This window comes from Juglans microcarpa x Juglans regia, chromosome 7D (genome assembly GCF_004785595.1).
Source record: "Juglans microcarpa x Juglans regia isolate MS1-56 chromosome 7D, Jm3101_v1.0, whole genome shotgun sequence".
NCBI classification, from domain to species: domain Eukaryota; kingdom Viridiplantae; phylum Streptophyta; class Magnoliopsida; order Fagales; family Juglandaceae; genus Juglans; species Juglans microcarpa x Juglans regia.
Window position 1 is genome coordinate 7,236,769 of NC_054606.1, and position 142,356 is coordinate 7,379,124.

Consider the following 142,356-nt stretch of genomic DNA (forward strand, 5'->3'; position numbering starts at 1 on the left):
ATAAGAGTCTTGCACTGTTGCTACTGTTTTGCCACCAGTAATGAGTATTCCTTGAACTGGGAGAGAGAGAGAAAAAAAAAAAAAAAAGACTTTTACTGGGTAATCCAACATGAATCTTTTACTCTATACCATATAATTATTGTACTTTAATCATTAATTAATAGTTCTAGGAGGGATCTTCTTTCTCTCTAAGAGGATCTCTTGAAAAAGATCCCTATATGAAAGACAGATTGCCAAAGTAAAAAAAAAAAAAGTAAGGGGGCGGTTTGAAGCATATGATGCTTCGGTGAGTGCATGTGGAGTCAGCATCGACTATGGTTAGGAGGTCAAGCACAGTCCACTAGGCCATTTTTAGGGGGCAAGAAAGGATTAACAGTCTTGTAAAGAAAAGTAGGCCATCAAATACTACTAGGGAAAACCAAACCGAGTGCCAAGTGACTCGGTTAGCTGCCGACAATGTTTCATCAAATTCATTAGATCAGCTTCTGTTCTTGTGTAGCTGCAGATTCTGAGATTCAACAATTTTAATACTGCCCATGAAGGATTTTCGGACAGTCTGTGAACATTAGATCATCCAATTCGGTCGAACAAATTCAATTATTTGATCCAACTCGGTATATTTTTAGGCATAACTGGTCATGTTAGACAGATAGATAAGTTGCATAACAAAATGGGCATTGAATTCGATGAGCAACTATGGAGTCTGAAGTAACTTTTTCTCACTATTGCCTTTATTTCATGCCTCTTGAAAGCTTGGGGCTTCCATTTGTTTGCTTATTGCCCCATAATCACTTTCTCCATTCTGGTTTTTATCTTTGAGGGACAAATTTAGGTATCAAATGGACGGTCAGCTGTGAAATCCACCTGTTTGCTTCAAAAACGTTTAGCATATCTTCGCATGATAATGGTCTCTATCAGAGTCATGCACCATGCTCATCATTAAATGCTTTCTCCATAAACTGGCCACTCCATCCTTGACAACACTACAAGAAATGTGATCCTGCCAATTAAAAAAACCTGAAAACTTCTATTGAACCACTGAGACTTTTACAAAGCAACCCAAGTACTTTGAGACTCTCCTTCTGCTCAATTTCAGAGCTCAGAATTTGAAGTTCCAAGAGAAACCGAGAAAACACAATCCTCATCTACTTCTTCAAATTCATATACTATGGACTAACCCCAGTTCTTTGAATAACATATTCACATAGAACCAGCTAGAAGCACAAACAAAAAGCTATACTAGAGAACAGAATAAGGATATGGCTTGAGAATACAAAACAACTGGTATCTCGTGATCATCCAAGGGGGTAGTGCTGTGCAGAATGCATTTGGAAAACCATATTTGGAGCTCCCATGTAAGATTCATGGGAAACACCTCTTGGCAGATTGTGACCCTGCATTTTTTGCCCATAAGAGCTAACAATCCCATATGGAGAGGTCATGAACACATTCCCATGTGTTGTGTTGAAAGCCATGGTTGCTCCCCCATTGGACTGATTCCATTGAAAAGGTGTTCGGGGCGTGGCTGCGGCAGAATTTCTCTGCTGCTGTTGCTGCTGGTGGTGGGGGTGAAGCACCGTAGAGTGCTCAGGGGAAGACGGTCTTTTACTGTCCGGTGAAGGCATTTTCATGTCAACGATATTGACAGTAGTTATGTCATGGATGCTAGCTCTCCGCTTGTCTTTCCCTCCCGAAAGCTGCCTGTTGAAGTACTTCTGAGCATGGCTGGCCACTTGTGTCGGTGTCCTAGTAATAACGTAATTGCGCGAGATATTTCTCCAGTCTCCTTTGCCATACTTCTTCAGCCCCATCAGAAACAATCTGCGGAAGATGAGACCACAGATTAAACTGAATACATAGCAAACTACCTGAAAGAGAATATAACTACAACCAATGAAGTCAGAAAAACCAAATTGGTATAAATGAAAATATCTCGACTTCAATATATATATATATATATATATGATATGTGAGTGTGTGGAATCCATATACGGATTGCGTTTTGGTACATACCCATGTCGTTAAATCTACAAAAATCCTAGTTCAAGTACTAAAGTTTTGTGCCGTACACATTAAGCTTTACCATCACGTAAAATTTAAGCAGAACAAGAATTTGATAGGAAAAACTCACTTATGCTCCTCCTCTGTCCATGGAACCCCTTTCTTTCTCTCCTGCTCGGCAGACCGAGCCGACGAAGACCTCTTTCCGCCGATGCCGTAAGATTGCCTAAATCCATCATAGCCATTACTGTTCACCCCATCTAATGTGAATGGCGAGGCGGCATATCCTGGAATTGTCACCAGCCCTGCTTCTATATTGTTAATATCAGCCACCAATTCCTCGTACTGCCTCATCACATCCAAAACTGTCTTTCCAGGGATCATCGCCGCCACTTTGGGCCATCTGTCCGGGGATTCCTTATCGTACACCGCTAGCGCGTTTTCGAACATCTTGTTCTCGGCAGGAGTCCATTTCGTACTCTTGCTTTCGTCAAGAAGCCAATTCGCGTTCGATATATAGGTTGCAGGGGAGAGAATTTCCATTTCCCACTTCATCACTTCTAACTAACATGCAAATTACAGTATCTTACCAGCAAAATATGAACGAGTTCACAGTTCTGCGATTGCTCTTCTGTATTCTTTTGTGATTGTGAATTGAAGAGTTAGCTCAAGATTTTGAATTGGTGAAAAAGAAGAAAGACAGAGCAAGAGGGGAGAAGTATAACCCAGACAGGAAAATGCAGAGTGGTGGAGGTTTTAAAGCAATAATATCAGTGTTAAATCAAGAAGCATTTTGAAAGGAATCAGAATACCTTTTTGTGCGTAGGCATACCCCCGAGGAATCTAGAAAAGACCCACCTTTTCAAAAATCAAAGAAAATCCCACAAAACAAATCAAAAAGGAAAATAACTTAGGTGCTCCATTCTGAAACCCTAAAACCACTGCTGAGATCTGAACCCAGTGGAATTCCAAGGAACAAAAAACAGAGAAACAGAACTACAGAGTGAAGACCGAGAAAACTTCCATGAAATTGAACCAGGAATGATCAGAAGTCTTAAGAGAGCAGGGCTTCTAGGTAAGACTTTCCCAAAAGAAAAAGAAAAAAGAAAGAGCTTTATAAGTTGGAGCTAACTAACATTTGTATCTCTGGCTGCAACCACTTCACATCTCAATTGGGAAAGAAAAAGAAGCTGAATCCTCACGAAAGGAACTAAGAAGGAACCATGAAACAAAGCAAGGTAGGAAAAATAACCAAATTCGGAAAACGAGGGAGACTCTGAACTCTTGACGATTTGAAGCAGTTTAAAAAAGCTGGTAAAGATCTGTTCTTTCTCCCTTTTCCTTGTGGCATCAGCAACAAAGAAAAGGAAAAAAAAAAGTTAAGTGAAACTACGAAGGGAAAGAGAGAAAATTGAGGGAAGCTGAAAAAGCAGGTTGGTAAGCTTCAAGGAATGAATCTAGTTTTGCTTAAGAACTTTAGCCAGTGAGAGAAAAAAGCTGAGACCGTAGGTGGTCGGCTTTGATTGGTTGATTGGTGGAGATGGTGTCTGGGGATAGTGCAACTTATGGAAAAGTTCCCTCTTATAATAATACAGACACTCTCTCAGTTCTGTATTTTCTTTTTTCTTTTCTTTTTTTTCCTTCGGTATTTGTATTTTGTCTTAAAAATAACCAAATATGGAAAGTAAGCCAATTTTTTTTTCCTATATGCTAGTGTTAAATTAAGACAAAGATTTTATTCACAAAGATCTCTAAATCTATAAATTAATATGATTTTATGTAATACGTCAGATTGAACTTAAAAAAATATCTAACGTATTAAAAAAATTATGTCGAATTTATTTTTGTAAAATCTTTTTAAATGGATAGCATTCTGCTTAATTTAATCCTAGAATAACACATACATGAAATTACCGATAAAAACATAAATTTTATAAATATAATAATAAAATCAACATATATTTATCATATTAATATTTATTAAGTGAATTAATAATGCTAGAAATAACATTTTTCTTTTAAAAGTAAAATTGTTGATTTTCTAAATTTAGGGATGCGAAAGAAACAGGGCCGGGTAGGTGATGATGATGAAAGATGGAAAGCTCACCTGTACTGCACTAGTCAATGGAGGGGGGAAGGGGGCAACAACAAATGCAACCCATCATTGCTCTCGACCGTGTGATGAGACTACTTTAAGAAATTTTGACCAGATTTCATCAAATACTTTTTCCTTTGGTGGGGCCCACAAAGGTAGCCGCCAAAACTACGGTCTAGATCAGTGGTAAATTTTACATTCTGGCTTGTTGTGGCCGCGGGGGGGGGGGGGGGGGGGGGGGGGGGGGAGCCCTCCACACTGTTATAACTTACTGGGGCTTCTCATTGGGCAGTCTCCCCCCAACATAATTGTATTGGTTATGATCTCAAGGAAGATGGGTCCCATCTCCAAAGGCCACTGACTATCACCACGTGGCTCTTCTTTATTGGCCTTTACAATCTGTACCATGCAAGTCCAAGGGAGAAGCAGCCAACAAGGGGTTACCCTCCAATTAGCTGGATCCATGTCATAGGGTAAAGAACATAATTATTGGTCCCAACCCACACATAAGTGAAAACAATTTTAAAAATATTATAAAATATATTTTTATTTCTTTATTTTTAAAAATAAGTATTACAATCATAATAATATTTTATAAAATTAAATTCATAAATTAATGTATTTCATATGACACGTTATTTATAATATGACATATCACGTTTAGACACGTTATTTATAATATGACATATCACGTTAGACACGTCAGTTTATTTTTATAAAATTTGTTATTTTGTCAAATTTATCTATTTTTCCTATATTAACCCATTCTTAACCTAATGGCTATCCATCCAACCACCAGCTTTCACATCTCCACTCGCCAAGCCCTCTTATTTATTAAATTTATTTTAATTTTTGGTTAACATTAGCAGGTCAGTGGAATTGAGTAGGAGGACAATGATGCCCTTCTCCGCAAACTTTTTCCTTAGCACGTGTAGTGCAATCTCGAATAAGTTATACACGAGCTGGGTAGGACCCACCTCTGCTGGCCCCACATAAACAGTACAGCTGTCACTCTCCGACGAGAAGCAGGAATCCACGCGCCGACCATATGGGTCGTCCACCACCGTCCCTCAACCAATAAAACCAAGCGGTCCCCTTCAGAAGTGACCAACTGCTCCATTGCTCCTGTCCCTGTCTTAACCTTTCCTTTCTTTTCTCTACCCCCCACCCTTTGGAAAGTGGGAACTCTACACGTCCTGGGTTTTGCCCGGTCCCCACGGGCCACAACAACACTCATTTTTAAATTTTGCCTCTTTTACCATCCTATCCCTGGCACTTCCCCCCACGGAATTACCTCAGAGAAGGGCGTTTTGGGTACTGATTGTTTTTCCCACCAAGTTTGAGTTGTCTTCACATGTCTCATCGAGAGTTCGAGTAATGATATCCACAATAAATTATATAATATATTATATAATAATATTATAAAATGAGATATTTTTATAAAATTATGTTACTTTTTAAGATATTTTATAAAAATATTTCTCATTTAACATATTATTGTACAAAATATTGTGTGTAGATTATTTTTCTATAAAAAAATACTTGGTTGCCTCCTAGTTTTGATCGTTATTATATTTTTATTTTTTTAATTTAAAAAAATCAAAATACACTAAGAATCAAAATTAATAACAAAATCAGATATCCTTATAGTAGGATCCATATTTTTATCCCCTCGAATAACAGAAACTACACATCCCAAGTGTCCTTGATGATCCGTACCTAACCGATGGGTTGTCTTTATGATTGGCCTTTATTCTCGCCTACATGCAACACCAAGGTGAATGAGTCCATGCATTGTTCTACTTCCAATTTTGGACCGACATTATGAATGTAATTGCTAGCTTATTCTCACTTTTTTTTTTTTACGATAAAAGGTTGAAGGAGGCGACTAGAGATGGCTTTCCTACGAGGACGTGACCATAATAGCACCCAACTCATTGGGAAGCCAGGCAGGAGGAGCCTAGATATTGAGAACCGCAGGCACTACCTACAAGTCAAACTTGAGCCATATTATAATCCAACCCCATAAGGGCATCAATCGTTCATGAACCAATGGGTCACCAATAATTCTAAGTGCTTTCTGTTGCGGGATTTGACTCCAGGACCTAGTGTCCACTCTCAAACCCATGGACCACTAAGCTACCACCCTCAGTGGTTACTTTTTTTTCTCTCTTAATCTCTCTTTAGTTTTATGGGAAAATTATTAAGAGGGTGGGAGTAGTTTCTCTAGGAAAAAAAATCACCTATGAACCTCATGAGAATTTTAAGTGAGGATTGCATTACATACGAAGTGAGTAATACAACATTTACTGCTGTCCATATTAATTTTTTTAATAATATTAAATATTTAATAAAATTCTAAAACTTGAAAATCAGATAACTACTTGGTAAAAACTTAAAATCATTGATAGAAAAACAAAGGGGGTGGTTTAAAAAATAAAACAAAAAATTTACAAGATATACATAACTTCTAAGAGCATTAGCCATTGCCAAATCTAAAGTTTGGCTAAAATCTTAACTTTTAGCTATAATATTAACTTTTGACTAGGTGAGTCTACATTAGACTAGCCATTATAAAATTAAAATAATAATATAATATAATATTTTTCATTTTTTTTAATTTTTTTTTTACAAATACAATTTATATATTTCTTAGATCTTCATGCTTTGTAGAAATAATGTGTCTACTCTATCAATTAGTAGAAATAATGTGCATGCCATGTATGTTTTACCATTCAAAGAGAGAGGGAAGTGATGAAATAATTAAATATTAATTTCTATTATGAATAGTAGATAGCTATGTTTTGAGAGAATTTAAGATTTACTATTCATCAAGTCTTATCTTTGAACCATTGGCTAGTCTAATGTGGAGGTTTTTTCTTACATCTAGCTAAAGTTTAGATTTGTATTGACATTTGATTAATCCATTATCAATACTCTAGAATTATAGGCAAACATCCTAATCTATTCATATGCTTGTGACTAAGAAGAAAGAAAACAAAGAATGCAATACTTGTTTCGGTGATTCACAAAAATTGGAATATGTCATCATGATGTCGGGACAATGCAAGGAGTTTGATCATTTTTAGCATTGGTGATATCTTTCCTTCTTCTTTTGTTTTGTTGGGTTCTCTCGTATTGCTTGGTTTGTTTAGTAAAATTATTTTATCTTATCTCATCTAATTATTATAATTTTTTTAAATTTTCAAACAAAATACAATAAATAATTTAATTTTTTCAAATTCTAAAATAAAAATTATATTCTAACGATATTTTATTTAACTTTCATATCATCTCATTTAATCTTAACTCACTATTCAAATTGAGAAAAAATATTTACAACTGTGAATTGTGCAACCGCCGCGTAATCGCTTTAGAAAAAATGAATAAAACATGAAATTCACATAAAAAAATTAATTTTTTAATAGTAAACTCTATATTTTTTCAAAACAATTACGTGACGTTTACGCACTTTACAGTTGTACGTAGAATTATTCGCTCAAATTACCAGGCCTAGACCGTTCATTTACTCTTTCATGCTTCTTTGTTTTGAACATTTTGGCAGGTGGAAATCGACGCCACCCATACATGCACCATTCAAACGCCGAATGTGCATGATGAGCTAAAGGTCTAACATTAAGTTGCCTTGTCCTCTTCCAAAGAAAATACTCTATAGCAAATAGTTTATATAAAAATAATTTTATAAATTTATATAATTTTTTGTGGTATGTCAAATTGTTAAGTTACTTTTATTTTAAAATAAATGTAATGAATCTCATAAAATCACATTAATTTGTAAATTTACTTTTATGTAATCTCTTTATATCTGTAAAAGTATTCTCTTCCAAAGCATTGGGCCCAAAAAATAAAAGGAGTATTGGGTCTATAAAAATTATTTTCCAAATTGATGTACATGAATATTATACATCTTATTTAATTTATAATTAAAAAAATTACTAGCCCAATATAACAAATAAAACGATATGAATTTAGAAACTTTTTTTTTTATATATATATTTTTTCCAATATATAACATTTCTAAAAATCCAAAAATTCCTTTGCGTCGTGCATAACATGCTCTCTTATTACAACACTCGTTTTATAACAAAAAAGTCTCAACAATGATCTCTATAGCATATATGCTTTTGTGTCGAATGTAACACGTTTTTTTCTTGTTGACCGGACATGCCGCCAATTCATTATTTTAAATAGTTGTACAAATTACTATAGTTTATATTATGTTAATTTATAATTTTAACATCGTATGAAGGAATACATCATTGTATCATATGGCAGACCTAATTTATTAATAAAAAAAATGTTAGAAATCTTAATAATATGAAGGAAGGTAAACCATCAAACAATATCAATTTACGAAATTTTCTTCTATTAAATATTTTGAAGAATTTAAAATACTTTTAAAAAAAAAAAAACAAAGATGTTTTTCATCACATGTAACATTCATGCATGTTGAGAAAAAAAAAAAAAAACATTCAAGCATGTTCTGTCTGAATGGACCACATAGGTCACCAATCCATCTGTCTTTAATTTGCAATCTCGAATATCGCACCCTCTCCCGTTTTCAATGGAAACCACCTTCGTTGAAAAAGCTTAGTTCCCGAATTGTCTTGTTTGCCCTTCGTTGTTATCAACGTTCCACAATAAGTGCATACTGCTGGCGTCACTATCGGAGTATAATTATAAAAGTGATGAAAAAAAAAGATAGAAAAATCACGAATGATAAAAATGTCTGTTTCCATATATTTGATAACAACCAAAAATTATTAAAAAATATTATATACAGTTATAGATTGTACAAGATTTATTCTTTTTAAAATTAAAAAGAATAAGATTTATTATTAAAAAATTAATTTTTTTATGTAAATCTCATATTTACTTACTCTTTTAAAAGAAATGCGCGATATTTACACATTTTATGACTTCAAACGATAAATAAAATATAAACGGTAAAGACAATGAGTTCTTCTACAGATCAGCCACTGTTCACGGCTGATCCGTAGCACACCGTAGCTGGTTTTTTTTTTTTTTTACCCAAACAAATACCCAAATTCGAAATCCCACGTAGAAGCACACATCCTGTGTTGCCCAGCACCTGCCCTCCTGCCCAGCTCCTCCCTCGCGTCGCCTCCCTTTGCCCAGCGCCACCCCGCGATGCGGTCCCTCTGTTCAGCGCCGCCACTTCCCACAAGGTCATTGAACGGTGTCGCACCTCCCGCAAGCTGATCGAAATTCCCCTTCTTCTTCTCTGTGAATCCCTCAAGTTTCCTCACAAAACCCACAAATCTTCTTCTTCTTCTCTGTGAATCGCGGAGTGGCGCTAACGAAGTTGAAAACCCAGCATTCCGAATCTGCTTCTCTGTGAATCGTGGAAATCAGGATCTATAGATTTTTCCTTTATTTTTTTCCCCTTGCCTGAAACATGCATTTTACGCGTAGAAGAAGCTATTTCGAGTGCCCCGAGTCTCTAGTTCGTGGCTGTTTCGTCGCCCTCTGCCAGCTTCACAGGTAACTTTTTCCTTATGTATTATAGTTTCCACTACCATTTTTTCCTTTTGTATTATAGTTTCTGCTATGGTACGTGAGAGAGGTGAGGGGAGACGAGTTTGTTTGTGTTATGGATTTTGTGATATGGTATTAAAAATTTTGAGGCTTAGGACATGGAGATGCTGGCAAATTTTCAGAATTTCACAGTCATGCTATCTGTGGCATGGAGATGAATTTCATAGTCATGCTTGCATTTGGACAGGAAGAAATCCAAAAAATGAAACAAAGAAGAAGAATATATTCCACACAGAGGGAGGAGAGAGAGAGAGAGAGAGAGAGAGAGAGAGAGAGAGAGAGAGTGTTTATAGTAAGACCTATCACGAATTAGGTAGACACGAGCAACAAATTCCCCCTTAACCAAATTTAATCGTGATGGGGAAAATTTTGTTTGAAAAAAAATACACTTATACGATTGTTTTTATATATTTATCTTTCTTATATTTTAAACTCCAGAATTTGAATAATCCAAATTGTAAGAATCTGACGTAATAACCATAATTTATTGATTTTTAATTTTTAATTTTTGTTTTGAAGTGATTATGTCGTTTGCCCATTGATACACTCGTGGGGAAGGCCCGGAAGGGAGACTTGATGCATTCAAAAGCATAATGTGCCGTAAATAGTCTGAATAGGGTTGGAGATCATGGCTAGTTTTGTTTCTATGAATGGAAAGATGCGGTTTTAAACGTCGGTCGTCCTTTACTTTCCCAAAAAGTCAAAAAAGCCGCACAATGTTCTGACTGGGTATCCATTTTGGAGACCGCTCTCCCAAGGAGTCGGTAGCCTCGTAGTCGTATATATGCAAGTACGAGCAGCTCAGCTCGCGTGCAATTGGAACGACGCGTCCTCTGTTACACATCCACTGCAACAGGAAAAAGAATAGAAAAAATCTAATTATAAATAATTTTATGCATTAACACATTTATTCATTCAATATGATTAGTTAAAAAATAAATTTTATTAAAAATAATACTGATTTAAATTTAAAATATAAAAAAAATAATATTAATATGCAGATTGATACGTAAACTTATTTATACATAACAAAACTCAAAAGAATAATAGTCTGCTCACTTCGCGCCTTCAAAGAAAAAATAGGCCGAAGAAAAAAGTGGTGCTTTACAGATTATTCCTTGTTTCCAATATACTACTAATTCGTCTATGCTAGGCCCTAGGCCCAATAACCACTGAATAAGGAAGCCCAAAATGCAGATAAAGAAGTACACGAAACAGACCGGGCTATTAAGAGTCCAACCCATTACATGACCCAACCCAATTAAATAAAACAGACTCAAGACCCCAAACCACTAAACTGACTCAATTGAAGGCCCACGGCTCCCTAATTGACTAAAGACAATGAAGGTAAAAGACTAATAGGCCTTGTTTGTTTTCAGAGATTTAATAAGATGAGTTGAAATTAAAGTTAAAAAGTTGAATAAAATATTATTAGAATATATTTTTTAATATTATTTTTGTATTGAAATTTGAAAAAATTGAATTGTTTATTTTATTTTGTATGAGACTTTAGAAAAATTGTAATAATGAAATGAGAGGTTTTCAAAATTTTGAGTTTTATGCTTCGTTTGGTTCCTAAACTCATCTCAACTCATCATTACATTTTTTCAAATTCTAATATAAAATATAATAAATAATTCGATTTTTTTAAATCTCAAATAATAATAATATTCTAGTCTTGAAAGAAGTACTTCACGGAAGTTTATGGGGTCTCCCTCCCGATCTCCCTGTCCTCTTCGTGCTTCTTCTCGAAACCCTAGGCCATCTCCATACACAGCTCAGGTTCCAGCATGTTACATTCTCACAAGAAGCAGATCAAGGCTACGTGAGCGCGACAACGGCGTACTTCACATTCTGATTAAACTCAATTTCTCAAAATTTATAAAAAAAAAAAAATAGTATTATTTGATTATCTTAAATTTATTGACCATCTTAATGTGTGGTGTCACATAATTTATTAAAAATAAATATAAATATAAATATAAAAACGATTGAGAATCTAGAATTTTAATTTTTATCTTTTTATGTTTTCGGATTCTATTTTATTTTGAATATATATATTTTTTAATTTTTTAATAAAACACGTGACACTACATGATTGTGCTATATCAAGAAAATCATCTCAACTCTAGTAGCAATGCTTATAGATAAAAAGTTTCTCAATAAATGATATTTATGAAAATAAAATATTAAATGACATGATAATATGTTAGATTATTAAATATCGTATCACATCAAAGTAGGACACGGCAATTTATAAAAGATCATGCACTTTTCTAAACAAGTTTTATCCTAAAGAGTAAAGCAGGATATTTAAAATATATATATAAAAAAAATTCCTTTAATAAATAAATAGTTTTTTCATTAAGAGACACGACCGTTCGTGAGATCTATAATAGTACTTTTCTACGATCGTATAAATCAAAATGAAAAGATGACAAACAGTACTTTCCCTTGGAATCAAAACTAAATTTCAAAATATATGTGTGTGTATATATATATATATATATATATATATTAATATATTAAAAGATGGTGTCTTATTTTTGGGGGGCTAATATTTTTAATAGTTTTAATAATAATTTATTTTACATAGTGTATTATTTCTTTGCTATATAGAGTGATGCCAAAAAAAAAAAATTACAATTATAATTTAAGATTAAACGAATCATCAATTTATGCATTAATCTGTCGATCGACAAATAAATAAAAATGTAGAGCGATTGAATAGAATTAAAATATTATTGATAAAAAAATATTATTAGTTTTAGAAAATGATATTTTATTCCTTTTAAAACTTTTAGAGTCTTGAGACTTCAAATTTTAGCAAAATTCATTTATATATATTTAAGGATAAATTTTGGAGTTAAAAAAAAAAAAATTTGGGGCTCAAAATTTTTTTTATTTTTTATTTTAATTTTTTGAAGGAGACCTCTGTAGGCCTTTTGCAAAGTTTTGGGGGCCCATGAGCCCCCTCCTTCCGCATACGACTATTTTTCCTCTACCCAATCTGCCCCCCCTTAAGTAACTTTCAACAATTTAGAGGAAAATGAAGAAGTAATTTAACAGGAGAGTCTTCTAATGTTGACTGAGATCTTGGGCCTTCACTAATAAACATTTTTAAAAAATAAAAAAAAAATCACTACATTAATAGTCATTTCCTTAATTATTAAATAAAAAAAAATTTAAAAAATAAAATAAAATATATGAGGTATCAAAATGATGGTTAAATTGAGTGGCCAAAAAAACATTTTTCAATGCGAAATATTGTTCCAATTTAATTACGAGTAATGTTATATATAATCATAGATCCCACATCTTTTTTAAAATAAAATAGGATCTACTATTAAAAATATATTTTGTATACAAGTTTTATATTTATTAACTTTTTTTTTTAAAAGATGTGCACTCTACAAATATCATTTTTTCACTCATATATATTACGAGTTTTGTTAAATATAATTACTTTTACTTATTTTTTATGTATTATATTAATGTGAATGGTTAAAATAATTATTTTATATTAAGAAAAAGTGACATAATTAATCATATTAGTAAAATATGTAAATAAATACGTAAAAGTGACGGCATGTAAAATTTTTGATATATTACGCATTGCTTACGCTTTTCTGTTTCTCTTCGCTTGCAAGGAAATCAAGGCCAAGGCCTAGTTGCTGCCTATCTCCCCAGCAAAATGAATGGCATGCATGTGTATCCCTTTCTGATCAATTCTTAATTAGTTGTGGTGAATTTATTCATTTCGGTTTTTCCAACAGTCACTGTCAATTTAAATTTTTAAGATAAATAATAATTTAATACAGGATCGAAGCATGGATCAGGAATTTGATTCATTTTTACTCCAAATTTTTCACTCGATTCAAGTAAATATTTTACACGTTGGTTTCATGGGGAATTTGACTCACAATGAGACAATTCAAAGTGTTATATATAACATAGTTTAAATAATTAAATTTACATCATTTCATGAATTTAAACTTTTTAATATAATTGATAATTTTAACAAATTAATCCTACAAAGAAAAAAAATTCTGTAATGATTGTCGAGAAATAATCTTACATTGCTCGTGAACAAAGTTTTAGACATGTTTATAAAGAATGAACAATCTTCTATTATGAAACCAATTTTATGAGAGGGTTAAGCTCATAAATTTCTTCATAATATTAGAGTTTGTCACAAGAAGAATGGGGTCCACACTACTTATCCAGTGATAAGGACAAAAAAAAAAAAAATACTGGTCTGCACATGAGGGAGGGTGTTGAAGAATAATCTCGCATTGTCTGTGGAAAAGGTCTTAGACATGTTTATAAGGAATGAACAATCATCTCTTGTGGAATCGGTTTTATTTGATGAGTTAGGCCATGAATTCTTTTTTTTTTCTTCAGCAAATTAAGCATTGCATAGATAAATTAAACGGTTACAAGGATACAAGATTCAATAAGGTGAGATTCCCAAACAATCATTCCAAACACAATGAAAACAACACCGAAAATAAAAATAAAAAAGCAGGTTATTAAGCCAAAAATTTGACTTCAACCCAATCTCACAAGGGGATGTCGCTTTAAAGCGGTTTTAATATAGTCTGATAAACAGAATATAAACTTACGACTAAAAGCCGCAGTTAAGAGGGGCGTGCTGCATTTGTTGATCCGGTCAAATTGTAAGAGACTATCACGATCACATCGTCTTGATCGTTGGTTAGAAAAAGCAGGAATATAAGAGAATAGCAGCCTAAAGATAATCCGATACACTGGTAAAGGACCACCACCGACGATGGTGGAGTGTGCGGGACACGCACTGCACTAAGAATAAAACGAGCACACGGATTTGAAAGATTCGAAGCCGCTGGCACCGGTGACGCCGCGTGTGGCGGCATGAATCTCCTTCTGATGCAGCGGCACATGAGGCCCACGCACACTAGAAACCACGCGTGAGCCACACTCGCCACTCAGCTGGGGATTCCTTTGGAGGGGCACGTGGTAGTTGGATATGGCTAACGAGCAATAGATCAGTATCTCTTGGCAATATCATCGGAAAAAGTAAAAGGAAAGCGGAAATAGACCTATACATAGGATCTGGGTTGATGGATGCTGAGGGTAGAGAGAGCAAACGTTTTTCCACAAAGGACCCCCTCTCTTCACCTCACATATATGAGTGGCCATTAATTCTTTCAATGATGTATATGTTCGATGTTAGAATATATTATCAGATAAAAAAAAACCAAGCCTTTTTTTTTCCCAAAATATATGTGATGAATTCATATAATCTGTAATTTGTAAAATTAGAAAAATATTCCTTTGGGCAAGTTTAATTACAAGCACTCAAAAAAGTATATAGGTCGGGACACAAAATGAAATAAGATCAAGACTAAAAGAATTCCAATCTGATTTCTTTTCTCCATGATCTCTTTTTTATCTGTTTTCTCTCTCGTCTCCAATGAGTTTATGCAAAAGCTCTTGCGCAATGGCTAGCTAGCACTTGGGAAGGTCACTTGGAGGAGGTAGAAGAGATTCATCAGGGCCTTTTCCATTGTCCACAATAAATGCCATCTTCAGCCCCCATGTCGTGTGCACTTCCAAATGGCAATGCATAAACCAAACCCCTAACAAAACCATTTAAATTAGCAGTGAATTCAACAAAGTGTGTTACATATATAATGCGCAAAAATTAAGGAACTTGGAAATTAGAAGCAGAGATCTGCAAAATAAGGAGTTAAATTAATTACCTGGGTTATCTGCCCTGAATCTAATAGCGGTCCATCCACCAGAAGGTACTCCAATGGTGTTCCTCTCCACAGGGTCAACAAGATTGAATTTCTTTGGATCTTTCTTCGGATTAAAGTTACCCAGTCCCCTTCCAACCTCGAAGAAATTGAAACCATGCAGATGGAGAGGATGGTTTTCAGGGGTTATCATCCCAGTGTCTTGCAAAACTAGCTGTACCGTTGAGTTGTAAGCAAGTCTATAAAGCTTCGTCCCTGTCGTGGTCTGGAAATTCGTCGGTTGCGTGCCGGTATAGTTATACTTTATTAGTGGGTTTCCAGGGAAATCATCAGTGAAAACACCACTCATGTTGAAGAAGTGAGCTTGGAGAAGTGAAATGGTGGGCATCACAAACGTAACATTGTTGATATCCGCCACCACGCGGCTGCCATTCACACAAGTAGAGCAGGGGTTTACACCGAGTCCGACGGTGAATAGCAGGGAACGATCGATTTTCAAGGGGACTCTAGCAGGATACTTTCTCGAGTTGAGGCTTCGGAGGGATTTGGTGAAGTTTGCAGCTATTTGTGTGGCGTTTCGGGGAGGTGTGGCAGTGAGAATGGTGGCGGAAGAGGCTACAGTTCCCGAGTAGTGTAATATGGCAGTGGCAGTGGCGTTGTCTACTGCAATGGGTGCGTCCATGAAAGGCGAGGCTGCAACCATGTACTTGCCGCTTCGAAGATCAGCGGTCAGGAGGGCGTTTGTGGTCTGGCCTGGTGCAATGAGAATGGTGTCGGTTTTGAAAGGTTTTGTGTACACGGCGTCAACCTCAACAACGGTGAGTTTATGGCCAGCAATCTTGAAGAAAAGTTCTTCATTCAGTGCAGCATTGACGATTCGTAGCATGTATGTCTTGCTGGTATTTACTGGCAATCTAAAGCCTGCTGCAATTGATATATATAAACATGGTGAAAATCCCAACAAAAGTAATTAATATTGTTCTCCAATTGTACATGATTCAAAAGGTCATAGTTTCATATATAGTCTAATTATCTATAGCTAGGTGTTTTACCCTGAGAAGGGCAGCTTGAGAGAGGTCCCGGATGGCCATTGATGGTGTGAGCATCGGAAACATTGGGGGCCAAGCCAGATTTTAAAGCTTCATTAATGACAGCTTCAACATCTGATTTCCACCATTCACCTACAAGTTGAAAAACCAGACTGAAAGTTAAGGATTGATCTTTTGGCCTAGCATGCATTATTAGATCAAGGGAGACAATGGGCTTTTAATTACAGAAAAGTGCTATAAATACAAAGGAATTACATAAAAATAAATTTATAAAATGACGTAATTTCAATTTATCATACTTATAGATCAAGCCATGTTATTTTTTAAATTTATTTTTGTATACTCTCTTTATCTTTAAAGTATTTCTCGTCATTAGAAGGATTACTTTTCCAATTAAGAAAAGAGGAGATCAAGATTGTACCTAATACAACAACGACTTCCTTGTGCGGTGTGGGAAAAGGGTAAGGAACTCCACGCTTGGGCAAGATGACCAAAGCGCCATGGACAGTGGCCCTGAGCCAAAGAATGTGAGCATGCCACCACAGCGTACCCCTTTGGCCAGTGATGGTGAAGTTGTATACGTATTGTTGCCCTGGTTGAATTGGGCATTGTGTTACGTAAGCTGGTCCATCTGCCCAACCCGTCCGAAGTTGCCTTATTCCATGCCTACCAATAATAAAATGGATGTGGTATTAATTATTCATCCATTAATTTTTAATTTTTAATATGATAAATTAAAAAATGAATGAAAAATACTAAATTATCACAATAAGACAGAGTTTACCTATAAAGTTGGAAATTAAGGAACTAACCAGTGGATGCTAACGTTGTACTTGACGTGGTTGACCACCTTGACCAGCACGGTATCGTCCTCCCTGGCATAAATGGTGGGACCAGGAGACCTTCCATTCACTGTCACAATGGGCTTACTTGAGCACATTCTTGTGGCTTTCTTCATAACCACCTATTACATTAGTCACCGCATTAATTTAGATATTCATGACTAATTAATGCTATTTATCAGCAATTAGTTCCTTAATTCGTACAGCTAGGTTATTTGAAAAAAAAAAAAAAAAACAAGAGGTTTCTTATAAATATATATATGATTTTTTTAAAAAATAAAATTTTCTTTTTTAAAAACCTTTACACGAGACTTACAAGCCTTAAATCTATGCTGATCATTTTCCATATATATATATAATTTAAGTTATTTGTAATGTGACTGTACATATGGCATAGTGCCCGACATCGACCAAATTAAGTTTGGTGGCTTCCTCGACACCACCAGTACTTTGCTGTTTGGCCAAGATTCCCGCTTAAATGGTTTTCATGTTTTATATATATATATATATATATATATATATATATATATGAGTAAATCTATTCATCATCATTTTTCTCATGATGTGATATTAGATAATAAATTCATAAATAAAATATAATAAATAATTTTTAATTATTTAATATCACATCAAGAAATAATTAGAGGATGATGAGAATTGAGATGATGAGTATCGTTACTCTTTTTTTCAAATTTTCAAGCATTCGACATTGGTTAGTCTTGTTGGTTAAAAATTAATACGGCGTATACAAATAACAAAGACTAATTTGCAAGTTGATAAAAACAACTTGCGCATGAGCATGCAAAATTAATAGGTTTATATTATTTCATTTTATTATTTTTTTATCACATCCATCGATCGAATATAATGTATTTTAAACGACATATCAATGATATAATTTGAGGGAAAGCAAGTTATAATAAGCTAGGTTTGGCCTTTTGCAGTCAATTAATTAAAACGAGAGAATTGCATACTTTTGTTAATGATCTTGATTTTGATGTGGCAATATAATTTGACAGCAAAAGAGCAAACCCGAAACATATAAACGAACAGCGCGCCTCATGCTCTTCCTCTTTGAACACATCATGCTTATATAAAGTGCATGCATGCATGGCTGGCGGATCAAGTCACAAGCTATCGAGGCAACGTTAATTAACCAATTATTAAGTAAAACTTCATAAATTACATGCATGATTAATTAACATGCAGTTATTTTATTCATGTATGTGTAAAACACGTGATGAAGTGCATATTACATATATATATGCATAAAAAACAGATCAAACTCATGTAGTACGTATACATACGTTGAATTTGTAGTGCCGGACCATGCATTCCACTGACGCCGGAAAAAGACCACAAGCCGCCACCGCTACCATCAGTACTATAACTCGGATCGACCATGGCGCCATTTTTATGACCAATTATCTGTATCTCTCTTTTCTCTTCTGTTGCAGTTCTGAGATGCGTGGATCATGACAAAGGCGGGAATTGGCTTATAAAGAGATCACCGACGACGTGCATTAATCTCTCTGCTGCCAAGTCGTTTTTGCTAGTAGGTGGATATATGGCCGAGAATACTTGGGAGGAAAGCCATATATATATACATACATATAAACATATAAAAACTATAGCCACCCAGATAGATAGAATTATTTCTGTTATCTTTTTTTCATGTTTATATATATAGACAAGCTTCTGAAGCTAATTAATTAGTTAAAACTAGTAGAGCTTTTGTTGATGATGCTGATTTTCAAATGGACTAGGTGATCAGCCCCTGGGTTTGGTCCAACCATTTCGGTTATAGTTCGTACACCAGACCCCAGCTAACATTTTAAATAAATAGACAGAAATAAAAAAAACGTGGATAATCTTAGCTTAATCCACCCGACTTAAGTCAATGAGATGACATACATACATGATGACAACAGAGTACTTCCAGTTTTAGTACTTTTTCAGTTTTCTTTGATTTATTCTAACTAAATATCTAAGGTTGAACTGATCAAACACTAATTAAATTTGGTGTCTTTAATATTTAATTAAATTGTTTTGAGTTTCAGAAAACTAAGGATCGAGCTAGAGAGTTTACGACAATTTTACACAAGATTTATATTAGAGGTTAGATATTTTGGTAATTTGACATGGGTTCGGTACTACTAGGAGCTAGAAAGCTACCGAGTGGAAGAAAGTCATGGAAATGGTAGTTTGGTAGATGAGAGATACATGGATGGATGGGTTGTCCGCCACAACAATATATATATATTGTAGTTGAAACATGGTTTTCACGGATTTTCCAGATTCGAAAACTCTGTTTTCTGAAAGCTAAAGGATAACTGCTTATTATGATCATCATCATCATCGATCATCTCAATCGTCCTAATTCATTAGAGAATTACATGTTGAAATTCTTCGATCACATGTTTGACGATTATATAATATATATATATATATATGCTAATAATTATGGGTCAAATCCTCTCTCTCTCTCTCTCTCTCTCTCTAACCTACAATATAGATCAGCTAAAGATGGCAATACTAAATATAGAAGGGGATCAAACCAGCTTCTTTTAATTACTCTGTAACAAAATGAGATTAGCTTTTGGGGTGCACAGAGCTTATCGATTTAAACATGTTTCAATGGGGTTAGTAGTTGTTAGTGATTGATTTTTATTTTATAATTATCAAATCGTTTTTATATATAATGACTGGATTATTTATCTTATGGAAAATGATATAGGTACTAAGGAATCCCGCCCACAAAAGCTATTGAAATGTGTTTTTTTAGCATTTGTGTTTGTTTATTTTTGTATTTTTTGTATTATTTTTAAATATATAAAAAAAATAAAAAAAACACTTTAATACTACCGGTACAAAAGATTGGTAGCTTTTGTCCATAGACGTAGAAGCATCGTTATTTTATTTTATCTCTATGTAATTTTCATATTTTTCATCCTATATAGAGGATGTATACTTTGAGAGATGGAACTACCTTAAGGCTTGACTCCAAAATTTTTAAAATTTGATAAAAATTAAGTTTTAAAAGGTTTTTTTATAAAATAAATTATATAAAAATTAGTATTAAGCCCCCCAAAATTATTTTTTCTTAACTTAACCCCTCAAACTAGATTTTCTAGTTCCGCCCTGTATGCTTTCATGTATTTAACCACAAATGAGAAAAGAAAATATCTAGCCATAAAAATCTCTTCTGCTCTTCAATATTATTTCATCTCCATTGCAGTTTATATTATATTTAAAAAAAAAAAGGAGCATCTATCCAAAATCAGTTGGTCATCAGCTCACGTGGCAAATTATGCGGCAAAGTTGAGACATTTCATAGGACTGTTCATCCAGAACTCAGAAGACCGGATTCTAGTTTCGAGTTGGGATACACTCGAATCTCGATCCAGATACCGAATTTTAAAGCTGGAATTTAGAGTTTTTATTTTTATTTTTTTCAACATGCTTGAGTGCTGCAAAATTAAAAATCCATTAAAATGGCTCCCAAATATATCACATAAAAGGGCTAAGGGCCTTGGATGCATTATCAATACGTTTGGCCCTTGGCCTTCGTCTAGAGCACCGTGTTTGCAGAATTCAAGCCATTTTTAGCCGAAACTTGAGATGAGAACTTGCACACAAGGCAAATCACTCATACTCTGTTATTTTTTCAATATTTATTTTTACAATATGTACTGCAAGTTCAAAGTGAAGTTTGAAACATGCTGCACTCAAGCATGCTAAAGGAAGGAAAAAAGAAAGAAAGAGAGGAATCAACCCGGAATTTGGGTTTGCTTTGGCCCGGGCTAACTCGGTCCAGGTTTTGACTCAGATTTAAAACTTGAATTTCTAGACCAGAATCTTAATAAACAGTCCTAACATTCATTGAATGTTAGCTTTACAACTATTTTATAACTCTCTCTCTATATATATATATGTATATGAGATTGGAAAATGATAACTTTACAACTATTTGATAACTCTACAATGAATCTGAATTTTATAATATTAAAATTTATTTTTATTTTAATGGAGTGACATAATTTCATACATTGTTTAAAGATGTGTTGTAAAATAATTATAAAAGAGTTATAAAATAATTACTCATATGTGATTTATCAACAATCATTGATCATGCAATCTGTTTTTTTTTTTTTTTTCTTTTTCTTTTCGGAAAACTCGAAGTAAAATATCAATATCCCATGCACTCTCTTATCCAATTATAATAAGCCGACATTGTCATCAATCTTTGATTTTCTTTTTCAAAATAATAATAATAAAAAAAAAACCGAGACAATCCAAAATGATGACAAGTGTCACTTCAGTTTATAAAGTGAGGTGAGACTGAGGAAGAAGTGCGTGGCTTGGTCCAAACCCGTGCTCATGTGGGCTACAACCGGAAGAGATCTTTTATAAAATCTGTTTCTCATCAGATTTCCGTTGCGACCCCTCTCCTCATCGAACTGTCAGACACCCCCAACTTTCAGTATTCAGCTTCACACTGACTAGTTTCGATGATTCGCAAACGGTATCAAGAAGCCAAGACAGGTAAAACCAAGATATTATTTCAGTGCGCATATGGGTGGGTGAATGCCTTTTCCGACTTGCCTCCCAACTGTTCGATGGAATGTCGAGATCAGACATTCTTATATCGAAACGTCTACTCTGCTTCTTTTTAACCTATTTCATTCATTTGTTTATTAGAGACGTAAACTAACTTGCCTCCAACTGTTCACTGAAAAGTGGGATGAAACATTTTAAGCCCTTTGTTTTTGGCGTTAATTTGTAATTCAGGTTTCCAACTGATGAAATCGATGAATGCCCAGAAGTATTTGAAGAAAGTAGGACTGGGCAAAGAGGACTACTACTTCTGGAAACAAATTGGCAAAGCTTTGTTATGCACGTACACGATATTTGGTGCCGCCTGGCTCTACAACGAAACATCACCGCTGGGTTGGTGGACGCTGAAGCCTCGGCCCAAGGAAGAAAAAGAATTAGCCCACCTCTACGAGCGGCGAGAGTTTCCATATCCCGGTGATGAAGAAGCAATGCAAGAATTCATTGCCAAAGGGGGCATGGTCGGCACCACAATCGGTCCAAAAGGGTATATTGAAACGGATAAGGATGGGTTTAACTATCAGAAGGAGTTGCAGAACAAGAAGTTCGAGCAAGAAGCTCAGAAGCTGTGGCTGAGAATGAGGAATGAGGTCATTCAGGAGCTTCAAGAGAAGGGGTATGATGTGGAGTGAGCTTTTGTTTCGAGTTATATCATGTCAGTGAAGCCTGAGTGAATGCTGAATGGATTTGTGAAACATTAAGCGCTGTCCTATTTTATATTGTGAAATGAAGGCTTAAATAAAAGTTGAATGCTTTTGTAGAACTCTAATCGTTATATGAACAACACCCTTTATTTTATTTTTCCAAGCTCAAGGGTGCGAGAGCAGTCCGGCTGCAGTTAGGGTTATTTCATGTCCGTGAAGAATGTTGGGGGCGACCCAAAAGTAAAAGCATTGAACCACCACCCTAAGCGAAACCATTGGCTGTAATCCAACACAAGTTCTGCTGCTTGGAGTTGCCAGTTTAATGGGAAAGAGTTTCTTAAGCCATCGAGTCATCGACTTTCGACTCCCTTATTAATACCAATCACACAAGCTCAACCTTCACAAAAGCCTCTGGTGCCCAACAAGGAGTTAAGAAAGCGTCTTGCTGCTTCGCGTATTGCTCCAGTGTAGCGAGTTTGCCCTTCATGTATTTGATTCAACAGCTAGATTAGGGTGTAATGTAGATGATAGTGATGATGACAATATAGAGGCCCTCGACTCCAAAGAATGGCGCAAGTGTAACATTGCTGAAATTAACCAAGTCATAAATGTGTGAATGATCAGGACGTGATGGGACAATAGTGATGAAGCTGGCTGAATTTTTTGCAGTTCATTGGATGTAGGGGTAGTATCTTGTATCTTTAATGGATTACCAGCTGATTTCATCTTGATTGATCAGTGAAAGCATGCTTTCTACCTAGTATAAGTTTTATTCCACATTTCCTCCAATCAATGAAAATGGATTAAATGGAGCATGCAAACAATGTAGACAACCAGGGAGACCTGAAACAATTCTCTACACATGATGTAGAAATCATAACTAAGAAACTTGACACCATCTTTCAATCATCAGAAAGTTCTATTGAAGTGTTTAAAGTAGACAGGCTTAACCTTTTAAAACTCAATACTACAATCTCAAATATTTAGTTTCTCAGGTTAAGTAGGACGAAGATCAGAGTTAATTTACATCAGTCGTCATAAACTTCCAGGTAGTTACCTGATCTTGCTCCAGAACGATTTTCAATTCCTTCAATCAAAGTGTCACTGGCACAATTACTTGGACGCATTTCACTGTCCCACTGTCACATTCCAAACCATGATCCATCAGTGACTTCAAAGATATCTAGAGCCGAAATTACATCATTGAAAGTCTCTCATATTCCAGCTACGAGAAAAATTGGATCATAAGTTACCATATAAGGTACATGAGGAGCACCTTTGAACAAATGATTCTACAACCGCAAATGCTAAGCTATTTTGCCATGTAAATTCTCGTTGTCAAATGTCATAAAAAAAATAAAGTAGTTTCATTGGAATTATTAGATACACATGTTCATCAGAGAAGAGATAACAATATAATATGCTTTTATTCCAAGAACAAGAACAAGATCAAACACGTTTATATATGTCTTTACAACAAATGCCTTGGAAGAGCAGATAAAACCTTTACAAGACAGTCCTGGCTATAGAACACGAGTTCCGTAGCTTACTCTTTCCAGATTTACTTCTCCTGTAGCTCCTTAATGGCGTCAAATAGAACCTCAACAAGCCGTTATCAAGGTTGTTTGGAGAATATCTTGCACTCCTACTGTGCTGCAGCATTACCTCCTCTCTTCTCTTCAGACCACTGATTTTGGTTTCAGCACCACCCGAATTACTGAACAATCCAGCCACTTTGCAGGAGTTCCTACAGCTAACACTATAGCTGCGAATAAGCTTCTGACTCACTGACCCATTTGCTTCTCCATTGGCCACCCTCCTCAGCTTCTGCCAAGACTCTCCAAGTTGTCGATCAACCACATTACCTCCAACATACTCTGCTTCTTCATCCCCACATTTACTTTTGCTTTGCCTCCGTTTCAACCCAAAAATATTCCGCATTTTGTGCCACTTGTTCAACTTCTTCAAACCCTTTTGATTAATCCCACCTGCCGCAGAAGTAGCAGCATCTTTCGATACAGATTCAACATTCTCCAAGCTAACGTCTTTCACGCATTTTGAGTTTCGATCCCTCGAGCCGTCTTGCTCTGCTACCAGCAACTTGGCCCCGTAGAATAACTCCGTGCTCTCCGGAGACACTTTTGCATTTGCATTGGATGTCAATTTCAACTCATCAAACTCGGTTATTCCCCCTCTCCTCTGTGAATTAGAGCGATCGAAGCTCCTTCTCCGCCTCTGAGAAAACGGAGTTTCGGAATAGTAATCCTTCGTCTGAGCTGAACCACCGGGACTCCTCTCCTCCTCCTCATTCCCCAAATTCACCCTCTCCTCCACGGATACCATTCGCGTAAGCCTCGGATACGCCTTCCCTATAAAATACCCGTCCCAGGAAGCCCTCGGCTCGTCGAACGAATACCTCGCCACATCCACCGAAAACCTTGGGTCCGTATCGCAAGATCTCCTCCCAAATCTGTACTCCCCAATCTCCGATTGGGTCTCCCTCCACCGCCTCCCACTCTGCTCCTCAGCCTCCACGATACCACCACTATTACCAGTATTGTGCTTCTTTATCTTCTGCTTTTGCCGCCATTTCCTCAATTTCTTGCTGAACACTGAAGCCGCCTCACAAAAGCTCGCAGCGATGTCCTTGAAATCCTTTCCTCCACTCTTCTTGCTCCGCCATTCGAGATCTATGAATTCTTTCATCGTCTTGAACTCTATCCCTTCCTCCACGATCCCATTCTCTGGTTCATTGCTTATATCCGGAATAACGTCCTCAGAAGCCCTAATTTCTTCTACATCATCATTCTCGCTCTCATTCTCATTTTCATTTTCATTCTCGCTCTCATTCTCATTTTCATTCTCGTCCTCCTCCCGCAGTTCAAACCCTAGTCCCCCCAATTCCAACTCGAACCTCCTATTCAGGCTCTTCCGCTCGTCATCGACGTTGAACAGATCCCACAGCGTGCTCCGGGCCCGAACGTCGCAAGACCTACGACGCGGCGGCTCGGATGCCGCAGCAGAGGACCCCTCAGCGGAGAAAGATTTGCTACGGCGGAGCAACGCGCCGGCTGAGGTGGTGGGGATCTCATGGCGGGTGGCGGGGTCGATGGAAGCGAGACGCTCTCGGAGGCATGAGGCGCAGAAGCCGGTGATCGGTCTGGTGGGGTGGCGGTGACAACTGGAGAGGCGGCATCTGGGTTGGGAGCTCATGGCCGGAGAAGTAGACCGGCGAAGAGTCGTTGCATGGTATAGAAAGAGTGGGGGAGTAAAGGGGATAGGACTGTGTGTGGGTAGTTAAGCGAGGAGCAGTAGAGCAGAGATGTGGAGTGTGACAAATGGAAACCCTGGATAAACCCCCCCACACCCTTTAAGCTTAGCTTAGCTTAGCTTAGCTTCTTGTTTTGGATCTTATCCAACTCTTCTTTCTATATTTACAACAATACGTTTCAGGCCAACCATAAATCTATGGTCGGCAATTGTGACATTTCGTATTAAAAATATTCAAACTTTTTTAAGAAACCAGTTTCTGGGATGTTAATGTTGTGAGCCAACCATCTCTCCCATATATTCTAAAAGAGATTGTAAAAGTAAGGTAAAATTCTAATTTTTGATATAATATAGATCTTCTACGATTCTCTATCCGGATTATAAATAAAATATATTTTTACTATAAAATAAATCTAACATATTATATAAAATAACATTAATATGTGAATTTGACACATTTGCGGATGCAGTAATTCTCTTATCAATAATTGGTGCAATAGAGAGGATGCGGACCCCACAGTTTAGGGTAGCTACTCTAGTCATCTGCCTCCAATTCGATTAAGGGATTGCAAATGCAGGGACCTTTGATTCCATATTAAATGGTACAAGGTAGATAAATGAAACAGCTACAACTTACAAGGCTGTATTATGTACAAAAGTATATACAGCTTTATTAAAAAGTTGACAGAAGTCCCTCAAAGAAAGAAAAGAGAAGTTGAGAGGAGTCATGAGTAGGAGTAGTACCACAAAACAAAAAGAACCTAAGGTGGGTATTGGGGTGGGGTTCTTTTTTTTCACAAAAGAGGCGCAACACAGGCGAGGCGAGGCGAGGCGACAGCTTTCCTATCATTCCTCGACTTTTGATTGTCAAACACTAAAAGGAAGAAAGCTAATGAGTGTCGCTTGCACTGGAAGTAGATTGCAACGCAAAGCAAACTAGACAATTTCTGGGGTGCTCACAGATTTTGGGCAATTTGGTTGGTCTCCATTTGGTAAAGAATTCCCATTTAACAATCCAAAATTCAACCAAAGGGCTCGAATGTCTCAACCAATACAAGTCAACTTCACAAAGGACACCGCGATTGGCATTGAAATTCATCCTTTTTGTTTGGGGAGGGGTTCAAGGGTGAGCAGTATGATGCTGAAACAAGGACCAAGTTCGGGAAAGAAGAGCCAAATAATATAAAGTAATTACTTTTAGTCAGGCATCGAACTTCTTTCTTGATGCATGCCATCTGCTCTATCTTCGGCCTCTAAGACTCTTTCAAAATTCACTTTTCGACAAAAAGCTAGCCCCTTGTCCTATTGTCCTCGTCGGTTCTTGATGGATACCTGGGAGATCACCCGCATTATTTATTCAAAAATCCGCTTACCCATGCAAGCTCTTTATTTTTACGGATTTGCTCTCATCGGGTTTAAGATTCATCTTGAGTTTGCTGGAGTTGGGTCTTGTGCTTTTGCAATGTAGTCCAAAATTGTTCCCTTTTTTTTCCCCTTTAATCCTAAGTATTTCAGTCTTTCAGATGCAAAATATTTGTTAAGGGGTGGAAATTCCCTAAGAAAATCGCCCACTACAACAAGTATAACCCATGAAAAATAGAAACTAATATTTACCCCTCTCCACCATTCTCAAAAGAGTAATGATAGACACACAGTATTCTTCACAATACTTTTCACAACACATGATGTAAAATAAGAATATTTTTGTAAAGTAGTGTTACTTTTATATGATATTTTACAATAATACCTCTAATTTTAAAACATCATTGCGAAATATGTTTTAAAATGACATTTTTTTAGCTTAACTAGCATAATGTGGTATCACGTCCGGAGACCATGTCAAGTTAAGCAGTGTTGAGGAAATGAGCTGAGAAAAAAGTAATGGGGAGGAAGGAAAATGAAAAATGAGAGAAAATCAAATCTGAAAAGGGGGAGAAGAGGAGCCCATTCCTACGTTGAGCTAACCTGGGTCGAATGCCACCACCCCCTAATCCTTAGGGATCATGAGATTCATAATTAGGGGTTTAACACCCTAACTATAACTACTAGGAAATAATATTTCGAAGAATTAGTTTTTAAAAAAAAGAGCGGTATTACTCTGCCGCCTGAGTAGCACTACTCCATTTGACCGATAGGCCATTTTGACCTCTTCTTTTTTTTCTCATTTTTTTCATATTTTTTAACATATTTAAATATTTTTTAAAAAAAAATATACCAATATATTAAAAATTACTTTCTTAATCATTAAGTAAAAAAAATTAAAAAAAGAAATTAAATATACAAGTGGTCAAAGTGAGTAGACAAAATGAGAGGACAAACTAATATTTTCCTTTAAAAAAAAGCTTTGGTGTGATAAATGCATCCACCATGAACTTGATGAGTGATATTAGACTCTTAAGATACAAAACATATATTACAATTTTTGATGTCGTGTTTCGCAGTCTGAGAAAATGCTCTGGTGACATCCAGGGTCACTCCGATGCCAAAGTCAATGGATAATTCTCTAGTGACGAGAAAAACTCAAAAGATTAGAGAGAATAGTAAAAGATTTCAAGAGAGCCTTCCCATAGAAGGGATGGCTGCTATTTATACCTGATTCGGGTTCCACTGCCGAAGGAGATCATGGTATGTTAGATCGTACCTGAGTTAGACTTGCTACCACTCCTCCCCTGCTGCAACAATGTGTCAGTCCACGGCTTAGGCGGCTGAGGGAAACCGTGGCGTGTCAGGTCGTGTTTGGTCAGACTTGCCGCCACCTTTTTGCCAGGGTTGGGTGTCAGGTCGTGGCCGAGCCATCCTGCATACTTTGGTGGCACATCGTTGCGTGCTAGGCCTTCTGATACATGCATTGAATGCGACGTGCCTTGAGTTTGACGAGGCCACGATTACACATGTCCAGCCGTCCGCATACAGTAGGGCCTCCTACACGATACCATATGGTAGGGCTCGGTAGGTTGCCGAGTCCCGAGATGCTCTCCTTGGCGTATCTGAGCTCGGTGTCGAAAGGCCTTCTCGAGTAGGTTTGTGGTTATGAGCTTGGCACACGGTCCTCTTGCTCGGGCTCTTAGCCCACGGTAGGATTTCGTCTAAGGGTCTGGGATTCTATAACTTGACCTCTTTGGACTTGGACCCTTGGATGGGCCCTTCCCTCACAACAGTCTTTCAATTTTCTTGCATATTTCCTGACTTGAGGTGGGTAGGGTTCATAACCTTGCACGAATTTTGTACTATTATGCAACGTTGACAGTTTAGATGCCCGCTTTAGCACTGGGGATATCAGCTTCAACTTGCGTTTCAATTATGGGTCACTTTCATCGTGGCTTTGACATTAAGCTAGTTGAAATGAACGGATCATGCAACCATTTTAAAGTTGTTTGTCAAACAATTGGAATTTGGATTGGGGTCGAACCCTTTACAGTAATTGGACCCTTTGGAAAGAGGGAAAAAAAAATCTGGACCTTTCAGTTAATGGGCCTACCATATTTCATCAACATCTTGTCATGTACAGAATCCCTCACAGTACAACTTTTACATACAAAACTACCTTGATGCATTTTCGATAGGAGAAATGCTAAATATACGGATAAAAAACATAGTGTTGCTTAGATCTGTAATAAATTTGCTAAAAGTTATATTTATTGAATATTTAGTCATTAAAAAATAAAAATAGATCACAATAAATTAGTTAAATTTTAAATAATTAAAATTTAGTTACAATTACATTTAAAATAATTTTCAAATTTAAATATTTTTGTTTATAGGCCAAATTCTTATTTTATGAATTATTTCACTCTCCACCAAACCAATACGTTCAGTTTTTAGAAATATTTGTTGAATGAGTGCTCTCTTTAATGTAAAAATTTGATGTGAATATCTAAAGTCAAATTTATTTTATATTATTTTATTATTTTATAATAAAAAAATAATTATTTCAATATAAAAATTTATGTGAATAGAATAGTTAACAACTAAATTCATTCTACATTCATAAAAAATTATATTTTAACCACTAATAGCGCTCAAGTGCCTTGTCAGCTTTGTTTTTGAATTTTTACCGAGGGGCAAGAGTGTAAGTTCATTTTGAAAAGAGCCTCTGTCGTTCTGCATCTTCTCTCAATGGAAAAAGCATCTCTCCCAACTGAGTGCATCTTCTTTCTTCCAACCGAGAAAGGTAAGTAAAAGCTGTAACTATCTTTTGCATCTTCTAGCTTTTTCTAGAAAGAAGAATAACTTTTTTTTTTCCATCTGAATGCGTCTTCTCCCATTTGAATTTTTTTTTCAGAGAGCACCAAAACAAAGGATCGCCTGAAACAGAGATCACCAAAAACACAGAGAGCATTGAAACAAAATCTGTACTGTACAGAGTCCACCGCAACAAATAGCACCGAAACAAAGGAATTAACTGAATCAGAAGAAATCTATATCGAGTGCTTCAAGAAAAGGAAGGAAAGCCTTGATGGAGAAAGAAAACAAAGGGATTGAGTGCTTACCTACTGCAAGCTTCCTTCTCCACGTTAAACAAGTACTTCAGGTTTGGGTTTTGGTTAAAGAAAGTCTTCCTTCTCCACGTTAGGGTTTCGGTCCCCAAAGAAAGTAGAGAATTGGCGAGAGAAAAGGCTCTCTCTTTCTTTCGTTTTTTTAATTATGGAAAATTTTATATACCATTATATAATTTTACTTTTATCCCAATAAGTATTATAATATATTTATCACTATTAAATAATTATTTATTACATATATTTTTATCATTATAAATGTGCCATATATCACTTAATATGATTAAAATAGAATAAGATTATGATATATAACATTATTCATTAATTAATAACTAGGTCAAAGGAAAGCACGTTTGTCCAGTTAGATCAAATAATTGTTTTACAAAAATAATATATTTTTTTACAAAATTTGTAAAATTAGTTGATGGCATATATAGCTTAGAAGACATTGCTTCGATTTTTATATAAGTAATATAATTAATAGAATATTACAAATGACCTTTAACAAATAAATTAATTACTACAATCAGTACTTTAACAAGATGATTGAGTTTGCATCATCAAGATAATTGTATTTAATAGCATGTTTTGAGTCAAATGAGATTTATTTCCCATTTTTTCTATTTATTTTGGCTTTGTATTATATTTTGTGGATAACTGTACAACCTCGTTAAGGATATTTCATTGTTGTGGTTCTATTTATAAAATTCTGGTACTTATAATTATTAAGTTGTGAAATTTATTTTTTCATTTTAATGTACTTTTTTTTATTAGATCCTTCTTTTTCGAACTGGGCTTATTTTAGTGTGTTTTATTCTCTTTTGGGCCTAGCCCATTCAGATTTGAAGCCAAGCCTGCTGCTTGCAACCCAGTCATCCATTTCTCTCTAAACGATGCCGTTTTGGCCATAACCCTTAGGGCTTTATTTCTTTTCCTTCTGCGCCCCGACCGCTGCTTCTTCTTCTTCTTCTTCGGTTTCATCTTTCTTCCGCAATCCCGATCCTCATCTTCTTTGACTTCGGCCTCAACTATGGTCTCCACCATGGGTTGACACACAGTTATGCCTATCTATCTTAAGAAATCTCTATTCCAGCTTTTCGTTGACTAAAATGCAAAAGTTGAAAAGTCTTTATTTCTTTTTCTGATCTACGACCACCCTTCTTTCTCTCAATCTTTTTGAGCCGATTTGGTGCTTTTCTTTATATCAGTTTGGGATCGAGATCATCTTTTATTTTCTTTCTAAGAGCTTGGCCGTTTTCAATTCCTTCCATCCAAATAGCAAATAGGCTGCTAGAAGACCTCAAGCTCAAGAAAGTCATATATGGATTCCCAAACCCCCATTTTCATTGGATTTCGATTCTTATTATGGTATGGCTTGACTTTCCTACAGATTTGATTCCCTTTACTTTTTCTTCTCATTTTCATTTATCTTTACTTTTGCTAGCCTTTCTCCACATGCTAAAAAGCAAGTGTGCAAGTGAAGAACTGTTGTGTTGGGTCTGAAGTTAACGGGAAAAGCAGGGCTTAAATACTGAAGAAAAAAAAAAGTTAAAACAAGAATTTTCGTCTCATAGACATTTTATATATATAAAGATAATTGCATGGCAATGACAGGCGTCAATGCATGCTCGAAAGTGCGTTTTTACTTCCTCTCGATTGCAGCTCTTTTTCAATAGATCTCACAACTTTTTAAAGAGAAATGCTAGAGAGCCCACATCGGGCTTCTGTTTTTCTCTCGCGTCTGACGTGGCTTTTTTTTTTCTTCTTTCCATTTCTCCCTAGTAGGTGAAATGCTTGAAAAAAATATTATCTCTTCATATGAATAATATAACTGTTTAAGTCCACTTCTTTTCTTTTCATGTATTTTCTGTGACTTTAACATTATTAGTTTAATAAAGTAACATTATTATGTTAACTGTTTGAAAAAAGAAAATAAGAAAATCTATCAGTTAATCATCTAAAACTGTTACATAAAGAGATTATACAAAATAAACTTACGAACTGATAGATTTATTTTATAATAAAAGTAACTTTATAATCTGATGTATAAACTGATAAACTGATAAATTTTCTTCTTTTTATTTTTTATATAGTTAACATGATAATATTACTTTATTAAACTAATAATGTTAAAGTCACACGAAAATACATGATAAGAAAAAAGTAAGGCGGGAGAGAAAAATGAATCGGGCGCTCTAGTATTTCTCATTTTCAAACTCCAAGAAAAACATATTTAATTTTTTTTATCAATTTAAGATTATTTTAAAGGGAGCATTGTTAGATATATATAAATTTTAGAGAAGTGTTAGGTAGATGATCGATACTTTGCACCGATCGGTGTATTTTTATTTTTTGTTTCTTAAATATTAAAAAATGTACTGAATTGATTTTGTTCTTAAACATTAAAAAATGTATTTCTTAATATTTAATAAATAAAACTAAGGTGTTGTTTAGATTGTAAGTTAAGATAAGTTGAATTGAAATGAAAGTTAAAAATTAAATAAAATATTATTAAAATATTATTTTTTAATATTATTACTATTTTATGATTTGAAAAAGTTGAATTGTTTATTATATTTTGTATGAGAATTTAAAAAAATTATAATGATGAAATGAGATAAAAAAAAAATTATATAGAAAGCACCAATCTCTAACAAATCTCTCATAAGCACCAAATATTTTTTGTCAAGAAAATTGATTCAATTAGAGAGAGTAATTTTGCTTACATTTTTTCACAGTGGAACTCATCTTGTGACAAAGAGCTTACACTGAATTTGTACAAATAAAATTTATACAAATCATTAATTTTTAATAAATCTCATGAAAATATAATTAATCATATTTGTTTTAAGCCCACCCAACCCACTGAAAATATATGATGATAATTACTCCTATTTCCGTTTCAACTTCTAATATTTTTATATAAAAAATAATAATTACAAAAGAATTTTATAAATATAAATTTAAAATTAATGTATTTTAACTTGAATTATTTACTTTTTTATTTATTTATAAAGTAACGATACTCAAATGATTATGTATTCTTTTAATCTCATCTTTTAATAAATTGTAATAATCATTCCATTCATCTATTATTGTATGTCTACTTAAAAAGACTAAATATTTACTAATCATTGCTTCTTTATCTTGTTTCATTAATTATTATTTTTTATTAAGGTCCTTAACTCTTTCCATCATTTTTGTTTAATTCAAGCCTTGAATTATAAGCTAGACGTTTTAAATCATAAAGACCCTACCGGCCTTTAGTTGGCCAGTAAAACTTGTAACAATAATGTGAGCCACTTGATGATATGTTTTCACATTTCCTTTATAAACATTAGCAGCCATAATCATTTCTTGTAAATGATTTAATATTTCATATTTAGATAATTCATCTATGTTTCATTCATATAGTGCATCTGGTGAAAAATCAGATCTTACTATATGTTCTCTTTTTTCGAATTGTATATCCGATGAGGTTGGCCGCAGATACCAATTTCGAGTAATGAAAACATTATATTTAGAATCTCTAGCAGAATATTCATTAACATGATATCCTCTAATCTTGTTTATTTAGAGATCTATATTTTTAAATTGACTTTCGATATTATTAATTTTAGAATCAGATAATAAGATAGGTGAATCTGTTTTACTTAATACATTAATATGAGGTTGTTTTAATGAAGTAGAAGCAGTATTAGATATATTTAATTTTCTAACTTATTAGAGATTTATTCTAACAAATCATTTGTACTCTTTGAAAAAATATTTTTTAAATAAGATAGAATTTCATGGGGAATAAATAACGGCGTTTCTTTTGCTTCTTTAATAGTAAGATTAATAGGAGATAATTGGGTCTCGATTCTCTCTAATTGTTTACTCATAATTTGTAAATATAAATTAGTATAATTGTTTTGTTGATTTATATTATCTAGGCTTCATTCTTTTAACTGATAAATTTTTTCTGAATAATTTTCTTCTTCTTCGTTTGATGTAATTATAAAGATATTTAATAATTTTTATTTTAATGTTTCAAGTATATCTAATTCTTTAATTTGCTATTTGACTTTACAATTTAACTTAAAGTGATCAGTTTTTTCACATTTATAGCAAACAATTTATTTTTTTCTTTTTATTATACTCTTTTGTATTTATTATTGGTTTATTATAAATTTGTTTATCATTTATCTTTTTATAAAGTGTTTTATATTTTCTTTTCTTGTTAAAATAATTCGTATGATTTCCTTTTTCCATCTTATGTCTTCTAAAAGGAGGTAACAATTGGGTGTAATTAAATTGTTCACAAAAAATTCTTACCAGATAAGGAAATTTTCAAATCCTTATGACCTGTCATATTATGATTATTATAATTACCAGTATGCATAAACAAAAATATTTTCAAAATAAAATAAAAATTTGTGACATTTCTGGTTCTTCCACTTTAAAAAATTACAAGAGATCAAGACACTCTCGCGATGATTTTTACTATGGTAGAATTATTATGGATTTGAACCTCTTCATCATCTTATTCTATCTTAACAAGAAATAACAATCAATGAAAAAAGATAAAGAAGCAATGATTAATAAATATTTAGTCTTTTTAAGTAGACAGACGACAATAGATGAATGAAATGATTATTGCAATTTCTTAAGAGATGAGATTAAAAGAATATAGAATCATTCGAGTATCCTTGATTTATAAAAAATACAAAGAGTAAAAAGACCCTTGAATTATAAGCTAAACATTTTAAATCATAAAGATTAGGACAACCAATGTTATGATCAAAATTATATTCCATATCAGAAAAATAACAACAATATATATAATATAATACCAAAAAGCCAATGGCTCTGATATAATAGCGTGAACCATGAATATAATAAGTGTAATAATATCTAGTTTAATAGTAATAATAGGAACCTCCTCTTCTTTCTATCTCTCTCTAAGAAATTTTAAAATGTTCTCATTACACAACGATTATTCGTCCATTAAATTATTGTCCACTACTTTTTTTTTTATTCTTTAAAATAAAATTAAACTGAATTATAAAGTGAAAATATGTTATTAAACATCATCAAATTTTTAATACCATTAAATATTGTATATCAAATTATAAAATTATTTTTATTATATAAATAAATTTAATAAATGATATAAAAGGAAAATGCTAGTTTGTCTATTCATTTTGACCGTTTATGTATTTAATTTTTTTAAAAATAATAATTAAGAAAATAATTTTTAATGTATTGATATATTTTTTTATTTTTAAAAAATATCTAAATACGTTAAAAAATATGAAAAATAAAAACTCAGATTTCTCCCAGCCGTCAAAACTGAACGGCAGCCTAGCAATACCCAATATAAAATAATGTTATTTATATAAATTTATTTTTGTTAAATTTGTTGTTAAAAATATAAGAATTTATATATTTTAAATAATTATCTGAAAGTACCGTACAATTCCTCCAAGTCGCGTTCTTGCAGAGAGTCTCGGAGAGCGAGGACAAGACACAACCCTCCCCTAAAATAAAGACAATGGAGAAGGCCGGGGAGTTTCTGGAACTGACCAAAGAAGAATCGGATAGCGTGTCGGGACTCACCATCCATCCTCACCGACCTGGCTTGGAATGGAGTTTCTACGAGGATTTCTCCCTCAGAGGCATTCAAGTCGACCGGGTGGAACCCGGTTTCGTCGCCTGCACTTTCAAGGTTCCCCCTCGCCTCGCCGTAAGATTCCGAACCCCTCACTCAGCGATTCGTTTGTGTATTTAGTTTTTTGATCGGGTTATTAGAGCTTTATATTTGGGTGTATAACTTGAACCTAGATGTTTGCAGCTATAATTTTTGTATGCCAGACGTTTTCATTGTTTGCTAGGAGTACTGAAATCCAGAAAATTGTTTTGAAAATTTGATGTGGAACTTTTGTTCGAGCGTGGAGAGTGTGAGTGGTTATAGTCCCATATTGGTAACCGGTTACAATCGTGATTGATACAAAATAATTTGAGTAAATATTTTGAAGACATAGGATTAAGCTTTAAGATTAAGTTTTTGGCTAATCTCTTGTATATCCGATCAACTCCTTTGGGTTCAGAAGCGGTATTGTTGAAATCGCTAAACTAATTTTGGATGGGCTATGCCTTTTACTATCAATAAAATCTTACTTTTACTTATTAAAAAAAAAAAAAATGGTGGGGTTTTCCCGAAGAGAGCTGTGAAGTATACTTCAATGTCTGTATTTTTCCTCTTATGGTTAGGATCAATAATAAATGAGCTTGTACGAAAAAGATACGCTCTTTATTTTGGGATTCCAATTTGCAGGATAGAAATGGAAATTTGGCTTCAGGTGCAATCGCAAACCTTGTCGATGAAGTTGGTGGTGCCGTAGTCCATGTCGAGGGTCTCCCAATGAATGTTTCAGTGGACATGTCGATCTCATTTGTTTCGACTGCAAAGGTTAATGTAAGCTAGCCTTCCTTTACAGCAAATTCTTTAATGTTTGACATAGTTTTGGGTGTGTTGTTGGTCTTCTAATTGGATTGTCCATGTCTAAGGAAAAAATAGATTGTCCACATGTTTGTCTTCAAACATGAAGTATAGAAGTGATTCAGAGTACAGTACTCTTTATTTCCTAACACACACTGCTCTAGGCCATAGAAAAGACTCACATCTGTCAGATTTTGAGCAGCCCCCAACTCTTTATAAGGAAACTCCTATATCTTCCGGCTCTAAGTTACCTGACCACCTTCATGCTTGGAACGAGAAGCTGAGCTTTAAATCTTGTTCTCAGCGCCAGGTCTGGTCCTCTAGGGAAAGCTCTTTAGACTTGTTTTTTATTCTGATAAAAAATGAAAAGAAAAATGCAATGGCCAGCTTAATTGACTGGACACATTTCCTAAATTTATGTTATATTAGCTTTCAATATGAAAAACAGCTTGAGTAATTTGAAAATCTTATTAGCTTCTTCCCCAGTATTTAGTTTCTTGTTTGGTGGACCGTGGAAATGAAAAAGAAAAAGAAAATCAGTAAAATAGCAATGCTTTTAGTTTCAAAGTGAGCTTGTTTTAATAGATCATAGCTTGAGATCTGTTTTTGCACCTTTTTGGTATAACATCTTGATCTCCTGAGATGGCAAATTGCAGGATGAGTTAGAGATAACCTCAAGGGTTTTAGGGAAAAGAGGAGGTTATGCTGGAACAATCGTGCTTATGAGGAACAAAGCAACTGGGGATATTATTGCTGAAGGCCGGCATTCATTGTTTGGTAGACATGCCAGCAAACTCTGAGTTCTAAATCCAATTGACATCAATGTTGTGGAGGTTAACTTATGTGCATTTTCTAAATCTCACTTGACAAGTGTTTTCTTCGCGTAGTGGAGTATTCAATCTCGTAGTGAAAGGAGTTGGGGATTCGGACTTCTTTTTCTTTCCGAACATGTTTAATTGCTGTAGTGATTTGCTGGTAAGCTAAGATATGAATACTGGAAAGCTGCAGAGAGGATAAACATGAATTTTGATTTCGTCTTCTTCTGTTTCGAAAACAGAGTATGAATATGAAACAATGACATTATTTCTTTTACACCCTAAGTTGAATGCGGCTCACCCCCTTTATCATGTTCCTTGAATTTCACTTGTGCCTCCACAACCATGTGCTGCTTGTGCCTTGTGCCTCCACGACCATGTGCTGCTTGTGCCTTTTCATATTACTGGCTTGGAGACTGTGTTTGATTCCCTGCTTGGTGATTCATAAAACTCACTTAAAATAGAGAGATACACGACTGTCACGCGATTTCTTTAAAAAAAGTGAGTTAATATTGGACTTATATGAAAAAAAAAAAATTTAATTTTTTAATAATAGATCTGACTCTTTTTTAAAATTATTGTGCTGTATTTGTATATTCTACGATTATATGTAGCGTTATTCTTACGAGAACTTGGGAGTGCAGACGCCATTATGGTTCTTTAAGAATAAATAATCCCTAATTATCTTGGGGATTAAAAAAATAATAATCCAATTGTTTTCGAAACAGAGTGAGTATGGAATTGATCAGACAATATGCCCAAGCACTGAAACGACCAATGTGAGTTTACGAGCATAAAAGAAGTGTAAATGAAGACAAAAAGAACATTGTACCATGTGTGTGTTCTTTTACGTGTGATTATATTTTTCACATTCACCATGTTTTCCATCACTTTAATCTTCCAATTCTATTTTCACGTTAGTACTAAAAGTATAAGAAATGACATTTGCAATTTTAGAGTATGTGCAAGTCTCTTAAATAAAAGAAAAATTGATAAATTTGAGATCTACATAAAATAGATATTTTTTTAATAATAGACTTTATTTGTTTATAAAATAATGTGTAAAACTTATATACCTTAAAAATATATCTACTGATCTAAAAATACACCTCATAAAAAGAAAATAAAAGAGAAAAAACCAAATAAAAAAATCATTTTTCTTATGAATAAACTTGTGGACTAGATTAATTTCAGATACAAAATTCCAGCTAGAACAACAATGACTTGTTATTCTTACAGAATTGTCAATAATGCAAACAAATGGAACATGCTTAAAGACTTGTTATCCTTGTAACATGTTTTTTTAATGAAGCAGCACGTGTCAATTGTTTAAGACTTATCAGATAGCTTGTTCTCCCGTTGGTTGTTGAGAACGTAGGAATTTGCAAACTACTTGCAACTTTATTTCCAAGGTTAGGAAGGAAAAGCACCGAAATCTCAAGCTAAAAAAGTCCCAAATTCACAGTTTTTCCTCTTTGAAGTTTGAACTGAGAGTTTTGTCGGACAGACAATGAAAAATGCGGTGTAGAAAATTTTGGTGAGAGGTCTTTTGCACCGATTGTTGAGAAGTACATTGTTGACATTGTAACCAGTATTTTGAATACCGTATTTGTGACCATTCTGGTCGAGGTATTAAAATGAAATATTTTAATACTGGTACCGTTTTAGAATAGTCTATATATGAATAAATTATATTTCAAAATAATAATCTATATATGAATAAATTATATATAAATTATAAATAATTTGATCTGAATTGAGAGTAAAAAAATAAACTTACAGTTTGAAGAAATGAAAAAAAAAATGTAAAGGCCGAAACATAAGTTGGTACAGGCCGAAATATCGGCCGGTATGGTCCGAAATGGTCGAAATTCTGACCGGTACAAAACTATACCATTCTCTGTACCGGCTACACCACAAAAATGAAATATTCCAGCCTTGTACCAGCTGGTATGATACGAAAATTCAAAACATTGATTGTAACTTCTCAGCTTTAAATATATTTGCATAGTGTAGAAATAAATTAGAAGTACGTGAAATTTATGCACTTAAAACTTTATCTTACATTACTCTTAAATTAATATTTAACCTTCTCATAATTTTGATCACTTGTTAAGATATGATTGTTAAGATGGATAATAGTATAATTATTAAGATACTTATATTTTTTTTATTTAGTTCAATTATCTCCTTTTTATTGAGTTTAAAAAAATAACAATTTCTTTTATCTTTTTTTTTTTCATAAAGATAGGTTAATGATAAGGATAATGATACTTTTACATATTCAATCTAGAATATTTTCTTGACCTCTTAGAGTTGATATTGTACATTTTTAGAGGCAGCATTGGACCTTTTCATCTCTATATTTATAAAATTGATATATGCACTTGCTGTATGTTTCTGTTCTAATTCCATTACATATTAAAATACTTTTACCTGTTGCAACTTAACTATTTATCAACAAGAGATTATCACTCTCCTCTTGTCAAGGACCAGCGTTTCAGACTCTAACCACCTAAATAAAAACTTCATCCATGTACTCTATTAGATGTTACCAAGTTTTGATTCATTGCATGGATGGAAGGCAATGCTCATTTACAAACTAAAATACTTTAGATTGGTTGATTCTATAATTCCGACGTTGTAGCTTTAATTTTACTCGAAGGTTATGGATTTTGTTGTACTGAATTTAATATGAACTGGCATAGGCTGATGCTTCTTGTTTTTAGCATGACAAACGTCTGTTGCTGAATTTCTCTGATCCCTTGCTTCCTTTCTTCTATAATGGCTTCATTAAGTGGACCTCTTGTCTGCACATAGGATGATGGAAACTGAAGTTGCACTATTTTTAATCTCCAGTATGAAAGGAATCTCTATACACTATTAGTCTGAAGGATAAAACTTATTACAGATTTGGGATAAAAACTTAAAACCTCCTATTACCTATGCATGCTTATGATTTTCCTGTATTGATATATTATGTCGGTCAAAAAATATTTTTTTAACTAAAATATTTTCATATATTTTTTAAACACAACTTGAAAGTTGGAATGACAGTGTGATACTTGGAACATTTAATTTATTGTTGGGCGATGATATTTGTTGTTGAGAACATTTAATTTAGTTGGCACTTAGAAAATGTTAGGTTTCTTTTTTTGTCAGGATTGGAACTGAAAAAAATGTTTGTTATAGTCATTATAAGAAAATATTATTATAATTAATGTGGATAATGGGTGTGGATATTTTGGATGTGATTGATGGATGATGAGTGTGGATGTTCATTGTAGTTATTAGTTGGATGTGGATGGTAGATGATGGGAGTGAATATTTATTGCAATGATTAGTCATTTTTAGTTTTTTTTTTTTTTTAAGCATGTTAGTATATTACTTGTTTTTATTTAGTTTTATTTTTTGTTATGTTTTTAGTAAAATTGAAACAAAAGTAAATTATTTACTTTAGATTGTAAATTTTGAAAAAATTTAAATTTAAAAACTCACATAAAAAATTATTTTTTTAAAAAATGTTCTAAATATGAAATTGAAAATAGTACAAAAAATCCAAAAAAACTCAAAATCCGACTCCAACTTGATGAAGATGTCGAAGTCAGAGGATGGACATACTAACTCTAACTTGGTCGGTCCTCAATCTTATATAAGATGAGTTTATATGTATTTATAAAAAATTAAAAAATATTATAAGTCTCGTATGTAAATATATGTTGAGTTAAAAAAAATTATGGATACTATTTATAAAAAAAATTTGAGTTGAGATGAATTTAATAAATTGAAAATTAAATATTTAAATATTAGATTTGACTTAAAATTAGAGTAAAAGCTCAATTCAGTTTCAGATTAGGTGAGAAATTGAGGTTTCGTTTGTTTTTACAGATAAAATGAGATGAGTTGAGATTATAGTTAAAAAGTTAAATAAAATATTGTTAGAATATATTTTTTAATATTAATTTTGTTTTAGGATTTAAAAAAATTAAATTATTTATTTTATTTTATTTTATATTAAAAATTAAGAAAATTATAATAATTAGATTAAATGAGATGAGATAAGATGACATATTTTCTGAAAACATCGACAGCAATAATTAACAAGTCGAAATCTCAGTTTCACCCCCCAAACACCTTCTAAATCGATAAACGTAGTAACGCACATCTAGCTCTATGGGCAGCAGAGGGGGCAGGTCAGGAATTTTAGCTTATATTAGCTATTAGCAAGTATAACACCGGCGGCTGACAGCTAGTATCTGTCTCTCTCTTCACCGACGGAGTCCCCCGCCATGAGCTCTGCCATCGCTCTTCATCGTCCATTTCATCGCAGTTCTCTCACAGCATTCCGAGCCACCGAAACTATCAAACTTTCTTCGCGTTTCGTCCAATTGTCCTACAGATGCTGCCTCGGAAACATTTCATTGACGAATTCTCTGCTGAGAATTGGACTTCGGCAGGTATCCTCTGAGCTTCGAGATCCTCACTCGTTCAAACTTAGGGTTTTCTCGAACGATTCTCAGTTCGGGCCTTTGCCGGAAGAGAACGAAGTGCAGGCGCCGAGTTTCGCCGAGTTTATCACTTCGGAGAGGGTGAAAGTGGTGGCGATGCTGGCCTTGGCTCTGGCGCTTTGCAATGCGGACCGAGTTGTGATGTCGGTGGCGATCGTTCCTTTGTCTCTCTCTCACGGATGGAGCCGATCGTTTTCTGGTATTGTTCAGGTGTTTTTTTTACCTTCACTCTCTCTCTCTGTCTCATACACACACACACGCACACACTCGTCGAGCTTTATTTTTAGTCCTAAATGTTCTCTTTGGTTGCCAAGAAAGAAATTTTTTTGAAGCCTAAATCATCGATATTGTTATTGATATATATATATATATATAGAGAGAGAGAGAGAGAGAGAGACACACACACACTCATGTCAATATGCAATCTTGAATGCATTAAGTGTCCATTTTAAATGTCATATCTATAATGTAGAATAAAATCGAAAGTAAATAACTTAATAGCTATTAAAAATTAGGAAATATTAGTCCTTCAATTTCAGTATTAGACTTGGAATGCAATCATGATGATTAACTTTCCAATGATCTGGTAGTAAATCAAGCAGCTTATGTATATGATTTTTCCTTTAGCCATATTGTCATTTTACCGTATCAAATAGACTCCAAGTGAAGTACTTGTTAAGAGAAAAAAGAGGAAACCATGTGAAGTGTCGTGCTTAATGTCCAAGCTTGGGCTTCATTGATTTTTATATTGAGTAGTTATGATATTGAGTTCTTTCTTCTCATAAAATCTCATTTGCTTTTACTTCCGACTGACTCCTGGATAGACACTTATGACAGTCATCTTTCTTGTGGGGATACCTGATCTCGCCAATAGCTGGAGGGGCCCTAGTGGATTATTATGGCGGTAAGTTAGTCATGGCTTGGGGTGTGGCTTTGTGGTCACTAGCTACCTACCTTACTCCTTGGGCTGCGGAGACTTCTTTGTGGGCCCTCCTTGCGATGCGAGCTCTGCTTGGCGTTGCTGAAGGAGTAGCTCTTCCTTGCATGAACAATATGGTGGCCAGGTATAGAGGGTTTAAAAACCTAATGTTTCACAATGATTAACAATATATCTATGATAGACATACCGCGCTTATGAACAGATTCTTGTAGTTTAAGAAGTTGGTGAAGCTAAAATTTTAAAGAACTTGTGAACTTTTTCTTTTAGATGGTTCCCTCAAACAGAACGAGCCAGGGCTGTCGGACTTGCAATGGCTGGTTTTCAGCTTGGAAGTGCTATAGGACTCACACTTTCTCCCATCCTCATGTCACGCGGTGGTACATTTGGACCATTTGTTATATTTGGATTATCTGGATTTCTGTGGGTTTTGGTATGGATATCTGCAATATCAAGTACTCCCGACCGAAATCCTCAGATATCAAAATATGAATTGGAGTACATATTGGACAAGAGGCAAAAATCCTTTCCCATGGAGAATAGACCTAAGACAACAAAAGTGATCCCACCTTTCCGGCGCTTGCTTTCTAAACTGCCAACATGGTCCCTAATCGTTGCAAATGCTATGCATAGCTGGGTAATTGCATTCATATCTTGCACTAGTTTCTTCCAAGGATCATGTTAGAAGTTTGTTAACATGTGCTAAATATATTGTTTAGTTTGATCATATTGGCCAGTAGCAGGTGTACTCCTGCCTTGATGACAGCCTCCTCTGTCCCAAAAGTAGTGTTATTTACCAATTGTGTACCCATCTGAAGAAAGGGTAAAAGAATCCCATATATGTATATCACAATTTGGTTGCCACCTCTTCCCCCAACATTATAGAAAGAATATCCCAGAATTACCATTTTAATTAGGTGCTGGGGGGCACACATAAGACTACCTTAGTATAGTGCAAAGTCTAATTGAGAGAAAAAGCTTATGAGTGTGTGAGGTTAATACGAACTCATTGTCAGATTGTGTGTGGGTGTTTGTGTGTACACTCATCATTGTTATTGTAGATTATAGATTTCTATGCAAACTCATATTTCATCTTTTTCTGCAGGGCTTCTTCGTTATTCTTTCCTGGATGCCCATTTATTTTAACATGGTAAGTCCAAATACTTTGGCTATGATCTATGATTCTTTATCAGGAGTAATAATGCCTAATTGAACTTTTACCTTTTACAAAATACAATTTGTTGCTGCAGATATATCATGTTGACCTCAGACAAGCCGCATGGTTTAGTGCTGTTCCTTGGAGTATGATGGCTATCATGGGATACTTTGGTGGTTTGTGGTCGGACATGTTGATACAAAGTGGTATAAGTGTCACTTTGACTCGCAAGATCTTTCAGGTGCAGCATTTTCCTTTATCATCAATTTAATTTGCAGCACAGGGTCATTTCTCACTTCTAAGATCTGAATTTTTTTATTTTTAATCTGATCAAGAAATCAGGGGAATGAATCCTATCTACTAGTTTTAACTGTAATGAGGCATTCATTTACACATGCATAAAATAATCTTAAAGGTACGTTCTTTGAAAATTATCTCGAAGAGAAGAAATTAGAACCAAAAAAGAAATTCATTTTGTTTTATACGACCTTTTTAAAACTAAGTAGTGTGGTAAATTTATCTTGCAATGTGGAAGTTTCTGGTAATACTGAAGATGGAACCTAGGTTGTTGACACCATACTTCATTTTTTACCTTTCTTTAATCAGTTTCTGCTTGTATTTTTTCAATTTTCGATTTTCTCACTTCGTGTTGAATTATATGAAATCTGCATCTTCTATGCAGTCGATTGGTTTTCTTGGTCCTGGGATTGCTCTTATTGGTTTAACCACAGCAAAGCATCCATCAATCGCTTCTGCTTGGCTTACTTTAGCCGTCGGTCTGAAATCTTTCAGTCATTCCGGTTTTCTTGTGAATCTTCAGGTCAATACTGTGAATCCTCTTAATGACTAAGCTTAACTAGAATGGATGTTGCGCTCCCCTCTAACCTTTTACTTTATTTTTTTTGGTACCAGGAGATTGCTCCACAATATTCTGGCGTATTACACGGTAATATTCTGTTCATCTCATTATTTCTCTGACTTGGTCTGATCTAATTTATTCATTTGAAATGTGTTGTCACCTGATCATATCAATTTTGAAAACTTCTTAGTAATTTGAAACAACCTACTATTAAAAAAAACCCGCTTTACATAAAGACATACTACAGTAATAGCTGACCTCCTAGAAGTATTTTTGTTGTCCTTATGCAGTGGCCTTTTTCTCCTTTTAAAATGGTCAACCTCCAAGTCGAATAGAAAGTTTGATGTTTTTATATTGTGGTCACCACTATCTTGAGCTCCCTTGTGTCTTCCTCCATAAAGAGTAGCTTCCACAATGCAATGATTGGCTTTTGAAATCAACAATATCTCAGGTTCCCCACATTGGGCGATAAACTTCCAATGTCAGCTATGGAGAAATGGACTTTTGAATAACATATATTAGTTTTTTTTAGCAGGAACGACTAAACATGCAAAATATGTTTTGCTTCTGAACCTGATGAGTAAAGAAAGTACTACGTGTCTGACCATTACAATTGAGTACTACATTTCTGGTTTCAGGAATGTCGAATACAGCTGGAACATTTGCCGCGATTGTCGGAACAGTTGGAGCTGGTTTCTTTGTTGAGCTGGTGGGTTCTTTCCAAGGATTCCTATTACTTACATCACTACTATACTTTCTTGCTACCCTTTTCTACATCCTGTGTTCTACTGGAGAGAGAGTAAACTTTGATGAAACAGGTCAGTATCATATCCAGTTGTGTCGATTTTCTGAACTCGCTCTTTTATCTGAGGTTTTAAATTGATGTTTTGGCTGTTCCAGGGTAGTATTACTTAAAGATAGTTTCTTAAGCATGTCTTGTTTATAATGCAAATAATAAATGAAAATAAAAAATAATAATAATTCCATGATATTCTTGTAAGCATGCGGCTTTGACAGAATGTGAGCATTAAATCTTTTTAATAGTTTTGTTGTGCCTAGTTGACCATTCTCATTCACATTTTAATATTACTAATATTTTTTTATTGCTGAACAGTTTCCTGATGAGATTGAGATTTGATGATGCTGTTGCTAAACACCGTATGTAGTTGATCGATAGTACGGCCAGCTGTGACTAATGGTAACAAAAGCCTCCGATGCCCGAAAAAAGGCGGAGAAGGTTGGAAAATGGGAATTTTCCTCTAAAAATTAGTAGTTGAAAGAGATGTACAGTACAGTACAGTACACTACAGTGGATTCTAAAGAACTGTCCTGCTGGGATCATCCGCAGTTCTTTCTCCCTGATTTGTCTTTGTATTCATATATAGATTCTCACCTTGTTCAGAGATCCCTTAAAAGTACTTTTTCAACGGATCAGATCGTTTCAAGGCGATGGATCCAAAAGATTAGCAAAGAAGAATTTGTGGTCAATGGCCTTGCAGCAGCCTCTCTCTCACGAGTGATATCTGGAAACTGAGTTCTCGTATCCTAATATCTTTTATAGCTTAAATGAAAAATGGAAAAAAGACTAAAATTGCTGATTCAAATTAGTTGACCAGACCAGCGGTAACAGCTGATGTTTTTCTTGAAGATAACAACACATGTTAAAAGCCAAACTCACCTTCAATCGAAATGGTTTAAGAAAAAAGAGGTACTTTACTATTTTGAGCAGGCTTGAATGTTGGAGGGCATCAATTAAGCACACGTACATCATGCAAATAAAGTTCGATTACCCTTTTGTATTTATTTATTTTTTAAAAAAATCAATAAGACAGGATAAGAATGGCAAGGATTCGTTTAATAAGGAAATGAGATAGTTTTAAAAGAGTTAAATAAAATATTAGTATAATCTTATTTTTTAATATTATTATTATTTTGAGATTTAAAAAAATTGAATTGTTTATTATATTTTATGTTAAAATTTAAAAAGATTATAATGATGAGATGAGATAATTTATAATAGACTAAGGTCTTGTTTATTTTCAAAAAATATCTCATTTTATCTTATCTTATTTCATTATTATAATTTTTTTAAATTTTTACATAAAATAAAATAAATAATTTAATTTTTTTAAATTTTAAAATAAAAATAATATTAAAAAATATATTTTAATAATATTTTATTTAACTTTTTAATTTTAATCTTATTTTATCTCATGTCTAAAAATAAACGAGCGCTAAGACTAGTCGAGAGCATCTGGTGAAAAAGATTTTAGAAGTAGAGGGCATATTATTGAAAATAACGAGGGTCAACCTCGAGGTTGGAAAAATCCAAGCCGGAAGTTTCTGTATTCAAAGCGGGGGATAAGACCATGGCAAGTTGGTTGACCTTTCCAAATCTGTCGTGCTCGTCTGTAGCATTCGACGTTGTCGGTAAAATCAGCATGAATTGCTTGAAAAGGTCTCCCAGAAATAAAAATATGAGAAGATTACGAGCAAGAAACATAGTCTATTATTTCCCGTAACTTCTTGTCAGATGATGTGTTGCTTTTGTTCCACAAAGCCAAAAAGGTAAGATACGTTCAAACCTGCGAAGCTCATCATCACCTCTGCAGATGAAGAAAGCACCAAGTCCCCGCAACTTCCCCTCGAGCCAAAGACAAGAAAACTTCATTCTCCGAGATGAACCGGCCGGCAATAGCGCATCCAATGGAACTCGTTCTGCCTTGAAATATATCAAGGTTGCAGCAAAGAAAGTTGCTGGAGCTTTCGCCGTTGTTCTCTTCTGGCGGAAGAAGGTCTACTCAAAAGATCATATAGCTGATTCCAGCAGAAATATCGTTCGAACCAGAGGGAATTCGGGTAAGTTTTCTGATTTCGTTGATGTTCAAAGGTTAGGAAATTTAGGATCCATAGATCTCCTATTTATCTACATTGGTCAAAGCTCGAGCTCCTCCCCCATTAACGCATATAGCTTGACATCTTCAGCGGCAGTATAAGCCATAAGGCAACCAATTGCGTAAATATGGATGTCAAGTCATGGGGTTTTTAACTTGGCTTAAAACACGGTCAAGACATTACTATTTTTAAAGAAGCTCGAATTCCTGCACTTTCAATGTTTATGGTAAATGGGTACCGTGTTACTAGTGTTTCCTATTTGCAGTTTCAACAGATCCTTCTTCGGGGAGCAGCGCGAAGAGTTCATCAATGTTCAAGTCCTCTAGCTCTGGTTATTCTTCCTGTGTTTTCAATGGTCAAGTTGGGAATTTCTCCATTGAAGAGATTTACAAGGCAACCGAAAATTTCTCTCCAGCTAATATAATTGGGGAAGGCGGATTTGGGACAGTGTACAAGGGGAGGCTCCGGGATGGTACTCTTGTTGCAATAAAGCGCGCGAGAAAGGTACAGTATCATGCATGAGGACAATAAGTCTCTTGATTGATAGCTTTTGATTGGTAATTCTGTAACTTACATGTGATTATGTAAAAACAAAATCGTTGTAACCAGAAAATATTGCTTGAATTGTTGTCTGTAAACTTAATGGTTTGATGTGGTCAAAGGAGAGGATATAGGTAATATGGGACCAAATAATTTTTAGAAGCATAGATAAAAGTGATTTTCCATCAAGATGCATAATGGCTTGAAAATATGTGGCAGAACAAACATGAAAACCACTTGGAGTTCAAGAATGAAATGCTTACCTTGTCAACGATTGAGCATCTGAATTTGGTAAGGTTGTATGGATATCTGGAGCATGAAGATGAGAAGATCATACTGCTTGAATATGTCAGCAATGGAACACTCCGGGAACATCTTGATGGTAAGTCAACCGACTATAATTTCTCTAATTATGAAGTATAATAGCCTTATTTTTTACTTATAAAAAAAACTATGAGGTATAATAGTCAGTAAAATCTAAAAGCTGAAACAGATGTCAGGTATATATATACGTGAGCTGTATGTGCTAAATTCCCCTGAAACCAAAGCATACAACTAAATCCCTGATTTTTTTCCATTCCATAAAGCAGAAGAGCTAGATAATGCATTCTAAGCATATGCTGAGGATTGGAAATAGCAGAAGACGAATTCTAAGAATAAGATTGTGCTATAAATAACTAAATATTTCTTTCATTGTCATTAATCGAGAAGCTTTGTAATGTGGGAGAGAATTATGAGGTCTCAAGCCCTTCCTTCTCTCTCCTTCTTCTCAGAAAAATAGAAGTTTTTCCTTCACTCTCCATGCCAAAACTACAATCCATTTTCACCTGAAGATTTAGAATCTGCTAGTTGAGTAATTGGTTGACTCTTAGGTAGGCATGGTTAGAAATCAGAGACCACCTCAATGGTATTGGCTACTTATTTTCTTATAGTAGAAATTGCTTGAAAAGTTTACCTACAAGCAGAAAGAGTGGGTGCTCAATTTAGTGGCTGAATTGATAACAAGGAAAGGAAAATGAAAACATTAGTCATCTTTCATTGCAGGTACCTTGGGAAAAGGACTTGAAATTGCAGAGCGGCTGGAGATTGCAATCGATATTGCTCATGCAGTTACCTACCTTCACATGTACACAGGTATGCAGATTATTTCAGTCAAAAGTAGGGCTATGTTCTAACTTCAGGCAACTTCCTATTCTCATAAATAATTCAAAGATGTCTAAAAGAGTGTAGTGATATTACTCTGCATGAAGTTCAAATGCATGGACTTTAATGTACCGATCCAAGTGGCTAAATCATTAGAAATTTTCCTCGTGTGTTCTGGAATTTAAAAAGTCATTTAAAGGTACAATGTATGCCAGTGTTGAGAAGTAAACTCCTTAATCAATAGCAAAACTGTGTCACCATTTTCTTATTGGAAAAAGCATTTGGAGACGTATAACTTTTTTCATGTATTTAACAGATCATCCAATAATCCACAGAGACATAAAAGCATCAAACATTCTCATAACAGAGAAACTGCGTGCAAAAGTGGCAGACTTTGGTTTTGCACGATTGGGCTCAACAGACCCTGACGCAACTCATGTTTCAACTCAAGTCAAAGGAACGGCAGGCTACTTGGATCCTGACTACCTAAGGACGAATCAACTCACCGAAAAGAGTGATGTTTACTCCTTCGGTGTGTTGCTTGTAGAACTGATGACTGGAAGAAAACCCATTGAAACGAAGAGATCAATCAGTGAGCGGGTAACAATAAGATGGGTATGTATTCTTATATCCTGGAAACAGTATAAAGGAATTAACCTGGTAACATTCTGAATTAGCTTCATTGGAGTAAGATTACCTAATCTGTTTGAAGTACACAACGAATTAGTTATTACTCAACTTTAGCTTTAAACACCATGCAAATCCATGTCTGGTCATAACATTTTAAGAGTTAAACATAGTTCAATTCAGACAATAAAATCTTCCAATTCAGTTATAAGTTGAGAACCTGACATTATTCTATTTCCCATTTCATTTCACCTGTGCATAATCAGCAGTACAAGTAGTCTGTGCTTTTGGTGTTTCGCATTGATTCATATATTGCGCATCTACATTGGTTAAGTAAGAATTGATGTCAATACTAAAATACCGGCATTTGTGCACAAGTGACTAAAAATAAAGTAGATGTAATCAATCTAGACACATTAAAGTGCATATAACCATCTTGATCCTCTTTTGAAAAGCTGAAAATTGGGCCTAAAATCATGATGCTAGAAGGATGTATATGTCAGATAGTCCCACTGCTCAAGCAATCAAAATGGCTTGTGGATTCCATCCATCTGGAAGATGATGAATGATGGATTATTTTATATCATGACTATACCAAGTCCAAGTCCAAGTCCCTCTTCCAACCAAGTCTAGAGAATACTCCCAGGCAAATCTAAATCCAAGCCAGACCATATCAAATCCAGGATATTATTTTACATTGTCTGAGCTACCTGAGAAAATACTTTTAATTGTCCATTTAACTTATCATATTATCACCATGACAAGATCAAACTTTCCAGTCACTTTGTTTTAGACATTTTGCGTGAAACTGGAGTCACACCATTCCAGCCGCACCATTTTACACCTTGTTCTGGTATTGCATATAAGACAGTCATCACATAAACTCATCATAGTTGCCATGACCAGTCACATCTTCCACTTCATATAGCCTGTTCCCATGTATCAGAGACAAGTATCACTATGGTGTCACCCTAACATTGTTGAGAATGGATTAGCTAATTGTCAAATGAAAGCTGAGTATGTACTTGATTTTGAGAACTAATATCCAAGATGAAAAGAAATGATAAATGAAGAAATTCATGGTCCTAACTCATCTCATAAAACCTGTTCTCCAAGAAAGGATTGTTCATTCCTTATAAACATGCCCAAGACCTTGTCTACAAGCAATGCGAGATTATTCCTCAACACCCTCCCTCACGTGCAAGCCAGTATTTTTTTCTGGTCTTTGTCACGGAGTAAGTAGTGTGGGCCTTCATTCGTCCTATAGTAGGCTCTGACACCATGAAGAAATTCACGGGCCTAACTCATCTCATAAAACCGGTTCTACAAGAGAGAATTGCCCATTCCTTATAAACATGTCCAAGACCTTTACCATAGGCAATGTGAGATCATTCCTCAACAATAAGGGATTCAAGTAAAATAAACATTCAAGGAATCAGTGTGCAGAGAGGAAGTAGAATAATGAAGCACTTGAGCAAAGTCTAAATCCTTCTTTCTCAGCCATTCAGAACGGAACAAACTCATAATGTTACCCCAGCATCCACTACCTTTATTCATTTCATCTTGCATGTCTTCGCTGTTTACACCAAAAGATAACTTTTAGCGCAGTTATTTCAAACCCAAACAACATAACTGAATAAGTATGCAACTTTTTTTGAAGAAAAAAATGAAAGGGGTCTCATGGTAATTAATAAAGGGACTAAGCTTTCATAGCATTGTTTTTTTTTTTCACATAATTCTATTTTTATAATAACTGAAAGAGTGGATTTTCTTTTCAAACTTTGCAAATTAGTGTCACCTCGTAGGTATCTTGATGGTTATGTGACATTATACATTTCAGTGAAGTCTCCAATCAATAAATTGGCAAGACAGATGAAAACATCTTTTGTATGCAGGCAATAAAGAAGCTGAACGAAGGAGAGGCAGTAATTGCCATGGATCAAAGGCTGCAAAGGAGCCCAGAATCAGTCATGGCAGTGGAGAAGGTACTCAAACTAGCTCACCTATGCCTTGCACCTTCGAGAAAATCAAGACCTTCCATGAAACAATGTGTCGAGGTATTATGGAATATCCGAAAAGATGTTAGAGAAAGATCCAGTTCTCATTCTCTCCCTCCTAGTTCTCCTCAATCTGCAAACTTTCCGGAGAGAGATGCTAAGAAGAGTTTACATATATCTTTTGGTGTTGAAGATGATGACAGCTACAAATTTATCTCTGCATGATTGAGCGGCAAGCAGATTTTAAGAGAAACATCATTATTTCATCTCTGTAATTTTTTCTTAATGTAGAAATACAAAATGATATATTCATATGTTATAATTCTTATAAGTGTGTGCTCATTCTTTTGAAATCTAAGAAGACGTGTAGATAACGAGTTGTTTGTGTTTTTAGTAAATATAAGACTAGGTGGAAGACAAGATTATGAATTTTAAGTTAATTGCAGTCTCTCTCGCCCCTGGCTTTGATTTCAGTTAATTGCATTCTTGTAGCCTTTATGAATCACTAGATTCAGAATTTGATGGTCACTGGATGAGTATTACGGTAGTGCTCGCAATCCGTTAAATCACAAAGTGCTGAGACATGCATACATGTGGTGCATGATCTAAAGAAGTTGCGTCTGTTCATTGAGATTTCTAGTGAAAGTGTTTAGGGGATGTACGTCGAGTTCGGTTCATTTTCGTTTGTTTCCGGAGAGGTGAGGAGATGAGATGAGTTGAGATAAAAGTTGAAAATTAAATAAAATATTGTTAGAATATATTTTTTTAATAGTATTTTTATTTTGAGATTTGAAAAAGTTAAATTATTAATTTTATTTTGTGTGAGAATTTGAAAAAGTTATAATTATTAGATGAGATGATATGAGATAAAAAATTTTATGAAAATGAACTAGGCAGTTAAAAACGAGTCGAGCTTGAAATTATGATTAAAAGATTATAAATAACTCCTATTTTTCGGACGAATTCGAATATCGAACTTATTTCGGATATTTATAAAATTTCTTTATATAGTTTATATATATATATATATATATATTTTAATGCATAATTAAATATATGATAAAAATAATAAATATAAAGTTATTTAGGCTGACAATAAGAAATTCCAGTCCTAGATGGAATCTCAATTGTTGGGCTCTAATAAAAATTCAAATTTAAAAAAAAAAAAAAAAAAAAAACTGCCTAAATCAATCTTCTAATTAAGCAGGTACAAGAAAAAAAGCTACACAAAACAACCACATACTAGATTCACGTCAACATACAGCCAAAGAGTGTACCATTACAGCAACATACTAAATTACAAATAACAGTTACATAAGTATGCACATCCAACAAGAAATTATCATGACTACCAACATACTTGTATTCATGTCAACAGCAGCACAACAAGAGACCCCCCAGATTGCAGCCCAAAACGTATAGTACGATACACACATCTTCTATGCTAAACAAGAAAAATCCCACACCTGTCTTATAGTAGCTGCCCAGCCACATGCATTTCCAGCACATCTGGTTAGGCAGCCCACTAAGGATACGTTTGAATAGTGAGAAGTGTTGAGAAGTATTAAGAATATTTGTAAATAGTAGTAAAAAAGTAATAATAAAATAATAATAAAATATTGAATAGTAGTAAAAAATAGGTAAAAAATAATAAATAGTAAAAAAGTAGGTAAAAAGTAATAATAAAGTAAAGAATAGTAATGAGAGTACTTGAGGTACTCTTACTTGCCAAACATAGCCTTAAATCTTGTTTGACAAGTGAGAGTATCTCAATTACTCTCACTATTATTCTTTATTTTATTATTATTTTTTACCTATTTTTTTACTATTTATTATTTTTTATCTATTTTTTACTATTATTTAATATTTTTTTATTTTTTTATTATTATTCACAAATATTTTTTAATATTTCTGAGTTATTCTCACTGTACAAACCAACTCAATGGCCGGCCTCTTTGTGTAATTACAGAAACATGATCCATTTGTTAGTTGAGTCAGCCTCGTAATATCAGAAGATTGAACGCGACCACGTGTCTCCCCTTTATAAAATAGGTGGCTTGTATCCACCAGGTGTCCAGTGGTGGTAAGCCAGTTTTTAATTTTTTTTTAAACTAATGTATTTTTTATAATAAAATAATATGTTTTAAACTTACAATTAAATAGTTTGATGAATTGGTTTTGAATGTTTGTTGCGGTTGTTGTAATTGATTGTTTGTTGATAAAATTTATCCTCTTTATGTATTTCGTTTTTCTATTTTTTAACCAAATATTGGCTTGTTTAGAAAAAAAAAAATTATTATTTTTTTATTATAAAACATTTATGCTGTAGATGAATTTCACTTCTTGCCAAACATGTGCCTAAAACTTAGAGTATCTTTAATGGATTAGTTAAAAGTTAAATTTATTAAGTATTTAATTATTAGAAGACAAATATGCTCACAATGAATTAGTTATATTTTAAATATTTAGAATTTAGTTACAGTGACTTTTAAAAATTTATTCAAACTTGAAAGTTACTGTATATACATTAGATATATATTTTATTAATTATTTCTCTCTTTCTTTCTTTCTATCACATATTTTATTACAATTAATATATTAATTTGAGTTAATGATATATTAATTTAATAAGAATATGATTATTAATTAATATATTATAGGTAAAATAGTAAAATATGATAAAATAAAATAAAATAATAATTAAACAATTAAATATTTTTAAATTATTAGTTATTCATTATAATATAATAAATAAATAGATCATCTAATATGAAAATTTTATGTGAATAATTAAAATTAAAATTAAATTTATTTTATATTATTTTATTATTATATAATAATAAAATAACTATTCTATAAAGATTTATATGAACAAAATAATTAAAAATCAAATTTTTCTTACGTTTGTAAAAAATATCTTTTAACTTTGAATAATCTATAATATATTGAGAGTGCTCTTGAAATGTTACCGGCAGCAAAAGTGTTTAGAGAGAGAGAGAGAGAGAGAAACGATCCAAACACCGGGCGTCGCGTGCCACTTCCACTGACCGTAGCTCCCTCCCATGACCCATCAGTGCCATCACCCCTTGGCTTCATTCCCCCGTGATCGTCATTCGTCACGTTCATTTCAATCTTTTCTTCCTTCTCTGAGATTGTTTTTTTCCTCTTTTCCTCCAAACACTCCAAAAACTCCCTTTCACACACAGTCTCTCTGTCCTCTTCCCCTTTAATATCAATCAGCATTCAGCAGAACCTCGCAACTCTCTCTCTCTCTCTCTCTCTCTATACTCGGATATTTTTCAGTTTATCAATCCCTCCTTACCTCTCTGTCTGTCTCTCTCTCTCTCTCTGTGCTTGCATTTTTGAACCTCTTGTTCGCAACTGCAAGCTCTACTGGGCTCAGTACTTTGTATTCTTTTTTTATTTTTTTACAGATTATATTAGCGAGTATCAGACATGGCGGCTTCCACAGAAGCTAAGGGTACCCCTGCTTATGGCGTTTCTGCTAAAGTCCCGGCTGTTGCGTACCCACTGGCCGAGGTGCCAGCGGAGATCGCATCGAATATCAATTACCACGCGCAGTTCAGCCCTCATTTCTCTCCTTTCAAGTTTGAACCTGAACAAGCGTACTATGCGACAGCCGACAGCGTTCGCGATCGTCTTGTACAAGTAATATTTTTTAGCATGTTTAGAAAGTTTTGATATCGTGCTAATTTCCCGAATTGCATTGCTCTTTTTGGTATACATAGTGATGGTTTTATACATGTAATTTGGAGCTCACTTTTGTGATGGTGTGTGGACTACAACTTTTGGAGGTGCTACCTCTATCCGGCTGCGTTTGAATGTTGAACTGAGTTGAGTTGAGATAATAAAATATTATTAGAATATTATTTTTTAATATTATTATTATTTTGAAATTTGAAAAAGTTGAATTGTTTATTATATTTTATATTAAAATTTGAAAAAGTTATAATGATGAGTTGAGATGGATTTAAGAACCAAACGAAGGTCTCAGATTCGATCCATGCTCGTTTTGTGTTGTTTCTTATACGTAAAATCGGCTAAAAGGCTTGACTTTATAGATGATTTGAACATAAATGCAAGACAGGACGTTTCAAAGTAGACTCATTTGTAGATATTTCTACATGATGCTTTTAGTCCAGTTTGTAACGTTTGACTGTAGCTGTATGTAATTTGTTTCAATCAAATTAGCACCATGGAGTTGCACAATGTAATTGTTTAGAAGTTCTGTTCGGAGAAGTAATGACCTACGCATATGTAAGATTCTTATGTAACCTAGAAAATTTGAGAAATAATCGCTTGGTTCTATTTTTGTGTTAATGACATGCTTTTAAGTAAGAAATGATCTTATATTGTTATTAGGATAATACCATCAAAGTGTATATGGAAGAAATGAAGGAATTTGCTCATGGTTTTGAGTTTAATGATATGATTACATTTATTCTTAGTACTAAGTGTTGGGCTATTTGTATTCGGTTATGCACAAAAGCTGGACTAATGGTGTTACTGTTGATTGCTTGTGCAGCAATGGAATGAGACCTATCGTCATTTTCACAATGTTGATCCCAAACAAACATACTACTTATCAATGGAGTATCTTCAAGGACGAGCTTTAACTAATGCTATTGGGAATCTGGACATTCAAAATGCATATGGCGATGCTTTGAAAAAGTTGGGACATGAACTGGAGGAAATAGCCGAGCAGGTAGTTGTCTTTTTTCTCTTGTTACTAAGCTTTCATTGGCAAAAGAACATGTAAGACTTGTTTTTTGGAGCCTCTGTCTATGTTCTCTCCATTCAACAGATTGGGGGATTTTACACTCCCTAACTGTCAATACCTATAGCAAGCATTCCACATAATTTAAGTGGTTAAATGAGATATGACTGGTCTTTTCAGGTTTTGGATAATCCCGGGCTCAAAAAATCAGTGGAAATGTAATCCCTTTTTATACTTTGTTGTGAAGATTGAGTCCTTAGCATTCCACCTAATTAGAACAGTTTCTTCCTAACAGTGTGGAGAGAGGAATGAGATTAAAATGGGTCCCACTTTTCACAAACGGGAAGTGACACTAATACCTTGTGGTTGAGAGCCATCAATAATCATAGTGCCTCATCCCAATTATACGGGCTTCCAAAACATAAATCTGATTTCACTTTATGGGTTTTATGCAGTTTATATCAGTAGATTTATGGTCATTAGAAATTCATCTTTGTAGGAGAAAGATGCAGCTCTAGGAAATGGTGGTCTTGGAAGGCTTGCTTCATGCTTTCTAGATTCAATGGCAACATTAAATTTGCCTGCATGGGGGTATGGTTTGAGGTACAAATATGGGCTGTTCAAGCAGCAGATCACTAAGGAGGGCCAAGAAGAAATTGCTGAGGATTGGCTTGAGGTTTTTATTTCTTGTGAAAATTCTGTCACATATTTCATAATTCATGGAATGCTCGACACTTTTTGTGGAAATTATGCAGAAATTTAGTCCTTGGGAAGTTGTTAGGCATGACGTGGTATATCCTGTCAGATTCTTTGGCCGTGTTGAGGTTAATCCTAATGGATTGTAAGTTTTAATTGCATAATTAATTCATATTTTTATATATTTTACTCTATATGATGTTTGGTATGACCAATAAAACATGAACGATTAAGGATGGCTTTCCTTTTGAAGTTCATATGCAACTTGGTTGCTCTTAAAATAAACAAGCTCACTGAAGATGCTTCTCTGTAAATTACAGCCGAAAATGGGTTGATGGAGAGGTGGTGCAAGCTCTAGCTTACGATGTGCCAATTCCAGGATACAAAACCAAGAATACTATTAGTCTTCGTATCTGGGAAGCAAAGGCTTGTGCTGGGGATTTCAACCTATTCCAGTTTAATGACGGACAGTATGAAGCTGCTGCACAGCTTCATTCTCAAGCTCAACAGGTTGGTCATCAGTTCTGACATTTTCCTGAAATGGATTAGTACTAAGTTCTTCATTTGCAGATTTGTGCTGTTCTTTATCCTGGGGATGCCACAGAAAATGGAAAGCTTTTGCGGCTGAAGCAGCAGTTCTTTCTCTGTAGTGCATCACTTCAGGTTTTCTAATTCCTTCTTTATTTCATTCTTTCTTCTGATCACTCTGACTTCTCTCATTGTGATTGTACTGTCATGGCACCAAAATTCTAAGAAATGATGAGATACTTTGTAACTGATACAAGAATAAACCATTTAGCTTAGAGAGAGATTCAAACTCATAGTATGTTGCTTATAGTGCATGGGGTTGCGTAGGTAACCTCTATTGAACATAAAAACCAATGGAGGTCCTCAACTCAAATTATGCTCCCAGGGGATTCTACTCAGACGATGTAAAGTTGTTGCATAGTGGATGCCTTGAGCACTTTAACACTTGGCTGTCGGCAATGACATCCTGTTAATGGAAATTATTACTGGTTAATTTTCCTTGTATTTACTGATGAGAAAGCCTCGTGCAGTTGCTTGTCTTGTATTCAGTTCTCACAATCTTTGGCTCTAATCTTGTAACCACTCACAGGACATTATATTCAGATTTAAAGAGAGGAGGCTAGGGAAGGGAACATGGCAATGGTCTGAGTTTCCTAGCAAGGTTGCAATACAACTGAATGATACTCATCCTACACTGTCAATTCCAGAGCTGATGCGATTACTACTGGATGATGAAGGACTTGGATGGGATGAAGCTTGGGATGTCACAACAAGGTGCTCTGTGTTTTATGTTCATTAGAACTTTTTTCACTGAGTTTGTTGCAGCACAAGCTTCTTTCTTTTGTAATCTTTCAGCATGTTTGCGGTGCAGTTTTAATTGTAGCTCAATTTTATGAATTAATGATTGAACTAGGACTATTTCCTACACCAATCACACGGTCCTTCCAGAAGCACTTGAGAAATGGTCACAATCTGTGATGTGGAAGCTTCTTCCTCGCCATATGGAGATCATAGAAGAAATTGACAAGAGAGTATACCGCTTACCCATTTAATTCCCTCCTTTTCTGCCGTCTGTTGTGTAGATAATATTTGGGTTTTGAATCTTGAATTGTAAATACCATGCAGTTCGTAGCAATGATATGTAAGACACGAACTGACCTTGAAAGTAAGCTTATGAGCATTCGCATTTTGGATAATAATCCCCAAAAGCCAGTTGTGAGGATGGCAAATCTATGCGTGGTTTCTGCACATACGGTAAGAGGTCCATTCTTGGAAATCCACAAAGAGCGTATCTCATTTAGCTCATGCAACACTCTATTTAGCTGTGTACAGAATAATTGTTCGTTAGAATTATTTATGTATCTGGCATAAGTGTCATCCATGAACTTGCTGCTTAAAGCTGCAATGTTTCTGTTGTCTGAGTTTGTCCAAAGAAGGCTTGTCATTATCACCTTTGCTCTACCTTTTATTGGCTGTGTATTGTTACTCAATCTTTCGTCTTCTGGTTTTTGTTCTCTCTCTCTCTCTCTCTCTATGGAAACCACGTCTTCCCCTATTGATCCGAATTCTTAATTTGAAATTTATCATTGGCCATCCCTTTGCAGGTAAACGGTGTTGCCCAGTTACATAGTGATATCTTGAAGTCTGAGTTATTTGTGGACTATGTTTCTATATGGCCAACAAAGTTCCAAAATAAAACCAATGGCATTACTCCTCGTCGATGGCTCCGATTTTGCAGTCCTGAGCTCAGTAGTATCATTACCAAATGGTTAAAATCTGAACTATGGGTTACCAACCTTGACCAACTTACAGGTCTTAGAAAGGTATGTATTAAAAAAATTATTTAAAATATTTTGAATACTTTTCTTTTTCACCATTATTAGACTGTTTCCTGTGGTGTATAAATTTTACATTCATTTATGATGCTTTTTCCAAGTAGTTTGCGGACAATGCAGACTTTCAAGCTGAATGGGCTTCTGCAAAGATGGCTAATAAGCAGCGTTTGGCAGAGTACATAGAAAGAGTGACTGGGGAGAGCATTGATCCACATAGCCTATTTGACATACAAGTCAAGCGTATTCATGAATATAAGAGACAGCTTCTGAACATTCTGGGAGGAATTTATAGGTACAAGAAGTTAAAGGTATACATCCCACACACAATCATCCTTGATTTGCATAATTCTTGTACCATCTTTGAGAACTCTCTTGAAGCTGAATTATTATAGGAAATGAGCCCCAAAGAGCGAAAGAACACTACTCCACGCACCATCATGATTGGGGGAAAGGCATTTGCAACATATACAAATGCTAAAAGAATAGTGAAGCTGGTTAATGATGTTGGTGCTGTTGTAAACAATGATCCCGAAGTCAGTAAATATCTGAAGGTAATTTTTCAAACACAAAGTTAATGATTCATAAATACAGGATTACGAGTTCCCATTGTACATCAGGGTCTGTGATTAACTGTTACCTACCATCATCAACTGACACAGAGCTTTGCCCATGAACAAAAGTTTGTTCTTTCTGTTGATGGAATTGCTATGTATGTACAGCTCTATGGCTCCAGAAGAAAATGTTAGCAATTAAATAGTCGGAATGGGATGGGCTACCATGCATGCTACTTTCGTTTTACCTTCTGTGTATATGTTAATGGGATGGATTTGCTGTGAACCTGTTGAAAGGCAGGTTCATGATGCTTCTTTCTTATGCGTACTCAAGCTGGTCATTGATATCAATGCATGGCAGGAGGTGTAGAGTTTCCGGTTGAATATCTTCTACCCGAGGCTATATTCGGAAAGAGTTGAAGTAGAGAATGTTTATTACTTAGCCTCTTGGATGCTATTTCTCCCTGGATGCTATTTCTCCCTTTAGTCAAAATTATTACTCTCTTGCACATGTACGCGTATTATCTGCATATGCCAACATTGCTCTTAAGGTTTATTATAGACTTATCTGCTCAAAACTTGCAAAAAATTTCAGGTAGTTTTTATTCCAAATTACAATGTATCTGTAGCAGAGATGCTTATTCCAGGGAGCGAGCTGTCGCAGCATATTAGCACTGCAGGCATGGAGGCAAGTGGCACAAGCAACATGAAATTTGCACTCAATGGCTGCCTCATCATAGGTACTCTTGATGGAGCTAATGTGGAAATCAGAGAGGAAATTCAGGAGGAGAACTTTTTCCTCTTTGGTGCAACTGCAGATGAAGTACCCAGGCTGCGCAAGGAAAGAGAGAATGGACTGGTATTGAAGTTTGAGATTTTATTATATTTGGTTAAAGTCAATTTCTGTGTTAAAGATGTAAATGCCACAAAAGCTGCTCACTCTTAAGCATTATTGTATTCATCTTTTCCTAATAGGGAAATGACATTAGTGCTGCAGAGCCTGAATAGCTGCTTGCCAGAGCCTAATCAATATAAATTAAAGCCAGGGTTACTATGGTTTAGCAGCATAGCCAACATTATTATATACTGGCTCCATAAACATATAATTCTTTTATACATAGATAAAAGGAATTTTATAAATAGAAATTAAAATAGGCAAAGCCCAAGTACACAGGACACATAATTTACCACAACTAGTCAAGAACTAGAACTAAAGTAAAATAGTTACCACAAAAAAATTGACGTGTACTTCAAAAATAGTCCTTCCATTTCTATAGTTGAGCTAAAACTCTTGTAACTTACTTCTTCTTAAGTGTTTTCAAGCGACAATTTGCAATGAATTGACATATAAGATGGTAAAGCTAGTGTTTGCTTATATAAGCTTACCAGTTTGCTGCAAATTTTTCCTCATCTGAGATCAGCTCTTCTTGTGAATGATAGTTCAAACCAGATCCACGATTTGAGGAGGCCAAGCACTTTATTAGGAGTGGAGCATTTGGAAGCTATGACTACAATCCACTCCTTGAGTCGCTAGAGGGAAACACTGGTTATGGACGTGGTGATTATTTTCTTGTTGGTTACGACTTCCCAAGCTACATGGATGCTCAGGCAAAAGTAGATGAAGCTTACAAGTAAGCTATAAGCACCCCTCAATCATAAAATCACACCACATGCTACCTACACTGAATCTTGGGCTTTGTTAAGATGCAAACTGCTAGTAAACAGCTCAAACTTGGCTTTGGAAGCTCCTTCACCATCCTAAATCAGTCAGTCTTACCAAATAAGTCAATCTTGCCCTTGATATGAAACTACCACCTAGCTTAGACAGCCCCCTCTTTTGATAAGTAGTTAGACAGCCCGCTTATCAGCCTAGTCAACCCAAGTTCAAGAATTAAGCATAGCAAGCCAATAATACAATTGCGGCCTAACTTAGATACCCAATTAGCGCATGAGGACTTTGCACATAATTAGTTTATTTTTGGACAGTGAAGTCATGGGATTTAATCTTATATAGCAAGAGCTTTATTTTTGTTCTTCTTACTTAATTATTGCGTAGAACGGTGATTTATTATTTGAGAACATTGTTGAAGTAGGATCTTAATGCTATTTAATTGAGCAGTACCGTAAATATTGAACTTTGCCCAAAAAAATAAAATAAATATATATATATATATATATATTTATAGAGTGGTGGACTCCAACAACTTTAGTATATAACTTTGATCACCATTCAACAGATTGGAATTTCCAGTAATGGGGTTAAATTAGATCATCTAACAATATGCCGCTGGACTTTGACATCTTAAATGATGTTATGATATATTTGCCTGCAGGGATAGGAAAAGGTGGCTAAAGATGTCTATACTAAGCACTGCCGGGAGTGGCAAATTCAGCAGTGACCGGACAATCTCTCAGTATGCCAAAGAAATCTGGAACATAGCAGAATGCCGTGTACCATAATTTCCTTAACAGTACTGCTCGTTTTAGCCTTCATATAATACGTTGTGTTTTAAGAAATAAGCAGAGCACATGAGGGAGGGGAAATATCAAGCACAAACCTTGAAAAAAACCAAAAAATAAAGGATTTGGTATCAGGTGCTTGCCAAATAAATTCATAGTTGTTCTGCGAAAACCTTATTGCTATTATATGTTAAGAAATTGTATAAGGGATCAGTAATGTTATTTTATTTTTTGGAATAATGTGGTTATCATGTTGTGTATAATGCCGTGAGCTATACTGCTATACTCATTTCATTGTGTTAATGTAACACTACTCATCTACTCTATATTAGTTCTTGCTCTCTAAAAGGAAAAAAAAATCAATGGTTATAGACAATATCAACCACATCAGAACAGAGATAGGCCAGTGTGCCATAACATATATCAATTCCTTTCAAGTCCTCGATATTTTCTAAAACTATCAAATAAACCCGTGCATTTCTACTTTAAAATTGAAATAGAGCTACACAACGTAATGGATCTGTAGATGAATTGTCGCGTGCGCAGAAAATTAGCGAAGTTCATCGACCTAACGAAAGTTGTGTTCTACTTGAATAGCTATTGTACCCAACCCCACCGTTTTGAATGCCATCGTCACAAGCAACCAATAAAGAAAGGAAGTTACCATTCTCCTCCAAATGTTTGTTTATCTGAGCATAACCAAATGTAATCGAGTGATGGAAAAGGCACAATCAAAAGTCGTAAGGCTTATTTGGGTTCGACCCGCTTGGGCAGTAATGTCTTCACTTCCTAAATATAACAGAGGATCAAAACGAGCAATCATCCAAGCACATCAGTTTTGACAAATAAATCAAACACGGCAGCAATCACACACAATTTATAATAGAAGTCGAATGTTATTATAAGACAAACCATAAGATTCTCCGATATACAGAGTATATACTACTTGTCCATAGGACCAGAATCCCTAACTAGGTAAAAGAGTAAGATAGGCAGAGAGAATGTTTCTCACTCTAAATCAGTCCTTGAACTAACAGACCTTGAACTTCGACTCGGACTCCTAGAATAGCTTCTCGAGTACCCACGCCTTGATGATGGCGTCTTCCTAGAGCTCTTAAGTTTAGGGGAAATGCTTCGAGAGCAACTCCTCCTCCTGCAGCTCCTTGCTCTAGGGGTAGGGCTTCTTGAGTAGCTCCTTCTAGAGCTCCTTGGCCTGGGTGAGACACTGCTAGAGTAGCTTCTCTTTGACATCCTCCTTGGCCTTGGTGACACACTTCGAGAGACAGAACGGTAACGATAGCGGTGCCTCCTACTGTATCGGTCATCTGGTGAGTAAGACCGATCACGCCAGCTGACAGGTGATCTGCTATAAGGGGATTGTGACCGTGAGTATGATCTGCGTCTGTAGTAAGAAGAGTATGACCTCCGCCGGTCATAATAGGGGGAGTATGACCTCCTCCGACGGTTATTGGGGAGTATGACCTACTCCTACTACGTTCATATGAGTAACGTGGCGATCGGCTCCAGCCCCTTGTGTAAGGAGAATAACTGGGAGATCGCCGAGGGGAGTAGCTGGGAGATCGACGAGAAGAGTAGCTGGTAGATCTATGGCGCACTGTATGAATAAAATTGTAAGAAAATAAGCCAAACGTATTTTCAAGACAATCAAAGCCACACGCAAAATAACGAGTACAAGAACATTCTTACCGTGAATTGTTCTCAGTCCAAGATACCTTCCCGGAGTAGGCGTTCGCCCTCTTCGCCTCCGAGCCTGCAAGAAATGAAAATCATAGCATGAAAATGCAGAATTACAAGTCAACTCAAGAAATAAGGGGCGCAGCTAGAAACAATCTTTTTCCAAAAATAATGCATTCCAAATATAAAAATGTATGTGTGTGTATATATATATATATATATATAGAGAGAGAGAGAGAGAGAGAGAGAGAGAGAGAAGGAGAGATAAGAATCCGTAACATCGTTTGAGATTTAAATAGCTAGAGAAAAAGAAAGAGGGAAATTCAGGGCATACAACCCCATGTCTGATACTTGATGTGTTTGATTTGTTTGTTTAGTTGTGGTTTGATTTGGTGAAGAGCTGCTACACACAGCTAACCTGCTGCCACAAAAGCTTCAAGTGGAAAGAAGCAAACAACTTACAACTCGAAGAACTGATAGCAAACCATATAATATTCTCATACAATTGAATGGATCACAGTGACCAACAATTAATAGAGCTGCCATTAGTCAACCAAAAAAAAGCCAGGAACTACTACCTTCTCCACTGTAATCACACGGCCTTCAAGTACAGAATGGTTCAAATACTTAACACAGCGTTCAGCCTCCTCAAGACTAGCCATTGTAACAAACCCAAAGCCACGGGATTCTCTGGTCCATGGATCAACTACAAGATGAACTTCCATCACCTAATAGACCACATCGCAGAATTCAGATTCCAGTAGATTATGCACAAAATTCTTTTTCTTTTTTGGTAGGTAAAGATTATGCACAACATTCTACAGCCCAACAAAATAAAATGACCAGGAATAGAAACACAACAATGCCTTACCGTCCCATCAAACAATAAATGAAAACTAGAGTGAATTTGCAAAGCCACGATCACTGGAATTGGCAAATTTAGCAGGGGTGAAGAAAGCCAACGATGAAGATGAATAAGCATACCTTTCCCTCACTTGCGAAATGCTTCTCAAGCTCTCTCTTTGTGATTCGAGGTGACAATCCTGTCACATACAGATTGTTACCAGGATTTTCCACATCACTCGAAAGACTCCTGTCAGAGCCAGATCAGAAGCATGTGAAACAACCACAAATAAAATAAAATAAAGAGAGAGAATGGAATCTAAAAGCACAGATAAAGAGTAGTTTAAGACACTACCTCGACCTTGACCGTGACCTTGACACAGACTTCGAGACAGACCTCCTGTACCGCCTGTGCGGTGAAGGAGAGCGAGAATACCTGGAAAATTTGAAGAAAATGCACATAAGAAAATTTCGCGTTCATACAACCACACCAATACAAAAATACCATTGCTTCTCAGAACAATATGCACCTTGACCTTCTGGACATCTGTGACACCATCAAAAAGAAAATAGTTAGTACTACGACAAATAATGCGAACAAAATTTTTTTGATAAGTCGAAAAACTGTTAAAACACATGTGGCATCATTTACTGAACCTTCAGTCACTAAAACTACAGAGGTTCACCCAATAACAATGCAACTACAGAGGTTCACCCAACAATGCGAACAAATAAATCAGCCAAAGAAAAGAGACACATTTACAAGCATGTAAATCTACAGCATACATCATTGTGTTAAAAAAAAAAATCATACATTTCCATGAACAATTTTTTTATTAAATCAAACAAAGCGAATGAATTCTCAGTTTTCTTGGCATCGACCACGATTGAAACCAATTACAAGCAAAGCTTTAATTGCCGAAACACACTAATTTGTTTTTTCGTAAGTTAACATGTTTTCGGTAAGAATACACTATCCTCTAGGAGAAACCAATGGTCAAAAAAGACCAATCTATACATATGAAACCTTGGAAAAACCAATTTAATCCTCTCTTTTAAAAAATCGAAAATACTTTAAAGAACGTGAAATCAATAACTTTTTCTTCTAAGGGTTTTATTTCTCGTGACATAAGTATCAGGATCAGCATAAAATTATTACCTAGAAAAACTCCTCATTTTTCTTTCTTTTTTTTGTTTTTTTTTTTTTTTTTTTAGAGAAAGCGTCTTCATGACTAAAAGCTTATTATCCAGCCCGTAAGATTTTCGTTATTAAATTTTTATCAGTATGGAGAATCAGAAATTAATCCATAGAACAAAGAATCTTCGGTATAAGAAAATCAATAATTATTCTCGTAATCAATCTTTACCAGACAGGTGCCGCACGATTTGATCGAACAGAGAGGATCAATAAGCATTCCTTAATTAATCCGGAATAATGGAAAAACCCTAGATTAAAGTTCTCGGAGAAAGAACAATCTAATAATAAAAATTTTCAGGAAAGAGAAAATCGAAACTGAGAGCTAAGCGACGTCCAGAAAATCAACATCTTCAGATAGCCTAACGATCGAGAACTTACCATAGCGACCGATGGCACAGAAACCTTCCCCTTCGAGTTTTGCACGCAACCGCAGAGACTGGAATCACCCTCGCTATTTCACAGCTAGTTTATGTGGAGTAAATATTATTAATTTAGAGAGTGGAAAGTATTTATAGGGAGGGCCCTGGGGAAGCTTCTGGAGAAGCGGACGCCAAACTACCTTCAATTCGATTGAATTCCACGTACCACCTATGTGAATACGTGGTAGCATCCATCCGGTTGGGCTCTCTGCGGTTTGTGTGGGAACCAGCAAGCGCTCGCCACGTGGTAAAACAACGAGGGAACGTGAAGAACTGAAATGCGGGAATTAGGACGTACGTTTTTTTTTTTTTTTTTTTTTTTTTTTAACAAATATGTTTCATTCTTAGAGAAGAACAAAATACACTAGCGCAAGCAACTTAATTCATTAGAACAAAGCATCTACTAGAATCCGAGATTGAATGAAATTTGGAGATAGATGCTACTATTTTATAGTGTCCTCCACAAAGTAAGTATTTTTTGCAAGTAAATGGGTAGCTTCATTCTCTTATTGACCAACATGGAGCACTTCATACCCGAGATTGAAATGGAAGCATCAAATCGTGTTAACAAGTTATGTCCGTGTTGTGTCAAGATATATATATATTATACTATATAGGTCAACTCTAACTTGATTCGTTAAACTTATCTTATCAAAATCTTAAATCTTAATATGACTCATTAATATAACGGGTCGTGTCATGTCGTGTCAATCCGTTTTAATCCGTTTATGTTAATGGGTTGAAAATTAACCCGTTTGATCTAGTTAAATTTAACATAATTTTATATAAATGTTAAAATCACAATATCTATAAAAAAAATATAAAACTAACTACAAGTTTAAAATTACAATTCAAACAATAAAAATATCAAAATTAAAATTTCAACAATTTTATTTATTAAGTATAAGGGTATAATTGTGATTTTAACTTTCTTAATAGGTCATAACGGGCTGACCCGTTATCAACCTGTTAAGCTATTGTATCTTAATGGGTCAATCCGTTTTGTTCCGAACCCGTTACAGTTAAACAATAATCCACTTTTATAATATCGTATTCATGTTAGATTAACGGATCGTGTCACATATTATTACTCCTATATTGAATGAAATCTGGGGTCGTTTGTATTTTATGTGAATTGTTGCCGGTAATGTTTGTGGCTTAAGAGACTTGATGGAAAGGAATAGGCATGTATGGCCCGCCCAGCACTAGGCGTGGGGATTGCCCGCCCATGCACAAAGCGGGAGGGAGGTGCTGGCCCCAGGCGGCGAGATTGCCTGGCCATCCATCCGACCCATATATATATATATATATATATATATATATATATTATATTAATAAAATAACTATAAATACATAATTTATATATCTCCTCTTATTTCTCACTGTCCTCCCTTCCTATTCTCTTCTATTCTTCTCTATCTTTTCTTTTTCTTCTTTATTTCACGTCTTATTGGCCGTTTACCATCCTATATTCTCTCTCATTTCTCTTTTTCTCACTTCTCTTATTCTTATTCTCTCTCCTCTTCATTTAAGCAAGCTTATCTCTCTGTTATCACGGATCATAAGTTACGATTCACGATTGAGTTGTAGTTTATGATAGTAAGATCACGACTTAGTCGTGAGTCTCTACAACCCAAAACTACGGTTGTTACTATGGATTTGTAAGTTGAAAACTCACATGCGAGTTTTATAACTTGCAACATAGCTCATTAAAAGCTACCCACATATCTGTGAAGGTTTGTACAATTTATAACTTTGTAGGGATTTTTTGTTGGACTTGTGTGATTTTTCTAATGTATATATAGTTTTTTTTTTTTTTTGTGAAATTGTGTTGTTAGACAGGATAGTCAAACAATAATAACATCAATCTGTTCGCTCGACAAGAGGATGCAGATGATCGTCCCACCGCCACAAGATGGGGTGTAGAATGGGTGGTTAGTGGTTACCCACCCGTATAGAGTACATAGCACCCTAAAAAAAGAATAATATACGAATAATTTTCTTTATTCTGGAGATAATTAGAAGATATAATTTTTTAATAGGACAATTAGAAGGCATTGACAACTGCATAACATGAGGGTTTGAGACATAATTATTGGGCAGTATGTAATGCTTTCATTCGATTATAGGGTAGAGAAATATCACACCATTCCTTCTAAAAATCCGATAGACCATCCGATCACGTCACCACCAAATAGCCATGGAGGAATGGCAGTTGTTACTAATAAAGACAAATGAAATTCAGTGTCTGCTCTCACACACTATGAGAGTCTTCTATTACATATAGAACATATACAAAGATTAATACAGACTGTATTCGAACTTTACAAGAAATGAATTATGGATATGGTTTGAAATGCAATTACAGGATTTTGAATGCCTCGATTGGTTACACAATTCAGATGAGATGTGATAAAATGTTTTGTTAAAAGTTAAATAAAATATTATTATAATATTATTTTTTTAATATTATTTTTGTTTTAAAATTTGAAAAAGTTGAATTGTTTATTATATTTTGTATTTTGTATGATAGTTTAAAAAATTTATAATAATTATATGAGATGAAATAAAATAAGATAGTTTATTTTGTATAACCAAACAAACCAGCCCTTAGTTGCCATATTTGTTTTTGTAGCCGTTGAGTCTACTTGAGAGTTGGTCTCCATATTTGGTTTTGTAGCTGTTGGATCTCTTTGAGAGTCGGTGGTCTTGTGTATTGTAGGAGTGTCTTTAATAACTAAGATCTTGTTTTGATATTGAAATAATAAATATTTGAATAGAAGTGAAATGGTTTCTGAATAGTAATAAAATAGTTTGCAATAAAATATTCTATTGGATCTTGGTAAATGAGAGAAAAAAATTGAATAAAAATATTATAAAGTTAAAATATTATTTTAATATAATTTTTATTTTGAGATTTGAAAAAATTAAATTATTTTTTATATTTTATTTTAAAGTTTGAGAGAATTGTAATGATTAGGTGATGATCATATGATAAAGTTGAATATTTGAAATTAAAAAGTATTTATATTTAAGTAATATTTATGAAAAAAATAAAATGAGATGAGATGAATTAAAATAGTTATCCAAACCAGCGTAAGAGAAAATAAATAGGCCATGGAGGAATCCAACTATTATTAGCATGGCGTAAACGTAATTTGAATTTATATTTTGATAATTAAAAAAGAAAGTACGGAAATATGACAAAATTTACATATCAAGGGAAAATGAAAATCGTCTATGTTTTTGCTTTCCTTAACCAAGGATCAAAAGAAAATGATCGTGGAAGTCTACTTCTGCCAATCTAATCCAGCAAACTGTAGCACACTTTTCACTACAGCTTCTAGTCGTAGTCTTATAGTCTGTTTATTAGATTATGTTAAAACCGTTTCAAGCAACTTTCTCTTGAGAAAAATGGGTAGGAGCCAATCTTTTAGTTTCAAAGTCTTTATTATTATTATTATTTATTTTGGTGTTGTATTTGCTGATTTTAGGATGATTGTTGAGAATTCTTATCCTATTAAATTTTATATCTTGTAATATATAATTTATCTATAAAAGAAAAGCTTGCTTAGAAAAAAAAAAAAAAAAAATTGTACTTGCTATACTTTTATTTTTTACAAGTACATGACCTTTTTCTTGACAATTGCCCTCCCAACTCCTATACGGTAGATTATCATTAAATTACAGTTAATTGATAGTTTATGGACTATGGGTGGGCATAGAAACAGGTAGATGAGATATTTTGTTAAAATTTAAATAAAATATTGTTATAATATAATTTTTTAATATAATTTTTATTTTAAGATTTAAAAAAATTAAATTGTTTATTATATTTTATATGAGAGCTTGAAAAAATTGTAATAATTATATGAAATGAGATGAGATGAGATGATTTTGTATAATCAAACTAGTCAATTCATGTTTGAACAGGAACAAATTGCCATAGTTCTATGCAATATTACAATTCTACTAACTGACATAATTTTATGTGACTTGTTAAATTTATTTTACAATAAAAATCAATTTTATAATCTGACAAACCAAATAAAATTATGTCAATTTATAAAATTATTTTTATATAATTTATTTGTATGTAGAGTATCTGTGTTTTTATGTGAAGACTAAATAGAAAAAAAATTTATTCATTATTTATTTATTTATCATCTTTTTATAATCTCATGATGTAATATTAGATGATAGATTTATAAATAAAATATAATAAATAATTTTTAATTATTTAATATCACTTCATAAAATGACGTGAGAATGATTCCCATCCAATTTGTATAGTAAAACAGTATCAACAGTTTACACAGTAAGAATTAATAAAATAGTTTCCTTTTTCACCCTCTCATGAATACCCAAGCCAACAGAGTAACATTAGAAAAATTCACCTGCAAGGCTACAACCATCTCCGAGTCCGAAGCTATTTCAGCTCAAAATGAATTATCTAATAAATTTATTATTATTTATATGAAATAAGATCTATAATTAAAGTCTCGCAATCATTAATTAGATAGTTATATTACTGTATCCTTGTTAGCTGCTTAAACTATCTATGAATTTATAAAATCAAAATGACAAATTAAGAAACCATAAAAATGTTATAAAAAAGATTTTTTTTATTGGTACCAGGTGTCCAAAAACAAAATCTTGAATTTTCCGCTAGGTACTTCGGGTAATTGAAGGGAAAGTTTTCCAGTCCAATAGACTGTAGAAATTATTTACACTCAAGAAGATTTGAACTTTAGACTTCAAATGAGTATACCACCAAGATCAAAACTTTTAGCACTTGAGTCAATCCCAAATAGTTGTTATAAAAAGAGATTATGTTTAATATATTATATACTATGAGTTTATGACTATAGGTGAAGAAAGGCTGCGTTTAGTTATAAGACTCAGCTGAGCTCAATCTAATTTTAAGTTGAGTTTAATATCTAAACACCCAATTTTCAAATTACTGAACTCATCACAACTCAAAACCTCATTACACGTGAGACCCACAACCTTTTTCAACTTAACACATCTTTATACGTGGAATCCATAACATTTTTCAACTTCTCATAAAAAAAGTAATAAACTCGTCTTAACATCCAAACACATTTTAAATTCAGTTTAGATGGGCCACATATAATTTTCTCCACTACTTAACTCACTACTATTCATAAAGAATTAAATTAAATTAAACTCAGCTCAACATCCAAATACGGTATTATATTCTTACAAAGTTGTGAGTTATTTGGTTATCCATAAAACTATAGGACTTCTACGCAATTGATGATTCTCTCTCTCTCTCTCTCTCTCCTTATGCGAATAACAAACACTTGAGTCCATCTATACGTTCAGTTTGATCGATGTCCTAAGGTTTTGGTTTTGCTGGATGTGGCTTCTGGTTTTGCAAATCTGGTTTGGGATTTAATGGTAAATGATTTGAAATGTGTTCTACTTTTTCTCACGGTTGCATGGGGATATGGAAGTGTAAAAATCATTGTTTATTTCAACACAATGACTATGTGGTTAAGGTGCTTGTTGATAATTGAATTGCATATGTTGGCAAGTGTCATCACTCATTGGTAAGCAATGAGTGTTTACTCTCATGGACTCCATCAAAAAGGGGTAAGGTTGGGGTTATTGTAGGCGATGGTAGAGGTGAGGTATTATTGATTTTTTGTCGTAAGGAAGTCGGTGTATTTGAAGTAGATGAGATTGAAGCTCTGGCAACATTAAGAGGCTTGCAGATGGTTTTAAATTTGGGTATTTCAGATTTGATTTTGGAAGAGGATTCCTGGTTGTTGATGAAGCCATGATCGGTTTGCGGGATTCTAATTTATCTAGTCCGGGGTCTTTGATTGCAGAAATTCAGCGTCTTCTCTGACGATTTGTGGATTTTGAAGTTACTCATGTTGGACGATAAGGAAATGAGGCAGCCCATTTACTTGCAAGACATGCTAGAATGATAGATGATACTGTACAATGGTGGTACTAATGTTCAAATTTTATTATTTCTAAAATGTTGTTAGATGTTGTTATGTAATTGCTTTTATTTGTATGTCAACCTTCTACGATTAATAAAATATATGTTGTTATTAAAAAAAAAAAGTCCATCTATCTTTGAATTTCATAACAAATAGGGTAAATAAATTTTATAAAAACTCGATAATACAAGTTTAATTATTGAAATCTGCTGCGTAAAATCCTCCAAATACAGTCTCCATGTATTCCTCTCCTCGTCCATCCATGTCAGCTTAAGTCAATGACCAAAAAATCCCCTTCTTTCAGTTTAACCAAAAACCCAACTGCCATCCAAATTTCTCTCTACCATTCGAGTTCCCTCTACAGCTTCGTCCATCAGCGTCAACCTGCTCAGCGTCAACTTGCTCATCTTCTCCACCACCATCGGCCATTTTTCTTTACCTGAATTATTGAAGACTGCTAGAGTTGCAGAGCTCAAATGATTGGCATCAGTCACTAATAATTTTCAAATCTCCATAACACTAGAAAACTCACTCAAGTCAAAACAACAAGATAAATTTGAAGCGGAAAATATTTTAAAAAGTTCAAAAATAAAATAAAATAAAGATGATAGGAAACACCAAGATAATCCTTAAGAGCTCGCTTCAAATACCAGTGTTAATGCCTAAAATTTGCATAACATATTGGAAAGGAGGAAAGAATGATTCCCAACCCATATTGGTGATTCGGGCTTCAATACGATGTTTTTTGCGTTCATTCATATAATAAATAATAAATAAACGAATACAAATAAATAAAAAAAGACACAAAAATTTACGTGATTCGGCATAAAAGCCTACGTCCATTGGTTGTTTGGGGGTAAAATCTACTATGGTTGGTGATTTTATAATCTCTCATGACTTCACATGTCGCTCAATAGAATGAATAAATTTAGTCTAGGCATAGAGAAGTCATCTTAGCCTGTGGAAGTCTGTCCTCCATTTGTAGAGATCTCCCTTTATAGAGATCTGTTTTATTCTTTAGAGTGTTAGAGTTCAACTTGCCTTGTGAAACATTTTTCATTTTAGGAGTTTGACTCAACTTCCTTGCCTTATCTCTTCATTTCCTTATATCTTCTCAGCTTTATCTTTTAACTTTATCTATTCATTTATTATTAGTGATAGGTTTTCAAATTGTTAGATCCAATCAATTTAGTCCCTAACAGATGCTTGCGATTCTTAAGGTCGACTTGTTTATCAAGAAGGCTTTAAAAATCTTCAAGTCAATCGTGATGGGGGTAATCTGTAAGAATCTGCAGAAAAAGTAATTATGAAAACTAGTCCATAATTTATCATTGTTATGCAATGCAATGATGATCTCCATGAGTAGTCCTTAAGAAGAATTTATGAAATTTGTAGTAAGGGCCTTTAAGGATGGGCTTCTGTAAAATTTGTTTGTAAGAATATTTGAATGATAATTAAGTGTATTGATGATTATATGTGACGGTTAGTGAAGTGCGCATATTTCCGTGCTCGGTGATCATTTTTTATTTTTGGTGGCTTCGGTGGATTTTGCCCCGTGCAAATCTTCTTTACCGCTTCTTATAAAAGCCTCGATCTTATCAAATTATGATTTCTTTTTGTTTTCCATCGCTTCCGTAACTCTTATCAAATTCTATTTTTTGTTTCACCGCTTGCGGCTTAGTATAAAAGTAACTGTCATCTTATTTATTTTCTATTGTTTGCTATCTGATAAAATTTGATCATCTCGTTATTTTAACTTTTCCAAATCTATTTCTTTGCTTCTGGATTCTAAATTGTTTGTGAAATATGCTTCTTCATTTGTAAATTTTGGAATCAACTTAGTATGCTTCCATTTTTGCTTTTGTGCTCAGATAAATATGAACTTTTCTATGCTTTCATGAAATAGTACATATACATACATGTTAAAAAATTCTAAATTACAAACTAAAAAAAAAAAATTATACCTAAACATAATTGCCAAAATTTTTTAGCTTGAGTAATTTCAGACCCAATACTTACAATCTAAAAAATTATAACATAAATTCATAACATAATAGACATATACGTGACAAAGAAAGTAGAAATTGCAATTAAAAAAAAATTACAACTACAGAAAATAACGTAAAAACTAGAAATTACACCTACAAAAAAAAAAAACACATCTAAACAGAGTTGCCAAATATTTTGTACTTCAACTTATTATTAATATCTCAGATAATAACATCTTAGATTTCAAATTTAAAATAACAACAAAAAATCATAAATAAATATGCACATTTGACAAACAAATAATATTAACATATTAGACAATAGTATCTCAGATTTCATATTTGAGATAACAACAAATCTAATAAATAAATAACATATTTAGAGATCTACAAAACAAAACAAAAAATCAAAACTTTTACAAATGCACAGGTTCTACAAAATCTTAGATCACAACCAAACAAAAATGATACAAGAAAAAAATGAAATTGATATATGTACACGATCTCTTCAAATATGTGAAGATATGTTGAGATCTATAGGGAAAAAAAGTAACAAAAAATGAACAACATTCGCTTATTTATCTACAGATTCACAATAGAAGAAAAAATAAACAAAACAAAGATCAAAGAGAAACAAAAAATAAAGATCAACCGAGAGGTAAAAAAATGAAATCTAAACTCGATATCTTCAAACATATGAAGATTTGTTGAGATTTATAGGAAAAAAATGACAACAAAAAAATAGACAACAAACAAAAGAAAGAAAAAATAGAGAAAAGCAGAGTGAAAGCTAAAACAAATTAGGCACAATCAGAAAATAAAAATAAAAATAAAAATAAAAATAAAAATAAAAATTCCACTTCTTTGTTCATTTACCTACAGATAGACGATGGAAGAAAAAAAAACAAAAGAGTGAAAGAACAGAGAAAATGAGTGTGAAAAAAACTTACAGATCAACGAAAAGGTAAAAAAAAAAATAACACTACTCGGTTCTGAATACGGTCTCTTCAAATATATGAGGATCTGTTCAGATCTATTAAGAAAAAAGAATTCAGAAATAAACCGACTTAAAAAAATTGTACATAAAGTCAGATTTGTAGGAAGAAAAAAATCTAAGCACATACAAAAAAATATTTCAGTTCTTTACTCTATACACAAGAACCATACTCTTTCCCTAAATTTCTACGTCAACTCAGATTTGTAGGAAATGAACAACGTCTATTCATTTACCTATAGATGAACGATGGAAGAAAAAAAAAGAGTGAAAGAACAGAGAAAATGAAAGCGAAAAAAAAATTAGAGATCAATGAAAAAGTAAAAAAAAAAAATGACATCACTCAGATCTGAACACGATCTCTTAAAATATATGAAGATCTGTTTAGATCTATAGAAAAAAATAAAAAATAAACCAACTTAAAAAATATATATATACATCAACTCAGATCTATGGGAAGAAGAAAATTTAAGAGAAAAAATATATATGAGAAAAAAATGAACGTCAACTCCAATCTAAAGATCTGTAGGTAAATAAAAAAAAAATTACACCACTCAAATCTGAACACGATCTCTTTAAATATATGAAAATCTGTTCAGATCTATAGAGAAAAAAAAAATCAAAGATAGACCAACTTCAAAACAAATTTACATCGACTTCGATCTATATGTAAAAAACACAAACAAAACAGAAATATCAAAAAAATAAAACCATTTAAAAAATACCTAGAGACCAACGAAAAAGTAAAAAAAAAAATGGAGACAAAAAGAAAGAGCTTGTCATAGAGAGAGAGAGAGAGAGAGAGAGAGAGAGGGGTGAGGAGAGGCAAAACGGCGTGGTCTTCGATGTTGATCCGGCTGAGAGAAGGACCGAGTAGCTGTCTATAGTGTAATGGTGAGACTACGACACATAGGAGAGAAAACGAAAAAGAAAGAGGACAGGGAGGAAGACTCTCGAAGATAGATGTTAGGAGAGAGAGTTTTGAGAGAAGAATGGGGGCATCAGCGTAGAGAAAGAAATAGAGGAGATCAAAAATCCTAGGATTTTTTCTTGCTTCAAATGACGTCGTATGGGGGCTGAAGTCTTAGAGACGAAGCACCTATCTCTACAAAATAATCTATAGAAGCAGTAGATAAAATGTTGTAAGATATAAATTATACAAATCTTCCTTTTGGTGGAAAAATTATTATTTTTTGTGAAGATTTCAGTCAGATATTACCTGTAATTTGTAAAAGCACAAAAAAAGAACAAATTGATGCAAACCTAGCCTGTTCTTATTTATGGTCTACTTTAAACAAAATTAAACTAATAGAAAATATGAGAGCCAAATTAGATCTTGATTTTTCTCATTATTTGATTAAAGTCGGAAATGATATTGCGCCAATTACTATTGATGAAATAATCAAAATTCTAAATAAAATGTTTATTCTTACAATAATAATGTTGAATTTTTAAATTCTTTATTAGAGGCTATTTTTAGAGATATTTCAAATTATTCAAATGATTTTATTGAAATTACAAATCGAGTTACATTAACACAAAAAAATCAATCAGTTGATGAAATAAATATCATACTCATTGACAACTTCCCTGGTGACATGGTGCGATATTACAGTTTTGATAAAACAGTTCATGCATTTGAACAATGAGTTATGGAAAATTTCTTAAATACTTTAACACCAAATGGATAGCCACCACATGAATTATTGCTTAAAAATAATTGTGTCATTATGTTACTTAGAAATATAGATCATACAGAAGGTTTATGCAATGACACATGGTTGATTTGTTGTAATTTTAAGCATAATGTTATTGATGCAAAAATATCAGTTGGTCATCACAAATGAAAAAATGATTTTTATACTTATAATTCCATTCTTGCTAGAAACAAATAAAAATAATAGTTTTCCATTTAAATGAATACAATTTCCTATCAGATTAAGTTTCACAATAACAATAAATAAATCGCAACGACAAATATTAAATTTTATTGAAATATATTTACTAAATTAGTATTTTCTCATGGACAATTATATGTGGTATTATCAAAAGCTAAAGCTGCAAATTCAGTAAAAATTCTTATAATACCAACAACAATTGATAATTATGAAAGAAATCACACAAAAAATATTGTGCATAAAGATTTTTTTTTAAAATTAACAAACTCATTATGATGTTACGTAAGTAGTTTAATTTAATATTTTATTTATTCCACCCAATTATTTTCCTTCAAATGTTGCTATTATTTATGTGTTATACTGTTTTTTAAGTTATATTATAGAATTCACAATATATATAGTAATATTTCTCTGTCTTCTTATTTTTAAATAGACCAAATATGCAAACTATTTATATATCAGTCAAATACATCACCCTAGTTAGAAAAAACTGGAAAATAAAGATGCTCGTTTTTGAAAAATCACCAAAACGAGTAGTAAAGAACTCACCAACAAAATATCAAAACTTCACACTGATAGACGCTCGGGTATTAATCATTTTGTATTTATTATATTTTATACATTTTGTCTCATAAATATTTTATTCTACTATATTTGTGTAATTCAATAATTTATGCTCCCATTAGCTAGAACATTAATATATATATATATATATATATATATATATACACATACATATACACCCCACCACACACATATATCTACTATATATATAAGTGCGAATAAATAGGCAATTATTGTCTAATATTTTATATTTCAATTTTACCTCTCATTTTCTATTTATTTTACCGCTTTGTCCTTGATTTCTACTAGGTTATGGTTTTTTTTTTTTTTTTCCATTTTTTTTCTTGTTCTTATCGTTTTTATCACCGTTTGCACCGAATGGTTTTATGTGTAAAGTAAAGTGTTTTTTTTTTTAATAGAAATACGCCTAAGATGTGGCGTGTTTATTCTTTATTACATTTCCGTCATTTGTCGCTTCATATAAAAGTCATGATCTTATTCGCTTTATATTGTTCCTTATTTGGTAAAATTTTGAGTCATTTAGTTGATTCATCTTCTCAAATTTACTTCTTTTCTCCTCACTTCGAAATTATCGTTTTTGTTGTTCAGTTTTTTAGCTCTTACGATATGTTTTCTTATGTTTATTGTTGTAAATTAAGTATTACTAATAATTTCTTTTATTAAATATTTACATGGAGTAGTTAATTTTAAAAAAAAAAAAAAAATTCTTACTATAAAATGATTTTGGATGAATGGACAAAAGATATAAAGGAAACAAGGACAAAACAAAAATTAAAATAGACATTTTTGCCTCTACTGCTGTTTCTGACTCTTTGATTTTAGATTATGAACTTCTGATAGACTGTTTCAGCTATGCTCAGATCTGGAAGAGAAAAGAACTAGTGTTATTTATTTCAATATTTATCCCAAAAAAAATATTCAACTGTAAAGAAAGAAAATAAACCTCAAACATAATAAAATAATCAGGGCATAAGAGGAAAATTATGCTTCATATTGACTGACATAAACCACATAAGAATATGTATATTAACATCTATTCAAATACATAGGGGAATGACAACTAAAATAAAAGGTTTTAAATAAAAATTTACATTAACTCAGATATGTAGGAAATGAACATGTTCATTTTCCTGCAAATCCACGATAGAAGGAAAAACAAAGAAAAGAGAAAAATAACAGAGAAAATGAGGGTAAAAGAAAATGAAAAAATAATGACCAATAAAAAAGAAGAAAAAAAATCTGAACATCTAAAAAATATAATGTAAGAGAAGTAAAAGAAAAAGAAATGATTATTTGGAAGTTTGAGATAATAACAAAAAAGAGGAAATAACGTAAGTTATAAAATGAAAAAAGAAAACTAAGATTTTCAGATATGAGAAATAATATCTCAGAATTGTGTTATTTCAGAAAAGAAAAATCTAATAAATAAAGAAATATCTACAGAGAAAGTGATAGAACAAATAAAGAAGAAGAAGCCAGTATACATGAAATGATTGTAGAAAAATAAATTTGCACATCTAAAAAATTTAACCAAAGAAAAATAAAACAAAAATTATTGTTTAGAAGTCTGAGAAGACGCATATCGAACAAAAAATAAAGGAAAATATATATATATATATAAACAAAAAGCAACATATATTAACATTTCCATATCGGAAGAGTTGATCTAGAGATCTATAAAAGAAAAAAAAATCAAAACTTTTACAAACTCACAGGTTCCACAAAATTTCATATCACAGCCAAACAAAAATGATACAGAAGACAATGAGATTGGTATATGAACACGATCTCTTCAAATATGTAAAGATATGTTGAGATCTATAGGAAAAAAATAAAAAGTAACAGAAACGAGCAACATCCATTCATTTATCTACAGATTTACGGTAAAAGAAAAAACAAACAAAACAAGGGTCAAAGAAAAAATAAAATGAAGATCAACCAAGAGGCTAAAAAAATAACAGTGAAATTTGAACACATCATCTTCAAATATATGATGGTCAGTTGAGATCTATTAGAGAAAAAAAGGACAACAAAAAATAGAGAACAAACAAAAGAGAGAAAAAATAGAGAAGATCAAAGTGAAAGAAAAATTTCTACATCAACTCAAATATGTAGGAAATGAATAATGTGTGTTCATTTAGCTACAAATGCACGATAAAAAAAAAACAAAAGAGTGAAAGAACAGAGAAAACGAGAGTGAAATTTTTTTTACAGATCAACAAAAAAGTAAAAAAAAAAAAAAAAAACTAACACCACTCAGATTTGAACACAATCTCTTCAAATATATAAAGATATGTTCAGATCTATGGAAAAAAAAATTCAGAAATAAACTGACTTAAAAAAAATGTACATTGACCTAGATTTGTAGGAAGAAAAAACAACAAAAGAGAACAACTGCAGAGATAAAATGATTTAAACAAATTTGAACATCAACTCAGATCTGTAGGGTTTGTTCATTTCCCTATAGATGCACGATGCAAAAGAAAAAAAATCAAAAGAGTGAAAGAATAGAGAAAATAAGAGTGAAAAAGAAAATTACAGATCAATGAAAAAGTAAAAAAAAAAAAAAAAGGAGATGGAACAAAGAGCTTATGTGAGAGAGAGAGAAAGAGAGAGAGAGAAAGTTGAAGAGATGAAGTGCGGCAAGGCAAAACGATAAGATGTTGTTGGTGTTGATGTGGCTGAAAGAAGGAACAAGTGGCTGTCTGTAGTGTGATTGTGAGAATAGGAGACAGAGATAAGAAGATAAAACAAAAAAGAGAGAGAATGGGAAGAAGACTCTCGAAGATGGATGTTAGGAGAGAGAGAGAGTTTTGAGAGAATAATTGGGGTGTTGGTGTCGAGAAGGAAAGAAATATAGGAGGATTTTTTTGCTTCTTTAAACGGTGTCGTATGAGGGGGTGAGGTGGGAGGGGCTGGGCTTTGATGTGAGAATTTAGGCTTCAGTTTTTTTTTTTTTTTTTTGACTTTAGATGTGAGAAATAGATAGTGTTAAAAACAATTTTGAACCTAACTATTACCTTATATTCTGATAATTTTTTTTTTAAATCAACATCTCAATTGTCCATAAAATTGTAATAAGAAAACAAAATCTTAAAAAATAAATTTTATTTCTTTTCAGCATTTTTTTCCTTTTATTTGTACTTTAATAACTAATCCAAAATTAATAACAACATTTGAGGAGTTTTAAAATTTGTAATGTATTAGAATTTGTTTAAATTGTTTTTTGTAGTTGTAAATGATAAAAATTTATATTATAATTATATGATTAAATTATTTAACACTTAGTAATGTACTTTCTAAGTTTAAAATTAACACATTATATATTTATTTTGGAAGTAATAAATATACAACATATGCAATCGACTATAATTATTAAAATTAATAATAATAGTTTTATTAGTATAATTATAAATCTTCATAAAGTAAGAAAATATATTTTATTAATAATTTAAATAGATGTACATATTTATTAAATCACTTAATATCTTTAATATACTGTTACTTAATATAATTTATTAATAATTAAGTTTGATATTTTCAAAATCTAATATTAATTGTTAAATATTAGATTTTATATTATTAACAAATCTCATATTGATAACACTATTAATATTGATATTAATAAGACTATTAATAAGAAATTTCATTTCATGTAGTATTTTATTTTGTTTAATTTCTGATTTTATAAATATTGATTTTATTTATTACATCCGGTTAATATAGTCTTATTTAACAAATATAATTATACAATTATTATGTCCTTTTTTTTAATGTGTTCTTTGTAACAGATTTGCTACTTCTGTTCTTATTTCACTCTTCCTCATTCCACTTCTTGTTGATTTTCTCTACTTCCATAGTCTTTTTATTTGTCCTTTACTTTTTGGTATGTTTTATTTTTTCTCATATAAAAAATGCTTATTCTATTTATTTCATAATGCTTATTCTATTTAGAGATCAGAAATTGTTGAAATACTCTTATCTCCTCTATTTTAATGCAAAGGTTAATATTTTTTTATTAAAGGAAGATCTTTTCTAACGTCTTTTTTTTACATATTTGTTGCTTTTGTTCTTCATCTACTGTTCTTCAAGCTGGTTGTTGTCAATTTCCTCTATTTTCATTGTTCTTTTATTTGTCCTCTACTTTCTAGTATGTTCACTTCTACATCATTTGATAAAATGTTATTAAATTTTTTTATATTTATATAAATGCACTTGTAGCTAAAATAAATTGTTGACATTGTATGTTTATTGTATGAATATTTCATTTTCTCATCGTATTAATTTCTTTTAATAGATTTGTTATATTCTAAAGTGTGCTATCTCATTTGGTTCATTTAATATAATCTATAAGAAATTATTATTTGGAATTAATTGATTTTTAGCTACAAATGCTTATAATATTTGATATATATCATGTCTTTTTATATATACATATCTACTCACATCTTTGATATGTTCTCAAATGTTTTTTTAGATCACATCCTGAAAATCAACGCAAAATTCATAACATTTCATAACTTTATGTCGATTGATAAGACGATATTATTAAAAGTAGAAATACATTTAAACATTATTAACACTAATTATTTTCCTTTTTATTTAACTACTTCTATAAATAAATCTTGAAGAGCGTGAAAAATATCCAGTAAGAATAAATTTGTATGCTGCCCGTTCAGAGGAGAAAAATGAATAGATCTACAAAAAAAAAAGAGATATATACTGAGTTGAAAAAAACTCTAAATAATAAAAGTCAAATGCAAACACAGTCTCAACATACTCTCTCTTCTCGTCTAAACAGCAATGAAGTCATTTGTATAAGAGAGATTGGATCGTCTTCGAATGTTAATTATTCTGAAACTAACATCCACAAATATGACACTTTTACTTCCAACAATATAACTGAAACTTCAACACTTCGTCTATGTCAAGATGAAGAAACCAAATGCAGCTAGCTTCTCTCACAGAAGCTGAGATACTCAGAAATAATGAAACACGAGAAACAAACTTTTTGCTGTTGGTCTGTTTTCTAAACACTTGAAGGGTTTATGCATACAATTATTCAATTTTCTAACATTCAGTTTATATAATTTCATATGGAAGTTGGAACTAATGCAATTCTCTCTGTATGTTGCTTTAGGACAAATGGTCTTCAGCTTATGGTTGCAGAGCAATTCTTTTGTCCATTCAGAGTTTATTGGGAGATTTATTTTCTCCTTGCCATATTTTCTACAATTTTTGGCTTAGATACTATATTTTTCTTGCTGGTTACGTATGTCTTAAACCACCCAATCTCCTGCTTCAAGCTACTGAATTTGTACTTTCTCGGTATTAAGTTCCATGAGATTGTTGCTACTGCTCATAAACTGCCAAATATGGTTTGATTTCTGAACATAGTATTTCCTACATAACTTTATGCAATGCCACTTATATTTTGTGCTTTGTTGAAACATTCCTCACGTAATTTGTATACACGTCTATAATCAATGTTTACCATTAATAACAGAATTTTAATTAATATCAAGTGGAATGCTTTTAGCAGATTACCGAAAAATGGTTCATAAACAGTAACTTTTCTGGAGAGGCATTTAAAAGCTTATTTGTGTAAGAGTTTTGTTATGTACAAATAAGTTTATGTACTAATCTGCGTATTAATATTATTGTCTTTAAATTCTAAATTCAAATTAGTACTGTTTTCAATAAAATCTACTTTCTAACCAATCATATTGAATGGATACGCGTATTAGTGCGTAAAATCGCTTATAATTAAATTTTTCCTTTATATAATTCTCTCGTCGCAGACCACAAATTTTGATGATTGTTTCCGCACAGTAACTTTCAAATTGATTGTCGTATATACATTAAATTAATTTAAATTAAACCAAATTCAAAAACACTGTCAAATATGGGTTTGTATTTTTTATTGGTTGCACCCTTACTGGTATGAATAATTTTATATATAATTATAAAGTGTGTAAACACAACAAATTCTCTTTAAAAAAAAGGTAAAATTTATTATTAAAAAATTATTATTTTTTTTATTTTCATATTTCATTTGTTTATTTTTTAAATCAACTAGGTGACAGTTGCAAATATCTTTTTTTAGAATATACCGCATACCTTCCCAACTCCTCACTCAAAACCCGCGAAAATCAAAAACCCTGCGAATCCAAAAACTAACCCAGCAAGAAAACCAGCAGTGTGTACCAAAAACTCGGTTTTCCGAGCGAAAAGTCTGAGGCCATGGAGCATCGGATGGATGAAATCGAAGCAGCAAACGAGCTATCTTTCCGGGTCGGATTCTCCGGCCACAGTGGCCATCTCAGGGTGGAGCCCATCTCAACGGTTGAGCACTCCAACCCTGTCAAGTTGCTCCCTGATTTCATTCCGGTCAGTGTCTCGTCTCACACTAAGCTTCAGAAATAAATAGCTCTATACAGTTCGTTTAATTCACTTCGTGTCTATTGAACTCTATTATGGTTCATGGATTTTAGGGTTTCGCTACGATGTGATTTTGCTTTAATAACTTACAGATGTATATAATCTTTGTCTAGTTTGAGAACTATTTTGGTTGTTTGATTTCATGCATAAGAGATAATTCTGGGTTCTCATTTCTATTAAATTTGGTTGCAACACTTTCAGTTTTATGCGTTTTTTGCTTTTAGCATCCATGCATTTGAACTTTAACTGGCTAGGAGATTTTGGAATATATATCGATATAAGTTGTACAAATATTGGAAGCTAAGGGAAGCATACACTTTCAAATTGGACGTGCAATTACAAACGTAGAGTTTTAAGTAACGAAGTCAGGATTTTTTTTGGGTGTTTGAAAATTTTTTGTTGTTAATACCTTGAGAAATTTCTATCGTCTCAAGTTAATTTAAGACTCTGAATGTCGCTTTACCTTCAGCCTATTCATTTTCAGTAACTAAAAAAGATCTGGTGCCAAGAAGGGGCGCTTGCTATTTTAGTTAATAACTTATCTAGTTTATGTTTCAGCCACCAGCATTTGCTAAGGAAACACCCAAATCCATTAAAGCATATATAGAAGAGACATATCTCTCACCAAGATTAGACCCTGAGGAATTTTCTCCTGAAAAATCTGGAAGGCAGTGGGATTTTGATTGGTTTGAAGAGGCAAAAGTACACCCAGAGCCATCATTACCGCGTTCTGTTGTGGTTCCTAGATGGGAGTTACCATTTAGACGCAAGAAGAAGGGATTGATGCAAGAAAATTGGGAACCCAATTCTGTGGAGGTATGAGGTCCTCATTTCTTCAATGCATGTGTTGTTGGTCCCAGATACTCCATTTAGCTTAACAACAGTTTCCATCATTTTGTATGGCTATTTTATGATTGATAATAAAACACCAAGAGAATTATCTGGTTTTGGTATTATTCTCAATTGCTGTCTTTGTTTCTGACTTTGGCCTGGGAGTTGGTTTATTACACTGTTTTAGGTGGATGTATCAGAACTAATGCTTGGAACTCAAGACTCTGGCTCATTGCCTCGTGCAGCTGGACCTACAAAAGATTTTTTAAGGGGAAGCATCAACAACCGACCTTTTCGTCCTGGAGGTTTGGATGATTCTCAATCTTTAGAAAGAAGTCTTCCTGAAGGTGCTTTAAACGGTGAATGGGTACGTGAAGTTATGAATGGCGGCCCTGCTCAGGTCAGTCTTCCAAGCTTGAAGAAAGGACTAGACCTTGGCAATCTCAAGGTTTCTACTTATCACTTATCCATAGAACTTTTAAAAAATTTACTCTCTTATTCTTCTATTTTATTACTAACCTTCGCGAATTATCACTTTCTTCTCTAGGCTTACCCATACACGTGGAATGTTTGTAAGGACCAAAGTCTCAAGAGTACAAACGATAAGAAGCTGGTGAGTTGCTCCACTATGTTGTTTTTGCTTCGAAACTTGTAAAAATCTATCAGTTACTATATTTATTGTTTATATGTAAATCCCCACTCAAGCTTGGACTTCCTAGTGTCATGAATATGGACGAATTTAGAGCCCCCCCACCCCCCCTCCCCCACAAAATATTTGAGAAAAAAAGAAACTAAAAGGTTTTTGTGTCAAGTTAAAAAATAAAAATAAAAATGTAAGGTCTTTTTGCCCCCGTGCCCCGGGGGGGGGGGGCAATTAAAGTAATGTAAAGCAAATATTAAGGGACTTTTTAAGGGGGGTGGCAGCAATTATCGTTAATTCAACTTGCCCCCACCACCCCAAGTTTCAATCCTAGCTTCATCCCGGGTTATGAATGATTGTAGTTGTCTGATCATGAATTGTTATAGTTCTATGGTTGGCTTATGATGTGTGGTACTTGTTTATGCAGGGTGAGTTATCTGTACAGTTTGATGACTTGTTCAAGAAGGCTTGGGAAGAGGATGTTTTCCCTGAATCTGAGGGAGATGGTATGTATTATGTACACTTGTATATTTTTTCACGGATCCATACGTTTATGAAGTATGATCTCATGTGAAAACTGCCATGAAGCTGAGCTAGGCTTGCTCAGCTCGGGCTTATGAATGAGTGAGGTTTTTCTAGTATTGCATCGAATAAATTTTTCATCTCATACATATATCAGGGATGTTATTAAATGAGATGGTTGAGGTGGCCTGCTCACTGTGATTTTTATATCCAACTCTAGGGCCAAACTGTATTTGGTCTTGATCCAAGTAGAGTTTGAATATCCTTGGATTTACACTGGATTCTAGTTGGTTTGCCAATTTGAGTCGGCGAGAAGTTTTGTGAGAGGATAGAATAGAGGAGATGAAAAAAAGTCAATCTGCCCCCACTATCTGTTGTTGAGAGGGAAGAGAAATCTCCAAAACTTGTTTTTCATTACGATTTTGATTGTGTTTTAAAGGTTTAAATGGATGGTCTGTACTGTCCTCCAAGTCTCTCCACTTATGAAGAGATTGAAAAATAGGCCCTAAAAGAAGTTATTTGTTTTTCTCTCACCACTCGATTTCTCGTTAAGGTAGGCAAAGGGAAAAGCAATGAACTCTTTTTTATCTACTTCTTCTAAAACAAATGCATTGTCCAACTTAATGTGTGTAGGGTTGAAGAAGCATAACTTTTATTATAAGTTGCATTAGAAGTTTGGTGTTATTAAGTTATTCACTATCGGGTTTCAGAATTTGGTATTTGTTGGGGGTGGAGCCATGGGTTCGAGTCCTCATGAGTGCTTGAGATGTACTTAACTATTGGAGTAAGGATTGTGACTTGATTCGGATTATTGTTGAAATTAAATAAGATTAATGCTATTAAGGGGAAAGAAACAGATTAATGCTTTACTGGGGAAAGAAACATAAAACATACTTTAAATAGTTTTGGTTTATTTATGGGTTCAAGATTAAAGCAGTTTAACTGGGATGCACATAAAAACACAAAAACCCCATAATGTTACAGTTCATTTACTATAAACCTCTTGCAAATCTTCCTGGTTTAAATGCAAGATGAACATAGCTTGCTTCATTTTTTTCTCTGGGGATATGCATCACCCTTTTCATTTTGCAGTGTGCTTATGTATGTTCTGGGTACTTCAAGTTTAAATCAGGCCATAATGGCGACTAAAACCAACTACTATTTACAGACCATTTCATTACTATTCACATAATTCTGAGATACTCCGAGTATCCAAACGAGCCCTAAGATTACAAAGTCAATTAGCCATCTACAAATGGAAAGGCGTTGGTCCGGAGACATGTAACCTTTATTTTGTTTTCTAATTTTGGATTTGCTTTCGTTTAACAGTTTTTTCTATAATGGGAATGGTTCCAGGAAAATGTTACTGTATTTGAATAATCTAGTGGTTTTCTACAAGAACTACATTTCCACGTACAAAACACCTAGGTCTCACTTTTCTAGATGTGTTTTAACTTGGAAAATTGGTCACCACTAGCTAGTATTGAGCGGTGTCTATCCGAGCGGCAAGCCAACTTAGCCTAGGGAAGATGAGTTTGCAAGCATTTTAGTCTTTTTTTAGGGCTGATTTCCAATGCTGAATGTGAAGGTGCACCATCAGAAGCTGAATCTGTTAAATCAGAAACTGAAGAAAATAAGGATGATGCATCCATTGGTGCCAATGAGCCAGAATTATCTCTGTTGGATGATATCTTGTCAATAGAAGCAGGAGGATCAACATTAACATTGGATGGGAATCGTGATGGTGGTGCACAGCAGCAGGAGGTAACTTTCTTAGATTTGAGAATCTCATGTTTTTGCTGTGCAGTCTGCCCCTTTCGCCGTTGGTTGCTCTTTTATTTTTTAACTTTGTCAACTAGCAGGCCTGGGCTATTATTGGAGGTAGTGAAGGGATTGCAGAGCGCTTCTATGAACTTGTTCCTGATATGGCATTAGAATTTCCTTTCGAATTGGACAAATTTCAGAAAGAGGTATTTGGTCCATGCATCTCTTCTGCACCATTCTAATTGTCTATTTGTGTACACTTTTCTCTCCATACACTTTTACAAGGGAAAATTGCTTTGGTGACCTTTGTCAGAACTATACTCCATAAGATTTCTACTGGTTTTAGCTGCTATTCATTTAAGATGGGTTTTATAAAACACCTTTTGATAGAGATGAAGGTGTTTGTATTATCACTAGAGGGGGGGAACTGGTTTCGTATCACAGAGAGGAGTCGAAAGACCACCAAAGAGATGGTTTTTTCTCAAAGCAGTGCCCGTTGGCTGGCCAATGTAGTGGAGGAATGCACCTCATCGGAGGGAAGCAAGAACTTACAAGTCGTATTAGGATGGTATGAAGGCTTAGTTTGTACACCGTCGTTCGAATGACTTCAGGCGGTACTTAGAAGTAACTGAATACGGTGGCAGTGGGCATAGTGGTCCTCTGGTGATCCTGGAAGGTACAAAAGGGGGGTTGGAAATACCTCTCCAGGGAAATGAAACATGCTCTGTAAATGCATGTTCTGGTAAATACGAAGCTGACGTCGGCAACACCCATGGACAAAGCAGCAGACAAAGGAAAAGGGCTAGGGAGGCAGGAAATCTCGTATGTAGAAGCGGCGAGGGGCGGCGCTAGGAAACAACCGATTGTAATGGGTGGTTCAGGCCACTCCTTGGTGCTGCTGCAAAAAGAAAAAGCAAGGGTGGTAGAGAATGGTCGAGGGACTATACTTGAAAGGGGTGGTGGTAGCTTGTCCCACGCTGCCTCAGTGGAAAGAGAGATGCAGGGAATCCTTGATGGTTTGAAAGAAGAAATCATTTTATTGACGAAAGCTGTAGAAACTCTTTCAACTAAAATGGAGCTAGGCCAGGCCCTGGGCTTGGAACAAGGCCAACGGTCAGTTGGTTCTAAGCTAATGAAGTCTAAAGGAAATGGACTGCACTTAAGGCCCGATAAAGGGAAAGCCAAGATCCAAACGGGTTGTACATGCCAAGCCCAGCCCAAACTGAAATGGTGCCTGAAAAGAACTGGGCCTGTTGATATGCTGGGCCATCATCGGCACGGGACCTCGTCGCTGGCAACTCTTGGGGCTGTTCCCGGCCATCTTTGCAGCGGGGTCAACATGTTAGTGGGGCTTTGACGTCGAAGGAGGCTACGCAACAAGTGATTTCGACGACGGCAGAGACACTGTCCACCGGCAAGACACAGAACGATGCGTCGGCCCTCTCTTGGTCACATCCCGCCACCACTACCTTGAAGGTGCCGTCCTTGGCGCCAGTGAAGGAGATATCTCAGATCCCTGCAGAGGAGACGACAAGAGGTTCGTCGGGAGGGCTAGAGCACGGTAGGAAGCCACTGAACTCTAGTCGGCGACATCTGGGCAGTCGTCTGACCTTCATGCCGTGCAAGGAGGCATATCGGCTTCAGAAAATGGTCTAGTACCCGAGAAACCCATTTTTGTTGACTCAGACAGTGGGAGGCCTGGGTAATTCAGTGAAGGGTGCACTGGACGGGGCTATGGTTGTTTTCGAGGCTACATGGGGAGAGGTGATGACGGTTGAAAGGTGGGTGGATGCCGGAAGGGGCAAGTCCTCTGTTGAAGGGTAGAACCTACTCCATTGAACTTGTTTCATCCGAGGGTGTCAGATTGGATAATTAAGAAAGCCAAAGAGATCAAACATTGTGTGGGGATAACATGTGAGGGTTTTGAGGAAAAATTTTTGGCGTTACTTAAGCTATTGAAGCTGGAGGTGCGCAATCTACAGTGGATCTTGCTATTAATTTGGACAAAAAAAGAGAAAAAGAACTCAAAAGGCTAACGTGGGCTATGAATGATGATGGAGGGGAGAGAAGCTCTAGCTGGGGGCGTCTCAAGGGACGGGTAACGACGAATCCCATAAGAAACCAAAAATAATATCTTAGAACGTAAGGGGCTGAATGAGCACAACAAACGACTCTAAGTCAGAAATTTACTTCGTCAATGGCAAGGTGATATCATTTGTTTATAGGAGACCAAGCTAAAATTTATTACAAGGAAAATAGTTCGAAGTTTGAAGAGGGGATGTCATGTTGGATGGTCGTATCTGCCTTCTAAAGGAGCATCTGGGGGTGTTCTTATTATGTTCGATAAAAGGGCAGTGAAAATGTTAAGAGGACTGTGTGGGTGAATTCACTGTGGCATGCTCCTTTGAGAATGTAGAGGATGGTTTCCAGTGGGCTTTTGTAGAAGTCTACAACCCTAATATTGATGCGGAAAGAAGGACTTTGTGGGAAGAACTGGCGAGACTTCTTAGTTGGTAGGAGTTACCAAGTTGCATAGGGGGTGACTTCAATGTCCCTCGTTTCTCGAGTGAGAGATCAGGTATGTCCCACATCACACTTGCTATGAGGGATTTTTCTTACTTCATTTCAGAACAGGCACTTATGGATATTCTGCTAACGGGAGGTTCGTATACTTGGTCTAACACGTGAACTCCCATCCTAGTCAAGAATTGATAGATTTTTGCTAACTCCAGAATGAGAGTTACATTTTTTAGAGGTAACTCAGAGAAGATTACCTAGGGTATGCTCAGACCACTTCCCCATCCTTTGACTGTGGAGGCATCCAAGGAGGCAAAAGGTATTTTAAATTCGAAAAATATGTGGCTTAAGGCTGACGGTTTTGTAGACAGGGTACGACAATGGTGGTCTTATGATTTCCAAGGCTCTCCAAGCTTCATAATGGCGAAAAAGCTAAACGCGCAGAAACAAGATTTGAAGCAATGGAATGAACAAGTCTTTGGCAATGTAGGTCTACAGCGACACTCCCTTCTAGAGGAGCTATAGGGTTTGGAGGGTGAGGAGGAGGCTAGAAATCTTTTTGAATCCGAAACAACTCGCAAGAGTCAGATGGTTACAAAACTTGAAGGAGTCATATTGATGGAAGAGATCTCTTGGAGATAGAAATCAAAGACACTATGGCTCAAGGAGGGAGACAAGTGCACAAGTTCTTCCATAGGGTGGCTAATTCGCACTGAAGGAACAACGCTATTGATAGTTGATGATAGATGGAGCAGTATCTTTGAACCATTCAATTATCAAGAATCACATTGCACAATACTATGAACATCTACTAGCCGAACAACAACCATGTAGACCGACAGTAGGTGGTTTGACTTTTTCTGTACTAGATCCACAATGTGCAAGGTGGCTTGAGAATGTGCAGGCTCTGATGGTTTCACAATGGGCTTTTTCCAAACTTGTTGGGAAGTGTTAAAGGGCGACCATATTCAGGTATTTCAAGAATTCCATAGTAATGCTAGTTTTGAAAGAAGTCTGAATGCTACATTTTTAGCACTTATTCTCAAAAAGGTGGGATTAGTAGATGTTTGAGACTATCGTTCCATTAACCTTATGAATGGGGTTTACAAGATTATATCCAAGGTGCTAGCGAACTGATATGAGTACGGTGATGGAAAAGTTAATCTCGAAGCCGCAAAATGCATCTGTCAAAAGCAGACAAATCCTGGATTTGATCTTAATTGCTAATGAAGTGTTGGATGGACGACCCAAATCTTGAGAACTGGGGTTACTTTGCAAACTAGATATAGAAAAAGCCTATGATCATGTAAATTGGAAGTTCTTATTTTATCTACTTACAAGATGTGGTTTTGGTGAGAAATGATTAAATTGGGTAGAATTTTGCATCTCAACAGTACACTTTTCTATATTGGTGAATGGTTCACTAGTGGGTTTTTTTGACTCGCATGGCTTGAGACAAGGAGATCCGCTCTCTCCCTTACTCTTTACTTGTCATGGAAGCTCTTAGTTAGATGATTGTGGGCCTCGTGGAAGGTGGGTTTCTTTATGGTTTTTCGGTGGGGAATGGTAATTATGGTTCTATTGATGTTTCTCATCTATTGTTTGCGGATGATACTCATCTTTTGCGGAGAAAATCTCAGGCATACCCAACCTGTGAGGGCTCTACTTCTTTGTTTCGAAGCTGTCTCAAGTTTGAAAGTTAACCTCTCAAGGTCTGAACTGGTACCAGTGGGGACTGTTCCCGAAGCAGCAACTCTAGCCTCCCTCTTGGGATGTAAGGTATCTTCTCTACCCTTGAAGTATCTTGGCTTACCTTTGGGTGCTCCCTTTGAAGGTGGAATGCAGATTGGCATCTTGGAAGAGGTGTATTTGTCTAAAGGTGGTAGGCTCACCTTAATTAAAAGCACTCTTTCTAACTTACCCACCTATTTTTTGTCCTTGCTCCCGCTACCAGCAAAGGTTGCCAACTATATTGAGAAGCTACAACGCGACTTTTTGTGGAGTGGTTGGGGGATGAGTTCAAGTTCCATTTGGTTAATTGGTCAATGGTTTGTACTACAATTTTTGGGGGTGGATTGGGGATTCGCAACTTGATGAAGTACAACCAAGCTCTATTGGGTAAATGGTTGTGGCGGTATCAACACGAAAGTGGGCCTTGTGGAAGACTGTTATAGATTCAAAGGTTGGGGAGGCATGGGGTGGTTGGTATTCGAACGAGGTACATGGTCTATATAGGGTGGGCCTATGGAAATACACAAGGAAAAGTTGGGAGTTTTTCCGGAGACATACACATATTGTAGTGGGTGATGGCTCTCGTGTCAGATTTTAGTATGACAACTGCTGTGGTGAACGAAGTCTTCAAGACACTTTCCCTGCCATATTTGGGCTTGCACGAGTGAAGGATGCAGCGATAGCAGACCACTTGCTTTTTTCTAGTGGCTTCCCTTAATGGAATGTTGATTTCATTAAGGTAGCTCAAGACAAGGAGTTGGAGGAGATCACAGAGTTCTATGTAGCATTGTATTTTGTATGTATGACCGAGGGTATCATGGATTGGATGATTTGGAGCTCTTCCACGAAAGATAAATTCACTGTCAGATCACTCCACAGAGTTTTAACGAGTCTAGGCATGCACACATCCGTGGAAGAGCACTTGGCAGACGAAAGCTCCTTCCAAAGCCGCCTTTTTCATTTGGACAGCAGCATTGGGCAAAATTCTCACCAGAGAACATAAGGAAACATCAGATAATGGTGTTGGACTGGTGTTACATGTGTAAGAAAGAGGGTGAATCAGTAGACCATCTGTTTCTACACTGTGAGGTGGCGAAGACCTTGTGGGACTATTTTTTTACAGGACTTGGCGTGTCGTGGGTCATGTCTTTTAGATTGGTGGATTTTCTAGCTAGCTGGAGAGGTCTCCGAGGGAATTCACAAGTCGCAGCAATCTGGAAAATGGTCCCTATTTGCATTTGTTGGTGTATATGGCGGAAACAAAATGATAGAAGCTTCGAAAACTGCAAGAAGACAATGGAGGAGCTGAAAGTCTTTTTCTTTAAAACATTGTTCTCATGGGTGGGGGCCATCGTTTGTAACGGACTAAGTGTCCTTGACTTTTTACTATCAGTTGTAAACTCTTGTTAGATATTTCTCATGTATACTCCTTGTATACTTGGGTTTTGCCTACTTTTACGAATAAAATACTTTGATTACTGATCAAAAAAAAATCTCTTCTACGATCCATTTATATATTAAGTTTTCTACTGCTAGAAAATTCTTAGTTCATAAACATGATTTTGTTTAGGAGATGAAGCACTGAGGGATATATTGCTGTTTCTTCTTTGCAACATCTGTATTTTGTTTGTGAAGAAATGGTTTTCTTGCTACTGTCATCAAAGCTTCTGTGTTACAATAGTATGAAGGTTTTTTTTTGTTGACATGCTTTCGTACAAGTGTAAATCCTTTGTGCATGGTGCTATTTAATTTTTCTTTTATTTTCTTTATAACTGTGATAACTTAAAGATTGGCTGAGAATCATGTTATCTGTTAGCCTAAATGAGATTTTTATTTTATTTTAATAATTACAGGCTATATATTATCTCGAAAAGGGAGAATCGGTTTTTGTTGCTGCTCATACGTCAGCTGGAAAGACAGTCGTCGCGGAATATGCTTTTGCTTTGGCATCAAAAGTATGACTGGACCTTGCACTGATGTCATATTGTATTTTTTTTTTTTGCCACCAATATTTAAGTGATTTAGCAGTTGAATGTGGTATATTGATTTTGTAATAAAATTCTTAGAACAAAAAATTCATCTCATGTATTTACTGATAAAAAAAATATTGATTTTCTGATCTCCTGAATTTTGAGACTCCACCTCATGTATTAGAATATAAAACTCAAGCATGTGCTGCTGTCAAGTATTGGACTCTTATCCTAATTTTTTTTCTTGATTATAATGCCATGCAGCACTGCACAAGAGCTGTATATACTGCACCTATAAAAACCATCAGCAATCAAAAATATAGGGATTTCTGTGGGAAATTTGATGTTGGGCTGCTCACTGGTGATGTTAGCTTGAGGCCAGAGGCTTCTTGTCTAATCATGACCACTGAGATATTAAGGTCAATGCTCTACCGGGGTGCGGATATTATACGTGACATTGAATGGGTAAAAGGGATTCTTCATTTTTAACTGTAATTTTTGCCTTTCCTTTTTCAGATGAAGTGGTGTCATTCCATTTATTTTTGCCATTCTCTGTATTTTCTATAGTCTCCTGAAGAATTTTTCTTGCTTTTTGGCTATGAGGAAACAGGTTATATTCGATGAGGTGCACTATGTCAATGATATTGAAAGAGGTGTTGTTTGGGAAGAAGTTATAATCATGCTTCCAAGACATATAAATTTTGTTCTTCTTTCGGCCACGGTATTTGTCTCTGTTTACTATGCATGTACTTAATGAAAAGTTCTTTTGAGATTAATTGCTTTGATAGTAAGTTATGAGGCTTCAATGATTTTAACATAGATTTTGCAATCTTTGAAATTATGATGAGTTGTAGCCATTGGTCCATATTTGTATGTAACTTTCATTTAAGCTTTAGATCTATGAATTAATGAAGTTGCTTTCAGTTCTAGCCTTGCTTTGCCTGCTTACTCAATGTCTGAAATGCTACCTCCAGAACCTCCTTCCTCAGTTGTGAGTGGAGGTTGCTCTAAGTTAATTGCATGGATGGAAGCATGCTGGGTAACAAGTGAAGTTGGTTACATACTTTGTCTAACACTATACTATGAACGCCTTAATTCCTGATATTATAAATTAGTTGTTAATAGGTCTTCTTCCAGACAAATTCGTTTGTTACCACATAATTATACTTCTCTAGCAGCTTTGCTTGTGCTGATATGTATCAGTTGCATTTCTGTGTTGTTTAGACTTGTTTATGCCATGCCTCTCTCTCTTTATAGCATCAAGATGGTTAAAATGTTTTATGAAGTATTTATCACCATTTTACAGGTGCCAAACACAGTTGAGTTTGCTGACTGGATTGGTCGGACTAAGCAGAAGGAAATCCGTGTAACTGTGTAAGTAGTGAATTGGAATGCTAACTGGCATTCAATTTATTTTCAGTATCTTGAGGTTTTTTTATTTTTTAACATTACCGCTTTTTTTCTTGCTTTATTTTGATATTTTTTTCCTGTTTGCTTTGCATAAACACGAACGCAGCAGAAATAAAATTCACATTATGAATTTCCTGTGTGTAAGTTTTACTTATCAAAAAAAAAAAAAAATTTCCTGTGTGTAAGTTTTTGCCATTGTGTTTTTGTTATCAGGACTACAGAAAGACCAGTACCACTGGAGCATTGCCTATTTTATTCTGGAGAACTTTACAAAGTATGTGAAAGTGAAACATTTATGCCTCAAGGACTAAAGGCTGCTAAAGACGCATTCAAGAAAAAGGCTTTGACTGCTGTAGGCGGTACTGGATCTTACGGTAGGATTGGATCTTATGCTGGAGCCTCAGCTACTCATGACGGGCATCGATCTCAGAGACCTGAACATTCTAATCGGGGAAAACAGAACAAGCATTTTGGTAGCCAATTTCAGGGAAGCTTACCTGGGACTGGTGGGGGGAACCAGAAAAATGGGAACGGCCAGAATAGTTGGGGTCAAGGAGATCTGATGCTTCCTTGTGCTTGTTGCTTATTAACAAGCTATCAAAGAAATCACTGTTACCTGTATGTTAGAATGCATCTTCCTTCAGTTTATCTTTGTTACTCAGGCCATGTTTTATTTTGGTAATTCTGAATATGTCACTGAGAACTTCTTCAGACTTTGGTTTCGAAGCTCTGAACTTCTTCAGACAATGTGTTAATACTGGATTTCTTTCTTTCTTAGATATAAAATATAAATGAAAACATGAAAATTTTTGATAAATTCTCCCGGTTTCATCCATAATATGGAAAAGGGAAAAAAAATCTTTTCTTTTATTCATCTTCATCATCTTCATTTTATTAGCGTCCATGATCTTCTACTTTCGATTGTAAACTCTAATTAGGTTATTCTCATGTACTTGGGCTTTGCCTACTTCTATGAATAAAACTTCTTGATTACCTATAAAAAAAATAATATGTGTTTCTCACAAGAAATGTGCTCTTTCTGCTGCAATATCTACGAAATGGTAGATTACTCTATTAATTGCCCTGGTAATGGTCAGTTGCAACTTACTGTTCTTGAAGGAGCCCTGATAATTTAGAGGCGTTTCCTTTATGGTGATATTTGGATACTAGTAAAAAAGATGAATTTACAATTTGGGTTTGGTATGAAATTATTTTTAAAATTTGATGTGCTTATTTTTTTTTTTATCATTAACAGGATTTGTTATTTTTTTTTTATAAGTAAAAATATTATATATATAAATCAATAGGAGTAACTAAGTACACTAGACATATACAAGAAAACACCTAGCCCATACAAGAAAGCCCCTAATGACCCAAAAATCCCATGAAACCTATCCAAAATACTCCAAGCCCAAATTGGACACACCTCCCCAACCCCAACCCCTTGTTTCTGTAAAACTAATCATCTACCTAAACATCCCACAACGAGATCGTCTTCACAATGTCCTCCATTTATTCTTCCTTTGACTTGAGCTACCTCCCTTAGCATCGTAGTTAATTGAACATAGAAGACGCTTTAATTCCCTGCTTTTCTTAAAATGTGATTTGGTTTCAAGCGCGTGACTCTCCTTAATCGCAGTGAGTAGAGCTTTAAATTGATCTTTATATTCTCCCTGTTCTCCATATGAAAGCCCCAGGATTTGTTCAAGTCCGTTAACTTTATTCAAAACCCAATCTGATGGTGAACTCGCTATATCGTTTAACGGAGGGATAGAAACCAAGGGAACAACATTATCTCCAGCCACTATACCCAACTGCACTCCCGATTCCAAACCTTCCCCACATGAGGCACCAACGACAAACCGCTAGTGTCCATTGTTTCTGCCACCATTACAGGTTCCTCCCCTCCACCAACATTGCTTGACTTTGTACCACCCCCAACGATCCTTGTCGTGTCGCTTTGTTTGGCCCTACTGTTCCTCCGTAGCACAGGAAGGGGAAGCACTACCTTTTGTAACCCCGTTTGCATCTTCCAAAAGAGGTTATAAACAGGATTTGTTATCACTAAGGTGCGGTTTGAATAATGAGATGAGATGAGATGGTTTTAGATGAAAGTTGAAAGTTGAATAAAATATTGTTAGAATATTATTTTTTAATATTATTATTGCCTTGAGATTTGAAAAAGTTGAATTGTTTATTATATTTTGTGTGGAAATTTGAAAAAATTGTAATGATGAGATGAGATGAGATGAGACATTTTCACTATCCAAGCGGGCCTAAAATGTTCTGTAACTCGAGCTTTTTCTTGCCTGTCTATGTAGGTGGTGATATTTTGTTTCTCAAAGAATCGCTGTGATAAATCAGCTGATAGTTTGTATGGGACTGATCTCACTAGCAGTTCTGAGAAAAGTGAGATTCGTGTTTTCTGTGACAAAGCATTTTCCCGTCTGAAGGGGTCTGACAGGAATTTGCCACAGGTTGGCAGCTAAAAGATTATTTGTTGTCAATTTATACGGCATTTGAGTTTTGCAGGAAATAAAATGTTGTGATGTGCAGATTGTTAGAGTTCAAAGCCTACTTCATAGAGGAATCGGTGTCCATCACGCAGGGTTGCTTCCAATTGTTAAGGAAGTTGTTGAAATGCTTTTTTGCCGTGGTGTGGTCAAGGTAAATACGTGTTACTTCTGGACTGTTTTAGTGTTTATAATGTTCAGATTAGGGTTTTTAACATGCTGCTGCTGCTATCCTGATGCTATTAAGATGTTAAGAAAATGCTGCGATCAAATTCTTTATAAAGAATTAGACCGAGTTTTAGCCACTATTATTGTGTGTATTTGATTTCTTATGGTCGTCTTAGAAGTTATAGTGGGTTGATGCTTCTGTGTTTGTATTTTGTAGGTTTTATTTTCAACAGAGACATTTGCAATGGGGGTTAATGCTCCAGCTAGAACGGTGATGCCTTTTTATGATTTTACCTTAATTCGAAGTTATTTACTGCTACAACATGAAAAGTCAGATTAGGTTTACAATTTATTGTATATTTTGGATTTGCGTGGGGTCTTTTAAGATCTCTCTCTCTCTCTCTCTCTCCTGCTCTCTTTCTCTCTCAATTATTATTTTGGGTAATTGCTGCTATAAGCAAACTTCAGACATTATTCTAATCTTATTTGGGGGGGGGGGGGGTTTCGAGAAGACACTGTTCCTTTATTTATCAACACTTTCTAGACAGACTTTTTTTAATAAGTAATCGAAACTTTTATTGAAGGGTGCGAAGGCTTAGCCCAAGTACAACACTTTCTAGGCAGGCTTTCCCGTTATGAACCTTTAATATGGTGTTGCGTTGATAATAAGTACATATTCTGTTTGCAATGTAAGCATCAAGCAGCAGAGTAGCTGCTATGGACATGGTTGTGCTAAAGCTTCTTAACTTTGGTCCATTTTTTACATAACCTAGATGATGGTTTTGACTGGAAGCCTGAAGTTGTCTGCATTATCACCTAGCAAAGATATGTGTGGTCTGCGGACATTGGGGTTGCATTGTTTGTATTGGTGTATAGTTAAATGTTCAGAGGTAGAAACATTGAGAATTAACAATCATGATGATATTTTTATAGGTAAAATATGATTTTATTTTATCAAGTAAATAGGCAAAGCCCAAGTATACAGGAAGTATACATAGATTTTTTTTACAAGTAAGAAAGACAATTCTATTAGAATGAATGAAATAGGCGAAGCCCATGTACACATGACGTATACAAAAGATAACACATAATTACATTCTAGGAAGTAGAAATCAACAACAAAAAGTCATGAGCTGAAGCTCCATTAACCACTAAAGCGGAAAGCCATTGCAATATAGAGTACACAAAAAGATTTCAAATATCCTCCAAGGTGCGCTTCTTATCTTTGAAACATTGCTCATTCGTTTCCCACCAAATGCACCACATAAGACACAAAAGAACCATCTTCCACGCTGCAGCCACTTGAGAACAACCATATAGCCCATTCCAGAAGATCCACCACTCTCAAAGGCATCACCCGAGCCGACCTGATTCTACTAAAAACTCCATCCCACAATGCCTTAGCCTCCTCACAATGCAAAAGTAAATGATCCACAGATTCCCCATGCTTCTTACACATGAAATACCACTCCACAACAATAAGGCCACGTTTCCTCAAATTATCCATCATCAAAATGCTCCCAAGCGATGCTGTCCATATAAAAAAAGCAACTTTGGAAGGATCATGAGACCTCCAAATACGCTTCCAAGGAAAAGGAGGACTTTGCTGAACAGTCAACACCTTATAATACGACCGAACCGTATACCGTAAACCAAGCTACAAGTTAGGATCTAGAAATGGATACAAGAAAATCATGGAAACTAGTACCATTGAGAACAATGACAGAAGTCCACAAGAAGGTATGGAAGAAGAAACATCTAGTATCATCCAAAGAGCATTCTCGATCTTCAAAATTCCAACCATTCCTTTCCAGCCAAATACACCACATGAGACATAAGGGAATCATATTCCACACTGCAGCAATTTGGTGTGAAGGCATTATATTACTCATATGCTATGCTTTATCTAGTTGCAGGCTGGAAATTTTGCATTTTCAATTTTGACGTAATGAAGGTTTTTGCAGGTTGTTTTTGATTCTTTAAGGAAGTTTGATGGCAGGGAATTTAGACAATTATTGCCAGGAGAATACACTCAAATGGCAGGTCGTGCTGGCAGAAGAGGACTTGATAAGATTGGTACAGCTGTTATAATGTGCCGTGACGAAATCCCAGAGGAGTGGGACTTGAAGCATGTTTTAGTTGGGAGTGCAACTAAGCTTGAATCTCAGTTTCGGCTGACCTATATCATGATCCTGCATCTTCTTCGTGTTGAAGAATTAAAGGTAGACATTCAATTAATTTCAACGTTTTTCTGATAAAGGATCGTGGATAAAATTTTCTCAGAGAAAACATAGCCTCTTTCCAAACATCTGTAGCTTAGGATGTCCATTCAGATACTCATCATCATACCTTCTGTAAAACATGAATGGAAAGCAATAAAAAGATTTTGTGCATGTAAAATATTTTCAGCATCATAGCCAATGTGTTGGGGTGAGTAACTGTATCTACAATAAACTTTTCTGGGACTGACTTTGCATCAAGGTTTTCGTTTTTCAAGAACCTTACACGTTCCGAGAGTTGTGCAAGGGTTTGACTTTCACTTTCTTGGTCCAAGGGATCGTCTCCTGCACTCTGTTATAGATTACTGCCCTTCTTAAGTTTTTTCCCAGCCTCTTTTTAACCAATCAAGTGAGTTCATTTAACTAAGTTTGGATGGGACTTCAACTTCAGGTGGAGGACATGCTGAAAAGAAGCTTTGCTGAATTCCATGCTCAGAAAAAACTTCCTGAGAAAGAACAACTTCTGATGCGAAAGCTTGCTCAACCCACAAAAACAATTGAGTATGTCGACAGAATCTTGATTGTTAATTGGTGGACATAATGCTTCATAATAATTTTTTTTTTGTTAATATGCAACTTTATCCTGGAATCTTCTCTTACTCCATGTTTTGGATGTTCATTCTTTAAATTGGTTCTTATACTTTTCGGAATGCTTTTTTACGATTAGATTGAAGGAGCAATATATAACTCATAGGTATGAAGAAGTACGACTTTCCAGCATAATAAAACTTGTATTGATCTTGGAAAAATTGAAGCATCTTATTTCAACGAAATAGATTTCAGACAAGGTCCTTGTGGCTCCACTTCAATTTCACATATTATGAAGGGAAAGGAGACCCTTAACACTAAAGTTTTGGTCACGCTATACATCTTATGGCCTGGAAGTAACATTGATGACTTGTTTGAGAATTTCATTATATTCTAACAATTTCATATGGATGTACCAGACATTGGTTCATTTTTCTTAGGGTGGGTCAATCCTTTCCTTCTTTGTCCTCTGCATGTTTCAATCTGAGACATGAGGGCAAGGGGACTATTCCAGCTTATTTGTAAGATGCTATGCAAATGATTCCTTTTCTGTTCTTCCATTGTATGTATAATGCTTGAAGTCTTTTTTTTTTTTTTTTGCATGTAGATGTATAAAAGGTGAACCAGCCATTGAGGAATACTATGAGATGTACTCAGAAGCTGAAGAACATAGCAACAAGATATCTGACGCCGTCATGCAGTCCTCTTCTGCCCAAAAATTTCTTACTCCTGGAAGAGTGGTAGTAGTAAAATCACAATCGGTGAGTTCCTATTTATAGTGTGTGCTGGACCTGCTGGTTTACCAACTTATTAAAAAATGTTTTTGCTGGTATACAGTAGTATTTTCTTGATTAGTGATGCTCAATCTACAGCATGCATTGTCCCTCTGAACCTTGAACCGGGAACTACTTTGGGGACCAGAACTGATACTGTCATCTGATGTGGGTTGGTTTTGGTTGGCATATTATAATGGAAGACATACTTTTAATACAAAGGGACAAAAAATATATAGAAGCAAAAATGAACAAATTACAACTAAGATTTGACAAAAAAAAAAAAACACTAGATTTTTCTGTAACCGTTACTTTGCCTTTTACAATTCACCCTTGAGGGAGAGACATTAATAGCAAAGTTAAGTGAGGTGGCTTGGTACTTTCCATGTTTATACGGCTGACTAATGCTGTTGTGATGCTGGCAACCCTCGCAGCCATACATTTAGCGGAATATGCTGTTAGATTCATACTTCATGTATTGCAGCACATTAAGCACATGAAACTACATTATAAATAATTTTCCATGTAATTGTTTGTGACGGTTAGGGAAACTAAACCTATATCATTCATAATTGCCAGTCCCAGGACCACTTGCTTGGAGTTGTTGTGAAAGCACTTTCTGCTAATAACGAGCAGTACATTGTTTTAGTGTTGAGACCTGATTTACCATCAACAGCACAAATTCCCCTTGCTAGCAGTAATTCACAAGATAAAAGAAGTTCTGATTTCCCTGAGGGTTATTTTTTGGCACCAAAAGCAAAGCGTCCCTTGGAGATGAGGGTTTTTCTACTGTCACTTCTCATAAAGGATCAGGAGTCATCAACATAAAATTGCCTTACTATGGTGCTTCCGCTGGGATGAGTTATGAGGTTAGAGGAACTGATAGCAGAGAGTTTTTATGCATATGTGGTAGCAAAATCAAAATTGAACAGGTTCGGCTTCTTGAAAATGTTAGTAGTGTTGCTTTCTCCCAGACGGTTCAACAGCTATTGAATCTGATTGATGGAAATAAGTACCCTCCAGCCCTAGATCCGGTGAAAGGTAGGCCATTTGTCAGTGAGCTTAATAAGTTAAGTTTTTGGGAAGTAAACAATTTGACTTGTTAACGCATTCATTGCTGCTGAAAGGTATATTTAAACACTTGGTGATTCTATTTCAGATCTGAAGTTGAAAGACATGACCATCGTTGAAGCTTACAGGAAGCGGACTGCCCTATTGGAAAAGATGGCAAAGAATAAGTGTCATGGGTGTATTAAATTGGAAGAACATATTAAATTAGCAAAAGAGATAAAGGGGCACAGAGAGGAAGTCAATGCTCTTAGATATCAAATGTCAGATGAAGCACTTCAACAGATGCCTTACTTTCAGGGCCGGGTATGTTTCCATGGCATTCATCTTTCTTCTTAATTGTTTATCTTGGCAATTTGATCTTCCAAGGTAAATTGTTTCAACACTCAATTCCCCAGCAACCTGCTCAACATTTTACGCCATGCATTTGCAGATAGATGTTCTAAAGGAAATTGGCTGTATAGATGCTGACCTTGTTGTTCAACTAAAAGGCCGTGTTGCATGTGAGATGAACTCAGGGGAGGAGTTGATTTGCACAGAATGTTTATTTGAGAATCAGCTGGACGATCTGGAACCAGAAGAAGCGGTGGCATTAATGTCTGCCTTTGTGTTTCAACAGAAGAATACTTCTGAACCTTCCCTTATACCTAAGCTTTCTAAGGCCAAAAAGAGGTTAGTTCCCCCCCAATTTATCCTTGTTTTGTAAAGATCTGATAATTAGTTTTCCTGTTAACCATCGATGGCGTTTTCTTTCCAGATTATATGACACAGCAATAAGACTTGGGGAGCTTCAGGCCCAGTTCCAACTACAGATAGACCCTGAAGAGTATGTCAAAGACAATCTCAAGTTTGGTCTTGTTGAAGTGGTTTACGAATGGGCAAAGGTTTTCTTTCAGGAACTCTCAAATTAAAGAAACATATATCCCCATATCACTTGTTTTTGGAGTGGCTCAGCAGCATCTCACAAAGTAACCTTTTTTTCTTTTTCTTTTTTTAATTTATTGTGGCAGGGAACTCCATTTGCAGATATCTGTGAACTTACAGATGTCCCTGAAGGTCTGATAGTACGCACCATTGTAAGACTGGATGAGACATGTCGTGAATTTAAAAATGCTGCGTCCATTATGGGTAATTCTGCTCTCTACAAGAAAATGGAAACCGCTTCCAATGCCATAAAGCGAGACATTGTTTTTGCAGCTAGCTTGTACATCACTGGATTATAGCCTGCCATATTTCATCAATGTGGAACTCCTTCTGCTCTTATTAATAAAGCTTTCCTATTTATATATAAAAATGTCATTTAAAAACTATATAAAATTAAAAGTACTTTTAATAAAACAACAGTATTAATATTTAACTGATTGTAAAATAATTATTAACTATCATTATTAATTTTGATGGATTATAAATATTCCAACTTGTCTTTGAAGAAGCCACAACTCTTCACTCTTTATATAAAGAAAGTACCCATTTTAAGGAAAACAATTATTATTTCGAATTTTTTTTAATATTTAGATATAAGAAATTCTCGCATAAAAAGGGGATAAAATTCCTAAAAAACAGAGTTCTGAGTTCAACATTGAATGCAAATAATGGCTAAATTCCGTGACAAGAACTTTGGACTTCTATCCAAATTCATCACCACCTTTGCCATTTAAATTACCATTCCTTAAATGAAATTTATTTACGAGATTACAAGAACATTCCAAGAAAATATGAAACAACAACCAGATTTTTTATTGAAGACAAAGGCACCCATCTTCCCAACTTAGTTGTTGTCGCTCCTGTTTGGCTTGTCTGAAGCATGAGTTACCTAAAAGAAAAAGAAGAAGAAAAATTCATACGCATAAAATTTACAAAATTTCATATCTATTTTTTTTTTTTAAAAAAATGCTCATAAAGCAAGCAAACTTGTGTACCATGTTATCAAATGTGGGGATCCATTCATTGGTGGCTGGGTTGGATTGGCAAGAGCCGTGGTAGCTGGTGTCAGAATCAGGTGCTAAGTTGAATCCTTTGCCATCAGTTTTCTCCACTTTGATGAACCCTGTTCCTGTCTGCAGTATGTGACAATATTCATACAACTTTGATCTTAAATTTCATCATCCCTCATGTTAAGTAAATGTCCATTTAAATAAGAATAATATTAGATATAGTCTGAATATGCAAATCCAACGAACTTCCTTTGAAAAAAAGTAAAGAGTCCATTAAAAACATTATCAATTTTAGATTTATTTACTTTTTACAAAAATGAGGGAGCAAGACTTGCACACCATAATGCACATTTCTCTTCAGATAATAGGCATATCAATCCACTTGTAGGCATTTTGACGAATCTGTCGTTCCAATTGTAATAACCAATAATGAAACTACTTGGGCATTTTCTGCCTTCTACTTTCTCTTCTATTAATCGAAATCCATGAATGGAAAAACTAGGTTCATTTGAACATTCTTCTTTTCTTTTCTTTTTTCTTGCCTTCTTTTTGGCCTATGAACTGAGAAACTCTATAATAAATTGGCAATCAAAGTAGATCATTTCGGTAGATATCAGTGGTGAATTATACACAAAATAGTAAATGGGTAAGTAATAATACCGTGTGGTGTTGTTTGTCAACACCGTTGAGATCCTTATAATACTCCGTCTCCACAAACTCCTCCGTCGCTTCTCTTCCATTGTAGACCAGCTTCTGCTTTCCCAAACAGAGCAAAACAAACAAACAAACAAACGATATTACAGAACGTCCCAGAATTCACAAAACCTAAGGTGTCTAGGAAACAGGGCTTGAAGGATCAGCTTTTCTAACCGACCTGGGGATCGTTTTCGAGACGTTGGAACTCGACGAGTTCGGGAATAACATCTTCGTTGTTGTTTTTGTTGTTAGAAGAGATGGCATCGACATACTTAGAAGAATACTCACTACGCTGAGGCTTGGTGTGGCGCTTTGGAGCCGTTTCATCGAAGTACTCTCTCGTCTTAGCTTCCAACCTCGCCTCTTCCTCCGCCGGCAAATGAACGTCGCTCCTATTAGGCCTCCCATTAGACGCCATTTTTGCTCCTTAAACAAAGCTTACAAAATCTTCCCTTTTCGTATTTAGCTTTTGAGGAAGAATTCAGAGGTAGACCTAGGCTTATATGCATAGAAAGAGGAAGACGGGTAGATATTTTCTATCAGGCTTTTGCTTTTATTGTGTACGGACTTTTGGGGATCCAAAAAAATCAGAACTTTTTCAAGAAATATCTTGGGAAGCTTATCCATTTTTGTCAGAGCTGATGGCTATGGTTGATTAGGAGGACAGAAAATATGTACCCTACCATTTGTATTGAATTATTGAGCACGAGGATCGCTGTTGGGAATGAATTCTGATTTTTACGTGCTCTATGTATATAAATTTTATAAAATAATGGATTTCATCTTTAAACAAATTTTAAAAAATTCATTCCTTTTTTTTTTTTTTTTTTTTTTTTTTTTTTTTTTTTTTTGGTGAAAGTCACTTTTTTATAATAGACTAATGTGAAATTTATCTACTAAAAACTTATACTTAATTTTACTCATTGAGAAGTACCTTTTCTACCAAGAACCATGGGAAAGATGTTATCTTGTATCCTATCATTTATACTCTTATGCCTACAAATAATAAATTATATAAAAATAATTTTATAAATTTACAAAATTTGATGTGATTATTTAAATTTATTTTATAATAAAAATAATTTTTAAAAAAATACGTAATCTTTTTATGATTGTGATATTTCCCTTTCATCTAAAAGACAAAGCTTTACTTATGTTACTCATGTTGGATCGGGCTTGAACGAAGAAAAACAAGTTCGCGGAAATAAATAGTTTTGCAACTGAAAATCATTACTGTATTCTTTTTTTTTTTAAATGAAAAATAGACTTCATTTGTTTATTAACGTGAAATTACAGTTGTAACTAATATATACAAAAAAAAATCTTAGATTATAAGTTAAACTATTTACAGTTAAGGCTCCACCTGTACACAAATTTTTATATGATTGATATAGTCTTAACTTCTATAACCCTCTACAGACAAACTGCATTAGAGACACATTCTACCTAAAACATATATAGATGTTGTCAAAATGAAATCTACTTGATAAACAAATTATTGATCCAGTACGGTCCCAACAAAAAATAGTAGTTCAGTCTTACACGTGAGGATTCTCTGTTTTTCTCCAATCTTTGGCACTATCTCCTCTATGTTTGGCACCAAATCAGGGCTCTGAGTTCGCTATTGCACGTCGACTCCATCACCAAATAAGGTGCAGAGTAGCTCTAGGGAAGATAGAAAAGAATAAGAGAAAGATGAGAAGGAAAATGAGAGTTTCATATTCGAAAGAAAACTCTTGAGTTTCTCCTTTTGATTGAATGAATAAAAATGCAGTACATAAAGGGGAAAAAAAAAACCAAAGGCACCTCTAACAACTTCTCCCTAAAAACTATACAGAAGATATTTTAACCAAGTTATTATATAACAAGTTGCAGCCATAGCCCGATATTCTGCTTCAGTAGAAGGTCAGGACACAATGGAGTGTTTCTTAGAATTCCAGGAGACTAAAGAACTTCCAAGAAACACACAATAAGACCTTCTAGTGTCAGGGTAGTATGCCCAATCAGAGTCATAATAGGCTGTTTGTTGGAGTTCAGTTGAGGAAGAGAACAAAATGCCCTGGCCAGGAGACTGTCTCGAGGCTTGCTTCAAGCCATACAAACTTTTCTATAATTTGCATACTTGATCTGGTCTTCCTTTGTTGTATCCTGGAGGTTCTCACATGTAAATTTCCTCTTCCAAGTCTCCATGAAGGAAGGCGTTGTTTACATCAAGTTAATGCAACTGCCATCCTTTAACTTTAGCTACAGAAAGTAAGGTTCTGACTATAACCATCTTAGCAACAGGGGAAAAAGTTTCATGGTAATCTATCCATTCTTGTTGTGTGTATCATTTTGCAATAAGCTAAGCTTTTAACCTCTCCACCGTCCCATCTGAGTTGCACTTTACCTTATAAACATATTTACAATCAATTGGAACCTTTCCTGGTGGTAAATCAGAAATGGTCCAAGTATTGTTCAACTCCAAAGCTATCAACTCAGCTTCCATGGCTTTACACCAATTAGGGTTTTTAATAGCTTCGCTATAGGTTTGTGGCTCAGTTTGTGTAGAAACGGAGATGGAAAAGGCTTGGAAATCATGAGAGTTTTTTATAAGATAAAGTACTAAATAAAGGGAAAGGTGTACCTAAAGAGAGTGGGGTTGTCTGATCCACAACATAGGAGGAAGAACCAAGAGTGGCGTATTGACAGTGATAAACTTGGAGATATTGAGGTGCTCTTTTAGTTCTAGTTGACTTTCGAGGTAGAGGAGAAACATCATAAACCTGTTCACTAAGAGTGGGATGATGAATAGAGTGATCATCTCCAGAAACTTCAAGTGCAGATGGAGGTTTTAGAGTGGGAACATCAGGATTGGAAAAGCTGTCGGTAAAATGTGATGGCCTTGATGGAGAGAGAAAGTGACTTTCTGGTTGAAGAGGTTCAGAGTTTGAAGGTTGAAGAGCTGGTGGCTGAACATGTCTAGAAAGATCAACAGAATAAGGAAAACTCTCAGTTGAGGAAAAATTGAATAGTTGCTCAGTTGTAGGTATGGATAAGAGTGGTGAAGATGAGTCCTTTTGAAAAGGGAAAACAGGCTCATGGAAAATGACATCCCTGACAGAAATATAGTTTTGCTCTCAAGATCAAGTAAATTGTAACCTTTCACACCAAATAGATAGCCTAGAAAAACACACTTCCTTCCTCTAGGATCAAATTTCTTTCTCCCTTGAGATAGAGTAGAAGCAAAAGAGAGGCAACTAAAAATTTTCATCTGTTCATAAGTTGGTTTGGTCTGAAAAAGAATCTCATAAGTAGTTTTATTATTAAGCAAAGGGGTTGAAATTCTATTTATGATATAGGTGGCAGCAAGAATGCATTCATTCCAATACTTGAGAGGGATGCCAGATCAAAATTTCAAAGTTTATACAACATTTAAAAGATGTTGGTGTTTTCTCTCAACTATGTCATTTTGTCGGAGTGTTTGGACACAACTCTTTAGATGGATAATGCCCTTCTTACAAAAAAAATTTCCTAATTTGAAATTCAACGCCATTGTCACTCCTAATAATCTTGATTTTAGTTCCAAATCGGGTCTCAACCAGGTTGTAGAAGGACTTTATGCACTGCCTCGTGTCAGATTTGTTCTTAAGGAGATACACCCAAGTGGTTCAAGAAAAATTATCCACAATGGCAAGGAAAAATCTAGTACCATCATAAGCAATCTCTGAAAAAGGGTCTCAAATATCACAATGAACAATTTCAAAAATGCTAGAGGAACAATGAGAGTTGTGAGGAAAATGAAGCCTATGTTGCTTGGCCGTAGGAAAAATACAGCAAGGCATTTTATTATTAGAAAATAAATCATTTTGTACAATAGGATCATTTATCAAAGAGATTTTAGAATCTGAAACACGACCTAAGCGACAATGCCAAAGGTCTAAAACAGAAGTATTAGTCATGACAGAAGCAGAAAACAAGGTGCAGAGTAGCTCTTGGAAAGGTAGAAAAGAAGATGAGAAATATGAGAAGGAAAATGAGAGTTTCAGATTGGAAAGAAAAGTCTTGAATTTATCCTTTTGATTGAATGAATGAAAATGCAGTATATAAGGAAAAAAAAAAAAATACCAAAGGCACCTCTTAACAACTTCTCCCAAAAAACTGTACAAAAGAAAACCGTCGCTGTGACATACCAGTTTTAGTTTTAGGGTTTATAAGTAAATTTTCTAGTAAATTTATATTTTAGAATTTATATTTTTATGATTATAGTTTTATCAGAATTTATATGTACTTTATCTTTATATTTTCTATTATAGTTGCGATTTATGATTTGTTAGAGTTTTGTTTTAATAAGGATTTCTAAAGTGTATCAGATTATGGTTACTACGGTTTTGTTTTGAAATTTAAAGTTTAAATTTTTGTTCTAGTCACCGAACCTCATCACATTGTTAGCCTCTATTTGAAAACTTCAAACCACCCAACCCGTATGTTTCTCTCAGTGATTTTGTTTGTTTTGCTAACGTCCTAGTGGAACACCAACTCTATTGCCGTGTATTCCTCTACTCATGCACGTCTACACTCTCAATCACTCTGCACGTCTCTATCCTTCTAGAACTCTCCATATATTTTTTCCTCTATTTAGCTACCATTATAAATATCGCTTACCTCGTACGAGAGGAGTATCTCGTGAGCCACTCCTTAGCATCTGTTTCTGAAACACCCAGAGTACCAAAACACTGCCGTTTAAGCCTTAGATTCTTCCAACCGCCGCCGACCACCATAGGACATCAGAGCACCACCCGTGGAACCAGAAACTGCCGACCAGCTCAGCCCCAGCACACCCACTCCATTCCGGTAAGATCTCGACCGCCGCAGCCTTGATTTTGATTTCGGTAGTTCTCGGCTAACTCTCTCTCTTTCTCTCACTCGGTGCCGACCACCATAGGTAACCTCAGTCGCGCCGCCGGTCACTCCCAGCCACCAGCGTCGCCATCGCCTCAGCTCTCCCTCGGTGAGCCACCATCGCAGATCCTCTCTCTCTCTCTCTCTCGAACTCTCTGTTTCTTGTGTTTAAGCAGTGGGTTTCGGGTTTTGTTGAACCCGTGGGTTCTTTTGATGGGCTTTGGGCCCTAGGCCTTGCACGAGTGTTGAGCTCATTTTTTTTGTTGGGCTCATGTAATATAGTTTTATGTTATGGGCCAAATTGTATGTTTTTACAGAAATTATTCTAATTATTTAAATGAACTTGTATTTTAATTTGTAATTGATTTTATTTTATTAGCAGTTTATTAATTTTATTGTACTTTACATTTTTTAAAAAAGTCAGTTTTTCTTAAATAAATATAGTAGTCAAAGGTTATTTTATAAGGATGTTTGCAAATACTTTGTTAATATTCTTTTGTCTATTTAGTATAATTTAATAAATTTATTATGTTAAGAATTTAATAAAATTGTGATGTTAAGAATATTTAATAGAAATTATTAGGTTTCTTATAAGATTTAATGATTATGTTAGGAAATGAAACTTAGATTAAGAATTTATGTTTAAGAATTATTTAAAATAATTTGAGTATTCATCTAAATTATAAATAAGTATTTTAAGTAATTTAAATATCAGGATTTATTGAATTATTTAACACTATCTTTTAGATTGTAGATTTAATTAAGTAAGATATTAGTACGTGTTTCCAAACCAATTTAGTGATAGTTATTATTTCATATAGGTCTCAAGTTACGAAGTATTATTCAAGAAGACACGCAGCGAGGTAAGTAAATTTGATCATAAATTAGGTCATCACATTTAGCTTATATGTATGTATTATTCAAGCCAGTTCTTTGATAGCCATTATTTATGAACCGTTCATGTCATATGCAAGCATGTCATCTAGCATAGCATACGACCATGTCATTCCGCATCATGTTTAAATTCAGAATTTATGATTATGTATGTAGTATGTCATGCATCTCATGTGTATAAGACACGTAAGCCATCTTAAATTCAAGTGTAAGATAATATCAGATCAGTTAATAAGATGGCCATTCAGATGCATGGTACCAATGCAGTTCAGTTCAGGGTGGTGTGCAAGCCATGAACTCAGTCGTGGTCCACCATAGTATGTCAGAATACTATCAGCGGCTCCCCTTGCGGCCGCGGGATGTGGGGCCGGTGCACAACCTTGCACACAGGGTTAAGTGTGTTGGCCAGTCAGATAAATCAGATAAACCAGTCAGATAAATCAGATAAACCAGTCAGATCAGTCTGTTAATTCAGTTAAGACAGTCATACATAGCATAAGCATCAGCATGAACAGTCATGAATTTTTTTAGCTCAGCATGAAAGTTGTTATGAAAATCTTATGTTTATTACGTTTACGTTGTGATAAATTTCTTACTGAGTCATCGACTCATTTTAGTTTATTTTCATGTTTTTAACCACCCAGGTGAAGATGATGATTACGAGCAGGCAGGCCAGGAGTAGAAGGAGCATTTATTTTTTTTTTAGTTCAGACTTTCTAAAATAAACATGTTTTTATGACATGAATTTATTTCAGTTTATTTCATTTAATATTTTGGAAGACAGTTTTATTAGACATTTTTCCGCATAATAAAAGTTCAGTTTTTTTAAATTATGAAATTATGGGATCTATTACCAGATTATTTTTATGGAAAATACGTGGCACTCCTAGCCTACGGGAAGGGGGTGTTACATTCGCACAGCTGTCCAGCCAGCTTTGCATGTAAAACAACTGAGCACAAAAGGACAAAAATAACTAACTTAACTACAAAAAGAATATACAGAGAAAATATCCACGACATCAGCACAGGCAATACATTCTGTTGAGGTAATTGCATCAGCTAAAATTATTCTCTGTGATGCTCCAATTTCATGGCAGGAGCTTGTTGCTTTTGCTCCAGAAACTTCATTTGAAACAACTCCACTGTCATGCTCCAATATCCATCACCGATCAAGGGCATTCTCGTGCTTCAAGTTCTCCTATCTCCAATTCAAGCATTACGTTATCCCTACGGCTGAGGAAAATATTTCGAATTTTTTTCTCCTCTCCTCCGATTCCTAGTAAAGTTTGGATATGCTCGAGCTTTCAATCTCTCTATTCTCAGAGTGTTTAGCTATTTAGGATTATCGGTCTTAGCGGCTTGTCTTTAGAGAAGGAAGATAACGAGGTGCGGTAATCCAAGTCACTTGAGCAAAAAGTGAAAAGCCTTTTAAAAATTAAGCCAATATCGTGGATGTCTAATGGCTCTGAAATTGTTGCAGTCTTTCACCTTCCTTCCTTTGCTACTGAACAACTAAAATGTGCATTGATTAAAGTTTAGACAAATCTTACTTTTGAATCTGATCTGGCATAGAATTTAGTTTACTCCTAGTTTTAATTTGAACTTTGAGTTTGAGGCTTACTTCATGAAACATAAGGATAAAAAAATAAATTCACATATTTTTTAGTGGTGTGCAAAAATATGAGACTTATGTATAAAATTTTTTTTTGAGTTTGAGCTACATAAAAAAAAATTCTATATATCCAATTGAGAACGCTGTTACAAGGTTAAAAAAAGGTTATAGCTGCGGATATCAAAAGGTTTTGCAAAAGATATTGAAATAGAAAAAAAAAAGTTTATATGGAGAGATATTATAAATATTAAAAGATATAAAAATATTATTAGTAGTCAGAAAAAATATTTAAAATAAATAAAAAAATATGATATTTAAATAATATAAGAAAAAAATAGATAAATTGATGGATGATATATTATAAAAATTAATTTATAAAATAAAAAAATTATATTTTAACGATTGTATTTTAAAATATATATTAAAGAAGTTATTGGGAGTGTTCTAAAGAACTATTATAAAAATGTAGGGGATCGCAAATTCCACACTATCCCGAAGGAAGAAGGTCGAAGCCATACAAAAATTACGCGACACAGTTCCTGCTGTTTAGCTAGAGGTCTACCGGTAAACGGACCTCATCAGAGGCACTGTGACTAACCGCAATTTTCCGGTGAACCAGTGAGATTAAGGTCAATCGGAAGGGCCTGGAAACGGAATTTGAAGACCTGCAGTCGACTTTCTCTGTTTCGTTGCGCGGAGATCCAATTGCAATGGACCTGAGGTTGCATCTTTTAGACGTTAGCAAGGTGTTTGATGAGATGCCTGAGTGAGTCTTGGCTTCACGGGCTTCCAAAAAATGGGTCTTCAAGGAGCTACATCCATGCAATACCTGTTATGGTTCTTTGGCATAGCCACCTGCGTAAAGCTCCTCCTCATCCCCTCTTACCACAGCACGGACTTCGAGGTCCACCGCAACTGGCTTGCTCTCACTCATTCCCTCCCTCTCTCCCAGTGGTACTCTGACGAGACCAGCCCCTGGACTCTTGACTACCCTCCGTTCTTCGCTTACTTTGAGCGCATCCTCTCCATTTTCGCCAACCTTATCGACCCCCAAATCGTTCACCCACAAAAGGGCCTCAACTATAGTTCCAACACAGTGGTTTCGTTCCAGAGAATCACTGTAATCTTGTCTGATTTGTGTATGTTGTATGGGGTTTATAGATTGACTAAGGATTTGGATTCGAAGAGGAGAACTTTGATCTGGGTATTGGTCATTTGGTCCCCAATGCTTGTGATTGTGGACCATGTCCATTTCCAGTACAATGGATTTCTGTTGGGGTTCTTGTTCATATCGCTTTCATATTTGGAGGAAGGTAGGGACTTGATGGGTGGGTTTTTCTTCGCGGTTTTGTTGTGCTTCAAGCACTTGTTCGCAGTGGCAGCGCCGGTTTATTTTGTCTACTTGTTGCGGCATTATTGTTGTGGTGGATTGGTGAGGGGCCTCCGGAGGCTTTCGGCTATGGGGGCGGTGGTCACAGCAGTTTTTGCGGCGGCCTATGCACCATTTGTCTATCAGGGGCAGGTAAATTAACTCTTATTTGTTATGCCCTTTCATTTGTAATGCTCATTTTAGGTGGCAGTGTTGCTCTTATGTGCAATTCAGTTATGCTTTTACCTTTGTGGAAAAAACTTAATAGCATATCAATCACTGCTTGAAGCTGGTTATTCAAACCTTAAAATTAGAATTTATGTTTTGTCAGATCTTGCAAAATAACGTCCTTGTTTAATGTATCATGTTGATCTAGCAAATTTTCTTTTTAAAATAAAAAAAGTTATTTTCTTTTGGTTGATGTGAATCGAAAGAGTTGTCTTTGAAATTCCCAACTAAAAGCGCAAAAAGAAGCAGAAATCCTCAATTAAGGAAATATTTTGACGAAATACTAATTATTGAACAAAACTCACCCATAAGCATGTTATGTAAGTTGTACTAATTATCTGTGTCTTGACTACATTTTGAAGCCTGGTTGGTTCTATTTTAGAGAACAAACTACTAAAATCATGCAAAGGAATCTTCAATCCAGAAATGTTTGGTCCAAAAAGGATCTTACAAAAGTAAGTTTACAAACTGACGGGGCTTATTGTAGTACATCAGATTATAAAGTTCTTTCCACTGTAAAAAAGATATAACGTGTCAAATCTAGCCACATTAGTCCGTAAAATTTATTTTTGTAAAATCGCTTTATGAACCTAGCATTTCTCTAAAATGTGTTAAGAGCCTGAAGGTACAAAATAGAAGTTCAAGATTCATTATAATGAATGTGTGTATAGAGGATTTGATTATCAGAATATTCGACTCCTACATGGATTTTTAACATTTTAAAGGATCTGGTCAAACTAGTAACATTGATCTTGAACCTCTATGGTAGAAATTTAGGTTTCTTTGTCTTATTTTTATCAATTTTTTGAAGTTTAGACAGAAATTAACTGAAGCTTCTCTTTGCTAGTGTTTGAGCATATGCATTTTATTCAGGCGAGGCAAAAGAAACAAGAGTAGTTAATAGTATTGAAGCGTGTGAATCTCTTAATAAAATGTGGACATGTGTCATACAAGTGTAACATGTTTGAGTTGGTTTTGAAGCCTTTTGCCACACATTCATACAGTCAAAAAGCTGTTCAAAATGAGTATCTTTGGTTTAATGGACAATTTTTTTCACTTCCAAGAATCTTACTGTGTAATAATCACGTGTTCATTGTTAGCAACATACTCATATTTTTGCTAATCTTAGTGTGTACATCCTAGTGTTGACATATTGTGTAATTCTTATTTGAAATAGTTCTCTTAGGATTAAATGGCTCTTTTCTTCCCTATTTGTCCTTTGATACTCTTGATTTTTGTTAGCATGTGTTGCATTTGAAGGATCGTTAGTGTAGTTAGTTAAGAGAGGATAAAGTAGGACAATGAAAGGAAACACACTGGCTCATGAACTTGACCTATTTGGAAGTCTTCACTGAAGGACACTAAATGAGACTTGGGGCACTTTTGCTTTTGGGACAAACATTGCTTTGGCTTCTTATGTTTACGCACATCTTAATCTCGTGTTGGGGAACATCATGTCTATGAAATCTCAAGTTATGAGAAGCAAATTAAGTTTGTCGAGAGAGTTTCTGTGGGCCCTGTGTAATGCAACCATGCTGCCCTTTAATGATGATTTCATCTGAAAGAATTTTGCCTAAAGTTTATGTTTTTGGAGATTAGCATAATATGCTTGCTTAACAACTAATAGCTGAAAGCTATCACTCCTCACTTGTTTTATTCTCCAATATTCATAGATATTTTATTCTTTCCTTGCAGATACAACAAGTCCTTCGCCGCATGTTTCCTTTTGGCAGAGGGCTTTGCCATGCATACTGGGCCCCAAATTTTTGGGTGTTTTATATTATTTTAGATAAGTTACTCACTTTTTTTCTTAGAAAGTTTGGGTTCGCCATTCCAACACCGGAAGCTTCATTCACCGGGGGGCTAGTTGGGGACTCCTCGCCATTTTCTATACTACCTCAGGTAACTCTATAGGGAAAGCTTGAGTAAGATACTCATAATTGAGCAGTGAGCAGAGTGAACTGGATGCCATAGATCTTGTGGGATTCCTCGCCATCTTCTAGTTCATTGGCACTTGTCATTTGGTGTTTAGAAAAGTTGTCTTACTTCTACTTCCAGATGTATACCATCTTGTGTACTTGGGTTATGCCTATTCTATTAATACAATTGTTTACTTATAAAAAAAATATATTTTTTGACAGTAGAACCTAGCTGTGGAAGGAGAGCTCACAAATGAACTCCTAAGCTTATTTTTGAATTCATGAACTGGCCACTTTATAAGAGATTACTGATTGATGATTCAACATTTTTCACTTTTGGGAGGAAGGGTTAGGTTATTTTTATTTATGAAATTTGTTTTTCTTGTCTATCTAATTTATTTCTTTTGTTTATTTTTTTGTTTTTTAAGTTTGTCTAATTTTATTTCAAAATATCAACTAGACTTAATTTCTAAATTTGAATGAATGAAATGGCAGATAACCCCTTTGACGACCTTTATGATTGTCTTGCTTGCCCTATCTCCTTGTCTTATTAAGGCTTGGAGAGAGCCCCAGCCAGGGATGGTTACTAGATGGGTAGCCTATGCATACACTTGTGGTTTCTTGTTTGGATGGCATGTTCATGAGAAGGCATCGCTTCACTTTGTGATTCCCCTTGCCACTATTGCGGTGCAAAATATGGACAGTGCAAGGCATTACTACTTGCTATCCATTGGTATGCTTATTCCTGCCTGTCAACTCATTACAAGTTAGCAGGGGTTATTTGTGAGTCTTTTGGTTCAGAATGCATATGTTATGTCTTGAAATTTTTCTTGATGCTGTGTCTTTGTCTCAGTGGTTTCCTTCTGCTGCCTCGTTCTAATACTGTTTTAGAAATAATCTTTAGTTGATATGTGGTTCAGGATCGCTCTTCGGATTTAAGTAATTCCCTGAGCAAGCATAATCTCTTGGCATGATTTCTTGTGTGTGCTGGGAGGAGGCAGAACCGGTACCATATATGGGTTCTATCTTCGGTTTTTGTCTCCCAAGCCTCACCCCACCTGCCCGGGAAATTAGAGTTATTATTTGCTCTCATTTTGTGGCCTTGTCCATAAACTCAATTACTGTTCACTTTTATGCATAAATTTCAGTGCTTTGTATTCATATTTTCCTACTTGATAGTTCTGCTGGATGATAGTTATGTGAAACCATTTTATATTGTGCTGCTAATCCTAACTGGAAAGAAGGCACTTTCCTTGTTTTTGCAGCAGTCATGAAATCTTTATTTAAAACATCAACTCTGAAAAATTCAATCATATCTTCAGTCCTAAAATAATTAAGACCCTAAATTGAGGGGGAATCATGAACAAGTGAAGGTGAAGTTCTCAGATAAGACCTTTTTAAGTTGAGCTTAGTTCCAAAAGATCTGGTAAGAAAAGGAAAGTATTGTGAATGCTATGCTAGGCCAAAGAAAAATCTTGAAACTTTATCATTTTGTTTTGGTAGTTGTAAGTTTTAGAGAAATGCTAGGTCTACAAAGAGAATTAAAAAAATAAAACTTACAAACCAACATGACATACAACATCAAGACGCATTAGCTTGTTAAGTTTTTTAATTCTCTTTTTTGACCTAGCATCTTTCTAATTTTATGTAGGGGAGTGTCTAAGTAGTTTGAGTTTTGAAGTGATGGAGCTCTTTTAAATAGATCAGTTAGAACCTCTGAAACAGTCAAATAGATTAACAATTAATAATTTAGGGCATTGGCATGAATTAATATACCTGTTCTACCTAAATAACCTTTACTTTCGCATTCACTCTTTTTCAAGTATTTGTTTTTTTATAATTTTTTATGTGGGGTCGAAAGGTTATGGAACTGAGGGTAGTCCTTTGTCAATACCATCCGAAGACAGCAACTTTATGAGGATTGATGATACAGCTACTCCGAATTGTAGCCATGACAGATATTTTGTTTATTGGCATTTTACTTCTTAACTTCATAGTTGTTCACCAAATTTAGTAATGCTTTTCTCTACTTCTTTGCAGTATCCAGCTACTCATTGTTTCCTCTTCTCTTTGAAGTCCGAGAATATCCAATTAAAGTACTCCTTCTGCTGTTATACTCCATCATAATGTGGCTAGTATTTTCTGCACAATTCACTGATGGTCAAGAAGCTAAAGCAACCTCACCCATAAATAAAGAAGCTGGTCGATTGGAATTAAAAGGAAATGGCAACGTGGCTGCCAAGAAAGGAGGGTTTGTTATCAGGGGTATTGAGAAGAGTTATCTGGTTGGTCTTTTGGTAGTTGAGATATGGGGCCAGCTTTTGCATTCCATATTTTTTGGTGAAAGGCTTCCTTTTGTTCCCCTTATGCTGATCTCTATATATTGTGGATTAGGGATCGTGTACTCTTGGATTTGGCAGTTAAGATGGATCATTAGATCCCCAGAGTCGTAATTTCTTCTTGTTTTATGTTTGGATACATGTAAGATGACATGCCAAAGTTGGATTTTTTTAGTGCAACATTTGATATTCTACCTTATATAAATTAAGATTGAACAAACATATAAATATAGAAGATCATTTCCTAGATCATTTTATTCTATTGGAAGAACAAAAAGAGTTTTGCTACTTATCATCCTTAAAAACTCTGTCATTATTTATTTTTTTTTTTTTCTCTTTTGCATTGTTAATTGTTCTTTATGCTGAATTTGGATTTTTTTTTTTTTTTTTGAGCAAGTTAGCATTGATATAAAAATCATAATATAGGAATACAAAGTTAGGAGTATTTGATTACACAGATAAGGTGGGTCTTTCCCACTATGGAAATTCAATAAAGAATGGAGAATTTGGATTAAAGGGATGTTGTCAAAGGCTTGCATCGCCATTGTTCATTGCGTCAGATTATGCACTTATCGATTTTGTGATTGATGGATTTTCCTCGCCGTCCATTCTTGAAAAGCATGTAAAGCATGTAGATGGTGTTTGATGTCGTTGATAATGGTTGATGGTCTAATCCAGCACTGGAGAGGAATTTGAGATTGATAATGGTTGATGGTCTAATCCAGCACTGGAGAGGAATTTGAGATTGCTTGTATGGTAATGCTTGAGTCCCCTTCTAGGATTATTTTATCTAGACAGGCTTTTTCGTTTCTTTGACGACCATCAAAGCTGTTGTAGCTTCTCAAGGTCTGAGTTCACACTGCCGATAAAATCCGTTTTTGTGAAAATGATTTCTCTGGAGTCTTTCCAGATCTAGGATGCTACCCTATTTTCTGACTGCAACATCAAACACGATGAGATGATAACTGCCGAATTTGGATTTGATACAAGATAGATGACATATTGGGTCTGTAATATGGAAAAAAAAAAAAAATCGCTTATTAGAGTATTGATAGTAGCTTCTTCATCTTTAAATTTAAAAAATGTCTTTAAATTTATCTATATTAACTTATGCATCTTTAAATTTTTGCATAGCTATAAACAATGTTTCTTTAAATTTGAAGAAATACTATTCATTCTTCAAATATTATTTTACTATTTTTTTCTCTCCTATCCATTAAAATCAACTTTGTAAAATTTATATTGAGATGATTTTGAATCATAAAATTTGTATTAAGTTGATAATACAAAATAAATGTTAATTGTAAAATATATATAAAAAAATAATTTTAGGAAACAAATGAAAAATAAAAAAATAATAATATTTTATTATTATTTAGTTTAAAGATGTGTAAATTAATATGAGAGTTTTTTTTTATATGTAAAATTATTCTTTAAAAATAATAATTTTATATAGATGTATAAATCACTACCAATACTCTTATGATGGACTCATTGGTCAATAATCTAGATTCGTGATCAAGCAAAAACGCCCCCACCTTATTATAAGTAGTTATTATTAACGAGGACGTCCCACGTGACTGTCTTCAACAGAGTCAAACTCTATAGATTCCCACTTTATCCGGTGGTCCTTATTTTTTAAAAGTACAAACTCGTAATCTGTACCATACACCAACATAAATGGGTATCCAACACACGTGTACGACCCAGATATTTTCTAGCATACACAAAAACTTTAGATGTCTTGTCCATTCCCCTTTTAGCTACAGCATTCCTGACCTCAGAGTGATAAAGTCCACTCCTTGTAAGCTTCGCTGCTTGGCTAGCTAGCTGTAGCCTGTCTACCGGTGAACGGAGTGCTTCATTTGGGGTAGCGGCCGCAATTTTCCGCAGTAGCCTGTCTACCGGTGAACGGAGTGTCTACCGGAGAGCCCGGAAAAGAATCAATTTGAAGACTTGCAGTATCGATTCTCGAGGCTGTTCTATTGAGATCCAGAGAAGCTATAAGGATTATTTTTTTTTTTTTGCTCTCGGAGTATAACATAAGGTTAGGATTACCTTAAATGAGCTTCGTTAGTTACACATTTATTTTGTTGCTTTGTTTTTGTGGGGTGGGTTGTTCATTATTTTGCGCACCCTCATGGGCAGTCTGTGCTGTTGTCGATAGCACTGAGAGAGTGGGAGAATTAATAATATACAGCTCGCTGAGTCACGGCGTGGGCTTAGCTGATCCACTGCTTAATTCTCTCTCTTCTCTGAACTGTTTGACAGGGACGGACGGGTCGAGGCGAAGGGGAGAAGGGAAATGGCGGGCAAGGTGACGAATTTTTCGGATCTGATCCAACGAGTCGCGGCCTCTTGTTTGCTGCACCCACTCGCCGCCGGTCGCCACGGTTCTGGCGAGAATCGAGTCGGAGACGACGATGACGAGTACGAACTTTCGGAGGAGCACGAGGACGAAGAAGAAGAGGAAGAAAGAGAAAGTGAAGCAGAAGAAAAGGAAAGACTGAAGGCTTGGGAGGGGATGAATGAGGAGGTGAGAGTAGAAAGAGTGGTGGAGATGGAGAGGTTAATGAACGAGGTGTTCGACACAGTTTCGGGGATGAAGAGAGCGTACGCGAGTCTACAAGAAGCGCATTGCCCTTGGGACCCAGAAAAGATGAGGGTGGCGGACGTAGCTGTGGTGGGAGAGCTGAGGAAGCTCGGAGTGTTGAGGGAGAGATTCAGAAGGACTACCAGCCTTATTGGTGGTAGCACGCGGAGGAAGAGCAGAGGAAGAGGGAGAGGAAGTGGGGTTGCGACGGTGAGGGAGGTGGTGGCGCCGTACGAGGCGGCGGTGGAGGAGCTGAAGAGAGAGGTGAAACTGAGGGAAGTGGAGGTCGAGAATCTCAAGGAGAAGCTGAGGACCGTTGCGGTCTCGAGCCTAAGCCTTACTGGAACCAACGGGAAGAAGGGAAGCTCCAGGTCTCACCATTCGAAGCGGAAGGTCGTCTCCGCTCCTCAAGGTCAAGGTAAAAACAACCCATAAATGGGTACCGATTTCACTTCGAAACACCGCTTTGTAGACATTCAAGGACTGGTTATTGCTTAGGATAAAAACTCTTCATCCAAGTTCTTTAATTTCTTCTGGTTATGGTCTTTAGAAATTCAAACGAGTGGGATGAATCACCTAGAGAATGTTAACTCTGATATGCCCATAATTTTACTGGTCCCAGTCATGGCAGGGCCAGCACCAGAAGTTTTCGAGACCACAATGAAGCTGGTGAAAGACGCATCCAAGTCCTTCACGATGCTCCTCCTCTCCCTCATGCGCTCCGCCCACTGGGACATTGCTGCAGCCGTGCGTTCTATCGAAGCCGCTGCCAATGCCACCGACGATCTTACATCCACTACCGCCACCATCGCAGCTTGCTCAGTCGTTGCAACACAGCACGCCAAATATGCTCTCGAATCCTACATTTGCCGAAAGGTGTTCCAAGGATTCGACCACGAGACCTTTTACATGGACGGCAGCCTCTCCTCCCTTCTCAACCCGGACCAGTATCGTCGCGACTGCTTCACCCAGTACCGCGACATGAAGGCGATGGACCCCTCCGAGCTTCTCGGAATCATGCCCACCTGTCACTTCGGCAAGTTCTGCTCCAAGAAGTACCTCGCCGTGGTTCATCCCAAGATGGAAGAGTCCTTGTTTGGGGACCTGGAACAGCGCCGCCAGGTCCTGGCCGAAAACCACCCAAGGAGTCAGTTTTACGGCGAGTTCTTAATGCTCACCAAGGCCGTGTGGCTGCTTCACTTGTTGGCCTTCTCTCTCGACCCGGCACCGAGTCAGTTCGAGGCGAGTCGTGGAGCTGAGTTCCATCCACAGTATATGGAGAGCGTTGTCAAATTTCCCGGTGGGCGAGTACCTGCGGGTCAGATCGTGGGTTTCTCAGTTAGTCCTGGATTCAAGCTTGGCAACGGGTCAGTCATCAGGGCTCGTGTTTATCTGGTCGCCAGGACATAAGGTAGAATGGAACGCACCCTTTGGAATTATTAGCTTAGCTTATTTTGCCGATGTTTTTAGATCATTAGGGTAGTGATGAAGTCGAGATGAATGTAATGTTAACCTTTTGCTATTCTCGAGTTGGATTTTGTTCCTAGAGATTCTAGGCTTAAGAACCTAGGACCACTTCGTTTTGTCCCAACTGATGCTTTTCCGATAATGTTTTGGATTAAACAGACATGATTAATTGATGGATCTAGTGCCATTTTTATGTACTAGAAACCGTAGTTTATGATATTCATTTCAAATCAACTCTCGAGTGAATCCGACGAATTCACAAGTGATGAGAGTATACAATAATCTACAGTCGGAACGAGATCTAAACAAATCTAATGACATAAAATTCCTATGCTGATGATGATGACATGGACAGCAGTTTACCATCATGGTCTTTGCTTAGTTACAGGAACTTTTACTCGATTAGTTTGGTGGATGGGACGTCGTGTTTTCGAATGTCCATAGAAATTATGCCGAAGGAGATGAAACTCTTTGTTCGTTAACTTTAACCCTGGTATAGATTACAGCTCTGTTTTGAGGTTACTGTTAGTAAATAGCTACCCCATTACCCATGTAGTCTCCACATTAAACAGTCAATTAACTCTCCACAATTGATACTTAATTAATTTCTAGAAAATTTAATTAACCACGCTATTAGAAACTCTTTAAATAAGAATCTTACCTACCGTAGTTTTGTGAGTGTTGAAAAAATAGGGAACGTGCAAACAAAAGTCCTTCCTCTCTCCCTATAATTTTCTAGAACACAACTATCTTAAGCTCTTAATCTTGAATGTAGAATTATGTTAAGAGATTTTGATCTCCTAGACGGCGTAAAAGTTCAATCACAATAATTTGACATAGACCATAAGACGAAAAAAGATCCAGACTTGTGAAAATTTCATTCCGCTCGAAAGAATCAAGGATGTTACTGTGGCAATACCAGAAAGAGTATCAACTTTGGTCTTTTCCTTCTTGCCCTTTCTTATTAGAAAAGAGAAAAAGAAATAGAAAAAACTCAACAATATTGAACATTGCACAATATGATGGTTTCTTTCATTCCAACGTAATCATATACATCAATGTCAATTTTGACGAGGACACGGGAGGAAAACAGCTTCGTGCCATCACAAAAGGGCCTAGAGAAACAATGGACTCCCTTTCAAGTAAATCTAGTTTGGCAATTCATTGTTACAAAAACTCCACCCTATATAACCAGCGCAAAAATTTTATGTACAGTCATTTTTGCGTACTCTATTAATGTGATAACTACGTCACTTTTTTTATTATTTTGGTCAATCACATCAATGAAGTGTGCAAAAAATACACAAAAGTTAGTACAACTCATTTCCAAGCACAAACTCTGCCTTCCCGCTTGCCAAATCTCAACCAGGAATACCATGGATTTAGATTTATTTATTTTTTAATAAGTATGGATTTTAGACTTCACTATCCGAAGAATTTCTTGGCCTGTCATGCAGATAAATGATCAGTTCAAATTTTTCATTATAGAGTTGTTTAAGTAACACCTTGCAAGTAGGTAGCTTAACAGTATAAACCACTGCAAACCCTCAAAAGTGACTAAAAATACACGACATAGCTTTTAAGCTTTTCCAAAGACTGACAGTCATGAAAAGATCAACCAGAAAATAACTTTTTTAAAAAGAAAAAGTTGAAAAGGAGAATATTTCAAATTTGAGAACCATCATATGGTTCAGTGCCTGCTAAAATTTAAATGCAAACACAGACCTGCTGTTCCAGAATCGTGCCCACTATTGTATGAACCTCACTGGTCCTGGGTCCAATTCATTTGGAAATCTTACTTGCTCAAGGGTTAGAAACATCATCAATCACATTCCAAGCTCCCAGCCGACCAAAGTTAGGGAAGAACCCTTTATAAAAGGCAAAAAATCCCTGCAATATCTTGGCTTCAAAGAGTTACTGGTTACTACTGCAACTGATGGTTTCATACAAACATTTATGTCAGGCTTTTAATCGAGCTTTTATTTTGTAAATTGCACACTTACGCAGAGGGCCAGAGGGTATTGAATTCACAGCTTCACCCTACATCGGACATCCTGTTTCTAAGGGGGATAAGATACCATTCGGAAGAAAAAACTAGTAGAACCCATGATAAGTTATTTTCAGAAGCTTGCTTCTAGCCTATTACTTAAAGCGTATGGCACATGCCTGCCCTCCAATTTAACACATCCTTGAATGGACCTCATTTACAAATAGATAACCTTTTAGAGTGTCAATCTAAAGTGCTTTCCTGCAGTGTATATGAGAGAGAGAGAGAGAGAGAGAGAGCCAATATTATTGACAATTTTCTTTTTATCTTCCAAGACAACTCAACATACCTCACTCTTCAAAGTTTTGATGAAGCAATCAAATGCGTTTTTGTATGTTGAATCTCCCATCATTCTAGATTTCACCTGGAACAGAACAAGCATGGCATCCAAGCCAATATTGACTGACTAGCTCATCCTTAAAATACAATAAAAAAATTGCTTCATATGATAAGAAACGAATTTTTATCACAATCCTTCATTAGCATAGCCACATTAAAGCCTGCAGCTAAAAACTATGCAGATTATGCTACATTTGGAAACCAGCTTCAATAACAGAAAATATTTGGCAATGCAAGGAAAACATGCACATTCATTTATGTACCAAAATTGTCATCGTCGCCATCATTATTGTCACCATGAAATTTTTAAAATGCCTCGGTGTTATTAGCACTGCTTACAAGGTTACACGCACGAGAGACAGCATGTGACTCTTTTGTTTTTAATTGGTCCATTACTACCCAATCCAAAATGGTTAATAATACCTATTGTTTAATGCTGTGTCATGATTTTTCCCCGAGAGGTGGGTTGTTTCAACAGACTTCTATGATTCACTTTCAGAGAGAGAAAAATCAGATGTGGAGGACTTTTCAAACTCCATGGACACGTGAGAGAGAAATTATATACCCATCAGACCAAGACATAACTTTTACTTAGTCAATGGAAAATCCTATAATATTTTTATAGCAGGGCAATTGACCATTTGAGGACTCTAAACTGTATGATTATGGCTAAAAGCACAAGTAGACCAGCTAGCAAATGAGTCAAAACATTGTCCATGAACCCTGGAATACTCAAAATCATCTGCATAAGTATAGAGAATTGGGACATTTTGGTTGAACTGAACCCAACAACTTAGATATTCAACCGAAATGACCTAACATTAGGATGTTACCTGTTTAACTTGGTCATAACTGGCTAGTTCAGCAGCATTTATTATAGCATTTTGGGCAACATTAGGGCCAAGCCCAGTCCAGAGAGTCCCTAATCCTTCCTAATTTTTTTAAGATGATTACAATTAATTCACTTAGAAGCTAAAAGAGAAAATATCCATGTTAGAATGTAAACTGACCTGCCTCTCTATGTTGAAATAAGCATCCAAACCTCCAGAATAGCGCCTAGGAACCCCAGCCGGTGGTTTTCCTTCAGCTTGAAGTCAAATTTTGACAAAATCAGTTGGATTAGCCACTGCAATTGCTATAGCACCTGTCAAGGTAAAAATGTAATAAAATTCTCAAATTCAAAAAATCCGAGAGTTTGATGTGAAATGTATTGACTCAGAAAATTACAAAACAGGGGAATGGCGATGATGGTTTGAGCACTGGACAGAACAAAAATTTTATGCATGTTGTGTACAATTTTATACTGCAAGTAGGGCAGTCACTATTCATACTCACCCGTCAAAAGAGCGGCAAGTATTTTGTGGTATAAAGGAACATCTCCAATAAATTCACCGCCAACAAGACATGTTTTGACCTGTCCAACATGCAGTTTACACATACAAATAAAAAATAAAAAAATCTATTCATCATCTCAATTCTCATCGTCTTCCCATCATCCCATAATGTGACATTAAATGATAAGTTCACAAGTGAAATATAATAAATAATTTTCAATCATCTAATATCACATCATAGGATAATGAAATGATGATAGAAGTTGGGATGATGAGTAGCATTACTCATAAAAAATTATCACTGAGTAATCAATCATATTCATCAAAAAAGCATATAAACTCAAAGGACCATATAAGCCAATCCTTAAGCCTCCATAAAGACACTGGCGTCGTTATCCTGGAATAATGCCTTTCCAAAGTGCTGACAAACCCTCTTCCATAGCAATAGTACCCACCAAACCCGTATATTTGGGTACACCCACTCCATCTACTAAGCTGAAGCCTGACTTTAGCAGTTCATATTTTGAGTTCTAATCGTGGTGTATGTGTGCATGCATAAAGAAGCATTGTGATTGGTGAGTATACTTGACAGGAAATAGACGCAGGCGGGTACTAATTCAGTTGAAGAATCATACTCGAACCATATCAATTGTTTTATAGATCGTTCTGCTTTTTATTTTACTCTTTTATTTGTTTTTGGTTTCCACCCTCTCTTTTTTTACTGTTCAAAGATAAAACCATACAACGAGTAAAGAACGCATGTGCATAGAGCATGCATCATCATATCTTACTGCTTAAATTCCAAAAGATTGTGAAAAGCTGACACGTTAACTTGGGCTAAAAACAAAAATCATCAAGTAAAGACCATGTAAGCCCATTCTATCTTAGTTAATCGGAACCAGCTCAATGCACCCATTTCAAAATCAACGTCTTGAATGGTCAAGTTACAGGTTTGTAGTATCATCACAATGCAAAACGTTTTGAAAGCCGAATTACAAACTGCTCGAGAATGAGAAGGGTATTGGAAGTCCAAGAAGATTAAACAAGTGAAGATAACAGTGTTGGATGATAAGCTAGTCGTAAAGGACTATTAATGTCTTTATAATGCAGCCGTGGCCCATAGCACATTTCCTAGAACCAAAATTACAGAGCAGGTAACTATAAATTTCCAAAAAAAATGCAAAAACAAAAACTAGCACCTGGGCTTAATTTAAAATTCTCCCCAACCAGATTAGTGAGTGAATTCTTTGAGCTTAGTACACGTGATAACCATACTAAATCAACCAAACCGGTAAATGTGAACTAAATTTACAAATCTACTAAAGTAAGCAAAACCAGAGAGATCAAGCAGTACCTCCGCGAAACAAGCCACGAAAGCGCTACAGAGGAATATCTCAGCGAATTAAATTTCGGTCTGGGGCTTGAAATCCGCAAAGAAAGGCTGTAAAGCAGGAATTTGGTAATGGAAAGGCAGTTCTGGAAGAGTTGGAAGAAGGAAATCGCTAATGGAAAATGCTACGGGGTCCGAGGATTCCTAATTGTTCATTTTTTTTTTTAATAATTAAGGAAATATTTTTTTATTTAGAAAGATTAAATACATTAAAAAAAAAATACACCTATCGGAAAGATTTTTGGATAGAAATTATAGTGCAGTGCTGTCCATCGCTAAATCGGGGGCTTATAACGAAGATAATGCTACTTTGTAAGCAATAATATTACATGCGGGAATTAAGTTGTGTTTAGTTTTCTATTTTTTCCTTCTTGTTTTAATGGGTTAATTACAAAAACAATCTTCGTTTCACGTTTTCGCCAAAAAAGTAAAAATAAAAATAAAAATAAAATCTCCATATTATAAATTTCATGAGTTTGGTGGAATTTAATTTAAATAAAAATTTACTATTTAAATTATGCATATTGTGAACTTTACACACCGGTTTAAAAATAAAATAATTATAATTTAAATACTTGTATGTCTACCATCCGTAGCTTCGCCACTTGTCCCAAAAGTGATATAAAATTCCACCAGAGCGTGTTAAAAATTGGAGGCATTATCTCCAAAATAATAAAAAAATAAAATAACTACTTTGAAAGCAATAAAAATTGTTAGATCAGTAAAGTTAAAAAATAAAATAAGAAAACAACAAATACAACCAACCCTCTATGCACCAGCACAATTACTAACTTATATATAAGCATTTTATTTTGATGGGAGAATATATTTAAACCATGGAAATGTCCAACTATGGAGAATTAGGAACTGACAGTGGTTGCAGCAATTCAGGTGGATTGATAGTTTCATACTTGTTAGTTTGACATACTTTATATTCTCTGACCAATCTTCTAACGTCTTTGCGCATACCTTTCCAACAAAAATCTTTATTTACCTTCTATAGAGTTTTATGATAACTCACATGGCCTGCTTGTGGGTTGTGGTGAATATACTGCAAAATCTTAGCTTGAATTGATGAAGAATGAATGATCACCAATTTGCCCTTCCTCAGCAACAAGCAAGATTGTAATCGAGTCGAGTCGAGCTGGTTTTTGACCTGCCAAGCTCGGCTAGACGCAAAATATTTGAGCTTGCGATTTTTTTTTATTCTTTATTCGAGCTTGACTCGATAAGTAAAACTCTTAATTTGAGCTCGAGCTCGTCCCACAAATAAGTTCAAATTGAGCCGAACTCGAGCTCGAATTGTTTATTTTTTTATTTTTTGAATAAGATTTAATAATTAATAAAATAAATAAATAAATAAATCTAATATTGAGTTCATACAATTAACAAGTAGAACCTCTATTGAATTATAAAATTTTAAAAAAATTATAAATAATTAATATCTAACTACTTGATATTTATCCAAAATAACAATATATTATATGCCTACATATATTATTAATACATACACTTAATATGATAGCATATATCTATTTCATATATGGTTCTCTCATATTAGTATCTGAAATTACTAAATTTTATCGACTAATTATTATACAAATTATAAAATATACTTATGAAGTATATTCACTATATAGACATAAGTAATTAGATTACATATTATATATTTAATTATAAAAGCGGTATACTTATATTATTAGCTAATACATATATATATGTATATATACATAGGTGTATATATATATATATATATTTATCAATATATGAATGAATTTTAATCAAGTCGAGCTAACGAGTAGATTCGAGCATAAACGAGCGGGTCTTAACGAGCTTTAGCCGGATCGAGTCAAGTTTTGTCGAGTATGTGTCATTTACAATTTGAGCGGGTATCTGTTTTCACGAACGAACTTTTTTTTTTAACGAGTCGAGTTCGATTCAAGTTTAATCAAACGGGCTATCAAATAGATTGGTTCATTTACAGCCCTAGCAACAAGCCTTATTGCATAGAAAAATGCTTTGGGCCTTCTTGTCCCTGCTGCAGTTTAAAAACAATCTCAAAAATTTTAGGACATAAAAAATAACTACCCTTCACTTCTTCAATCCACAAGAGGGTTGGAAAGGAGATTGAGTGCAAGAGTTGTTGGCTCTTCCTCATTCCTTCTAGAAAGAGCACCAGCCACTAGATTTTCATTCCCTCTTTTGTAATCAACTGTAAAATCATATCCAATCAATTTGGATATCCACTTGTGCTGAGATTCAATTCAAATCTTTTGTTCTACCAAAATCTTCAAGGCTTGTTGATCAATTTTACTCTTGAAAGGATGCCCCAACAAGTAAAGCTTCCATCTCTGAACTACAGAAATTAGAGCCAACAACTCTTTGTCATATGTTGACAGAAGTAAAACCTTCCCTTTCAAAGTCTTACTGTAAAAGGCAATAGGTTGAGCTTCTTGCATCAATACTACCACAAGCCCTACTCCAGAAGCATCACATTTAATAATGAATGCTTTAGTAAAATCTGGTAACCCCAAAACAGGAGGATTACTAACAGTCTTCTTCAACATCTCAAAAGTTGCAGCAGCTTCTTCACCCCAATGAAAAGAATTCTTCTTTAACAGTTCTGTTAATGAAGTTGCTATAGACCCATAACTCCTTATGAATTCCCTATAGTAGCCTGCTCAACCTAAAAACCCTCTCAAAGATTTCAAGGTTTTAGGTACAGGCCACTGCACCATAACTGTTGTTTTAGAAGAATCTAGTTGCACCCTTTTTCCAGAAATGATGTAACCCATATATTCTATCTCTTTAACACCAAACTTACATTTTGACATTTTAACATATAAAGTATGCTACTTCAACACCTCCAAGACAGTTCTGATGTGCATGAGATGGTCAACCACATTCTGAATATACACCAATATATCATTAAAAAAAAAAAAAAAAAAAAACTAACACAAACTTTCTCAAAAAGGGTTTAAACATGTCATTCATCAACCATTGGAAAATTGCAGAGGCATTTGTGAGGCCAAATGGCATAACCAAGAGCTCATAATGGCCTTCATAAGTTATAAAGGCTGGTTTTTAGATATCTTCTTTTCTAACATGAATCTTATGGTAACCAGCCCTCAAATCCAACTTGGAAAACACCCTGGCTCCAAAAAGCTCATCAAGCAACTCATTAATGACAGGTATTGGAAACTTGTCTTTGATGGTTTATTGATTAAGTGCACGATAGTCTAGGCACATACGCCAAGTCTCATCAGCTTTCTTTACTTATAAAACAGGTGAAGAAAATGGGCTCTAGCTGGGTCTCACCACCCCAGATTACAACAAATCATGGACTATCTTTTTTATTTTAGATTTTTTATAATGAGGATACCTGTATGGCCGTACTGATATAGGAGTAGTGCCCTTCTTGAAGTTGATTGGGTGATCAAAGGCTCTTTTTTGTGGTAAGCCCACAGGTTCTACAAAGACATCTTTGTACACACTGAGTAATTCAATCATCACACCTTTAGGATTCTCATCAGGTAACTTCTCATCCATAGGCATCAATTGTAAAAGCCACCATTATTTCCTCACAAAGTCAAACTTCAACGCTTTGGTGTTAACGCTTTGAAACTTATAGACATATCTGTAAAATCCCATTGGATAGAGCCCAAAGTTTTAAGCTATTGAACCCCAAGAACTATATCACACCCCCTAGAGTTAACACATGAAAAGGCACTGAAAACTTTGACCCTTGGATTCTAATTATTTCTTCACCTCTTCAAACTTGAGTTTAGCTTCTTGAATCACTAAAGAATCCAAGAAATTGTGTGTACTCCCCGAGTCTACCAAAATTTCCACAGCACATGTCTCAATTCTACCACGCAATCTCATAGTATTATTATTAGAACAACCTGAAATTGCTTTGATAGAAACCTCTAAACCCCCAGCCTCATCTTCTTGCAATTCTTCAACATTGGTCGGCTGCTGCAAATCAACCCTTGGCCCCTCACTTTCCTCTAATACAGGCTGCTGAAGATCATCATGCTCAACTTGCAATAAGTACACTTTGGGATTTTTACACAAGTGGGTTGGACTCTACTTCTCATCACAATGATAACAGAGGCTCTTCCACCTTTTCTCATCCATTTGAGATGAGAAAATATTCTTTATAGGCACTTTACTCCTCTATTTCTTAGTATTGTCCTCTCCCACTTCAGAATGATTTTTACTCGCATACACTACATTGTTCCTCCAAGACTTCCTTGAAGCCAACAAATATTCCTCTTAAATCTTAGCAAGGCCAAAGGCAGCATTCAAATTAATGGGATTGAGCACTCGAACAGGCAATCAAATCTCATCTTTCAACCCACCCATAAAACAACTCAACTTGTGTTTTTCAGATAATCCCTTCAATTTATTCGATAGAGCCTCAAATTGTGCCTTATAAACAGCCACATATGAGAACTGTTTTAAACGTGTCAAAGCCTCCATAGGATCATCATAGGTCGTAGGGCCAAATCTAACTTGAAGGCCCTTCACAAAAGAATCCCAACTTGTAAAGATGCCACAATCAACAGCATCTTGATATCACACAAGGGTCTCACCCTCCATGTGATATGAGGCCATCAAGAGCCTGTGATTCATCAATATCTGATGAAATTCAAAGTACTGGGTGGTTTTGTAGGATTAGACCCATCAAAATGTGGAAAGTCTAATCTAATTCCCTTGGGCAACCTCTCCTCACGATACAAACTTCTCCCATAATCCTCTTCTTCATGATTCTCTTCTCTATCCCCACCAGAACCATTGGGAATAAAATTAACATGTTGATGTTATACTAAAGTTCGAAGCATATCGGGTAAGTTGGTCTAACATGCCCGTATTTCCATTGATAGCATGATAGTGTTCTTCCAATTGTTTCACAACTGTTTCTTGCTACCTCAAAGTACCTTCTTGTTTTTGTTGTGCATTCAGAGTTGCTACACATGTGTTCTCTGGCATAAGAGGATCGTCCTCTATTGATACCAGTTATTATGTACCTGCTTCTCCACCAGCCAAGTAACCATAATGGTGATCAAGAACAATTAAGAAACTCAAGAACAAATGAAGAACCATTTCAAGAACTCAAGATGAAAACCAAGAAACCATTATCATTTCTTGGAAGAGATTTTCGAGTAATCTCTCAAACTCCAAAACAGTTCACTTAACATCCAAAACTGAATTCAGAATACACTAAAAGCATCTTTTTATATCTATGGCTACTCTCATTACAATGCATCATTTTATTCCAGAAATACATCTAATATGATGTCGTATCTAGTGAAAACACCACTGCCCATGTCAAGCTTCCACGCACCATTTCATCAAAACTCTTCCACGCACCGTTTTGATGTGCCAATAGTAGTTATTTTCTGTTACCTTCTTCCTTTCTGCCTTACAACCCAGAGTTTCTTACAAACTTTCATTTTCATAGCATCACCATAACCTTCCCCATAACTCCACTGCAGTCTTCTACTTCACTCCTCATTTTCCATTGTGCCAACATGACTCCCTGTAGCCAGAGCCAGCACCACGTTCAGCCTCCTCTCTCAGTGAGTCCCAAATCCGTCTCCGATGGTGTCTCTGTTTCTTCGGTTCTTCTTCTACATTTTGCATTTTGTGATTAAAAACTTTGGAGTGGTGCCACTTCGCCTGAGTAGCACCACTCAAAGTGACTGCTAGTTTAAAATAATTTTTTATTCTTATTTTTTTAACATTTTAAAAAAATTTAAAAAATAAAAATATCAATACACTAATAGTTACTTTCTTAACCATTAAATAAAAATAAAAATAAAAATAAAAATAAAAGAGATGTCGAGATAAAGTGTCAAATTTTAGTGTCAAAATAGCATTTTCCTTCCCAAAATATCCATGTTGCTCTGGGTTAATTAAAAAAAAAAAAAACTACCCTCCGAGTTTTGTCGTGTATCACCAACTTGACGTTTAAACCATATATTTTAACTTCAGTTTCCATCTCCTAAAGAGAGGAAAAAAAAAACCTGAGTCTCGTTGTTGATATAATTACATTAGTGCCCTAAGTTTTATCTTTGTTTCATTTTTTTTCCTTGTTCCAGAATACTCCGTCTTTGTCTTTTTCTTAGATTTGTCTCTACTAGTCAAATTTATGTACAATCCTTTATATTTACGGCAAGTGCCATTTAGCCTCAATTTGCCGTGTAATTTTTTCTTCCCTGACATTAGTCAAGTTGCTTTTCCTAGAAGTCATTAATCAAGTTGCTTTTCCTAGAAGTCATTAATCAAGTTGCCTACGAAAAGGCAGTCAGTACAGTAAGGTAGATGAAGTTTTAAAATGATAATAGTATTTATTTTAGACATAACAGAGTAGTTATTAAAATTATTATTTTCTATAGTACGAATTCAAATATTAAATGGAGCGTTATGATAGATTCTTAAAATTGTTAGTGATGTATACTATTTCTTTTAGGTAACGAGTTATGAAGAGAATATTCAGAATCAATGTTTTGACATAAGTAGTTTGATTATAAATTATGATTAGCATACATTAGATAGTTATATATATTATTATTAAAGTCGATTCTTTAGAAGTCAGTGTTTACGTATCACATATGTCATCATATTTGCAAGCACACCATTCATCTTGTTTCATTCCGAGTTGTATAGTTATGTATGTATTATCCATCTTATTCATCTCACGTGACATAAGACACGTAAGGTATCATAAGACTCAAGTGTGGTCCACTGTAGTACGCCAGAGTACTACACAGTTGGCTTCCTTTGCTGCAGCAGAGAAAGTTAGTGCACAATCTTGCATATAAGGTTAAGTATATTGGCCAGCCAGGTAAATCAAATCAGTAAGTCAATTCAGATAAATCAGTCATACATAACATAAATATCAGTATGATCAGTCGTGATTTTAATTCTTAGCATAAAATATTTTATGAAAAACCTTTTATTTAAGTATGTTTACGTTATGATGGGTTTTTTACTGAGTCATCGATTCATTTTAGTTTTTTTTTTTTATGTTTTTTAAACCACCTTAGGTAAGCATGATGACGAGTACGAGCAAGCGGGCCAGGCTTAGTTGGAACAGTTGATTAAGTTCCAGACTGTGGCGCCCCCAATCCCCCTTATATAAATACACAGGGATCGAGACGCCAGGATGGTGACAACACGGTTACACATCCCAACGAAGTGCCAGTGTGTGTACATGCAACAGTGTACAAATATAATAACGCAGCGGATAGTCAACTAAGTACCAGAATTTAAATACAAATATTTAAAACAATTTATCTTTAAAAATTATACAGTCATCCCAAATATAATACAAAAGGTAAATACGTAAACTGATAAAAACACATAACTCACTAAACAGGAGCAATCCCAGATCACTCCTCCAACGGAGCCAAGCTAAGGCTCGTCATCACCATCTGCATCAAAATCTGCGATACCATAAAATGGTACCACAGGTAAGTATAAACCAAACAACTCTCGGGATAAAAATACATTAATGCAACCAACAATATAGCAAAATACAGTTAACCATAAAATACCATTTTTTCCCAGAAAAATGATTATTTCCAACACACGCCAAAAATCCCATTTTGGCCCAAAATATCCGTAACACATTTTCCCATAAAATGATTCACACAAACAATCCAATTATCGGACACTGTAGGCGGGAATCGCAGGCGGGACTCTACCACCGTCCCTGCTTACCACCATCCCTACCGCGTGCACCGTAGGCGGGAATCACAGGCGGGACACAACCACCATCCCTGCTTACCACCATCCCTAACGCGTGCACCGTAGGCGGGAATCACAGGCGGGACTCTACCACCATCCCTGCTTACCACCATCCCTACAGTTCCTTTACACACAATAAATACTTAACAGAGCACTGTAGGCGGGAATCACAGGCGGGACACAACCACCATCCCTGCTTACCACCATCCCTACAGTCTCTTTCCTTTTACTCACATGAAAATCCAAATCCAATAAATACATAAACATGTATGCAATACACGAAAACCCAGTTTTCTTTACAAACATGATCATGCATGCAATATGCGATGTACGTGAACAAGTCATAACCAACAACCACAATTCACAATGCAAACAAACACAACTCCGTCCACAATCCATCCAACCCCCGAAACTCCTCGGACTCAGTCCGGCAAAACAACCCAATTCACAGATAATATGCGTTAGTGCAAAAATATATTTAAATCACGAAAGTTCTTTAAGGAAAATACTTACAGTGCAATATAATAATTTCCGGAGGATCTCGAAGTTGCAAGTGGTGATTTCTGAGCAACACCACAGTGTAAAATACACTGTGGCCGTGGGTCACAATTACCAACTTTTCAACGAGGACAAACGAAGACCCAAGATTGATAGGGTAGGGCCTAGGGAGGTCGGTGAAGCCAATGGTGGCGGTGGTTTGCCGTGGGTGGCGGCGGAATGGGCGGTAGAAGACCAAAATGCCCAAATCGGAAATGTAGTTGGTGGAGCTTCACCGGTGACGGATCGGAGGTGGGGTTGGGTCCAATGGGTTGCCAAGAGGTCGGGGATGAAGTGGTAGGAAGATGGTGGCCAATGGTGGTGCGACGGCGGCGCAACGGCGGAAGGAGTGCCGCGGCTTCGAAGAGCTACTGGTGGTTAACGGCGGCACGGATGGAGGTGAGATTGGTGGGGTGAGGTCGCCGGCGGCTGGGGAAGCTAATGGGCTGGGCGGTGAGGGCCACCGCCGGCTCACGGCGGCGCTGGCGTGAAGGTGGCCCGCGACTTCGTGGGGGGCGTGTGGGCTACCGGCGGCGAGGTAGGGGCTGAGGTTTGGGAGGTGAGGTCGCCGGAGGGAGGGGGAGCTGGTCGGCTGGGCGGTGTCGCGCACGGCGGCGCGACGGCGGCGCTGGGAGGAGACGAAGGAAACGGGCGGAGGAGAGGAGAGAGAGAGGTCGCGCGGGAGAGGAGAGGAAATGAGGAAAAAAAAAAGAAAAGAAAGAAAAGAAAAAGGAAGGAAAGAAAAAATGGAGGAAAAGAAATGAGGTCCAATCCTCATAACTTGGGTCACAAAAAAGATCCAACGGAGACGATTTTAAAACTACAAGTTAAATAAAATAATTTAAACGTAATGGTAAAGTCAAATTGAAATAATTAAATCCCACAGTAATTAATTTAAATATTAAAAGCAATTTAAATGCATAATAATAAATAAATATTTGGAAAGCACAAAAAAATAATTTTCACCAAATAAAATCATAGAAATAAACTTACTAAAAATCCAACCAATTTTAAAATAAGAGGATAAATTTTTGAACAATCAAAAATAATCCTTCAGTAAAAATACACTGAAATACGGGGTGTTACATCCTCCCCCCCTTAAAATAAAATTTCGTCCTCGAAATTTGTAAGGCCAATCATCACTCTAAAGCAGGATACCAAATACAACCAGAACACTCTTAAGAAAATCACACAACCTCCAACACCCAACGGGCATGGATACAACTTGCATAACTTTCCAAAACCCAAGAATAAACCACACATGGCATCCATTACGAAAGGTAAGATTAGACCCATACCTGCCGTAACTCCAGCGTCCTGAGTCCCTGGAATCTCGTCGCCAGCACTACCAGGAGTCACTGCATACACCCGAGCCTGAACTAGTTGCCTCTGATTAGTCCTACCACCGCGATGACCACCCTGATTTCCTTGGGTCCAATTAGGGCACTCACGAGCAAAGTGTCCTGTCTGACCACACTCAAAGCACTGGTTCCAACCCTGACGACACTCGCCCTCGTGGGCTCTATTACATCTACCACAAACTGGAGCTCGACCCCCAATACGTATACCGGAAGCTGCCTGCGCTCTGGCCCCGATCCTTTGCACAAACTTCTGTGGCAACCCGGAGCTGCTCCCTTCACCATCAACGTTCAGTCGCTTCTTACCCGGAGGGGAATCTACCACAGCACCTCGCTCTCGCTCAGCAATTGAGGCCACATTGACCAACCTCTGAAAGTTCTGGATTTCCAAGCATGCGACCTGCCTGCGGATTTGAGGGCGCAACCCTTCTTGGAAACGTTCAGCCCGCATCTCTTCCGTAGCAATGAGGTGAGGAGCAAACCGCCCAAGCTCCATAAATTTCCTGGCATACTGCTCGACAGTCATGTCTCCTTGAACCAAATTATTGAAATCACGAGCCAATTGCCGTCTCACCGAAACAGGAAAGAATCGATCATCAAATTCTTTCTTAAAACGCTGCCAAGACACAGCAGCCAAGGATCCCAACTCCATCTCTAAAAGTGACCGCTTGGTCTCCCACCAATTCGCCGCTTCACCTTGCAGCATATAGCTCCCATATAATACCCTCTGGGCCTCAGTGCATCCACAGACTTCAAACGTTCTTTCCAGATCTTGAATCCACCTTCTAGCCCGTAATGGATCCTCTTCACCAGAAAAAGCAGGGGTCCTATGCGCTAAGAAGCGCTCATAGGTGCACCCGGCCTGCATCGCCCTGAACTGCTCTCCTTGCTGTGGACGAAAATTCTGCTGAAGAAACTCCGTCATCCTATTCAACGCCCTCGCCATGGCATAATTTCCATCACCCCTCGGTAATTCATCCTCGGGCTCATTAGCTTGCCTTCTTGGTCGTACCATTTTCTTGCCATAGCGTAACCCTTAACCCCACTATCAGTTTAAAACAAACTAAAAAATATAATTATAGTAAAATAAATTAAAATACAACCATATCACATAAAATAAAATAAAATAAAATAAAATAAAACCAACAAAATAAAATATCATAAGATAAAAGGAATAAAACAAATGAAATAGTACACAAGAAAATAATTGAAACAAGTAAAATTACCTGCCATATAATAAAATAACTAAATAAACTAAAATAACAAAAATAAGATAAATAACAAACAATTAACGTACAATTAAAATAAATAAATTAAAATAATGTACTCCCAACAAAATAATTTCAAATCAAAATTTTAAAATTTTCTGGTACTACACCTATGGGACATGTGGTTTTACCCAGAGCCGAACTGCTCTGATACCACCTGTGGCGCCCCCAATCCCCTTATATAAATACACAGGGATCGAGACGCCAGGATGGTGACAACACGGTCACACATCCCAACGAAGTGCCAGTGTGTGTACATGCAACAGTGTACAAATATAATAACGCAGCGGATAGTCAACTAAGTACCAGAATTTAAATACAAATATTTAAAACAATTTATCTTTAAAAATTATACAGTCATCCCAAATATAATACAAAAGGTAAATACGTAAACTGATAAAAACACATAACTCACTAAACAGGAGCAATCCCAGATCACTCCTCCAACAGAGCCAAGCTAAGGCTCGTCATCACCATCTGCATCAAAATCTGCGATACCATAAAATGGTACCACAGGTAAGTATAAACCAAACAACTCTCGGGATAAAAATACATTAATGCAACCAACAATATAGCAAAATACAGTTAACCATAAAATACCATTTTTTCCCAGAAAAATGGTTATTTCCAACACACGCCAAAAATCCCATTTTGGCCCAAAATATCCGTAACACATTTTCCCATAAAATGATTCACACAAACAATCCAATTATCGGACACTGTAGGCGGGAATCGCAGGCGGGACTCTACCACCGTCCCTGCTTACCACCATCCCTACCGCGTGCACCGTAGGCGGGAATCACAGGCGGGACACAACCACCATCCCTGCTTACCACCATCCCTAACGCGTGCACCGTAGGCGGGAATCACAGGCGGGACTCTACCACCATCCCTGCTTACCACCATCCCTACAGTTCCTTTACACACAATAAATACTTAACAGAGCACTGTAGGCGGGAATCACAGGCGGGACACAACCACCATCCCTGCTTACCACCATCCCTACAGTCTCTTTCCTTTTACTCACATGAAAATCCAAATCCAATAAATACATAAACATGTATGCAATACACGAAAACCCAGTTTTCTTTACAAACATGATCATGCATGCAATATGCGATGTACGTGAACAAGTCATAACCAACAACCACAATTCACAATGCAAACAAACACAACTCCGTCCACAATCCATCCAACCCCCGAAACTCCTCGGACTCAGTCCGGCAAAACAACCCAATTCACAGATAATATGCGTTAGTGCAAAAATATATTTAAATCACGAAAGTTCTTTAAGGAAAATACTTACAGTGCAATATAATAATTTCCGGAGGATCTCGAAGTTGCAAGTGGTGATTTCTGAGCAACACCACAGTGTAAAATACACTGTGGCCGTGGGTCACAATTACCAACTTTTCAACGAGGACAAACGAAGACCCAAGATTGATAGGGTAGGGCCTAGGGAGGTCGGTGAAGCCAATGGTGGCGGTGGTTTGCCGTGGGTGGCGGCGGAATGGGCGGTAGAAGACCAAAATGCCCAAATCGGAAATGTAGTTGGTGGAGCTTCACCGGTGACGGATCGGAGGTGGGGTTGGGTCCAATGGGTTGCCAAGAGGTCGGGGATGAAGTGGTAGGAAGATGGTGGCCAATGGTGGTGCGACGGCGGCGCAACGGCGGAAGGAGTGCCGCGGCTTCGAAGAGCTACTGGTGGTTAACGGCGGCACGGATGGAGGTGAGATTGGTGGGGTGAGGTCGCCGGCGGCCGGGGAAGCTAATGGGCTGGGCGGTGAGGGCCACCGCCGGCTCACGGCGGCGCTGGCGTGAAGGTGGCCCGCGACTTCGTGGGGGGCGTGTGGGCTACCGGCGGCGAGGTAGGGGCTGAGGTTTGGGAGGTGAGGTCGCCGGAGGGAGGGGAGCTGGTCGGCTGGGCGGTGTCGCGCACGGCGGCGCGACGGCGGCGCTGGGAGGAGACGAAGGAAACGGGCGGAGGAGAGGAGAGAGAGAGGTCGCGCTGGAGAGGAGAGGAAATGAGGAAAAAAAAAAAGAAAAGAAAGAAAAGAAAAAGGAAGGAAAGAAAAAATGGAGGAAAAGAAATGAGGTCCAATCCTCATAACTTGGGTCACAAAAAAGATCCAACGGAGACGATTTTAAAACCACAAGTTAAATAAAATAATTTAAACGTAATGGTAAAGTCAAATTGAAATAATTAAATCCCACAGTAATTAATTTAAATATTAAAAGCAATTTAAATGCATAATAATAAATAAATATTTGGAAAGCACAAAAAAATAATTTTCACCAAATAAAATCATAGAAATAAACTTACTAAAAATCCAACCAATTTTAAAATAAGAGGATAAATTTTTGAACAATCAAAAATAATCCTTCAGTAAAAATACACTGAAATACGGGGTGTTACACAGACTTTTTAGAATAAACTATTTTTTTATAGTTTATTCTATTTGAAATTATATGGAGACATGTTTATATTAAATAATTTTTTTTTATGAAATAAGTGTTTATTTTATTAAAAATGAGATCT

The 142,356-nt window shown here is 35.4% G+C and overlaps 13 protein-coding genes, 1 long non-coding RNA gene and 1 pseudogene across 19 annotated transcripts; 8 read left to right on the forward strand and 7 right to left on the reverse strand.

Moving 5' to 3' along the window:
- Positions 1-933: 933 nt before the first annotated feature.
- On the reverse strand, positions 934-3,537 carry LOC121239070 (transcription factor DIVARICATA-like). The gene is made up of 2 exons (XM_041136194.1): positions 2,132-3,537; positions 934-1,821 (listed from the first exon to the last, which is right to left on the reverse strand). Exons 1-2 carry the CDS (start codon positions 2,554-2,556, stop codon positions 1,296-1,298), a joined length of 951 nt encoding a protein of 316 aa, XP_040992128.1. The 5' UTR covers positions 2,557-3,537; the 3' UTR covers positions 934-1,295.
- Positions 3,538-14,927: 11,390 nt separating this feature from the next.
- LOC121239071 (laccase-4-like) lies at positions 14,928-18,892 on the reverse strand. Of its 2 annotated transcripts, none has more exons than XM_041136196.1 (6): positions 18,616-18,892; positions 17,279-17,430; positions 16,888-17,132; positions 16,470-16,598; positions 15,421-16,338; positions 14,928-15,297 (listed from the first exon to the last, which is right to left on the reverse strand). In XM_041136196.1, exons 1-6 carry the CDS (start codon positions 18,718-18,720, stop codon positions 15,167-15,169), a joined length of 1,680 nt encoding a protein of 559 aa, XP_040992130.1. In that variant the 5' UTR covers positions 18,721-18,892; the 3' UTR covers positions 14,928-15,166. The 2 variants fall into 2 exon arrangements, with proteins under 2 accessions (XP_040992130.1, XP_040992129.1); XM_041136195.1 differs by having other exon boundaries at positions 15,421-16,341; positions 18,616-18,891.
- A 2,761-nt stretch (positions 18,893-21,653) lies between these two features.
- Positions 21,654-22,685, forward strand: LOC121239073. The gene is made up of 2 exons (XM_041136199.1): positions 21,654-21,853; positions 22,100-22,685. Exons 1-2 carry the CDS (start codon positions 21,820-21,822, stop codon positions 22,552-22,554), a joined length of 489 nt encoding a protein of 162 aa, XP_040992133.1. The 5' UTR covers positions 21,654-21,819; the 3' UTR covers positions 22,555-22,685.
- A 782-nt stretch (positions 22,686-23,467) lies between these two features.
- On the reverse strand, positions 23,468-25,996 carry LOC121239072 (protein OCTOPUS-like). Of its 2 annotated transcripts, none has more exons than XM_041136198.1 (2): positions 24,117-25,996; positions 23,468-23,791 (listed from the first exon to the last, which is right to left on the reverse strand). In XM_041136198.1, exons 1-2 carry the CDS (start codon positions 25,777-25,779, stop codon positions 23,781-23,783), a joined length of 1,674 nt encoding a protein of 557 aa, XP_040992132.1. In that variant the 5' UTR covers positions 25,780-25,996; the 3' UTR covers positions 23,468-23,780. The 2 variants fall into 2 exon arrangements, with proteins under 2 accessions (XP_040992132.1, XP_040992131.1); XM_041136197.1 differs by having other exon boundaries at positions 23,468-23,705; positions 24,117-25,995.
- Positions 25,997-35,782: 9,786 nt separating this feature from the next.
- On the forward strand, positions 35,783-37,908 carry LOC121239074 (acyl-coenzyme A thioesterase 13). Its single transcript, XM_041136201.1, has 3 exons — positions 35,783-36,060; positions 36,652-36,792; positions 37,473-37,908. The coding sequence occupies exons 1-3, from the start codon at positions 35,869-35,871 to the stop codon at positions 37,614-37,616; spliced, it is 477 nt and encodes a 158-aa protein (XP_040992135.1). The 5' UTR covers positions 35,783-35,868; the 3' UTR covers positions 37,617-37,908.
- A 3,963-nt stretch (positions 37,909-41,871) lies between these two features.
- LOC121239075 (probable anion transporter 4, chloroplastic) lies at positions 41,872-46,492 on the forward strand. Of its 2 annotated transcripts, none has more exons than XM_041136202.1 (9): positions 41,872-42,349; positions 42,977-43,203; positions 43,347-43,713; positions 44,182-44,226; positions 44,327-44,473; positions 44,915-45,052; positions 45,145-45,178; positions 45,730-45,909; positions 46,206-46,492. In XM_041136202.1, exons 1-9 carry the CDS (start codon positions 41,921-41,923, stop codon positions 46,211-46,213), a joined length of 1,575 nt encoding a protein of 524 aa, XP_040992136.1. In that variant the 5' UTR covers positions 41,872-41,920; the 3' UTR covers positions 46,214-46,492. The 2 variants fall into 2 exon arrangements, with proteins under 2 accessions (XP_040992136.1, XP_040992137.1); XM_041136203.1 differs by having other exon boundaries at positions 42,212-42,349; positions 42,964-43,203.
- A 153-nt stretch (positions 46,493-46,645) lies between these two features.
- Positions 46,646-52,738, forward strand: LOC121239076 (calmodulin-binding receptor-like cytoplasmic kinase 2). Its single transcript, XM_041136204.1, has 7 exons — positions 46,646-46,799; positions 47,704-47,950; positions 48,252-48,490; positions 48,746-48,908; positions 49,571-49,660; positions 49,986-50,284; positions 52,192-52,738. The coding sequence occupies exons 1-7, from the start codon at positions 46,725-46,727 to the stop codon at positions 52,516-52,518; spliced, it is 1,440 nt and encodes a 479-aa protein (XP_040992138.1). The 5' UTR covers positions 46,646-46,724; the 3' UTR covers positions 52,519-52,738.
- Positions 52,739-55,387: 2,649 nt separating this feature from the next.
- On the forward strand, positions 55,388-63,426 carry LOC121239077 (alpha-glucan phosphorylase, H isozyme). Of its 2 annotated transcripts, XM_041136205.1 has the most exons (15): positions 55,395-55,962; positions 56,840-57,019; positions 57,531-57,707; positions 57,787-57,872; positions 58,048-58,237; positions 58,298-58,390; positions 58,845-59,029; positions 59,169-59,286; positions 59,381-59,509; positions 59,860-60,078; positions 60,195-60,398; positions 60,483-60,641; positions 61,237-61,500; positions 62,082-62,272; positions 62,975-63,426. In XM_041136205.1, the coding sequence occupies exons 1-15, from the start codon at positions 55,750-55,752 to the stop codon at positions 63,099-63,101; spliced, it is 2,535 nt and encodes an 844-aa protein (XP_040992139.1). In that variant the 5' UTR covers positions 55,395-55,749; the 3' UTR covers positions 63,102-63,426. The 2 variants fall into 2 exon arrangements, with proteins under 2 accessions (XP_040992140.1, XP_040992139.1); XM_041136206.1 differs by lacking the exons at positions 62,082-62,272; positions 62,975-63,426 and adding an exon at positions 61,594-61,628 and having other exon boundaries at positions 55,388-55,962; positions 61,237-61,546.
- A 551-nt stretch (positions 63,427-63,977) lies between these two features.
- On the reverse strand, positions 63,978-67,358 carry LOC121239078 (serine/arginine-rich splicing factor SR45a-like). Its single transcript, XM_041136207.1, has 7 exons — positions 67,216-67,358; positions 66,170-66,186; positions 65,995-66,075; positions 65,781-65,889; positions 65,375-65,524; positions 64,809-64,872; positions 63,978-64,716 (listed from the first exon to the last, which is right to left on the reverse strand). Exons 1-7 carry the CDS (start codon positions 67,216-67,218, stop codon positions 64,115-64,117), a joined length of 1,026 nt encoding a protein of 341 aa, XP_040992141.1. The 5' UTR covers positions 67,219-67,358; the 3' UTR covers positions 63,978-64,114.
- LOC121240154 lies at positions 66,281-66,338 on the reverse strand (annotated as a pseudogene).
- A 17,462-nt stretch (positions 67,359-84,820) lies between the features above and the next one.
- LOC121239079 (DExH-box ATP-dependent RNA helicase DExH11) lies at positions 84,821-105,140 on the forward strand. The gene is given in 25 exon segments (XM_041136209.1): positions 84,821-85,089; positions 85,699-85,956; positions 86,159-86,419; positions 86,519-86,584; positions 87,039-87,117; positions 88,722-88,897; positions 88,996-89,103; positions 94,999-95,100; positions 95,380-95,580; positions 95,726-95,836; positions 96,422-96,489; positions 96,739-97,067; positions 97,070-97,143; positions 98,847-99,002; positions 99,082-99,192; positions 99,424-99,477; positions 101,171-101,428; positions 101,877-101,986; positions 102,621-102,774; positions 103,366-103,558; positions 103,561-103,827; positions 103,946-104,160; positions 104,288-104,526; positions 104,612-104,738; positions 104,865-105,140. Coding segments are annotated over 25 exon segments (4,077 nt in total). The 5' UTR covers positions 84,821-84,942; the 3' UTR covers positions 105,078-105,140.
- A 246-nt stretch (positions 105,141-105,386) lies between these two features.
- On the reverse strand, positions 105,387-107,176 carry LOC121239080. The gene is made up of 4 exons (XM_041136210.1): positions 106,663-107,176; positions 106,449-106,541; positions 105,774-105,911; positions 105,387-105,667 (listed from the first exon to the last, which is right to left on the reverse strand). Exons 1-4 carry the CDS (start codon positions 106,900-106,902, stop codon positions 105,623-105,625), a joined length of 516 nt encoding a protein of 171 aa, XP_040992144.1. The 5' UTR covers positions 106,903-107,176; the 3' UTR covers positions 105,387-105,622.
- A 7,419-nt stretch (positions 107,177-114,595) lies between these two features.
- Positions 114,596-119,978, forward strand: LOC121239081 (probable dolichyl pyrophosphate Glc1Man9GlcNAc2 alpha-1,3-glucosyltransferase). The gene is made up of 4 exons (XM_041136211.1): positions 114,596-115,393; positions 117,164-117,370; positions 117,883-118,120; positions 119,428-119,978. Exons 1-4 carry the CDS (start codon positions 114,668-114,670, stop codon positions 119,838-119,840), a joined length of 1,584 nt encoding a protein of 527 aa, XP_040992145.1. The 5' UTR covers positions 114,596-114,667; the 3' UTR covers positions 119,841-119,978.
- Positions 119,979-121,438: 1,460 nt separating this feature from the next.
- Positions 121,439-124,020, forward strand: LOC121239082 (protein GRAVITROPIC IN THE LIGHT 1). 2 transcript variants are annotated; one of them, XM_041136213.1, is made up of 3 exons: positions 121,439-121,773; positions 121,998-122,737; positions 122,942-124,020. In XM_041136213.1, the coding sequence occupies exons 2-3, from the start codon at positions 122,032-122,034 to the stop codon at positions 123,727-123,729; spliced, it is 1,494 nt and encodes a 497-aa protein (XP_040992147.1). In that variant the 5' UTR covers positions 121,439-121,773; positions 121,998-122,031; the 3' UTR covers positions 123,730-124,020. The 2 variants fall into 2 exon arrangements, with proteins under 2 accessions (XP_040992147.1, XP_040992148.1); XM_041136214.1 differs by having other exon boundaries at positions 121,476-121,773; positions 122,951-124,020.
- A 2,015-nt stretch (positions 124,021-126,035) lies between these two features.
- Positions 126,036-129,004, reverse strand: LOC121239083. The gene is made up of 4 exons (XR_005935231.1): positions 128,861-129,004; positions 127,508-127,586; positions 127,183-127,316; positions 126,036-126,197 (listed from the first exon to the last, which is right to left on the reverse strand). It is a non-coding gene; the product is annotated as an uncharacterized LOC121239083 (long non-coding RNA).
- Between the last annotated feature and the right edge of the window lie 13,352 nt (positions 129,005-142,356).

Excerpts from the sequence above, each read along its gene's own strand:
- LOC121239072 (XM_041136198.1), bottom strand. The coding sequence starts at position 25,779 with ATGAGCTCCCAACCCAGATGCCGCCTCTCCAGTTGTCACCGCCACCCC.
- LOC121239076 (XM_041136204.1), top strand. The coding sequence starts at position 46,725 with ATGTTTTTCTTGAAGATAACAACACATGTTAAAAGCCAAACTCACCTT. Across the intron at positions 46,800-47,703 it reads AATGGTTTAAGAAAAAAGAG|ATGAAGAAAGCACCAAGTCC; the intron begins GTACTTTACTAT and ends TCACCTCTGCAG. Across the intron at positions 50,285-52,191 it reads AGCGGGTAACAATAAGATGG|GCAATAAAGAAGCTGAACGA; the intron begins GTATGTATTCTT and ends TTTTGTATGCAG.
- LOC121239074 (XM_041136201.1), top strand. The coding sequence starts at position 35,869 with ATGGAGAAGGCCGGGGAGTTTCTGGAACTGACCAAAGAAGAATCGGAT. Across the intron at positions 36,061-36,651 it reads AGGTTCCCCCTCGCCTCGCC|GATAGAAATGGAAATTTGGC; the intron begins GTAAGATTCCGA and ends TCCAATTTGCAG. Across the intron at positions 36,793-37,472 it reads TTTCGACTGCAAAGGTTAAT|GATGAGTTAGAGATAACCTC; the intron begins GTAAGCTAGCCT and ends GGCAAATTGCAG.
- LOC121239070 (XM_041136194.1), bottom strand. The coding sequence starts at position 2,556 with ATGAAGTGGGAAATGGAAATTCTCTCCCCTGCAACCTATATATCGAAC. Across the intron at positions 1,822-2,131 it reads TGGACAGAGGAGGAGCATAA|ATTGTTTCTGATGGGGCTGA; the intron begins GTGAGTTTTTCC and ends CATCTTCCGCAG.
- LOC121239080 (XM_041136210.1), bottom strand. The coding sequence starts at position 106,902 with ATGGCGTCTAATGGGAGGCCTAATAGGAGCGACGTTCATTTGCCGGCG. Across the intron at positions 106,542-106,662 it reads GTCTCGAAAACGATCCCCAG|AAGCTGGTCTACAATGGAAG; the intron begins GTCGGTTAGAAA and ends TTGGGAAAGCAG. Across the intron at positions 105,668-105,773 it reads TCCCCACATTTGATAACATG|GTAACTCATGCTTCAGACAA; the intron begins GTACACAAGTTT and ends TTTTTCTTTTAG.
- LOC121239071 (XM_041136195.1), bottom strand. The coding sequence starts at position 18,720 with ATGGCGCCATGGTCGATCCGAGTTATAGTACTGATGGTAGCGGTGGCG. Across the intron at positions 16,342-16,469 it reads CTCAAGCTGCCCTTCTCAGG|CAGGCTTTAGATTGCCAGTA; the intron begins GTAAAACACCTA and ends TATCAATTGCAG. Across the intron at positions 15,298-15,420 it reads ATTCAGGGCAGATAACCCAG|GGGTTTGGTTTATGCATTGC; the intron begins GTAATTAATTTA and ends TGGTTTTGTTAG.
- LOC121239073 (XM_041136199.1), top strand. The coding sequence starts at position 21,820 with ATGATTCGCAAACGGTATCAAGAAGCCAAGACAG. Across the intron at positions 21,854-22,099 it reads GTATCAAGAAGCCAAGACAG|GTTTCCAACTGATGAAATCG; the intron begins GTAAAACCAAGA and ends TTTGTAATTCAG.
- LOC121239077 (XM_041136205.1), top strand. The coding sequence starts at position 55,750 with ATGGCGGCTTCCACAGAAGCTAAGGGTACCCCTGCTTATGGCGTTTCT. Across the intron at positions 55,963-56,839 it reads TTCGCGATCGTCTTGTACAA|CAATGGAATGAGACCTATCG; the intron begins GTAATATTTTTT and ends TTGCTTGTGCAG. Across the intron at positions 57,708-57,786 it reads TTGCTGAGGATTGGCTTGAG|AAATTTAGTCCTTGGGAAGT; the intron begins GTTTTTATTTCT and ends GAAATTATGCAG.
- LOC121239075 (XM_041136202.1), top strand. The coding sequence starts at position 41,921 with ATGAGCTCTGCCATCGCTCTTCATCGTCCATTTCATCGCAGTTCTCTC. Across the intron at positions 42,350-42,976 it reads CGTTTTCTGGTATTGTTCAG|TCATCTTTCTTGTGGGGATA; the intron begins GTGTTTTTTTTA and ends CACTTATGACAG. Across the intron at positions 43,204-43,346 it reads ATGAACAATATGGTGGCCAG|ATGGTTCCCTCAAACAGAAC; the intron begins GTATAGAGGGTT and ends TTTTTCTTTTAG.
- LOC121239081 (XM_041136211.1), top strand. The coding sequence starts at position 114,668 with ATGGGTCTTCAAGGAGCTACATCCATGCAATACCTGTTATGGTTCTTT. Across the intron at positions 117,371-117,882 it reads CATTTTCTATACTACCTCAG|ATAACCCCTTTGACGACCTT; the intron begins GTAACTCTATAG and ends ATGAAATGGCAG. Across the intron at positions 118,121-119,427 it reads TTACTACTTGCTATCCATTG|TATCCAGCTACTCATTGTTT; the intron begins GTATGCTTATTC and ends ACTTCTTTGCAG.
- LOC121239078 (XM_041136207.1), bottom strand. Across the intron at positions 65,890-65,994 it reads AGGTCACGGTCAAGGTCGAG|GAGTCTTTCGAGTGATGTGG; the intron begins GTAGTGTCTTAA and ends TGGCTCTGACAG. Across the intron at positions 65,525-65,780 it reads ATTTCGCAAGTGAGGGAAAG|GTGATGGAAGTTCATCTTGT; the intron begins GTATGCTTATTC and ends GTGGTCTATTAG.
- LOC121239082 (XM_041136213.1), top strand. The coding sequence starts at position 122,032 with ATGGCGGGCAAGGTGACGAATTTTTCGGATCTGATCCAACGAGTCGCG. Across the intron at positions 122,738-122,941 it reads CTCCGCTCCTCAAGGTCAAG|TCATGGCAGGGCCAGCACCA; the intron begins GTAAAAACAACC and ends TACTGGTCCCAG.